The sequence below is a fragment of the Mytilus galloprovincialis genome, chromosome 12 (genome assembly GCF_965363235.1).
Source record: "Mytilus galloprovincialis chromosome 12, xbMytGall1.hap1.1, whole genome shotgun sequence".
Taxonomy (NCBI): domain Eukaryota; kingdom Metazoa; phylum Mollusca; class Bivalvia; order Mytilida; family Mytilidae; genus Mytilus; species Mytilus galloprovincialis.
The window spans coordinates 13618469-13748428 of NC_134849.1; the positions used below are offsets into that span (position 1 = coordinate 13618469).

The window sequence follows — 129960 nt, forward strand, 5'->3', positions numbered from 1 at the left end:
GGTAGAGGAACCGACCTTTCCAAGCTACTGATAGACAGTGGTGTTCTCCTTGGTATACTGTGTTTCTTCATAGCAGATTAGAATAGTCACTGCCTTTGCCAAACACTATAGCACTAGTCTACGTCTGTTGGGCTGTAAATTGCTCAGGAGGGAGTCAATAACAATGTTTGGGTTCAATAAGTAAGTAATATGATGAGTGAGTGAGAAGTTGGATGGACTGTGAGGGTGAGAGAAAAGGGGATTGACTGAGAGATAACGAGGGGATAAGTGAAAGAGTAGGCGGTGGAGTGAGTGAGCGTTAGCGACTTGCTAAATGTATAAGAGAAATAGTGATACGGTGGATGAGTGAGAGACAGTGGATAGATGAATTAGTGAGATTTGATGGATGGGATGAATGAGAGTGAAAAGATATATGATGGATGAGTGAAGGGTGGATAATAGACTGGGTGGATAAATGAGTGAGGGATAGATGAGTGACAGATGAATGAAAGTGTGGGTTAAGGAATAAATGATATAACCAGTGGATGGACGAATATCTAATAATGATTGAATGGACACATGAGTGAAAGCGTGGACAGGTAATTTAGTTTTAAACCAGTCACCGAATGTTTACATTTGCTTAAAGTTTTAGAAAAAAAACATATTTCAAAATTTAGAAATAGAAAAATAGTTTGTTTTATAACAAATAATTAAAACTTCTTTAATTATTTGTAAATTGAAGTAACGATTTTTTTATTACCATATTGAAACATAAAACCAAAACAGTATTATGTCTCCCAGGAGACTTTTATCAATAACAAGAAAATGTATCTTATTACGGAGTATTTTATAAAACGCATTTATCGTTTCATTGGGGTTAAAGCAAAGTAGGACATGATTTTTTATGCCCCATTAATTGGCAATATGTTTTCTAGTCCGTACGTCAGTTCGTCCGTTCGTTCAAGCGTCTATTCGTTCGTCCGTCAGTCCCATCTCAGGTTAAAGTTTTTGGTGGGGGTAGTTTTTGATGAAGTTGAAGTCCAACCAACTTTAAACTTAGTACACATGTTCCCTATGATATGATCTTTCTAATTTTAATGCCAAATTAGAGATTTTCTCCCATTTTCACGGTCGACTGAACATAGAAAATAATAGTGCGGATGGGGCATCCGTGTACTGGGGACACATTCTTGTTTCGTTCTGATATACATTATTTGTACTTGTAATATAACCCGCTGTACAATAAAAAAAATCAATTTGTCCTCTCCATCCATCAATTTTATCTCAAAGAGTTTGAACCACACAAAAAAAGATGAAGAGTGAATGTCCAAATGCGTAAAAAACTAAAACAGTTTTAGTTGTATTGTCCCCAGATTATATGGAGCCAGTTTGGAATTAGTTTTCTTTATATATTGTTATATGAAAGCGTATCTATTTAGGTTTGAAAAAAGGTGAAAATCACATTCATGTTTTACAAAGTGCTGACATGCGCTACGTTTGCATACAATAAGATAGGTAGACGCATCTAGTTGATATATGGAGGTCACAAGGACCATATGCATAGATTTAAAAAAAATTGCACACTCTTCGTGTGACAATTGCACAAAGAGAAATAACGTGGTAGAATAAAAAGGGGATAGGGACGTCATTACAACTTACAAATGCCATGTTTTTACTGCGCTCTACCGTCCAACCAACATACGAGTAATAAAAAGACCACCAAACATAACAACATTTTCCGATTATTATAGTATTTGTTCTTATCTGGTTTTGCTTGAAAATTATATGCCACTGGTCGTTACACAAATGTATGTAAACAACAATAAAGCAATCGTACCATCCATTTTAACAGGGAATATAGAATTGTTGCACACTAGAAAGAGTCAATTTAAAGATTTTGATTGTATTTAATTGGCCATTGTAAGCCTGAATCTAAGCATTAAAAACCCGAGAATTCAAATGCAGATCATATGTGCACGCTTTGTTTCATATAGACGGAGTGTCTCAATTGCAAACATTGCTGTCTTTTATGCAATAATATTTTACTTTCATTTAAAGGGGCATTAGATGTATGTTAATCGATTTGAATCAAATTCTCATATATGATTTACAACATACTAAAACGTATATCTAATAAAAAAAAAGCATAAAACAAAATATTTACGATACAATGACTCGTAAATATGTATCATTATTTCGTTTAGTTTTAGTGTAGCCTTCATCTAATTAACCATTGACTTGACCAATGAAGACTGCCGATGTTCATTATATCGTATACAAACATAAATAAAGATACAAATAGATAGATAACAAAAACATACAGTTAGATTTTTGTAGATCTGTTTGATTTCACACTATATAATAGATTATTCATGTTAACTATCGTATTTTCCTGTAGAAGAATTAGTTTTTATGTTGATCGAAGGATCAGTCCACCGAATGGTTTAACCTTGTTTTATTTTCAATGTTGACATTTGTAGTTAATGCATACCTCATCTCTAGCTAAGGGGTTACATTGAAAGTAACAGGAATACGGATTGGATAAGGTCGCAATATCCACTTGCAAGTGAAAAGTTCATAGGCGAAAATTGTTAGCTTATTTTTTTGCTAAATTGATTCTAAGTGGCTGCTGAAAGCGAATTTACATTTCTTTATTTCACTTTTATTAAATTGCCTTTTATATCTCTCGTAGATAATGCCCTTCAAATCGAATGGTAAACAGAACCTTCTATTGTCAAATATATGTTTTGCACGATCAAAATTTTTAAATAACAAAAACAAATAAATTGAAAAATTTGTAATTTTATGTAATCTATCATTAACTAGGGAATGAATATGCTTTTGTCTAATGATTCTATGCAATGTTATTTTAAGTGGTACTAAAATAAACTAAAACGTTTCTAAGGGTTTTTTTCTAATTGTTTTTGATGTACAAAAAATGATTATTCTGATTATTCTTTATTGTCATATGCAATAGAAAAGTGCAGTGAATGGTTTCAGCGGATGAAAGTCCATTAAAAGAGTTTCACGCGAGTATGCTAAATCGATTTTTAACCTTAAAGTGGAAACCAAGTGCAGTGGGAACTCGAATATATATTTCACTCGTAGAAACATTGGCCAAATCAGTACTGACATAAAGAGAACATTGGATTTATTGGATTAACTCGAGGTATGTCCATTAAATTTTTGTTTGATATCAAAAGTATAAGAAGCGCAGAGGTCTAATTAATAAATTCTGAATAACTCATTCAAGAATTCAATTATAAACAAGATGTTCCATATTTGTATTATATTAACAGATTTTTTTCTAATAAATTAAATTTTGATAAAGCACGACGTCACCCGAATAAATGTGATATTCACCACGCTAAACATCCTGTGCGTTTCAATGATTTTTTCAAGAAATAATATCTTCAGGTCAATCTCATTGCTCATTTTAGCATGTCTAGGCATTATATTTGCCGATATTTTACGGTGAGCGTTGTATGTTGAGGCGGATAAAAAAAAACTTACATATGTTAGGCTGTTCGCGTTTCCTTCCCATGAAGTACGTAAAATACAATTTCACTAATAAGTTCAAAATCGCATTGCATGGTTTATATATGTTAATTGAATATATATATCATGTTAATAGCTAAAATGTATATGCGTAATAGGCTAAAAGAAAACAACATGAATGTTAACAGTAAATTTGTGCGAATATATCAAAAATATGTTTTCTAATTGGAACATGACTTTGTATAAGGACGTCATATTATGATAATGTATAATATTATTCTCCAAAAACTAAATACAAGTTGATAGAGAATGTAAAATTATAGTATGAATACAAATGTTGAGGGTAAACGGATGCAGTACGAAAATTAGGAATGAAGTTAAACTTTATGATGATATACATGTGAAATAAACGATTACACTAAATATAAAGAAATCATTCTAGTGCTTTACGTTTACATGGAAAGAATAAACTTTTCATCAAAACACTAAATGAATGAACGATACTCGATTGCGCATGTGGTCGGATGTAATGTTCAGTCTCATATACGCACGAAAATTTAATACTTTATAACGATAGCGAATACAGTCCAAGATTGACTTAAACAACACTCACATAGACGAAACGAATTAAAATGTCAGTTTAATAGCTGTAGTTCGCATCAGAAAATCAATGAAATAATAGTTATATTCTCGTTAGGATAGTTCTTTTATAGTTAGCACACTCTAGGAAAGAAACGATTCATCTATTCAGTCACAAATATTTGATTACTGTTAAAAAGTACGAAAAGTATCTGTACTTTTCTTTATATATTTTTTTTCGTGGGTATCAATCTTTGTGGATTTGAAAATAGAATTGTATTTTTGAGGATATTTAAGTAAAAAAAATCTAAACAGATGATTGTCATCATAAAAGCTAAGTTAGTCTGAAACTTACATCGAGAAGCTATGCAGTCAGCAAATATTTCAATCTGTTAGAATAGAGATCCCCGTCATAGTGTTGCTTACAAGGATATGAATACTTAACTAATTTGATTTGAGCGTCACTGATGAGTCTTATGTAGAGGAAACGCGCGTCTGGCGTATTAAATCAGAATCCTGGTACATATGATAACTATTTACAAGGATATGAATAAGGCCCGTTCTACTTTCTATTTAGAAAAACCTTTCGTTATCTTTGTAAGCAAAGCTCGGATATAGTGTCATTTTAATCAGATTGCAATTATTAGTTTTCTACAGTTAACAAATAAACTAGATATTTGAAGAATATCGTGTTTCCTTTTACTCTATTGAATCCAATTAGGACTATATTTTACTTTCAAAATTATGTCAAAGTATCATATTTCTTATATTGTTCTAAAAAAATAATAATTGGTAAAAGTCAGATTTATGTAATGTTCATTCATGTGTATATATATGTATATATTGGAGAAGACGTTATTAAGTTGAAAAACTTGTGTCTAATCCATTTGTCATTTTTGAATAATAAAATATGTTTAAACTAAACTAAAAAAAAACATGAATCAAAGTTGAAGGTGCAAGGAAATGTCCGTATTAACATAAATATTTAAATATTTCATGTCGTTTCATTGATAAAACATTTTCTGTATTGTCAAATATTGAACTCGAATGAGTAGTATTTAGCTTCAGAGCTATAGCAAAATAAGGTAAAAATGGCCCCTATCACTAGTAATGCTAGTCCCTTGCAATCTTTATGATATATTCTTTTTATGCCCCACCTACGATAGTAGAGGGGCATTATGTTTCTGATCTGTGCGTTCGTTCGTCGTCTGTTTGTCATTCTATTTACTTTTGGAATGTAATTGACTCAACATATTTTATTGAAGAATAATTGAGAAAACTACAAACAGCCATATTCACGATTGGTAACTGCGATTGGTTTGTTTTTACAGCAAATTAATTAAGATACCCAATGTCGGGAAAAATAAAGAATATATTTTATTTTATAGACTCCTTTATTTTTCTACCCAGGTCCTTGTCACTTTACCGAAAATAAGCATATATATGCATGTTGTTATCTGTTGTTACAAGACAGAGGGATTATTAGTGGGTTTTTATTTCTCTTCAGCAAAATCTTTACAAGCCTCACTATGGTTTAGAGGTTATTGGGTCTTCTGAGACATTTTTTTTCTTCTTAGAGAGATTTCTGTTAAATTCTATTTCGCATTGTCGTTGCTTACATTTCTATGTTCTGCCCAAAACTGTGAAATTGGTAAAAATTCATATTTCAGGGGGAAAACCCCTTCGTTTTGATCAAATTTACGCTGGTAACCTAGACTTACATTTGAAGGGGCAATAATTTTTGAAATGATCTTTAAATTTGTCTTATTTTTTTAAGGACCGTACATTTTGTACAACGTGCCATGTCCATCATCTTTGCATCTATTAAAACGGGGTTGACAGTCAGGGTTGCGAATTTCATGGAAAGAGTTTTTTTATATTTTCCTGTTGACTCGTGTTTATCATATGCTTTCGTGAGGAATCAATTCTCTGTGTTTTAAAAATATGATAGACAAATACATTATCATTTTTACAACGAAAATTGCTTGGATTAAACCTGCAGATATCAAATAACTGGTTATTTCAATGCTAAATATTTCTAAACATGTCAGTGTTGTGTAGAAATGCTTAATAAAATCTTAAACCACACAAGTCCTTGTACTAGTAACATAAAACAAATTGAAGGGGAAAATGTTCGGTTACCATGGGATCACCCAAATACCCTATACCTGCCAATTTTATTTTTTGACAGTAAATGGGCTTTTGAAAAAACTGTATTGCAGAAAAAATGCAATTACTCACAAAAAATTGAAAAATGACCTCGTACTATAGCATGGGTTGTTAATAAAAAATAAAGATATAAAACTATTTTAACATTTTTCATATCTCTTGTCTTCTCCTGTCCGGCAGTGAATCTCTTACACTGTTACGGCTGTGCAGGGCGTAGAAAAACGTATCCGTGTTCGGTCGGAATAATGATATAAAACTGATAGTAGGGTACCCAATCAACGAATTTGATCGATTTGCCTTAACGGAATAACACACGACTATATTTTATATCTTTGGAAAGAGGAGAACAAGCCTCGTCGAAATACCGTTATCGTCGTTGTCTGTCGTGGTCATGTTTTTTTTTTAATCAGGGTCAAAGGTCAAAGCAAAAATTCCAGAAAAATGCACAGTCACACTTAGATGGCTTGTTTCTGCTACATATATGCGTTTGGAGCAAAACAAAAACAACTAATTTATAGAAAATATCTTTTGTATCTGCATTTAGAACTTAATTTATATTTTTATCTCCAAAAATTACTTTAGATTCACTTTTTAAATATAGGGTGCGAATTTGAAATTTTCAAACAGCTGTTAAATAACAGCGACCTTGACCTATTTCTATTTCTAAATTTGAAATTTTTGTATTTAATTCAGTACAAGTAAGATCTAAAGATGTTTTTTAGATCTTAAGTTTAATAATTTGTCGAAAACAAAATGTGTTTTTTACGTCTTTTGGTAGTAAGGTGTTTGTCAATTTCTAGGTAAATATCAAATTTGTGTTATTGGGTTTGAAAGAGTATAAATAAATGATTTGTTTCGAAATTTGTGTAACATTAACGTCGGAGTTGTTTGAATATAAAGCTCTGTGTAAAGCTTTGCTTTACAGAAGTAAAAAAAATACTGCAAACGGAGAAAAAGGGGGATTAAAGTAATGAAAACAAAACTTCTATTAGAAACAGGTAAAACACCCCATCCTACATATACAGATGATTAAATGAGCAACAGTTGGCTATAATGTTTACAAGTATTCCAAAAATATAATAAGGGAGAGGGTTATCTACACCACCGATGAATTTTACAATCAATTGAAAACAAAAAAGACGCGAGAAACCAAAGGGACATTAAACACTTAAAAATTGAAGACATGCTGACAACAGCATGGCAAAAAAAACACGAAAAAACAAAAACAAATGCAAATAGAAAATTATGATCAGAGCTAGTATTACCTTCTAAGTTCTATGGTCTGTAGTTAAAGCCCACCAACCACGATCAAGGTCAGAGACCATATGGCATTTTTTGGGGTGTTTTTTTTTTACATATCTTTTCCCTTTAGATAGATTATTACTATATTTCCCACGATTTCAAAATTGAGTAGATGTTTTAATTATTGTTAAGAAAATATTATGGACTGCCCAATTTTCTTTCGATTGCTAACAATGATTAATAAGGTACAAACAGAAATATAAAATCTTATACATCGTCATATTCGTCGTCATCATGGTTTATAACTGCAATCAGACGAGTATTTACACTTTGACATATGTCATTTGCCTGACATGGGCATATATCTGTTCATGATAGATTTTGTTCGAAGAAAATGCAACCCTTTTAAAACACGGATTTCCACTTATATTACAAGTCAAAACTTAATCTAGCAGAAATTCATATGGCATCTTACCTTCGAGATAGACAGAAACAAGTCATTCTTCTTTTCCCATCCTAACTGAAGAGGAGAATGTTAGGGTAGTTTTGCTATATGGGAAGACATCAAATTTATGTATGGAGTGAAGCTCTTATTACATATTGTTTAAAAGTAGATTCACAAGGAGGAAGTTTGACAAGGGAGGAATTTTGAATTGTAGCCAATTTTATGCTCAATTTGTTTAGGTCATTATGATCTATTTTAATTTATGATTTGAGATCATTCACCCTAACATCAAGATCACGAGCTGCATCTATAGATTCATCGATGTCACAATTAAAAGGATTTGACAAATCGGTGAAATCATCTGGGTTGTCCTTCAAGACTTAAACAAAAACCAGTGCACTTACCGATCCAAAACAGGGATGACGTATCGCATCATGTTACAGCATGTGCGGCTGGTAGAATGTTACAGGTGGAAAACACGAGACTTTTACATATTTTGTGGACAGGTATATAGCTGCATAAATCTTTTGTGAAGTCATAGTGCCTGTTTGAAACCACAGATCATGCATATGCTTCATGGAGGGGGAAGTAATTAACGCATAAAATCAGAGCATCTATTTATTGTGACTTTATTATTATCCTACCCTTGATTCCTTGCACACCGAACTATTTGTCTTTATGAATAGCATGTAAACTCATGCGAGTATGCACTTCATCGGGCGTACAAAATAATTCTTAAAATCTGAATACTCCTTCTGAGCAGATTTATGGTCATTGGAAGTGTTAGCTAGATAAATTACTTCCTCATGTATCATAGTAACTGTTGATTTACCATGATGCTAAACAATCGATTCGCGAAGAAATCTGAGGAAGACCTGCTGGTTCTCATTGACTCAAAGAAACCTTTTTCCAGTCAGGAATTTTACGACCTCCTATATATGACCTGAAACACTTTTACAGACGAACAAGAAGTTGATTCAGCTTTAAAATAACTGCATTTGTGTCTGCTAGTGTAAGATTCATAGCAAAAATGGTAGTACAATACATTGTAATCATCAGTACGAAGATGGTCTAGGTCTGAAGCATCCTGCAATATACTAAAATATACATGATCTTTCCGTGCTACCGATGAAGCTTTTCCCCTGGAATAATAATAATCAATTCAGTAGAAGAACCCTGACATATAACTCACTTATCCCATTGTATTTCATTCCTACTCCGTTTAGGGCTTGATGGGCATAGTTTAACAGGACTGTGAATGTGTGCCATATTCCGGGTCTGAAACGTGACCGAAGGATTTGATTTGTATATTACAATTATAACAAAACTATGAATTCAAAAAAACAGTTGAAGTTATAAAAAACAACCAAAAAAATATTTCCTAAAAAAAAACCAACGATCTTCAAACTAACTGGACTATTTAAAATATACAAATCGACCATACCACATGCAAAAAAGAGAAATGAAGTTAGTGGCAATTGTCCTAGTTAATGACCTGATAAGCTACAAAACGATTAACGGCACGAGATAAGGCAGAATTATCACTAAATTTGAGTTTTAAATTGCTATTTTCTTCGCACCGATAAACATTACACAAAAGATATTTTGCACACATATGAACCATGTCTAATTGATGTAATCAGAGTAAAAATCCCGTGAAAGTAACACGCAATAAATTTTCTTTCGTTCAAAATGTGGTAAATTTCAGCTAAAAAAATAGTCGTACTAAAATCATGAAATACTTATACTTAAATCATATAAAAAGAAAAATCACAAAAATACTGAACTCAGAGGAAAATCAATTCGGAAAGTCCATAATCACATGGCAAAATCAAATAACAAAACGCATCAAAAACAAATGGACAAGAACTGTCATATTCCTGACTTGGTACAGACATTTTCAAATGTAGAAAATGGTGGATTTAACCTGGTTTTATAGCTAGCTAAACCTCTCACTTGTATGACAGTCGCACCAAATTCCATTATATTGTCACCGTAATATAAATCTTTTCAGCTTTCGTTATATGATAAATTTAATTGTTAAACTAAATAATAAGTATCATTTGAACAAATAACACAGAAAGCAATAATTTCATTATTCGTGTTGGAGATGGCCTGTATGATGAGGTATCTTTGGGTACCCTAAGAAACCACAAATTTTGAAAAACGTGACCACGGGAGCTTACGACGACATTCATGATTTGAAAATATAATGATTTTCCAATAGTATGCATATAAATATAGACGTGCGTTATCCGTTAACTTAAACTCGTTAACTAGACGCCTTTTTTATACTGGGCACCCTACTATAAAGTGCGTGAATAATTCCCCACCAAATTTTTGGATTAAACATATGCCTTACACGTATATAATGTTTAGCCATTTATTTATCTAAAACCCTAGACTCTTGATATCTATTTAATAATTGCTACTTTAAGGTGGTACTCAACACTAAAATTAATTTGGCTCGTTTAATTTTCATAAAATTTTGTCAAAGTACTTACTTTGACCCTTTAACAAAAATATAAACATTTCAAAAATTTTGAACCAACCGTTTTGTCAGAAAAATTACACAGGCTATATAGCAGTTGACAAACACCAATTTTTATCATTGAGAAGCTTAATATTCCTTTTACAACACAACGTAATTAAAACGTTTAGCTGACTTTACAGAATTATCTCCCTGTAGTGTTAGGTACCACCTTAATGACTACTCTTTGTATTTGTGTTTCAAAGGTCAGGAACTGAAACTATGTAAAAATAAAAATAGGTGGCATGATTGCAATTGAGACAAGTTTCCACCAATATTAGAAACTATAGGTCAACGTGTGGACTTCGCAAACTATAAAAGTCACAGAAATATTAAATGTAGAATAATTTCAATTAGTAAAACTAACAGACTGATTTATTTACAAAACAATAATCGAAAAACAGATATAATATATGCAACAAACGACACTAAATTGGATGGGACCGACATGGGACCGGCACATACAGAATGTTTGTTTAATAATGAATAATGAATAATGAATATTTTTTTAAATTATTTGTGCATTGACTATTTTAATCAATCAATGCACTAAGATCTGAAAATAGGGCTTAGTTTAGAAGTAGTGGCAAAATAACAAAATTGGGTATATTAATAGTTTAGCGCTAGCGGTAAATTCTATCATTAAAAGATATATTACATTACTATAAGGTTTCAACATAACTGTGTATGTAACAAAAATAAACACCATAGCATTTAAATATTTATTATGACAAACAATGCAAGGGTGCAAACCATTTTAAATTCTGATTTGTTTTTAATTGACAAAACTGTTAATAAATTATCACAAGCATGTCTATAAGATGCATTAAGGTGAATCAATCGAAGTATTCTTTCAGATATAACAATATTTTGGATATCATACATGTCAAAACTACTATTACGGTAAGAAATCTTCAAATTTGATACTACTACAATGTGGAACAGTCTCCCGAGTTCGTGATGACTGCCAGTGATTTTTCTCAGTTCAAGAGTTTAATGCAGTCCTGAAATATTGTTGTTCTGCTTATAGATAAGCTTTCATTTTATTTCACTAATTTGATCTTCCATGACTTTGGTCTTTTACACTTATACTATCTTTGCCATGACTGTACTGTTTGATTCTCTTTCGTTTTAGTTTATATGCATGATAGTGCTTTGTATTTTGCTGTATATTTGTGTATGTATTTTGTTGTATATGTGTATGCATTTTGTTGAAAGCTCCAAAGATATAAAAAGAAGGATATGTGGTATGATTGACATCAGAGACAACTATCCACTAAAGTTCAAATATGGTGGATATAATCAGTTATAGGTAACCATTTGGCCTTCAACAATGCGAAAAAAGAGTCTTACTTTTGTTTAAACTTTATTTACTGATTCATGGAAATGTTATTGATAGGAATAATTAAGACAAATTACTAGTTGGCATTGCCATGACATATTATTTGCTCACCCATCGACTGTTTTACATTTGGTTGATGATTTTAGAAAAAGTAAAACTAGTTTGTTTAATAACAAATAATTCAGACTTCTTTAATTATTTGTTAACTTTTTGTAATGATTTTTTTTTATTAACTTATATATTGAAACAGAGATCCTTCACAGTATTATGTCTCTGGGGAAAGTTTTGATCAATAACTAGAAAATGTATATAATTTCGAACTATAATGCTAAATCACGCAGTAAACATTTAATTTGAATCCAAGCAAAGTGGAAACTCGGACAAATTCGAAGGTAAGGACAGCCGTCCTCTGATTTATATACATGAATATTATACTTTTAAAATGATATCTCTTATAGTTAAAATAAAACTTGGTACAGCCTGATAAGCTGATGTATAATAACGTGCGGTGAAATAAAATTCTTATGTTGCGTTGATTGGAGACTTTCCTTTTTAAATTTTCCTTGGAGTTCAGTATTTTTGTGATTTTACTTTTTATATTTAAATCTTTGGTGTTTTTCTTTTGAAATATAACGGAAGTAATGATAGATTGTTCCGCAATTCATATCAAATAAACACAGATTCAAGTCTAATTGTTATCTGTAATAAGAGTTTTATTTTGTTCAATAATTACTTCGTACTTTAATTTGTCTTTTTAACTTGTTTGGATTCAAGCGTCACTGATGAGTCTTATGTAGACGAAACGCACGCCTGGGGTAAATACACAATTTAATCCTGGTATCTATGATGAGTTTATTTACAATGCATTAGAAAAAGAACAACCCTTTACTATATTTGCATACTTGAAATAAAATTCAGAATTGAAATGGGGAATGTCAAATGGAACACAACCTAACCAAAGAGTAGAAAACAACTAAAGAATTTAAACTGTTTAAAAAGTTCGACCTTTTAATAAACAAATCTGAACAAAATTTGTCGATGTAACTGTACATTTGAATTTGAAAAATTCGTACAAAACGAACCAACAGACAGAAAAAGAAGTCCATGGTTTTGAATATTATCATCAATTACAGATACCATGATTTCCCCTGTGACTAAAATAAATGATAATAATGTAGAATTCAAATGTATTTTCGATACGAGTTAAATAAAACTGACTTACACATCTGAGATGTTACAGCTTGCTTAAGCATCGCCGTCATTGGTGTTTTTATAATTTCTTGAAAGCTACTCTGGTGTTATCTGGAGTTTCAAAAGATCAAGAATTGAAAACATTTTTAAATAAGAATATGTAGTATGATTATTAATGGTACAGCTTTCAACCAGAGACCAACTGACGTAAATTTTAGCAACTATAGGTCATTTTGCGGCCTTAACAAATGAACGATGCCAATACAGCATAGCAAGTTATAAAAGGACCCAAAATATCAATATTGAATGTAAAATAATTCCAGACAAGAAACTTACGAACTGATTTATGCACAAAACAATAATCGAAAAATAGATATGATATACTGTAACAAACGCCACTTAAGGTAGATCATAAGTATAGACTTTTTGAGACAGAATTTTCTTATAATTTGTCAAAATGAAGATTTTACTATGCTTTTCTTTTAAATATAATAAAAAGTATGGGTCACAGTGCTATTTTTCATGCAATAAGTTGTTGAAAAATGCCTAAATTTGATTAGATTGTTCATGAAAAAACACATTTGTGTGCATAAAAGAATTTCTTTGAGATAAAAGTTGGAAATAAATAGTGAGAAGAAAGGTTTTATTATATGTTTTAAGAAAATAAAAAGAAAAAATAGTGTCACCGAACTTGTTTTCATGCTTCATTCTTTATAAGAACAGTATAATTTTTACTAAAAGACTTATCTCCCCTTAAAAGACTCATTTGAAAAAATAATTCTAAAAACAAAAGAAATGATATTTGTTTAAATATGTCGGATAATACAATATTTTACCAAGTTTTCTTTATATAAATAAACAGTCTTACCATTAAATTGCAAATATGTTTGCACATTTGCAGATTCGGGCAAATAACTAGACCGATTTTGTACTGTGATTGTACAATCCAAGATGGCAGTATACCATTAATCTACCTTACTAAAAGACTTATCTCCCCTTAAAAGACTCATTTGAAAAAATAATTCTAAAAACAAAAGAAATGATATTTGTTTAAATATGTCGGATAATACAATATTTTACCAAGTTTTCTTTATATAAATAAACAGTCTTACCATTAAATTGCAAATATGTTTGCACATTTGCAGATTCGGGCAAATAACTAGACCGATTTTGTACTGTGATTGTACAATCCAAGATGGCAGTATACCATTAATCTACCTTAAGGATGGTCGCTGCTCAGTTTCAAAATAAATAACTTTTCATAGAACTAGTATGTATTGATAGGGAATAACTTGTTGAATCAAAAAAGTAAAAAGAATATCGGGGTCAATGTGCTTGTTTTCAAGATATTAGCCATTGGAATTTTGGCGGGAAAATGTTCTCTCTTGATTGTTTATAGCTTTATCATTGAACAGTTTAAGTTCTCAAATACTATTAAAAAATTAATAAAATTTTATAAGACTTTTAAATTGACTTATAATCATGCATGTATAAGATTTATAAAAATGTTTTTTAGGGTTCATGTGGGAAATCTTTTAGGAATTTCAAATGGATAAAACTAGAAGATTCCGAAAATCTGACAAAAATTCCAAAACATGTCAAGCAGATATCCTTAACTGCACTAAATTACGTGTTACCGACATGGGATCGGCAAATACAGAATGTTTGTTTAATAATGAATAATTTAGAATTTTGTAATTATTTGTGCATTGGTGTGGTGAATATTTTTATCAATCAATGCACTGAGATCTCAAAATAGGGCTTTGTTTAAATTTACACAAGTGGCAAACTATCAGACTAGATTATAATAGTTTTGCGCTAGCGCGAAATTCTATCATTAAAAGATAATTTCGAAATTACATACTTATTAGGTTTCAAAATAAATGTGCATGTAACAAAAATAAACAGCCTAGCATTTAAATATTTATTATGACAAACAATGCAAGGGTGCAAAACATTAAATTCTGACTTATTTTTCATTGACAAAACTGTTAATAAATTATCACCAGTATGTCTACCAGATGCATTAAGGTGAATCAATCGAAGTATTCTTTCAGATATAACAATATTTTGGATATCATACATGTCAAAACTACTATTTACGGTAAGAAAACTTCAAATTTGCTACTGCTATAAGGAAAAAATTCCCGGTTTCGTGAAGACTGACAGGAATTTTCTAAGTTCGTGAGTTTAATACCTAGCATTGCCATAAAAGCGGGGGGTTTGGCTAGTCACAAAACCAGGTTCAACCCATCATTTTTTCTTAAAATTTCCTGTGCCATGTCAGGAAAATGGTTATTGTTATCTTAAAGTTTGTTTCTGTGTGTGTTGCATTGTTGTTTTTTTGGGGTTTTTTTTTGTTGCACTTAATTGTTTCTGTTGTTTTGATGTTCTCTTATATTTGATGTGTTTCCCTCAGTTTACGTGTGTAACCCAATTTGTTTTGTTTTTTTCTAAATCGATATATGAATTTCAAATAGCGGTATACTATTGTTGCCTTTATTTATACAGTTTGGAAATATTGATGTTAAAATTGAGAATGGAAATGTGGAATGTGCCAAAGAGACAACAACCAACAAATGTTCTGCATATAGATAAGCTTTAATTTTATTTCACAGTGTTTATTTTATATTAATTAGCTCTTTTATAGTTATGCTAACTCTTATAATATCTTTTTACTGTATTAATCTCTATTTTTTGTTACATGATTGTTGTTTTTATTTTATTGTATTTGTTTGTATGAATTTCGTTGAAAGCTCCAAAGATATGGAAAAAAGGGATATGTGGTATGATTGACATCTAAAAAACTATCGACCAATGTTAAGATGAAATAAGCAATTATAGGTAACCATACAGTATGAACGAAAAAAAAGTCAAACCGCATAGTCGTCTATAAAATTTGTTGACATGAAATATAAAACAATTCAATTTAGAGTACTAACTGCCTCATGTATAAAAAAAAATGTTTGAAGGCGACAACACTTCACCTAAATTGGGATATTGGCGAAACAGTATAACATAAAAACAAATTATAAAATTCAGTGCTTAACTCATCAGATCGATACACAGCGGAAAACGTTGAAAAAGGAGCCTTTGGGTCATTTGATGGTTGCTGTCCCTCATATTGTTCCACAGTTTGTCATGTTAGGGCCTTTTTTAGCTGGCTATTCATGTACCATTTGTGTTTAGCTCGTCGTTGAAGGCTTTATGAAAAAGGAAGGGGATTGCATTTACTTTTTGCCCAGAGACAGGGACGGGCCGCTGGAATATTTCACTATTTTAAGCTTCATGATATGTGCTAAGGTCGAGAAATTGAGATGATGTATTTAATCGTCAGTTTATGAAACTGAGAAGATGAAAAATTCATGTTCTTGCCATAACAGATATTTAGAATATCTATTTATTCCGCCTTGAAAAAGTGTAATCATGGTAGCTATATCTACGATAGGGTATATATGTAATTTGCTATTTAAAATATATAAAAGTTCCGGCTATCAAAAAACATACATGATGTCTCAGAGAAATTCAACCACAAAATAATTGCTTTGGCCCAAGGTTTACGATTACTTATAGTGACTTAACCCAAAACAATTGGACAATGTTAGAAAGTTGTCTCATTGGCAACAGCATCCTTTATATTGTATAAATATGTAAGATAATATGACTTTTTTTTAAATAGAGTCTACAAACCTACCATTGACTCAAATGATTATTGGATTGGGCTTATTTTCATGTATGGTCCCCGGCAGCAATTATTTGGCGTTTTTATCTTGTTCATCGGAATATCAGACCAAATATTTCATGATTATTTGCTTATTTGATGATCTTTAACAGTATTTTTAATTATTTGATTATCTTGTTTAAAAAAATTAATCATGTGATTAAATGGGAAAACAAATGTGTTTAGGTGATTACTTTGACACCCAAAATGAGGAGCCTTATTTAAATTTAGTTTTGTTTCAGTAGTAAAGTTTTCCAATCGACTTTTATTTAAAGAAATGATAACCAATAAAAAAACGACAAAAATGTTTTAACTAATTTTCCAACATATTGTATGTTTAATTTTTATCATGAAAAAATCAATTTATTGGTATGTCTGGTCTTGTCAATTCAAAGTGGACTAACAAGAACCTTTTCCCTTTCAGTGTCCACTCAGGCTGTGGACAAGTCGAGATGATTAATTTGAATAGTAGTGAACACAATGAAATATAGCCGCTGTGTGCAAAATAAATTTTCCAGGTTATGTGGTACAAATTTAGCTTCCAGATTCCGTTTAGCAATTTTTAATTTTCCACCCCACTTTATTGTCATACTGATTGTATGCAATTGAAAATATGGACTTTCAGACTGTATTGTGACGTAATCAATTTTGACAAAAACAATAAAGAGTTGATACTATCTATAGCACAGCATAATTTTACTTTTGTTTAAACTTTATTCAACGAATCGTGGAAATGTTAATTAATAGAAATAAATAAGACAAATTGTAAGTAAGCATTGCCATGACATAGTATTTGCTCACCCAGCGAATGTTAACATTTGTTTAATGATTTTAGAAAACAGTTATTTCAAAATTTAGAAAAAGTAAACTAGTTTGATTAATAACAAATAATTCAGACTTCTTTAATTATTTGTTAATTGAAGTAATGATTTTTTTTTTATTAACTTATATATTGAAACAGAGATCCTTCACAGTATTATGTCTCTGAGGAAAGTGTTGATCAATAACTAGAAAATGTATTTAATTACGGACTATTATGCTATATAACGCAAACAACATTTAATTGGAATCGACGCAAAGTGGGAACTCGGACAAATTCGAAGGTAAGGGCAACCGTCCTCTGATATATATGCATCAATATAATATTTTTAATATGGTCAAAATCAAATTTTGTACAGCCTGATAAAGCCGAGGTATAAAAACGTACGTTGATATAAAATTTTATGTTGCGTTTACATTTTTTTTTTTTTTTTTTGGTTTTTTTTTGGGTTTTTTTTGGTTTTAAATATCGTTAGAATGGGGGAAACGATGAATTGTTCCGCAATTCATATCAAAAAAACACAGATTTAAGTCAATTTGTTATCTGTAATAATAGTTTTATTTTGTTTAATAAGTGAAATCGTACTTTATTTGGCCTTTTCAACTTTTTTAAATTCGAGCGTCACTGATGAGTCTTATGTAGACGAAAATACAAAATTTAATCCTGGTATTTATGATGAGTTTATTTACAGTGCATTAGAATAGGAACAACCATTTACTATATTTGCATATCTAAAATAAAATTCAGAATTGAAATGGGGAATGTCAAAGGGAACTTAACCAAAAGAGCAGAAAACAGCTAAAGAATTTAAACTGTTAAAAAAGTTCGAACCTTTGAATAAAAAAATCTGAACAAAATAAGTTGTTGTAACTGTACATTTGAATTTAAATGATAAGTTCGAAACGAACCAACAGCCAGAAAAAGACCATTGTTTTGATATCATTATTAATCATACATACCATGATTTCCCCTATGACTAAATAAATCATAATAATGTAGATTTCAAATGTATTTTTTTTATTAATTTAATAAAACTGACAAAATGTCAATATTCAGTGTACATTTGAGATGTAACGGCTTGTTTAGGCATCGCCGTCATTAGTCTTTTATAATCTTCTTAAAAGCTACTTTTGTGTTGTTTTGTGTTAATTTCAAATAATTACGGGAAATTGTAGTGTTTATGTCAAAATTAGTTGACATGAACAAATATTCGTAACAAGTACATCGTTAGAGAAATGTAAATATCACTTATTATAGATGAATTATAGTTGGAGTATTGTTATGGAACATGGACATATTTTTCAGGGCAATTATTAGTTGATCAAAACGTTTTCCTGTTCAAAGTATATATAACTCGTTTTTGATTTTTTTTGTTATAATGCCGTTTTTTCTGTTTATTCTTGTATTGTTGTGGGGTTTTTTTTTTGTGCATTAATTTTCTCTGTGTATCACCTTGAGCATTGTCTTTTATATTATAATGTGTCCTTCTCTGTACCTTTAGTAGTAAGTCAATTGGATTTAGAGAATAAAAGTATCTATTATCTTTTATGTCAACATTTTGTCATACTCAACACAAGATAAATTGTTCATCAAAAGCAAAAGAACGTTGCATAATTTGCACAAATATATTGAGCAGATCTTTTAAACACTTGCTATGAATGGATAAAAAAAATCGATATAAACCTGATATTGATATCATTTTCATAATGAGGACATTTTTCTAATTTAGTTGAAGCATATAACGATATCCATTCCTGTTTCGTAGTTGTTGTTTCTTTAAGTTGACGGAACTTTTCATGTCCTTCTGAAAAATAGAGTTGAATGGTTTTACGATGTCATTTTGAGGCAGACACAGTTTAGAAATTTTCCATCGATTATTTTAGTTTTTTGTATTATTATAGACTTATTGATAAAGATCATAATTATGAAGTTACGTTCAATTATTGCATCTTGTACTTTTTTGGATTAAAGGTGTAATGTTGATTATCTTATGTTACTTTTGAAGAAGACTAAAATTATCTTCTGTATTGGGAACTGTAAACGATCGCGTTTTTCATATCTCCTTGCGTTCAAACAGAACTGAGCTAATACAAATGTACATGTGATTAAGTTTTAACGATTCAAAAATTCTAAGAAATATTCATTTACTTATTCTAGTAATAATGTAACTTTATAAAAACTGGGTTTGAGCCATTACTTTACTTTTAGAGAATTGATTATCATGTAACTTTATAAAAACTGGGTTGTTCAGAACCATTACTTTACTTTTAGAGAAATGAATATCAATACTACAATGCTTAGTTGGAAATTATCAATAATAGTAAAAGTATCTGCTAATTAAGACACTTTTCTCTTCATAACAAGACTAAAACAAATGAATAATTAACTATTTCTTGAGAGCACAAATCTTCTAATGATATTTAAATCCAATTAACATCACAAACAGGACAACATTTATTATATTACGTTTAGCTAATATAAACAACTGTTTGATATTTGGCTATAATAATTAAGAAAGTTACGTTGGCATATTATCAGCGCGTATAGCTATATAATAGTTATCAAATGTACGGTCTACCAGGATTATAACTTGATACGCCTGACGCGCGTCTTGTCTACATTAGACTCATCAGAGACAGCACATTAAATTACATCATAACATGATATTCAAATATTATGAAAAAACGGGAAATTGTTTTAAAATGTGGCCTAAATTTAGTGTGTCTTGTATAATAGGAGATATGGTATGAGTGTCGATGATACAATTCTTCATTTAAAGCACAATTTGTAAAAGTAAACCACTATAGTTCACAGAACATCATTCAACACGGGTCCTTGAATTGGCTCACATCGAAGAGTAAGCTATAAAAGGCCATACAAATATCTATGTAAAACAATTCAAACAGGAAAACCAACGGTCTGATCTATACTTAAAAAAATGTAAATATAGTTAAGTATCAAACTACAAAACCAACCGTTCTGCATCTAAAGTCTAAAATATATACTTTGAATGTCAAAGTACATATAGCTATACAGTGAAAACATATATAGAGCTTTTGATTTTTTATGTTTGCAATAACTATAGAAAATAATTTTCATAAAAGAAAGAATTGCTAAATTAGAAATGTATTTTAAATATGTTTAACTGAAAAAGTGAGTATCAATTGGAAATATTATTAAAACGAACAGCCGTTTATTCAAGACTAGAATACCACTGTAGGACTACATAACTGATAAAAAAACGAGGGAGTGTCTATTCTGTTGTCTAGCCCAAAAGAGTCAGTGGCAAAATGAAATTGCAGGAATAACAATTCTGATCTTTTTCGTTATAATTGCATATATATTTTTTGTTGGGGTTTTTGTTGCTTAGTCTTGAGTTTCTATGTAGTGTCTTGTGTACTATCATTTGTCTGTTTTTCCTTTTCTTTTCTTAGCCATTGTGATGTCACTTTAGTTCAAATCTATGAGTTTGTATGTCCCTCTGGTATCTTTCACCCCTCTTATATCTTTCGCCCTCTGGTATCTTTCGCCCCTCTTTTTTAATAGTAGTTATTGTTTATTTATTCCAGGTGTGTGAAGCAAGAGAAAAAAGTGTGAAAAAGTAGCCGGACTGAAAAAAGGGACAAGCTAGGGTCTGGACAAAAATGTGGTGCACGACAAGATTATCATCATTTGCGATTTGGATTTTTGTCTTCGGGACTGTAAAGTCTGCAACAGACACAGATGTTAGAAATTTACTGACGGAACTATTCACAACGAGGTCATACGACAAACTCGTTCGACCAATTATTAACCAATCAGAACCCGTTGTTGCTTGGGTCGAGTATTTTCTGTATGGTCTAAATGATGTAAACGAAGTCGAGCAAAAAATGACCACAACTGGGTACATTGAAGTCTATTGGAAGGATGAATTCTTATCCTGGGATTCAAATGTATATGATGGTTTATGGAATATATACGTACCCCAGGGAAAAGTATGGAAACCAGACATTTCCCTTGAAAACGGTTTCAAAGACCTTAAAGAACTGGGTTCAGATTTTATTCAAGTATATATTACGTCTGATGGATATGTACTTTGGAAGCCATTTCAAATTTTTCAATCGAAATGTAACCTTGACCCCACTTATTTTCCATTCGATAAACAGACTTGTAATTTAGAATTTGTCGTCTGGAGTTTGGATATTGATGACGTCATGTTGCTTGTTGGTTCCGATGGAATTAACATGATGGAAGCTATGGAAAGTAATGGCCAATGGGATGTGGTATCATCTAGTTCGTCTGATGAAACGGAGTCATTCGAAACGAAGGTCATTTTTTCCATTAGAATGAAACGCAAACCGTTATTTATCGTCATGAACATAATAATACCCATAATTATGTTATCTATACTTAATATATTCACATTCCAAATTCCAGCTGATTGCGGAGAAAGAATGGGGTATACAATTACTGTCTGGCTATCGTTTGCTGTCTTTCTTACAATAGTGAGCGCTTCTTTGCCAAAAAGTTCTGATACCACTCCAATTATTTCTATTTTTATCATGGTGCAACTTGGCATAGGAACAGCTACTGTCCTTGTATCGGCAGTACAATCTAGATTCGTCTCAAGATCGGACGATAAACCTGTGACGTCTTGGTTACAACGACTAACACTAATTGGACGATCAAAAGTCAAACCAAATGCCGTTAAAAAGATGAACATTGTTGAAGAAAAGGTGAATTGGAAAAGTGGTATGGCTGCATTAGATGTACTATTCTTTTGGTTATTTTTCATCCTTCTTGCTATTACCACTTTTGTTATTTTGATGATATCAGCTTTTAGCAATAATTGATATGTTTACTTTATTATACCAATCATCGGTCCAATATGGGCATGTTACATATAATGATTACCAAAAACAGGCAAATAAAGTAGATAACAATGAACGATAAATGTTGACCAACTCCTCGAAAATGACGTGTTTGATGCGAACAGTGCCAAAGCCCTCAGACAGTTGTTGTAATAGTTCTTGTGAGACAATGGTCGTGCAATCTACATGCACGAGAGATGGGATTTAATGTTCCCAAGATCAAAACGGACGACCCACTTAATCAATGGTTTTACCAAGGAAGACCTGTTCCTATAAGCCGGTCAATCTTTTTGGGTCACAAATAAGACAGTATAATATCAAAAGCATGGATTTTTTTTATCCCTTATGGAATCGTTGTCTTTTTGAACAGTGTCACATTTGTACTAATACATTGTATTTTCTGTGATCAGCGGATGACCGTGCGGGCATTCCGGTGTATTGCTATTGCCTAGATTCCCATTACGTTATATTCGTTTTGGGTTTTGCAGATATTAACGAGTGCAAAATAGCATTCCTTATCGTTTGTTATAAATTATACATCTCTTCAATGAATACTAATCAAAATATTTTTGTTTTGTTTAGAAAATAAATTAAAAGTATGAAAATGTTTTGTTGTTAGATATATATAAGTAAAAAATCATTGATAATATCTATGCACAATACCTAAAAAGTGTGTCAAAGCATGCGGAAGAATATCTCAAAGAATTTTTTGCGACACTCCCGGAAAGGTCCGGTAACTCTGCATGGAAGATTTTTTTTGCGGGAAAATATGTATGCCTACTCATATTCAATCTTTTAGAAAAATCGAATTTTAACAGAAGAAGAGTGTCCACCATTCACTTGCACTGCACTATTATTACAAAAGTAGAATAGAATGATAATCAAATGGATGAACATTATATCTACGTGTAATTGTACATGTTATATGAATATAATATATATAACAACAAACCAGTGTATACTGATTTGTATCACTACAATATAATAGTGTAACAAGAGGGTCGGGCGGCTTTACGTCACCAAACCCTGCTGACTACTAAAATGTCTGATATTGCTACAAACTGCAGACTGACAGACATACAACGAACGGCGGATGCGGCAAGTGATGCACTTTTGTGTTGCAATCAGACTGGTTCTTCCTTGTTGTACTGAGACGTATGATATTGGCAATGAGACTCTAATTTCAATCAGTTTTACATACTTTATTATCACTATGTGAAATATAACAAGTGTAAAAACAAGTGTAACAGTTTAACAAAATATATCTGTATAAATATTTAACAGTATTCTCAAAATGTAAATTTAGTAGTAAACATAAGTAGTACTGACAAGGACTACAGTATTCACGACCCTATAACCGCGAGAACACACTGTGGTAGTTAGCGAAAGTTAAATATTAAGCTACATTTTAAACGGTTCCCTAATGTTTTAAAGTGAAATTAATAAACTTAGAATTGTTTCCTAATGTTTTAAAGTGAAATTAATAAACTTAGAATTGCTTGAAACTTGTTCAAAAGAGTGAAAAGTCTACATTTTAGAGATTTATATAACTAGAGACTTCATTTATTGATCGGTTTAATGATAAATCCAAGTAGTAAAAATTCGTAAGGGTTCCACGGAACCCAGTGTCTCGCCTACTTTTGCTGTTAATCGTAGACTCATCAAAAATGAGGATAAAGATCAATAAAAATATCCCTCTCGATACTGTCTTTTGATTGAAAGAAGCTTCCAAGTTTGGTAAAAAAATCCAGGATAGTTTATGAATCTAAAAAATGTTTTATAAACTTTAACTGCAGACTGTATGTAATGTTAACTGGAAGAAAAACTAAGTCCATTTATAAGTAAAATACGGAAAAAGTGAATTTTATTTTTACAAAATTTACTTCTGAATAATATCTTATGATCAGAAACAAGCTTTTGTCAAAGTTTATTAGAAATCCAGGATAGTTTAAGAACATTATAAAAAATTTTAAAACTTAAACCACAGAGTGAATGTTTTGTTTCTGGCAAAACAACTAAGTCCATTTATAAGTAAAATACGGAAAAGTGGAAATTTATTTTTACAAAATTTTCTTCTTGATAATATCTTATGATCATAAACAAGCTTCTGTCCAAGTTTGGTACAAATCAAGGATAGTTTATGAAAGTTATTAAAATTTTAAAAACTTTAACCACAGAGTGAATGTAATGTTTCCTCGCAGAAAAACTAAGTCCATTTATAAGTAAAATACGGAAAAGTGGAAAAAAAATTTATTTTTACAAAATTTTCTTCTTGATACTATCTTATGATCATAAACAAGCTTCTGTCCCTTGTTTGGTACAAATCAAGGATAGTTTATGAAAGTTATTAAAATTTTAAAAACTTTAACCACAGAGTGAATGTAATTTTTCCTCGCAGAAAAACTAAGTCCATTTAAAAGTGAAAGGAAAATGTCAACAAAGAAGCATGGGAATTTTATATCAAAAAGATCTATTACTAGTGAAAACAGGTAAAATTAAGCACCAAAATGTATGAAATTAAAAATCAAAATGTGTGCAATAACCACATCTGCCACATTCCTTCCCCTCAGAACAAATTAGATTTTTTATTATAATTTATTCTAAATGCATTAATTGAGAAATGTAAAAGCACTAGTAACACGTGTCAAAAATATAGTAATGCATGTAGACAAATAGTATCAAAGTATAACAACGTAACTATATGTAAATTAAACAGTATCAAAATATTGCAATGTATGTAAAACAACTTATCAAATAAATATATATATAACAAAATAGAATAAACTTGCATAAATGCACCACCCCTTTTCACTGTCCTGAAAAGTTTATTAACGATCAAACTAAATTCACCACCTTTTAACAACTTTAGCTTCTGTTAAGTTGTTGTTAAAATCCACATAATGGCCTCTACACACTTGCAGATTTCCGGACGGTTGGTCACGAACCGGTAAATTTTGTTCTCTGATATAATCTTGTCTAGCCTTTCTAGCTGCGTCCCTAGCTTCGGTGTTTACTTTAGACACTTTACGGTACAACACATTTCCCGGACATACATAGTGCATGTTTTCTTCTTTAGAAACAGGAATTTCAATGGCAGAAACCATATCTGTATTATATTTGTGTATTAATTTCAGATGTCTGTTCATCTTCCATTTCTCAGCATATTTCTGCTTGCACTTATGTTGACATGAGAAGACATTTATTTGTGTCACATGTTTCAGCTTCCAGTGAGCTGTGTTTTTGGCATGTGTTTTGAGGATATAGGCCCTGTGCAACCCACTACCTCACAACACATGCCCTCTGACGGCCAAATATCCCTCAAATCATCTTCAAAAGATGACTCCTTATCTTTAGACATTCTGTGATATAAAATTAACTTTTAATTAAATGTTCAATATAAAAATATATATATACATAATTTTACAAATTTTTAAATTAGGTAAAACACTTCCAGGATTTATGTATTTTGTGTTCAATTTTGTTTCTCTGATAGCCTCAGGCAATGCCTTTTTAGCTATTTTATCATTTAACATGTTTAACTTATGTGATTTTTTTTAAGTGTTTCAATAATTTGCAGTTGTTATTGAACTCTTTGGTACAATTAGTACATTGTAAAATTTGAATTTCTGCTCTATGATATTTCTTCCAATGTTTGATGTAACTATTGTAGGAGGAGTATATATAGTCGGAACAATCTTTAACGTCACATGACATGCCATTGCTAGGCCATGGTAATCTTAAATCCTTGTCTAAACTCATCATTTCATGATCGTCTACGTCAATTATAATACTATCAATTTCGGTCATAATGAAGCGAATCTACAGAGAGAAAAAAAAAAATTTTTTTTTAGTCATATTTTCTATCTTCAAAAGCTGGTACTTATATTCCCAAGCATTTATTTCGATAAATATATGTATATATATATTTCTTCCACACCATTTAAATACACAAAATTAAATTGCTAAACCAAATACCCCTACTAATCTCGGAAATTTTGCTTGAATGATATTTCTAGCAATTCTTAAAAAATTAAAATATGATTCCCTTCTACTTTCGGAAAAACAATTCTTATTTTAATTCAACTTCTACCGTAACACTAACTATACTGCGCAATATAGCTTTATCTCGATCTCCATGTAAATAGTGTTAAAGAAAAATACATCTCTACTTGGAAAAATAAATTCTTTCCTAGTGTGATCCCTAATTCGGAAATATAATATTTAAAATTTCATCCCTACTAACAGATCAATATTTAATGTCTCTCTTTATAAAAATCAGCACATAAGTCTGATATACATTCATTAAAATTCACCTTTAGAACTAATTGAGCTACTTGGATCATTTCATTTACATCGTAATGTTTACAAGACTATTTACTCTCTTTTCCTTACAATTTTGATATTTGCCTATTTTTTTTATTCTATCTATAAATCAAAGTCAACACCAAGCCTTAAGGTGGTACCTAACACTACAGGGAGATAACTCTGTAAAATCAGCTGAACGTTTTAATTACGTTGCTTTGTGAAGGAAATATAAAGCTTCACAATGATCAAAATTAGTGTTTGTCAAACTGCTATATAACCAGTGTAATTTTTCTGATAAAATGGTTGGTTCAAATTTTTTGAAATTTTTATATTTTTGTCAAAGGGTCAAAGTAAGTACTTTGTCAAAATTTTATGAAAATTAAACGAGCCAAATTAATTTTAGTTCAGGTGTTAGGTACCACCTTAACATGTTAATGCGATATTTTAAAAACTAAAGTATATGTAACTGCTAAAGTGAAAGGAAAATGTCAACACAGAAGCATGGGAATTTTATGTCAAAAAAATCTAAAGAATTACTAGCGAAAACAGGTAAAATCAAGCACCGAAATGTATGAAATTAAAAATCAAAATGTGTGCAATAACCACATCTGCCACAATAGTTATAAAGGTGAGGTTGAATTTCCTGTCATTTATTCATCATCCACGCACGAACTTGTATCAGAAAAAATATCTCTGTACATTAACCTCAGATTCAGGTATAGAGGTGTGATTGTTTTCTGTGGCAAGTGTTTTTGGCCATCCACAAGAACTTTATGTCATCCGATGTTTAGTACTTCAGTACTTTGATTTATATATAAAAGTGGTTTCTCATACTTTGCGTATTTAATACCGAAACGTTATACTGTAACTTTTTTTAATTGGCAATAACAAGAAATTTAATACTTGGCTGTCCTTTGTGTATATTTCCTATTCATTAGTTGTGTTCGTGTGCTTTGTGTCGATTTTACTCTCCACAAGGGACCAAATGACGCTCTCCACAAGGGACCAAATGACGCTCTCCACAAGTGACCAAATGACCTCTCCACAAGTGACCAAATGACCTCTCCACAAGTGACCAAATGACGCTCTCCACAAGGGACCAAATGACGCTCTCCACAAGTGACCAAATGACGCTCTCCACAAGGGACCAAATGACGCTGTCCACAAGGGACCAAATGACGCTCTCCACAAGGGACCAAATGACGCTCTCCACAAGGGACCAAATGACGCTGTCCACAGACCAAATGACGCTCTCCACAAGGGACCAAATGACGCTGTCCACAAGGGACCAAATGACGCTCTCCACAAGGGACCAAATGACGCTCTCCACAAGGGACCAAATGACGCTGTCCACAAGGGACCAAATGACGCTGTCCACAAGGGACCAAATGACGCTCTCCACAAGGGACCAAATGACGCTCTCCACAAGGGACCAAATGACGCAAACATTTACAACTATACAAGTGTAAAAGAATTCACACGAGAAACTAAGAGCCTGATGTATGTACAAAACAATGAACGTAAAACAAATATGATATAAAGCAACAAATGACGACCACTAAATTACGTGCTCCTGACAGACACATAAAGAATCTGAAAATTTGCCATTGTTGCTTCTCCGTTTGGCAAACGGTCGATTCGTAGTCAGAATTGTGTATCCGGCTATGGCGACATGTCTTCCTTTATGTGGGCTGTTACTTTCTGGACTAACAGGTTAAAAAAGACCCAGCTTGTCGGTCTAGTTCAAATCGGGGTTTATTAGATATAAGATGTGGTATGAGTGACAATGAGACAAATCTTCATCCATGTCACAATTTGTAAAAGTAAATCATTATAGGTCAAAACACGGAGCCTTGGCTCACACCGAACAGCAAGCTATAAAGGGCCCCAAAAAATGACTTGTGTACAACCATTCAAATGTGAAAACCAACGGTCTATTCTATATAAAAAAAAACGAGAAACGAGAAACACTTATTAACAACATTAACAAACGACAACCACTGAACATCAGGTTTATGACTTAGGATAGGTGCAAACAAATGCAGCGGGTTTAAATGTTTTAATAGATACCATCCTTCACCCTTACCTGAAACAATAGTGTAACATCACAACATAGAAAGACATACTATGAAATATCAATTGAAATGGCTTAACTCAATCACAAAATATATTAACACAAACAAATGTATATACACTGAACGAATAAATTTGATCTATCACACAATGTAAATACAAAAGCAATCAAATAAAATAAGGGCCGAGATGATAGACAATTTCAGAAAAACAACCATAACCTGGAACAAAATGCCGCCAATATTATTAGCATGTTCTCGTTTTTCACGATACCTGACGATTTCGCAGAAAAATTTCCCTAACTTTGAGCAACATAAAAAAAATATTTCCGGCCCTTCATACTATACATTTAAGGACAAATTTGTGCTTGCATGAAACTTCATTCATAATACTTTCCAGAAGAAAAATATATAAAAGATATAACAACCAATCACAGAGAGCCATCTATTTTTATCTCTATGGCATGTTCCCTTCATAAAATGGCTGCGCCCATGTAATTTTATTTGGTACATTGTAACCAGTAGAAACTACTTCAGCAGTTCAGACACTTGAGTTCAGACATTAAACAATCTGAAACTTTTCAGGTACTTTCTCTATGCTCATGTGCAATTTCTTGTTAGCATAGTTTTGTACTTGGACAGATAATCAGAATGATCAACAATCAAGTATATTAGACAACAGTCAGGTCTATTGCAACCTGGTATTACGGGGCGCCGTATGGGACTCTTGTGGTTTTGTACTCAAAATTCAATTTTGTACGGACAAAAGTGACTTTTGCTCAACAAAAATAAGTTCAGTTTATCAAAATTTGTATCATACTACAAATTTAAAATTTTGTCATACAAAATTATCTATCAGCGGACAAAAGTCACTTTTGTCATGACAAAATTCATTTTTGTTACACAGACTTGAATTTTGTTACCTAATTTGAAAATTGGTCGACAAAAGTCAATTTTGTATTCAAATTAGTTTAGTTTGGTTTCTGTGAACTAATTTGCATACAAAATCGACTTTTGTTACACAAAATTGACAAAAATGAATTTTGTCTCAACAAAATTGACAAAATTGACAAAATTGAATTTTGTCTCAACAAAATTGACAAAATTGACTTTTGTCTCAACAAAATTGACAAAATTGACTTTTGTCTCAACAAAATTGACTTTTGTCTCAACAAAATTGACTTTTGTCTCAACAAAATTGACTTTTGTCTCAACAAAATTGACAAAATTGAATTTTGTCTCAACAAAATTGATTTTTGTCTCACGAAAGTCAATTTTGTCTCATAAAAGTCAATTTTGTTGTTACAAAAATGAATTTTGTCGTCACAAAATTGAATTTTGTCTCAACAAAATTGATTTTTGTCTCACGAAAGTCAATTTTGTCTCACGAAAGTCAATTTTGTCTCATAAAAGTCAATTTTGTCGTCACAAAAATGAATTTTGTCGTCACAAAATTGACTTTTGTCTCAACAAAATTGACAAAATTGACTTTTGTCTCAACAAAATTGACTTTTGTCTCAACAAAATTAACAAAATTGACTTTTGTTTCAACAAAATTAACAAAATTGACTTTTGTCTCAACAAAATTGATTTTTGTCTCAACAAAATTGACAGAATTGACTTTTGTCTCAACAAAATTAACAAAATTGACTTTTGTCTCAACAAAATTGACAAAATTGAATTTTGTCTCACAAAATTGAATTTTGTCTCACAAAATTGAATTTTGTATCACAAAATTGAATTTTGTCTCACAAAAATCAATTTTGTCTCACAAAAGTCAATTTTGTCTCACAAAAGTTAATTTTGTCTCACAAAAGTTAATTTTGTCTCACAAAAGTTAATTTTGTCTCACAAAAGTTAATTTTGTCTCACAAAAGTTAATTTTGTCTCACAAAAGTCATTTTTGTCTCACAAAATTGAATCTTACCTCACACAATTGACTTTTGTGATTTAATTTCCATATCAGGTAACAAAAGTCAATTTTGTATGCAAATATGTTTATATTTGCATACCTTTTAGACAAAATTGACTTTTGTCATGACAAATATGAATTTTGTCTACAAAAATGAATTTTGTCATCACAAAATTGAAGTTCTCACAAAACTAGTCTGTAGCACATAGTTTTGTAAGACAAAAATGATTTCGTTATGACAGAATTGAATTTTGTACAAAACCACAAGAGTCCCATTCGGCGCCCCGTAGGTATGAGGTAATTTTAATTCAGCCTTGTACAATATATAAATAGACTACAGTCATTTTTGCTCAAGCATTGCAAATAAGGTTAAATGCTAGATGTTTTATATTGTTTTAACTGCATTCATGGCAATTATTTAACCATCCATCATTAGCATGATTAGTTGGTTGTTTGAAAGACACCAAGCAGGGGCGGATCCAGCCATTTTAAAAAGAGAAAGGGGGGGGGGTCCAACTATATGTCCCAATTCAAATGCATTGATCGGCCAAAAAAAAAAGGAGGGGGGGTTCCATCCCCCGGACCCCCTGGATCTGCCACTGCCAAGCACTCTTTTGTATTTATAATTCAACTTAATTGTAATTATACAACCTTTAGAAAAAAATATAGAAAGATTTTTTTCAATTTCTTTTTTTTTTCAATTAGGTCAAATAAAATAATATCTGTGTTCATGCTATTCAGCTATTACATCTTTGAAAAAATAGGATAGGTAGGGATTTTTTGTTATTTTGCATTTTACATATTTTTCATTGACTCTTTGGGCTGATGGGAGAGAAATTCTGACATTAACAGTGCTTATTGATAATCGGTACGCTATTTCTAGGCTTAAAATATAGGTTAGTTGCGAATGGATGTTCATAATGAACAAAAGTTAATTATTTTAATAATAAAAAATTATATTAGTACATGTATGTCATGTATGTACTCATATTATGCAAATATTTAAAGTTATAGCCTTGAAGCAGAGATTCACTATACATATGTATGTCTGGCATGCAGAATGTTGAAAGCAAGTTAAGAATTTTACTTTATACATGTATAAGCAGTCGTGCGTATATCATGCATGGTACTTTTACATCTTTGAATATGATACAGCCGTAATACGGATGTTGTAGAAACGTCCGTAATACGTATGTTTAAGATACGTCCGTGAAACGGACAATCCGTTTTACGTCAGTTTTTACACGTACGTTTTACGGATGTATTTTTACAGACGTTTTACGGACGTAACCGTTTGTATTACGGATGTTTTACGGACGTTTATTACCACGGCCGTGAAACGTCCGTAGCTATTTTACCTGTGTATACATGTATTTAATTTGCAACTGGACGTTATACAGTGGTCCAACGGATGAACCCTCAATGATCCAATGTTTAAAGAATACATAATTATAATAACAGATTTTCACCGTTTGAAGAATCGAAGAAACCATTTGTCCTAAGTGCAACTTTAAATGTTACTAGTATTCGAGCTCTGTCTTAATTACGACAGTTGATTTCAGATGGAATAATCGTGATTTGGCGGGGAAAAAATCTAAAATTGAGAATGGAAATGGGGAATGTGTCAAAGAGACAACAACCCGGCAATAGAGCAGACAACAGCAGAAGGTCACCGATGGGTCTTCAATGCAGCGAGAAACTCCCGTACCTGGATGAGTCCTTCAGCAGGCCCGTGAACAGATATGTATACTAAAGTTCAGTGATAATGGACATCATACTAAACTCCGAATTATACACAAGAAACTAAAAGAAATATCATACAAGACTAACAAAGGCCAGAGGCTCCTGACTTGGGACAGGCGAAAAAATGCGGAGGGGTTAAATATGTTTTTTTCAGATCTCAACCCTACCCTTTACCTCTAGTCATTAATGTAGAAAAAACAAACATACAACAATTCGCACAGTAAAACTCAATTTAGGAGAAGTCCAATGTCAGAATAGGTAACAAAAGAAACTGAACAAAATGACAATAATACATAAATTAACAAAGGACTACTAGCAGTTACTAACATACCAACTCCAGACCTCAATTAAACTGATTGAAAGGTTATGTCTTCATCATATGAATATCGCATATATATATATATATATATATACATATTGAATTTCTTGTATTCAATATCAAAATTAATGTTCATTTCATGTAATCTTTGAAAATATTTATTTTTGTTCGATATTGTACATTATGCTTCAGTTAAAACGTCATTTGATTGTTCGGGTTTGTTTTTTTCAGATGACAATATTGACTACCAATCCAGTATTTATCAGTTTTGTAAAGCTGATGTCATCAGCATCGCGAGGGTTGAAATAATAAGAACTATAATAAATATCCAAAAGCATGTAAAATCTAAGGCAGCAACCCCTTCTTTCCAATCAATATTGGACTCGTCTGATTTTTCTCTCTTTGTTGAATCCGTTTCATTCTTGGCGTTGAAGTGTTCATCACCATTTTGATCAATTTTGCAATGTTTCACTATATTATCAACTTTCCCATTGGAACATGCACATTGCAAACGTCTCTTCATCAATGCAACCTTCTTCAGCAGTAAATACACAGGAATATCATCTGCGCGACCTACTATGCGAGACAGCCATGCGGACAACAGTACGCTGAATGTACCAATACTCAGTTGTATTATAATATAGATAGATAACACGGGAATGGTATCTGAACTTTGCGGAAGTGACGCGCTTATGATTGTCAAAAACACTGCAAACGACAACCAAACAGTTACGGTGTACCCCATTCGCTCTCCAATATCAGCTGGTATTTGGAAGGTGAATATATTCAAAATTGAGAGCAATACTATCGGAAGTATGATATTGATTATGAAGAAAAGTGGTTTCCGTTTTATAACTAGCGTTGCTCGAATTTGAGACACACCTTCATCTGAAAAAGAGACGATCGAGGATGAAACAAGTTCCCATTGGCCATTACTGTCTGTAGCATCTTCTGTGTTGACTCCATCCGTTCCTACCGCCAAGTAGACTTCGCTTTCATCGAATGCCCAAGCAACAAAGTCAATGTCACATGATTGTTTCTCAAAAGGAAAGTACGTTGAATCAAGCTTACATCTAGAGTTAAATACATGAAACGGTTTCCACAAAACGAGTCCGTCATGTTCAACCTCCGCATGGATAAATTTCGAACCGAGGCTTTCTAAATCTTTAAAACCATTTTCTAGCGCAATATCCGGTCTCCATATATCCTCTTGTGGTAGAAAAATGTCTGACAAGTTTCCATATGATGACGGCGTCCATGCTAGAAGTTCATCATACCAGTAGATTTCGAGATAAGCTGTAGTTGTTAGCTTTTGTTGAATTTCGTCGAATCCATTTATTCCATAGAGAAAGAATTCAATCCAAATTGCTGTTGGCTCTGATTGGTTTCTTGTTGGTCTGACCAATTTGTTGTAACTTTGTGTTGTAAAAAGATTCGTCAGCAAATTTTTAGCATCTGTATCCGTTTGGCAGTAAGCGTATCCTATAAAAATAGCAAAAATAAATAAATAGTTCTTCATCTCAGTGTGTAAAAAAACGTGTCAAATCCTTCCCCGTATACAAAGACGATCAGACTCAACAAAGTAAATGTACAACTGATTTGTTTAGTTTTCTTGTTACTTCTTCAATTTATATTAATATATTAAAACAATATTTTATTTCGTATTGTTCGAGACAAGAGTAGTCTATCCCAAGTTAAGGTGCTTATCTGTGATTAAGAATCGTGTTATAACAATTCGATCTATGGCCTTAAGTAAAGTTTACATAAAACATGAGGCAACAATTAAATATATTATAAAAGCTCTGATATTTGATAAATCATGATATATATATAGAGAGAGATTTCTTTAATTGCAACTGAATCGTGCTTTCGATAACATTCACCAGGCATGCTGAAGCCCTACCCCCCCCCTCTACCCACCCAAAAAAATACACCTGAATCATATTTATTAGTTCCTGGTATATTTCCTGCTACCATCGTTTCATGATGGCCCGGGTTAAGTGATTTCAAAATACCACATGATAACACCAATGTATTCTACTGTTTCTTTTTCTTTTCTTAGAATATGTTATTGGATTATATATGTGAATGGATAAAATCTCTTTTAAAAATCTGATTTGCATTATTAGCTTACCTAGCTGGCCGACAGTCCAATTGATTATTCCGTCGTCGTCTGTGAAATTTTACAAAATTACAAAAATCTTCTCCATTGAAACTACTTAATATCAAAGTTTAACCAATTTTGGAAACAATCATATTTCAATATCTGATTTAAAACAAAATGTGTCTGATGACCCCGCCTGCCAACCAAGATAGCCGACATGGCTAAAAATAGAACAAAGGGGTAAAATGCAAGTTTTGTCTATTATTTTGAAAGCAGCGTATTAGAGTTATTGCCCTTATTTACATGACGATTTTTTCACCAAATTTGTTTGTTATTGAAAAAATCTGAACTATGATAGATAGATAAAATCTTTAAAAAAAACAAAACATATAGGATCAGCACAAAAGTATCAACAAATAAGTCAACATGGCCGAAATTTTGATAAACTTTTTTTTTTTTAGATTCAAGATCTAAAAACAAATTATAATGGCCGAAATATTCTGTCGACTAACTATATATATATACTAACATGTAAACAATTCTGAAATTGTCAAATATCTCTTAATACATTTATTCCGCTGATATTTTTTCTCTGTTCAGTATATTCTGTACTAAGCATAAAGCTTCAAGTTTTCAGTATAAACAAAACTGACGACAAAAACATAGGCCGAAATGTAAATAAATCTAATTTATATTTCAAATAGAGGGAATTTGGATAAAATCACTTGTTAAGATATAATGGCATCAATGTAAATAAATTTCAATGACAACATTTTAAATATTTAAATGGAAAGTAGTCTCTCACTTAATTCTAAAAGAAAATAAAAAATAACAGATGTAAATGGTTATGAAAATTAAATATACCAGTTATTTATGTCAATGTGTGTTGTTTAATTAAGCAAAAGTTTATGAATACGTGGTTAACAGTATTTATAATATAATGCGGCTTGTCCCCGTTCTGTATCGGACAAAACAATATTTGTGTGTTTTCAAAAGTTTATTGAAGATTAACGGAAGGGATCAATTGAAAAACTATAGTGAAAGTCAATTTTTTAGAGGACAGAGGTCAAATTGATCAATATTTTGCTAGATATTTGGAAATTTTTTGTCAACGGTCAAATAATTTAACAACTTGATGTGTCAAAGCGACACGAATGGCCCCGTCTCAAAAAGTGAAAATAATCTGCTATTTCAATAACACAATGGACACAAACATGATGGTAATCTCACATATAAAAATTCAGCTCAAAATCTGGAGGCGTATAAGTCCATATAACTGTGATTTTAAACAATTTTCAAAGTTGTAAACACTTAATTTTGGCAAAAACTAGCGGATCGGAACGAAACTTAAACTTGATCTGTAACTCATCATGTACCAAAATTCAGCCAAATATCTGAAAGCATTTAGAAAAAAACTCCGTAAAATGGTTTGTTGCGGATGATGGAATGACGGAATGACGGAATGACGGAATTACGGAATGACGGAATTACGGAATTAAGGACAAGGGTAAAACTATATTGCACCGACAACTTCGTTGCAGGGCCATACAAAATATTTTTCAAAAATTCTTGGTCTGATTGCAGCAAAAATTAGCCAAGCAGAACGAAACTTAAACTTGATCTGTTATTTATCATGAGTAACTCACATACCAAAATTCAGCCCAATATCTGAAAGCGTTTAGAAAAAAAGTCCGTATAACTGTGATTTTCAATACAGCCCGTAATTTCGGTAAAAATTAGCCGAGCGAAACAAAACATAAATTTGATCTGTAACTCATCCTGGTTAACTCACATGCCAAAAATCATCCCAATATGTGAAAGTGTTCAGAAAAAAGTCCGTATAGTTGAGTCCAAAGCCCGTAATTTCGGTAGAAACTAGCGGAGCGGAACGAAACTTACTTCATCTGTAACTCACCATGGTTAACCCGCTTACCAAAAATCATCCCAATATCTGAAGGCGTTTAGAAAAAAACTCCGTATAATGGTTTGTTGCGGAATGACGGAATGACGGAATTATGGAATTACGGACAAAGGTAAAACTATATATGGCACCGACAACTTCGTTGCGGGGCCATAAAAATATTTTACAAAAATCCTTGATCTGATTGCAAACTTTATTGATGATGTCACTTTACACATAAAGTAACTTGTGATATTATGGTGAAACATGCAGTTTATGTTGAAATTATGAATTATAGAAAATTAGAATTAAATAAAAATATGAAACTCTTATTTACAGCACACATTATTGTTTAGGGGCCAGCTGAAGCCAGCCTTCTGGTGCTGGATTTTCTAGCTGTGTTGAAGACCATTTGTGGCCTTCGTTTGTTTTATCTCTTTTGGTTCTGGTTGTTGTCTCTTTGACACATTCCCCATTTTCATTCTCAATTGTATATACAGCTACAACTTTGACACATTCCCCATTTCAATTCTCAATTGTATATACAGCTACAACTTTGACACATTCCCCATTTTCATTCTCAATTGTATATACAGCTACAACTTTGACACATTCCCCATTTCCATTCTCAATTGTATATACAGCTACAATTTTGACACATTCCCCATTTTCATTCTCAATTGTATATACAGCTACAACTTTGACACATTCCCCATTTCAATTCTCAATTGTATATACAGCTACAACTTTGACACATTCCCCATTTTCATTCTCAATTGTATATACAGCTACAACTTTGACACATTCCCCATTTCCATTCTCAATTGTATATACAGCTACAATTTTGACACATTCCCCATTTTCATTCTCAATTGTATATACAGCTACAACTTTGACACATTCCCCATTTCCATTCTCAATTTTATATACAGCTACAACTTTGACACATTCCCCATTTCCATTCTCAATTGTATATACAGCTACAACTTTGACACATTCCCCATTTTCATTCTCAATTGTATATACAGCTACAACTTTGACACATTCCCCATTTCCATTCTCAATTGTATATACAGCTACAATTTTGACACATTCCCCATTTTCATTCTCAATTGTATATACAGCTACAACTTTGACACATTCCCCATTTCCATTCTCAATTGTAAATACAGCTACAACTTTGACACATTCCCCATTTCCATTCTCAATTGTATATACAGCTACAACTTTGACACATTCCCCATTTCCATTCTCAATTGTATATACAGCTACAACTTTGACACATTCCCCATTTCCATTCTCAATTGTATATACAGCTACAACTTTGACACATTCCCCATTTCCATTCTCAATTGTATATACAGCTACAACTTTGACACATTCCCCATTTCCATTTTCTATTGTATATACAGCTACAACTTTGACACATTCCCCATTTCCATTTTCAATTGTATATACAGCTACAAATATTTCTGAGTCTAATGATGTACAGTTCGAAAAAAATGGTTGAGAAACTTATTTTAAAGATATAACGAATCACAGGCAATTGTCTCAGAAAAAAAGAAAATCTCTATGACGAATGTCTCTATTTAAATAGGCCATATACGAGTTTCGACTCTACAAGACTGATAAGTGGGGTTCGAATGAAACTTTTGGAGGTCAAAACCTATCAGCAGTTAAAGAGCACTTGCAGCCGTTCATTGAAACATGTTTTTTTAGGAGTTAAGCCTTTTTCAACTGCTTTTTATAATTCGTTCTTATGTTGTACTTTTATACCACTGTCCCGGGTTAGGGGGAGGGTTGGGATCCCGCTAACATGTTTAACCTCACCACATTTACTATGTATGTTCCTTTCTCAAGCCAGGAGCCTATAATTCAGTGGTTGTCGTTTGTTATGTGTTACTTTTTTTGTACATAAATTAGGCCGTTAGTTTCTCGTTTGAATTGTTTTACATTGTTCTTTCGGGGCCTTTTATAGCTGATTATGCGGTATGGGCTTTGCTCATTGTTGAAGGCCGTACGGGGACCTATAGTTGTTAATTTCTGTGTCCTGTTGGTATCTTGTGGAGTGTTGTCTCATTGGCAATCATACCACATCTTCTTTTTTTTTTTATATTTACACTTTATTTAAGTAAATGAACAAACAGCAATTTTATTGTTATTTTAATACGTAGTCAAAATCCTATATTTTTATACCACACATACAGGAAATTACTAATAAATACATGTAAACGACCTTGTCATGATAAAAATCACTTAATATAAATTAATCTCATACAATTTACACTTAGCAAAACATACATTGATCCGACAAATGGATTTCTTTTTGGATATATTGTGCTCTGTTATGCTCAATACAGGTTATATTGTTGCAGAATGTCGTGATGTGACCATCTACGACTGGACTCTTGCTAAATGGAAAATGCGAATTTTTATCAGTCGTTTATTATTGGGATTTCTAGCAAATGTTGGAGTTTTATTAATCGTCTGTTCCACGTACAGAGAAACGTTCATAGAGGGAGCTGCTTCAATGGGTTTATTCGCCTCCGTCATCGTTTTCATGGTAGTGTTGTATGGCATATCCGGTTACACCTCGTGCGCAATGGCCACAGACGACGAACCCATTGACGATTCGTCCTACATCCTAATTATGCTTACGTACAGAATTCAGGAGACCATTTTAGACATTCTCATTATATTTTATAACCTTGTTTTATCAGAATGGATGATGACCGATTTCACAATAGTTGTCACCGCCTTGTTATGTGCTGACCTCGTTCTGAACATAGTAATGTACGTGAAGAACATGTATGATGCAGTCACGATGTCGGCAGATGAAGAGAAATACATTCTTTGTTTGTGTTTCCTTTTCTTTTCTTGTTGTACCTTTTGTATGATATGCAAACTTCGATGAAGAAAGTTAAAGTCTACCTTGTTCGTGGAAAACATTTATCGGCAAGTTAACGCGAACATGATCATGAGTCACTGTATTGTTCAATTATTTTCCTTAAAATTATTATAGGAATTATAGGAACAAACATAGGACAATGGGTTTGAATAAAGGATATGAATACATTTTTATCCCTTCATAATACTTACACTGCTATTAGTTTGAGCTTGTTTATGAAATGTCGAAACTGACTTCAATATTTTTGACCAGGAAAGCCCAAATGGTACATGTACACGGATGTCCGGAGAGAACTATATCGCCTTGTCAATTAATTACTTGTAAAAATATGTTTCAGTAACTGTTGTTAAATTTATTTATTTGCTGCGAAGAAAAGTAGGTTCGCCGCCCTTATCAGGTTAAAGTATCGGTGTGGGGATATAATTCGAGATTTTTTAGTGGATGACAAAACAAGTGCTTGTAACCTTAAAAGAGGGACGAAAGATACCAAAGGGACAGTCAAACTCATAAATCTAAAACAAACTGACAACGCCATGGCTAAAATGAAAAAGACAAACAAACAACAGCACACATGACACAACATAGAAAACTAAAGAATAAACAACAAGAAAAATTCACTTGTGTTGCTTTTACTGCAACAGTTATATATATATATATATATATATATATATATATATATATATATATATATATATATATATATATATATATATATATATATATATATGCATGTTTGAATTGAAGAGATTTCTAATGATAAATATAGATAGGGAAATGCAGATCGACTCAAACATAAAACGCCGCTTGCAACATATATCTGTTAAATCAAATTTAGATTGAAATTATATCAAAACAATGGCAAAACAAGAATAAATAACAGCACCTTGCTATATATTGGATGTGGTTTCAATAAAACTGCTTTAAATTAGTGGGTTACTTTTATAAATTGTTATTTGGATGGAGAGTTGTCTCATTGGCACTCATACCACATCTTCCTATCTATATTTAGAAATAGGTTATGAACCTTATGTTATGTAGGGATGAAAGACAAATTCCATCTGGAAATAATGGGTGCATGAGAACTATAGGGAACTATATTTCAGTGTGAATACATTTAGTAAAAGTAGCTAACCTGTCGTGTTGTTGGGGAGGCCAGTGCCTAAGGAAAGATTTAGAACAAGTTCCAATCTTTCCAAAAAATGTTGTTTAATGATGAAATACTAGTGACAAGAAAAACAAATAGTGATGAGTGAATGTGTATTGATGAAAATGTATGGAAATCTTTACATTTTATATGTATATAAAGTTGCAGCTCTGGTAATAATGTAGACAGACTATAGGAACCACCTCACTTTTCAGCCAGGCAAGTCTAAATAAAAGGTATTTGGGGTCACCGGTCTTTTCAATAGAAATCATTTGAACTCGTTTTACCTAGAGTGAAAGTCTAAAAAAAATAATAGCGTAACGTTGTGTTGTCGTCACATCACACTGCAAAACCATGGCGTAGTTTTTCTATATTTTTATTTAACCATGATATAAACTGAAAATGATTTAGACGACAAAAACTAGCCGGTGACCGCATATAATTTGTACATCATTGAAACGGAAACATTAACAGCCATTACATGTCATATTTAAACAAAATGTATGTTTACAAGACTTCTTATTCAAAGTCAAAAACTGAAATTTGCATATTTGTATCGATTTCTACATGCATTCTATGCATTTACAGATCTATTTCATACATCATTGTTTGAATAAATATCGGGAAATTTAAAAGTTTCCTATAAAAAAGAAAATGTGGTATGATTATCCAGTGAGTAAACTATACATCAAGGTTCTTATATAGAGGATGTTAGCAAATATAGGCAACCAGACGGCCTTCAACAGCGAGAAAACCCTGTCCGCTTAGTCAGTTATAAAAGGCCCGACAAACCTAATTATTAAACAAATCAAAGTGCTGGATAGCACCTCTGGAAAGTTTGCAACTGTATATGTGTATTATTTCAAATAGGCCATGTAGGTTATTACGTGTATTATTTCAAATATGTATTTAATCACAGTTTTGATTTTTCAAACTAAACCTCAAAATCTTTCTGTTTGAACCCGTTGACCTGGAACTTATCAATTATTGGTAATATTAATTACTGCTGACAAATTGGACCTCGTTATTTTAGTATTATAGATGTTTCCTATGATTAATCTTTCTAATTCAAATGCCAAATTACAGTTTTTACTCATTTTCACGGTCCACTGAACATAGAAAATGATAGTGCAGATGGGGCATGCGTGTACTACAATGTATGGACACATTCTTGTTTATACTTCTAAATCTACAGACTGTTTTTATGTTCACCTGATAAATGTATAACCGAAGAAAGCTACAAGTCAAACTTATATATAAGGATATATATACTTGATAGGGTATACTGAAAATTTCACCCCTTTACATCTAGAATGGTAAAAGTGACGCCAACAAAATTCAAGCTTGACTTGTGTTTTGTGGTTATAAGCATTGCGTATAAGTTCATAAAATTTGGTTCAGGCAAACTAAAGTAAGAGAACAGAAATCAATTTTGGGATGTATGGATGTACGTACAAGTAAGGGACGTACATACTTACAGTAAAACAAGGATAAAACTCAATATGGTGGGGGCATAACAATAGAAGTATGACCTCAGGAATAAAAAGTTTATATACAATAGATTCATACAATGTTGATCTGAGGTGCTTATAACCCTACAACACATTTTAGTTGCTGCTGTGTAATTACCATCAGTGGCGTAGCTGGGTCATTTTTACGTGTACGCCCGAATTTTGGGGAGGGATATGAGGGGCGCCAACCGCTCAATGTTAAAGCACCTGCTGGTAGTGGGTTCGAAAGGGACGAAGCCCCCAAAAGCTATCGAAAATGAGATACCATAATGATTCCTGTCAGTAAAAAAACATTGATAGCAACATTCTTTTGAATCTAAATGGTTTATTTGTTTTGGTTAAATTTTGTAATATGTTAACTTATTCATCGTGTTAAACTGGAAGCTAGCCTAATGGTCAGTGGTTTTAGAGAAAACGTCCAAACCAATATTACTTTTAAATAAGTTTAAAGAGTGCCGTGAGTGAGCATACAATCGACAAGAGCACCTTTTAATTAACACAAAAAAAAATATCTCTAAGAGGTGCAATATAAAAAAGTTCTGGAACGCCTAGGATTTCTTCCCACAAAAAGTGAATCAATGTATCATTCCTTTAAAGGGATTTAAAAAAAATTCTAAAATTTTCATTTGATATTTTTTTCTTGATCTGGAATATTTCACAACAATCTATGAAGGTTTGCAAATTGAGCATGTAAAAAAATAATTGCTTAAAGAAGAGTCCGGCTATCTGTCTATCAGAAAAGAACAGAAAAATGAATGAAAAACAAATGCTTTCAAAATTTTAGCTTTAGACATTAGTCATAGAAAAAGCTTCTTCGGCATTTTCATAAAATTCGATGAAGGTTCGACAATTAAGTAGTTAATGTAATTGAGAAATAAAAAAATGTATGCCCAAACTGCGAGCACTTATTAATTGCAGAAAGAAGTACATTTTGTACTTAAAATGCGGGAAAATTAAAGATATATTGTATTATTATAATTACTCTGAATACTCTTTTGATCATAAACAGTTTCTGTCCAACTAATGTAAAATTTCACGGAGATTCATTCACAAGACTTTATCCACATTCGAAACCTTAATATTGACGCCGCTTTGTCTCGCTTTTGGGACATAAATCACAGGCGCGACAAAAATACAAACAGCATATCGAATCTGAGCAGATAGTGAATTGATTTAGATATAAGAAAAGTACGTAGAATTCATAGTAGATTCAGACTTTTACAAAAGATTCGAACAAATATATTAAATGATCTATTTGAGTAAATTAAGTCCCTTTTTATTCAAAATTACAATCCATTGAAAAAAGAAGCACAAGAATGATGTTCTTTTGACCAGTTTTTCTTATTCTATATCGATTATTTGTTTTATTTTCAAAATTCAAGTGTACGCCCGGGCGTTTTGACGTAAACGTAGCTACGCGCATGACATTGCATCAGTCTTAGGGCGACATATTGTTAATTATACATGTACAGTAGGTCAATCTTAAAGAATCATACTGCTCCAGGAATAAAGTGTGAGGATAAAAAGTTCTGGATCCGCCACTGCATTGTTAAGCACTAAGAAATTAAGACATTTTGCTAGTACATGGACAAATGTTATTAAATCATTTTTTACAGCACTTGTCTTTAGCTTGATCTCGGTCTTGATACACTGCACTATAATATTCTAAGAAGACTGAACTATAATATTCTAAGAAGTAGATGATGACTCGGTTGCTTTTAAATTATACGGATGCTATGATACTTAAATGTTGTCATTAAACGTTTTTCTGTTGTCTGTTGTCAGCTTGATACACTTGAGCATGCTGAACAAGTGAAGGTCCTCATATTCACATTGGAATGTGAAAGTTAGTATTTAAATAACAGAAGTTTTCAAATGATGTTTGCTGGGAACAGTATATCTAACATTATAATATACATGTTCCTGATGTTTGGCATCAAAACTTTCAGATCGATGTCAGTTTTGACAAAAACAATGCACTTTTCTATTGAAGCCGGTATTTACCTTTACATGTTCTTGTCGTGAGACATAAGCCATATAATAATCGATTATTTTATATTCTATCACCTGTGTATTGTTATATAAATCAAACCATTATCACTTGTCAATTATCCGACAACTTGGTCAAATATCAACTTGTTCTGACATACCGGACTCTTTCGATATCCTCGGGCTTTTACATATTCAATAATAAACAGTTGTAAATATCGTACATAGTAAAAAATAGTGCGGGAAAATTTTCATTCATGAAATATTCATGAATGAAACGCTGTTTCGCGTAGATTTCTTTTGATTTTCTCTTCAGCCAATGCATGACCGATCCGCAAAGTAGTATTTGTGATACTTATTTGCAAAAGGAAGTTAGGGAGTTACCATTTGATTTTTATGGGGGGGCTAGGATGAAAAATTTTGTCCTGCATTTTTTTTTAGCTGTAATCTCTGTCCTGCCTTTTTATTTTTCACTCTAATTGGTCCTGCCTTTTTTTTTGGAGTTTATCCTGACTTTTTTTTTACCTAAATTGTCGTCCTGACTTTTTTTTTTTTGCAAGTGTCACATCCTGCCTTTTTTTTTTACTCAAAACTCCCGTCCTGCCTATTTTTTTCAAATTTCATCCTAGCCCCCCCATAAAAATCAAATGGTAGCTCCCTTAAATTCATCTGAATTGTCGTTGAACATCCATTCCTTTTTTATTCAAGCTGTAATCTTTTCAAAAGAGAAGCAACTCAAAATATCCAAGAATCAAAATTCGAACACTAGTACTACATTATCTTGGAGCAGAACATTGCGATAGTCTGTCTCACTGGAAGTTGATGCCGACACCTATGGAAAGTAGCTATAGCAAACTTTTCAAAAACGAATGCAAACATGGCAGACATGAACTAACGACAACCACTGAACTTCATGTTCCTGACTTGGGACAGACACATGAAGAATGTTCCGTTCGTTTGTTCGTCCGTTCGTCCGTCTGTCCCACTTCAGATTAAAGTTTTTGGTAGAGGTAGTTTTTGATGAAGTTCAAGTTCAATCAACTTGAAACTTAGTACACATGTTCCCTCTAATATAATCTTTCTAATTTTAATGCAAAATAAGAGATCCCCCCCCCCCCCCCCATTTCACTGTCCACTAAACATAGAAAATGATGGTGCGGATGGGGCATCCACATTCTTGTTCAATATTCATTTCATTAATAGTTTCTGTGGTCTATAAGTATCTTTGACCTTTTAAAATAAACGATCTTATGGTGTAAAATATGTCCAATCTGCAACAACTAAAAGACAAAAGAAAATCAAGACATATCCCTACTTTTAATAGCTCGTCATTCAATGTGTTAACAGTCTTAAAAGATATTCTGTGTTAGAAGGCAATTCTGTTTCTTTTTTCTTTTGCCATAGCATTGGTCCATAAAAAGAAATATTGAATATAATTTCTTGATAACATCACTATAGTTAACCAGTGAATGATTAGGTGAAATATAACCTAACTCATCTGGTTTTTACCATGTGTTAATAATACATGTACTTGTTTAATGACCTTGACTTTGCACAATGAATAATACTGCTGAAATAAACCAACCGTGTGAGGGCTGTACAGTCAGTCCAGGTAGTTAAACACTTCGTTCCAGTATGCTGAAATATATTTTAATTACTCTTTTTCATTTCATATCATTTTCTGCTCATATATTTTTCTCTCAGAAATATGAATTTAAAGTTTCATCCCAATATTTTTTTTATTCTGTTTTATTCAAGATCTTGGATATTAAAAGAATATAAATTGTGTTCTAGACAGGTAATAGTATGAGGGCATTGGTAAGTATCAGCAAGCAGAAGAGTTAAATGCCAGGCTTTTCATAAACAGAGGCAGATTAAGGGGGAGGGCAAGGGGGCCCTTTTTTTGGGACGATTTTGTTGATAATATAAGGAATCACTGGAGTGTGCCCCATTTATGAAAATTTCTGGAACCGCCACTGATAAGGTATATATTCAGTGTTCTCCCCTTGGCATTAAAGCACCATGATACCTTGGTGCTTTCTTTGATAATTTTATAATAGAATGTATAGGGGCCATGGTGCTATATTGTTTTGGAAAACAAGTGCTATGTTTGTTTTCATGGAGCTATTTTGAAAATCCTGGGGAAAACACTGAATTATTAGTTTGCTACTCCAAAAAAAATATTGTAACAATATACATATATTTATTTATTCTAAACATTTTTTGTAGCACCAATTACAACATAACATATTATAACAATCAACAAACAATATATTTAGAGTAACAATAAATCTCATAATAAATGGAAATTTAGAAAATAACAACATAAAATTCCACTTTGTATTATGTTGGTTCTAAGGCTATATTCTTTTTCTACATGTCTCATACCCATTTTTCTGTATCTTTATTGTTTTGCACAAAACAAAATTCTATGGATTCATTTTTTTTTTGTGGCTACCAATTTCTGTGGATTGTGGAAACCTTGCATTTTCGTGGATATGCAACTTCAGGGTTCTTCCAAAGTCTTGATCAACTTTTATAGAAATTTGTATTTCCTTGACATAAAATTTGTGTTTCACCTGTACCCACGATAATTGGTATCCAGCAAATCAAATGAATCCACAGTAATTTGCTGAATACAATTTAATGTTCTCTTTCCATCGACATAATGAGAACATTAAAATTGACCCACATTAATGTGTATTTATACACTTTACCCTTGATTGATTGTGGTGTTCAATGCCTTTTTCAGCACATGTGCAATTTTTAGGTGGGCATTTTTTATTAGGGTAGGAAGCCAAATTGTAAGGTAAAAACTGTTGACCTTGACAATCCTTGTCAATTATTTAAAGAATTAAGCTGATTTCACCTGCCACATAAGACATTAGAACTGATAACCTCATTGTGACAAGCTAGTGATACAGTAGTTACACTACGTTGACCACTCACTAAAAGAAGCTGATTTCACCTGCCACATGTGACATTGGAACTGACAACCTCAGTGTGACAAGCTAGTGATACAGTAGTTACACTACGTTGACCACTCACTAAAAGAAGCTGATCTCACCTGCCACATGTGACATTGGAACTGACAACCTCAGTGTGACAAGCTAGTGATACAGTAGTTACACTACGTTGACCACTCACTAAAAGAAGCTGATTTCACCTGCCACATGTGACATTACAACTGACCACCTCAGTATGACAAGCTAGTGGTACATTAGTTAGACTACTTTGTCCACTCACTAAAAGAAGTTGATCTCAGCTGCCACATGTGACATTAGAACTGACCACCTCAGTGTGACAAGCTAGTGATACATTAGTTAGACTACGTTGACCACTCACTAAAAGCCCCTCACTAAACATGTGACATTAGAACTGACCACCTCAGTATGACAAGCTAGTGATACAGAAGTTAGACTACTTTGTCCACTCACTAAAAGAAGCTGATTTCACCTGCCACATGTGACATTAGAACTGACCACCTCAGTATGACAAGCTAGTGATACAGAAGTTAGACTACTTTGTCCACTCACTAAAAGAAGCTGATTTCACCTGCCACATGTGACATTACAACTGACCACCTCAGTATGACAAGCTAGTGATACAGAAGTTAGACTACTTTGTCCACTCACTAAAAGAAGCTGATTTCACCTGCCACATGTGACATTACAACTGACCACCTCAGTATGACAAGCTAGTGATACAGTAGTTACAATACGTTGACCACTCACTAAAAGAAGCTGATCTCACCTGCCACATGTGACATTGGAACTGACAACCTCAGTGTGACAAGCTAGTGATACAGTAGTTACACTACGTTGACCACTCACTAAAAGAAGCTGATTTAACCTGCCACATGTGACATTACAACTGACCACCTCAGTATGACAAGCTAGTGGTACATTAGTTAGACTACTTTGTCCACTCACTAAAAGAAGTTGATCTCAGCTGCCACATGTGACATTAGAACTGACCACCTCAGTGTGACAAGCTAGTGATACATTAGTTAGACTACGTTGACCACTCACTAAAAGCCCCTCACTAAACATGTGACATTAGAACTGACCACCTCAGTATGACAAGCTAGTGATACAGAAGTTAGACTACTTTGTCCACTCACTAAAAGAAGCTGATTTCACCTGCCACATGTGACATTAGAACTGACCACCTCAGTATGACAAGCTAGTGATACAGAAGTTAGACTACTTTGTCCACTCCCTAAAAGAAGCTGATTTCACCTGCCACATGTGACATTAGAACTGACAACCTCAGTGTGACAAGCTAGTGATACATTAGTTAGACTACTTTGACCACTCACTAAAAGCTCCTCACTAAACATGTGAGCTGTGTCATATATAGAAGTTGATATTATACATGTACATATACGTGTACATGTATAAGATTTTGATTGGTTTAGGAACATTCAAATACCATACAAAAGATGAAATTTGGTCAGAATGGAGCAGGGGCGGATCAAGCCATTTTAAAAAGGGGGTTCCCAACCCAGAGTAAAGGGGGGTTCCAGCTATATGCTCCCATTCAAATGCATTGATCGGCCAAAAAAAGGGGGGGGTTTCAATCCCTGGAACCCACCCCCTTGGATCCGACAATGATAATATATCAATTAAATTTCTAAATAGTGACAGACTTGGCATAAAGATTTGTTCAACCTGAAATAAGGTTAATGGATGCATTGATAATAGCAGATAATTATTGACAAAGGGTCATTTTTATCCAACACAGCTCATATATGTCAATACTCGATAGCATAAACTTTTCACATAAATTTATCATTTGATATATATGTTTTCATTATTATAAGACATATTTACAAATTAAATAACAAAATCTCAACAACATTACAATACATAGTTAAAAATGGTAGTACATATATATTATACAGTATGAATTATCTTTTATGCTTAACATACATTCCCGCCTAAAAAAAAAACCAGGTTGGTTTTATGAAAACCAAATATAACATATAACATACTAATTCCATCAGGAATAATTGGAATTTCTAATCAATTATTTAAGAGAAACAGGGCTATTGCACTCAAAGGGAAATAACTCATATTTATATTAAGATTAAAGTACTCAATGATATTTTTTTTAGAAAATCTGAAAAAGGATCACAAGCAAATCAAGATTGCAAATATCATGTTTTCAAGACATTCAACAGGACGAGTTTCACATTTAAGAAATTAAACAATCTTAGTGGAGAATATATTGAGAATAAAAAAAAACATCACAGCCAAAAATGTTCAACATCATATAACACGAGAAAAATACAATAAGTAACAATTATCATACAATAATATAGATGCATCATAATATAAATAAACAGCTGTGCCATGAGCGCATGATACGCCCAACGTCTTGTGTGGAAGTTTTATGCAATAATCATTAATAGTTTCTGAGAAAGTTTTAAGCAATAACCATTTATTGTTTTTGAGACATGGCGGGACTTGTGAAACCCCCCCCCCCCCCACCCTGTTTAAAAAAAAAAAAAAATATCACTAAAATAAAATTTTGAGTCATCACCAAAAAGTATACAGATCTTTAGATTAATATGTCAAAGAAGTGAGTAAAGTTTTAAGCAATAATCATAAATCGTTTTTGAGATACGGCACGATATGTATAAAAAAAAAAACTCCACCTTTTATACAAAATACTCAAAAACTCAAAAATGAAATTTTGAATCAACACCAAAAAAGTATACAGATCTTTAGATTAATATAACAAAGAAGTGTGTAAAGTTTTAAGCAATAATCATAAATCCTTTTTGAGATACAGCGCGACATATAAAAAACCCCTCCCCCTTTTTTACAAAATACTCAATAACTAAAAAATGAAATTTTGAATCATCACCAAAAAGTATACAGATATTAAGATTAATACAACTAAAAAGTGTGTAAAGTTTTAAGCAATAATCAAGAATCCTTTTTGAGATACGGTGCGACATGTAAAAAAAACACACCCCTGTTTTAGTTACAAAGTGCCGTAACTCAAAAAGTTTAAATCTTATTTTCACCAAAAACTATACAGATCATTTGACCATTATAAAAAACAACTATATTAAGTTTCATGAAATTTGGATAAGTCGTTCTCAAGTTACAGTGCGACATGTTTATGCCGGACAGACAGACGGACACCGGACACTTGTATACCATAGTATGTCCCGTCAAAATTTTGACGGGCGTATAAAAAGTTGTTAAAAAATGATTTTTTTTCTTACAGTAGAAAAATTTTCACTCATAAATATACACCTTATCGCTAATCCCGGCTGACCTGCCTGCTTGAACTTTTGACACATATAACAATCACTTTTCAATTGTGGCGTCAGATATTTTGTTTTATGACGTCAAAATTTTACAGGAACCTGTGTGAATGTGATATCCAGTAATTGCGGACAAATAGCGATAAGGTGTATTGAGATAGTACCATTGAGATTAGTTTTTAATTTTCAAACTACATCAGTGTACTAAATAAGCCATAATTATTATTGTTTATTGCACTACTGTAAATTTAGAAATATTTGTTTGCATTAATAATTGTCATTTTCTAAAAATGCACAGAAAAATTTTAAGTTTTATTATCTAGATTTCAGGAAAATCTTAATGGAGATATATACTGTGCATCAGATTACAGCATGTTAGTACATGTACTAATATTATTGTGACAATCATCAATTCACATTAACAAAATCCTCCCAACTAGTTCTGAATTTACAGTATCTATAAAAATACAATTTAAGGTCTTGTAAGACACAATCAGTACACATCATTACAATTCCAACTACGGCATTGGGTTTTGTGAAAATTAAAATGAACACATTTCTTTTACATATTGTAACTTGAATAGAGAGTTGTGTTGTTGGCACTCATACCAAATCTTCTTGTATCTAAATATGTTTGAAATTTTACAAACATTACAAAATCACAATCAATTATATTGATTGCAGTAGATTTTCAAAGTTTTCTTCACTCAATTGAAAACTGAATTTCCTCTCTTGTGAGTGACTACACTTGCTATTCAAGTTTTGACTGTGTCGTGTCCATTATGGAAACCATTTGTTTTCTCTTCTGTTTCAGAGTTATGTCTACCAATGAAACTGTCCATAAAATTTGCTGCACCAAATAATTTTATTATCTCATGAAATGCTTCTACAGGTAATATTCTGAAATTATAAAGAACATAAAATTGAGAAAGGAAATAGGGAATGTGTCAAAGCAAAAACAACCCAACCATAGAGGTTACAATACACAATTAGATTGTATGGGCACAACCATTTTATGGGCATAACATGGTATTCAGAATTAAGAGTATGGCTAATTCTGATTGGTTGATATGTGCACCCGTAATTTTTTATTATTAGAGACTTCATGCTTCTGCATTATATCATAGACCAGAAAATACTGTCCGCATAATTTTTCTGTACCGGTAATTCTAGCAAGGTTTCGTTTAAAAACTTTCTAAAGTCTGTATCTCAAAAAAGCTATCATTGTCGCCTATGGGGAAACAAATTGTTAATTTTAATCTAGAGCATAGTTGAAAATATAGAGTTATCTCCCATATGTCTACAAACTTATTGAAAAGATGAAGTTATCTCCCATATATCTGCAAACTTAAATTGAAACATTAGCATTCTGAGAGTATATATTGCATGGCAATACATAATTCGCTACCTGTTTTAAATTAATTGTACTGGAAAGAATGCTAGCTTGATCTTTAACTTGTCATGGTGTTATTATATATAAACTATATAACAAATATCAAATCTCTTCAAGCATGAAGAAAAAAAAGTGTGGAAATCTGAATATAATATTTTAGTGAATTTTCAAAGTCCAAGGACCATAACTCTGCACAAAAAAATCAGACCAGAACAACATTGGAACTTGATCAGTTACTTGTCATAATAAAACTATATACTAATAATAAAATCCATATCTCCAAGCATGAAAAAAATAAAAATATGCAGAAAACTGAATATTTGAGTGAATTTTCAAATTTCGAGGACCATAACTTGCAAAAAATTAATCAGACCTGAACAAAATTTCAACTTGATCTATAACTTATCATGATATACCAAACATCAAATCAATATTTACAAGCACAGAGAAAAAAATTGAGGAAAACTGATTTGACGGACGGACAGACAGAAATACAGAGTGCAAATCTTTTAAGTCCCCTTCGACTTCGTTGGTACATAGGGGACTAAACATGGAGTTGTATAATGTATATATCCCATATAAATAACTAACTTATTGAAAATATGAAGTTATTTAAAATATAAATACAATCTAATTGGAAATATGGAGTTATCTCCCATATTACTACAAACTCATTGAAAATACAGAGTTATCTTCCATATAACTAAGAGTGAGTCTGTTATTGAAAATATGGAGTTTTCTCATATATAACTACAAACTAGTTGGAAATATGGAGTTATCTCCCATACAACTACAAACTCATTGAAAATACAGAGTTATCTTCCATATAACTAAGAGTGAGTCTGTTATTGAAAATATTGAGTTATCTCCCATATAACTACAAACTCAATGAAAATACGGAGTTATCTTCCATATAACTAAGAGTGAGTCTGTTATTGAAAATATGAAGTTATCTCGTATATAAGTACAAACTAATTGGAAATATGGAGCTATCTCCCATTTAACTACAAACTCATTGAAAATACAGAGTTATCTAAAATATAACTACAAACTAATTGAAAATAAAGGGTTATATATTATCTCCCATATAACTACAAACTTATTGAAAATATGGAGTTGTCTCCCACATAACTAAAGTTAATGAAAATATGGGGTTATCTCCCATATAGCTACAAACTTATTGAAAATATGGAGTTGTCTCCCATATACCTACAAACTCATTGAAAATATGGAGTTGTCTCCCATATAAATACAAACTTATTGAAAATATGGATTTATTTCAGATAGAACTACAAACCTATTGAAAATATGGAGTTGTCTCCCATATAACTACAAACTTATTGAAAATATGGAGTTGTCTCCCATATAAATACAAACTTATTGAAAATATGGATTTATTTCAGATATAACTACTAACCTATTGAAAATATGGAGTTGTCTCCTATATATATACAAACCTATTGAAAATATGGGGTTACAGTATCTTACTACAAACTTACTGAAAATATGGAGTTGTCTCCCCTATAACTAAAAGTTTTTGAAAATATTGAGTTATCTTCCATATACCTAAAAGTTATTGAAAATATGGAGTTATCTCCGATTTAGCTAAAAGATATTGAAAATATGGGTTATCTCCGATATAACTAAAAGTTATTGAAAATATGGAGTTATCTCCGATATAACTATGAGTTATTGAAAATATGGAGTTATCTCCCATATAAATACAAACTTATTGAAAATATGGATTTATTTCAGATATAACTACAAACCTATTGAAAATATGGAGTTGTCTCTTATATAAATACAAACCTATTGAAAATATGGGGTTACGGTATCTTACTACAAACTTACTGAAAATATGGAGTTGTCTCCCCTATAACTAAAAGTTTTTGAAAATATTGAGTTATCTTCCATATACCTAAAAGTTATTGAAAATATGGAGTTATCTCCGATTTAACTAAAAGATATTGAAAATATGGGTTATCTCCGATATAACTAAAAGTTATTGAAAATATGGAGTTATCTCCAATATAACTACAAACTCATTGAAAATAAGAAATTATCTTCAATATAACTAAGAGCGAGTCTGTTATTGACAATATGGAGTTATCTCATATATAACTACAGACTAATTGGAAATATGGAGTTATCTCCCATTTAACTACAAACTCATTGAAAATACAGAGTTATCTTAAATATAACTACAAACTAATTGAAAATATAGGGTTATACATTATCTCCCATATAACTACAAACTTATTGAAAATATGGAGTTGTCTCCTATATAAATACAAACTTATTGAAAATATGGAGCTATTTCAGATATAACTACAAACCTATTGAAAATATGGAGTTGTCTCCCCTATAACTAAAAGTTTTTGAAAATATGGAGTTATCTCCGATATAACTAAAAGATATTGAAAATATGGGTTAATATCTCCGATATAACTAAAAGATATTGAAAATATGGAGTTATCTCCGAAATAACTAAAAGATATTGAAAATATGGGTTATCTCCGATATAACTAAAAGTTATTGAAAATATGGAGTTATCTCCAATATAACTAAAAGTTATTGAAAATATTGGGTTATCTTTGATATAACTACAAACTACAATGTAATTGGTAATACAGAGTTATCTCCCATATAATTACAAACTTATTGAAAATATGGGGTTATCTTCCATATAACTGAAAATTATTGAAAATATGGGTTATCTCCCATATTACTACAAACTTATTGAAAGTTGAAAATATGGAGTTATCTAAAAGTTATTGAAATTATGGAGTTATCATGTACAAACTGCAATGTTATTGGTAATACAGAGTTATTAAGTTATCTCCCATATAATTACAAACTTATCTAAAATATTGAGTTATCTCCCATAGTTATCATGTCTCCTTCACTGATTTGAATCAGTAAGACCAAGCACAACAGAATCCAACATGGCAACTTAACAGCACTGAACAGAACTAACTTATTGCATAAAAGTTGATTGACAATGTAAATAAGTATTCCAAAATTCCATTCTCAATTTTAAGATTTTATCATTATCTCATTATTTTTACTGACTAGCTCATTTTGAATAAATGTAAAATAATTTTTTAATGAATTTGTGGCAATTTCCTGCTGTGTGTCAAAAACATATAAAAATGATATCTTACACCTAATAAACAAAATCATATCAATGCACACTGCCTGATTGTAGAACTATAAAATTAATTGAAAATATTGAGTTATCTCCCATACTTGAAAATATGTTTCAAAATAACTTAGATTAGGTTAAGTTTCTAGATAACCAAATGAATAACAACAACAAAAAAAGACATATGATTCCTTTTACATCAAATTGGCCGCTGATTTATGTTACAAACATGGCCCTTCAACTTTTTATTGTCTCATTTTAATAATTAAATGTCAGGAGGCCCTAGTCCAGTCTTTCCATTCTACTTTGATATGACAATGATCCATGGTAAAATAATTTAAAATATGGAGTTATCTCCCATACAACTTTCTGTTTTTTTACTTTAATTGTTTATTTTTACTATGTAATTTTGTAATTTAATTCACTGTTTACTTTTAGAAAAATCTTAAATGCAGCCATTAGATCAGAAAAAACAAAATAGTGTAGCTAATTATGATTGGAGCAAACAAAAGGGGAAGGTGTTTAGTCCAGTTTATTTTTTTTAAATCTAACTTGTTTCAACACCAAATTGAATATCTAGCACATTACTGAGGCTTTTAGCAATGTGACATATACATGAATAAGACACAAAACACTGCTAAAGATATTCTGAATACGGCAACTAGTTGCTTAAAATCTAAGTCACTTGGACACTAGTGGATAGTTGTCTCATTGGCAATCATACCATATCTCTTTATCTTTATACCATTCAAATGTTTTTTGTCTTATTTTGAACTGCCTAGCCAAATACAGTATAAAAGCGCTTATTATTGGGGAAAATGTAAAATCACACCACATCTCCTTATCTGTATACAGTTCATTATGGGTACATAAAAGAAGTATATATGTATATGAAAATGAAAAAGACAGCTTTGAACTAAGAACATAATTTACCTCCTTTTCATTTATGGGGGGTCTAGAAGAGTTTAAGAATAAAAAATAGAGTCATATTAACAGAAAAATGGATAAAAAATAAAGAATAGAGAATAATGGTTTGCTAACATATGAAGAACAGAAAATAATGGGCAAAAAATATAAAGAGAATAATGATCTGAAAATTAAAGAATACAAAAATGAAGGATCCCTTAGGGACGACATCAAAAGATCGATGTAGAATAAAAAACTTAAATCGAAAAATTTGGGGGTGGGAGTTGGGGGTTTGGGTCAACATTGCTGCAAGTTTTGTTAATCTAAAATTGATTTTAAATATATCCATATAGGTAAATCAATTTTTCCCAAATTAAGTTAAGAAGGGGGGGGGGGGGGGGGGGGGGGGCAGCGAAAAAACTATGTGAATTAAGTTTTTTATCCTACATTGAACTTTTGATGTCGTCCCTTATCCAGAGCATCATACATAACCAAACAATACATGCGATATTGAAAAGCTTCTGAACTTTTCACATCTTATTGTTAAATCAATATCATTCCTTAGATCTTATACAAATCATGGTAATTTACACAGTGTCATCAGACTTACTCTCTGAGAAATGTGAAGTAGAAATAGATCTTAGTAAAAATAAACTGAATTTAGACCCTATTACCAAGAAATTTGTTTTGCATGCACATGTATAAAAATTGCAGTTTTTTTTTCAAACGAAATCAAAAGTTTAAACTTTGTTTTCAATTTAGACTTGTATATAAATATAAATGCACCTACGCTACAGGCCTGTAGCCAGGAATTTCCAAAGGGCGGGGTTATTTGGACCTATGAACATGACTTTAACAGTCACAATTTGAACAGAATGTTGACTTTAACAGTGCTTATTTGTTTTCGAGGGTTTTTTTCGTCCGAATCCCCCTGGCTATGGGTATGCGCTATTAAAAAATTAAAATTCTTGCTATACTTATGATTAAGTACTAATAGACTTACGTTTTGAGAAATGTGAAGAAGTATATAGACCTTGGTATACATATCATTTGTTGGTTTGTCAGGATTGCCTGCATGATTTTTTCAACTGTATAGCTAACTTTCAATGGGGGCAGTATCCATGGAAACCTGAAATATTAAAATAATAAACATATTAAATTTCAATCAATTGTTAGAATCTTGTGTGTTCATCAACTTGATCACTATTAATATTATTCACAACTTATTTAAATTTCAAATTTTGGTAAACTTTATAAAATCATGTTGTTAAAGAAATTATAACTAAAAGTGTCTACAAAATTTTAATTTTTGGTATGCTTTAATATGTGGTATGGTTTTTGCTCATTGTTGAAAACCATATAGTGACCTATAGTTAACATCTACATCAATTGATACTGGTGGACAGTCTCAAAGTAACCTGGTGGACAGTCTCAAAGTAACAGATCATTTTGATATCCAGTTTTAAAGGTTGTACCCAAAAAATGTTGATATTTAAAAAAGTTAAATGTCATTATGAAACAAAACTTCCATTTATCGTTTTAGAATCTAAAGGACTCTCAATGTGTATAGCCCAAAAAGAAAATTTTATCACATCATTTATTTCATTTCTATTGATTAAGAAGTTTTCAACCAATCACACTTTTGAAAATGTTGCCCTGAATGCAATTTCTCTAGGATTCTGAAACAATGAATTGAAGTATAAAAAAAAATTTAAAATCCTTTGTCCCTGCTTCCTAACAGAGAAAAACTTTGCAAGCTAAAATTGTTGTATATTATTTTATAAAACTTGCTGATAAAATTTCCAACACTCATCATTTAATGTACATATATAAATTTTCATTGAACCTAAAGTGACCTATTTAATCAAGAAATAAATCCCTTTTTGTAAAATATAAGATGCCTGAAACACCAAATTTGAGCTGATGTCAGGTGCTCATATCTTCATTTCTTGTAACCAGAGAAAATTAAAGGCTACCACAAATAGGTCAAGCAATTATTTGAAACTGAAAATGTAATTGACTCCTATCAATGACGTTACGTTCACTACTCTTCTGAGATAGAAATAAAAAAAGTCCTTTTAATTTCAACTCTAATTTTTACCTATTGGTTTTGAATAACTGCCCTTTCTGTTTTACTTTTTAGTCAAATTTCTTCAAAAAGTGGACCATAAATTTAAAAGTAGATCAATGGACCAATTAACTTACTTTTAGGGTGTCCTTTGAAATAAGATACATGAGATATATATTTTCAATAGCCTTTTCTACAAGGGAATTGAAATTAAATATTTCAAACTTTTGTAATGAAATATCATAGTTACTGGCTCTGCCTGGTCAAACTCTTAACTTAAATGTCCTGAATTATCTGAGTGTATTCAATGTGAACGAATGATAACATAGTATTGTTACATGTATTGCTACGGTGTTCAAACAAATTCTCTAATTTTGGTGCTATTTTTACATTTCCTGACCATTTCTCCTCACTAGTGAAAAATCTGTTCTTGGCAAATGATTGGTTAATATTTAATTGTGACGTTGAACTTTCTTGTTTTCTTCTGAATTTTCTTATTGTGACGTCATGAAAAAAGGCGACCATGACTAATGACGTCACATCAAAAGTACACAACTTTCCTCAAATCTTTGAAAAGGAAGGATAAAAATCATCAGAGAAACAGATTCCACCACTTTAACTCGTATACTATGATATTTCTCCACTCTCAACAGTTAAATGTTAATTATTTAAAAAGCTTGGCAAGCCTCACGCTTTAAATATTAAAATTTAACTGTCTAGACTGGAGAAATATCGTAATACACTTGTTGCAGTTGTGGAATCTATATGTATACAATTGCTGCATGCGTTGTCTCTTTGGCACATTCCCCATTTCCATTCTCAATTTTATAATTACAAAAATTTGGAAGTATGTAGGTAAATAAATATATGAGCCCAAATAGTATATATGATCAGATAGATTCTATTTGTTATGTTGGCAAGGTGCAGATTCAGATGGGGTGCAACTAAACCACACACCCTCCCCCTAAAAAGAAAAAAAATCTGTAAAAAATTACAGTCAATTTTGCTTCCAAGATGAGGTCTTTTAATTTCAAGGGGGGAAAAGGGGGTGCCTTCAATTTTGTTTGATAAGGACAGTGCCCATTTTTTTTATAACATAAAATGAAATTCTGTACCTATAATCATAAAGAAAGTACTTATACAAATCAGGACATTAATTTTTAGGGTTAATTTGAACTTATTTGAAAGATGAATTTTCAAATGAATTGATTTAATTAATATCATAATCAGGCATGGGGTAATCGTAATCAGTAATCGTAATCAGCTGTAATCGAGTACATTTTGCAGTGTAATCCTATGTAATCAGTAATCATGCCATTTCTGATTACAAGTAATCGTAATGTAATCGATTACATTGCTAAAAAAAGGTGTAATCGTGATTACTTTTAGATTACTTTAAGATTACATTCATACGATTACTTGCTGATTACAAATATTTTATATATATATATATATATATATATATATGGAAATAGTTTTTGATAGACAAGATGAAAACAAGAAAGTGTAAAGCTTGAATGAAAAATCATGAAACTAGTATTCACAATGATGGGACCTTGTTTATTGTGATAAATTGTATCATCTATATAACAAATTTGTATTTACCAAGTGTTTTATTTTGTTAACAGTTTACTAATGAAAATTGCCTCTCCAATATTTCATTGTGAGATTGAGCTCATGATGATTCATAATTGACCATTAATAATTTAAGATTCTGAATAGCATCTGTATATGATATACAATACATGGAGACAATACATACCCCAAATCAATATACTGTAATAATCAATGGTAAATATATTTTAAAATATAGGATGTTATTAAAAGAATGGTAATTTTTATATAAAACCACATAAAATTTCAAACCATTTTATTGCACATCCACATACACACAATAATTGGAAGTGACCCCCATCTCCTGTGGGCTCAGTCAGGTGTTTGAATGCAAGTTTTGTTTTAGTACTTTGATAACAATCATACCTCATTTTACATCCCTCAAACATTCCCGTCTCTACATAAGATGGACAGACTAGAGTTGTATGAACCCCATCATGACCTCCAAATATTAGTTCGTAACTTAGTACCTCTGTAAATCCAACCACGCCAAACTTAGAAGCACAGTACTCTGTCAGTTTGTTGATACCGACCAATCCAGTAGAACTGGCTATGTTTACTATGTGGCCGTGATTTTTTCTTATCATTGTAGGCATGAAAAATTTTACAGTCTGCAAATAAAATGAAATATTGTAAATTATACAGTGGATTTCGTGGATTAAACCTCAAATCTAAATCTTCAACTAAATAAACATTTTACAAACTCTAGTACACAGACTTTGGCTAATCAACAAATCTGATTATCCAGGGAGCTTTTCCTCCTTTCACATAATTAGCAATCTACAAAAAATAAATGAATACCAGGCATGTATCATTTAACATGTTTTGTGTTTTTTTTTCTAAAATATAAATCAAAGAATTGATCATGACCAGAGAGGTGTGTGAAAAATAAAATTGTTTCTTATAAGTTATGTCCCCTTTTTTTCTAATTCATTCTCTATATAACAAAAATACATTGTTCCTTAGTTTAAACATCCATTTATAGTGGATTGGTATACAAGTTATTGCAACTTATATTCATCCCCTTCCACTTTGTGGGGTCAAGTGCTTACTTTTAGCGGCAGTAGCCTGCTCTTTTTTCGAAATCTACAAGGTTGTCTTTCACTTGCAAGAGATATAGTGGCTCTCCCTTAACATGGGTCAGTGTTAATTGTCCCTTTCCAAGTGACTATCATCGTTTCTCAAGACCTGATACTGGCAAATGATGTCTGGGGAGAGCCTATGGTTACCTCCCTAAACAAAATTATAATTCTTCTTACATATTTATTTGCCAAACCATACAATTTTGGGGCTTTTAAAAGTTTACTATGCAGTTTGGACTTATTGTTGAAGGCTGTACAGTGACCTATAGCTGATTTTTTTTCTTGATGCAATAATTCAATTTTTTTATGTTTTTATTTTGTATGAATCACAATAATTTTTTTTTTAAACTCAAAATTTAATTTATTGCAATTATTCTCATAAAAAAACTTCCACTCCTCTTCCCTGATCAAAAATGTTTTTTTCTTTAAAGTTTTTTAACAAAAAAACTATACCACTTAAACTATAAAATTTCAACCTTTATGGTTTATTTTTCAAGACAATAAAAATGCATTTTTCACCTGTTCACAACCTGCATATTTTCCCATGTTTACAAGCTACAGCTGTTGTCTACACCTATAAAGGTGTATAAATGACAGGTCAAATTGACCATAGACTGACCAGTAAGTCTAGGAATGTGGCCAGGTGTCAGACAAGTTAAATTATTGTTATGTTTGTGACATCCACCATGAAAAAATAACAAGAGAGAAATATTTTTATAAATTAATCTGGATACTTCTGTTTATCACCTGCCAAAGGAGAAATTGTTATATGCATTTTATTATCCTTCAAATTTTCCTTTTGTGTTAAAAATGTCAACGACCATTTATGAATATGTTTTGAAAAGCTTTTATTATGTTTAACATTTCATTTGAGTTTTTGGATTGGGTTTAGAGAATAGAGAATTAAATAGGCCAAAAAAATAAGAGTAGAGAATATTGACGTGCTTCAAAATATGAAGATTAGATGATAAAAGGACTAAGCATTTAAAGACTAGAGAAAACTGAAAAAAATAGAGATTTGGTGATTAATTATGATTTTACCCAAAAACATTTCAAATTAAAAAAAAATCACCATTAAGAAAACATATTAGCAAAATCATTGTATGAAATAGCTAAGGCCATATTTTGGAAAAATATTATAATTATGTTTAAATTTCTCATGCAGAAAATTAAATTGGTTTCTGTGCTACAAAATAACATTACAGTACATGTACTTAAGAAAAGTAAAGGTTATGATTTGTAAATAAAAAATCATACATTTAAATGTTATCAATTCATCATCATTATTTAATAGGTGACAAAATAACTAGGTCTTCTTATTTTAAGTTCATATATATGCTATTAAAAAAATTGGCCAACACGAAATTGTGTCCATAGTACAGGGATGCTCCACTCACACTATCATGTTCTATGATCAGTGGACTGTGAAATTAGGGTAAAAACTCAAAATTGGTATTACAATAAGAAATATCATATCATAGTGAACATGCGTACTAAGTTTCAAGTTGATTGATCAAAAACTTCATCAAAAACTAACTTGATCAAAAACTTAAACCTGAAGTGGGACCGATGGACAGATGAAAGGACAAACTGACTGATGAAATGAACGTGTAGACCAGAAGAGGGCACTATCATTTTCTATGTTTAGTGAACCGTGAAATTGGGGTAAAAACTCAAAATTGGTATAATAAGCAAGATCAAATCATAGGGTCCATGTGTACTAAGTTTCAAGTTGATTGGACTTCAACTTCTTCAAAAACTACCTTGTCCAAAAACTTAAACCTGAAGCGGACGGACGAACGGAGGCACAGATGGACGGACGGACGGAGAGACGGACGGACGGACAAAGGGAGGCACAGACCAGAAAACATAATGCCCCTCTACTATCGTAGGTGGGGCATAAAAATAATATTAAATGCAATTTGAATGATTGATTAATTATTTACATTTAACTTCACTTTAGGCACTAATGGCTTTAAATTGTGGCAGCCATTTGTTATTGGTAGTGGAAGCCAGAGTATTTGTGGCAGCCATTTGTTATTGGTAGTGGAAGCCAGAGTATTTGTGGCAGCCATTTGTTATTGGTAGTGGAAGCCAGAGTACTTGTGGCAGCCATTTGTTATTGGTAGTGGAAGCCAGAGTATTTGTGGCAGCCATTTGTTATTGGTAGTGGAAGCCAGAGTATTTGTGGCAGCATTTGTTATTGGTAGTGGAAGCCAGAGTACTTGTGGCAGCTATTTGTTATTGGTAGTGGAAGCCAGAGTACTTGTGGCAGCCATTTGTTATTGGTAGTGGAAGCCAGAGTACTTGTGGCAGCCATTTGTTATTGGTAGTGGAAGCCAGAGTACTTGTGGTAGCCATTTGTTATTGGTAGTGGAAGCCAGAGTACTTGTGGCAGCCATTTGTTATTGGTAGTGGAAGCCAGAGTACTTGTGGCAGCCATTTGTTATTGGTAGTGGAAGCCAGAGTACTTGTGGCAGCCATTTGTTATTGGTAGTGGAAGCCAGAGTACTTGTGGCAGCCATTTGTTATTGGTAGTGGAAGACAGAGTACTTGTGGCAGCCATTTGTTATTGATAGTGGAAGCCAGAGTACAAAAAATAAGAGAGCAATCGACCTTTGAAAGGAAAAGTGGCAATATGCTAGTCAATAAAAATCATGTATTTAATTCTCACTCAGTAATGGGTGAATAGGTTGAAATGGAAGACCTTTTCTATTTAAGGAATGACAGTAATATTTTTTCTGTCTATGAAGAAATAACGTAAAAAAATTTGGTGCACACTGAATAACGCTTGTAGTGCGTTATTTAACAGTGTGCACCACATTTTTTATGTTATTTCGAATAGACAGAAAAATTATTACAGTCATTTCTTATAATTTAATTCTAAATTCCATTTTAAACCGTAGAAAACCATGAAAAAACGTTGATGACGTCACGGTCACATGACTAAATTATGTCTATGGGCTCATAACAAAATAACGTCAGCCAATCAGAAGACGTGTTACATCCAAAATTAAATAATTATATAATATGGGGTATTTATTATTTGGTCCCTGATACAATGCGATATATAATACAAACTATGTACTCACCCAGTAATGGGCCAATAAATTGACACGAAAGACTTTTTCTATCATATCATCTGGGGTATTTATAAGTTTGGTCCCTGATACAATGCCAGCATTGTTTATCAAAATAGCCACATCTCCAACTTCTTCTTTCACTCTCCTTCCAACTTTCTTCACTTCATCCTTTATTCTGCAATAGAAAAATATAAACTTATAAACCTAATCTCTTTCCATCTTACACTTGAACTTAATTTTATATCACTGGGGGATCCAGAACTTTTTAAACTGATTCAGACCTAAAAGGGGGAGGTGCTTCAGTTATGCTTCAGGGATTCCCTATATAATCATCCAAATTTTACCCACAAAATGCCCCCAGGGATCCACCTATGAAATTATCTTAATACAACATTCACTTTTGCCCTTTTAATTAGCCCTCTAGTGACATAATTCATTCCTGGGCTTATTTAGACCAGTAATATTTCCCCTACTTAGTATGAGACTCGAATGAAAATATTTGACTAGGTTTTTTTTTTAAAGATTAACCTATTCATTTCATTTTAAATCCAAGATCTGATAGATTATTATAAACATTCTTAACTCAATGGGAGTTGGGCCTGATTCCTTTATGATGACCCATCAGATCTAGAGCAGCCAAAGTGTTTCAAATTTTACTTTCAAATGGCGGTGGAGAGTTACAACATACAGAACAGGATTATATTCTGATGTATCACTTATTTCTGTAGGTTGAGGAAAAATTTCGTTTTTTATGGATATTTGATTTCTGTGATTGGTTTTGCAAAAGTCTGCACTATTTATGGCTCAAGAAATTAAAATTGAACTCTGTTGCTTATTTAAATTCCTAATGTTCACCACTTTACCGTCAAATCAAGGAAAATGAAGGAATAATAAATAAAATTAAATCAGCAGTATAATATTATGATACTTTATCACTGGTATTGATCAGGGAATGTTGATATGAAGGCTGACCATTCATTGAAAATCATTGACAGACTACACATGTCATAAATACAAAGTGTAATATAATGAAAGACTTCCATCTTATCCACTTTCCTTTGATTATTTAGAAACTAAGCTTTACAAATCATTTCGGATTTCAGGTCTTGTGCATATAAAATTTAAATCTTGGTATCTGTAAGGAGTTTATTAAATTCGTGCATAATTAAAGTAAATGGATATATATTGACTTTTCTGTACATGTTATTCCTATAATTCTTGTTCTGATAGTTCCTATATGAACATTCCATGGACAGTTTACACAAAAATCAAACATAAATACATGTAATCCTTACACTGATTTGGTCAAATTTGTATGGTGTTCAAGATTATACAGAATATTTTTGTAAATTGTCACCAAATCTAATAATGTCTATTTTGTAGGACTTCTGAAACTGTAAATGTGTTTTTGTCATCATTTCAGATTGCTTATCAAATAATTGTTTATCTTTTTTTCACCAACACTTCCCTTATTTGTTGTTACATATATACCTTATATAGATGAAATATCTTTGCAATTCATTTTTTTGGACACCTTTATTAAAATTAGAGGCTCGCAAGGCAGAGAAACGTTTTGTTCATCAGGGCTGGACTAATAAATTGTGCTTCTTCAGCAATGAACACTCATTAAATTAAAATTAAAAATTTGAATATATAATTCATTTCCAAATCAATTTTTATTGATCTTTTTCATATGTACCACATTTCTGCATCTTAATTCTTTATTAACTCTCAAAATTTGAAAAATTTATTCAAGGTCAATAACTCCTCCATTGTATATATATAGGAAATACACTGGCAATTTCAACAAAACCATTATCTTCTAGGACTTGTTTGCTGATCATATTCAAGTCTTACTGATCATGTTGCTTTTAATTGTTTTTTTCCTTATTTTCTAGTTTTTTGCACAATTAAACATTGTCATTATATAAGGACCTGAATAAGGAGTAGTTGAACTTCGAATGACAATCACATTGAAAATGTTTGCTAAGTAGTAACTTCTATGCATTTTCTCTATCATTACAGCAATTTCAAATTTTTACCAAAATTTTATTTTTTTCATAAAATTGCTAGAAAAAATGTTTCTGCTCTATACCTAAAAAAACTTCTTTTCAAAAGAATTCATCTATTTCTTATAATTATCAACAGTGATTAGGGCACATCTTAGAATCAGTCTCTTGGTAATTTCCTGATTAAATTCAAGATTCCGATTAATTACTCTAGCTTTCTTTACAATGTATCTGCATGTTATCCATTAACATCATCTTTGCAATAAATTGATCAAAAGATCATAAAACCATCCTGCTATCTCATTGTCTTCTTCAAATCAATAAGCATAAAATTGATAATGTAATTAACACCGAGTACAAATGGTATAAGTAATTTGACAAGATTCTTCATTGAAAAAAAGAGGTGAAAGTTTATAACTATAAAGACTGCATTCAAACTCAAAAGTCAAGTTGGAAATAAACTGAAAATTAGCCATGGTAAAAAAGACATAAGGCATACAACATAAAATTGAGAATACTTAAGGCTCAATTCAAGAGATAAATACCATATTAAGCTGATTAAAAAATGCCCACTGATCTGTGCCATATATGAAATCACCAGTAAAGCATAGTGTAAGCTTGATATTAGTTTGGGTAAGCTGTGAATTCAGGAGCCATCATTCTCATATATGCCAAGCTAGAAAGTCAACAGGGCTAAGTAAGGTAGTGATAATTAGTGAAATAATTATATATCTATATCAAGATGACAATTATCGATCAATTTTTACCATAAAATAAGAAAAAATTGCTGAATGAAAGCTTCCCCTCCAAAAAAATATTGAAATCTATTCTTTATCCATTATATTTATAATTTCTTGGTGTAAATTATATACACCTACATTGTTACACTCCCATTAGTTTTACAGTATCTATGAGGCTACGTACATCTCAACAACATTTGACGTTGAAAAGATCAATTCAATGGATATTTACCATGTTAAGCAGCTTAAAAATTAATACTATATTCTGACTGACTGCCATATAAAATTACCAGTATCAGGTGATTGTAAGCCTGATATTAAGGTTGTTGATAGAGGCAATTCTACATCCAAAGCTAATAGAAAGTTAACATAACTAAGTATGGTAGTAATTATTAACATCACACCAAGATGACATTTAATACACATTTTTGTAATTTGATATCCTGCATTTATAAGGCTTTAATTTCCATAAAATAAGTTCAAATTGCTGCAGCTCAGCCTCTCCTTAAAATTATTGAAATCTCTCCTTTTGCATAACCGAAAAAAGGTCTATTGCTTGGTGTAATTAAATTATATAAGATGCACCAAATACAGCTAACACCAGACGCATCTAAGTGTATCCAAGTAAAATTTGACGACAATCTACATTGAAAAGCTTCATACAAAGACTATTTACCATGTTTAAAGCTGATTAAAAATGTCTGATATTCTGTACGGTATGAAATTATCAGTATTGTAAGCCCATTTTAAGCCTAACATAATGTCCGGGTTTAAAGACAATTCTTCACCCAAAGCTAGAAAGTCAGCAGCACTAAGTTAAAGTAATGCAAAACAATTATATTTAAAAGACAGACAGACGGGCACATCTGTTAAACCATGATAATATTTGTCAACTTTTTCCACTTTAAATTCCATTTGTTATGCTTGGCTGATATATACAGGATTTAAAATGATTCTGCAGGAGTGTTTGGTGAGTTAACTGAAAAGATGTAATAACACTGTCTGTTTTAATAGATCTTTTAATGCATCTGAAATTCGGTCAAACCTCAATCTGATTAAAATAATAAGAGCATGTGTCCATGCATGCTTAACTCCTACAAGTGACAGGTGAGTTAAGAATGCAGACATTTTCCTGGATCTGAATTTAATCAGATTGGTTAAAACCAAGTTGTGTGAAACTTGTGTTAAGAGTAAACAAGAATGTGTCTAAAGTACATGGACGCCCCACTGACACTATCATTTTCCATGTTCAATGGACCATGAAATTGGGTAGAAAATCTAATTTGGCATTAAAATTAGAAAGATCATACCATAGGGAACATGTGTACTATTTAGTTTCAAGTTCATTGAACTACAACTTCATCAAAAACTACCTTGATCAAAAACTTTAACTTGAAACTCGCTCTTTCATTTTCTATGTTCAGTGGACCGTGAAATTAGGGTCAAAAGTGTATTTTGGCTATAAAATTAGAAAGATCATATCATAAGGAACATGTGTTCTAAGTTTCAAGTTGATTGGTCTTCAGCTTCATCATAAACCTGACCACCAAAAACTTTAACCTGAAGCGGGACAGACGGACGGATGAACGAACAGACAGGCGACAGACGCACAGACCAGAAAACATAATGCCCCTCTCTACTATCATAGGTGGGGCATATAAATATGTATTTTGTTAGTAAATTAATTTCAATAAATTTTTGTTCATGTCAAACTTGTTCGATTGGAAGAAAATACAAACCCTTCATTTTTTTTACATAAATAAGGCCGTTAGTTTTCTTGTTTGAATTGTTTTACATTGTCTTATCAGGGCCTTTTATAGCTCACTATGCAGTATTGGCTTTGCTCATTGTTGAAGGCCGTACACTCAGTCACGGTACAGTGACCTATAGTTGTTAATGTCTGTGTCATTTTGGTCTTTTGTGGATAGTTGTCTCATTGGCAATCATACCACATCTACGAAGATCTTTTTTATACCTTTAGTATTTATCAATTTTTAATTTCCATAGATGGAAACCAAACTTCAAATTTGACCTTGGCATGTCAAAGTAAAAAGTTATTCACTAAAAAAAAAATTCAGTTATTTCAACATGATAGAAGAATTTAAACACTGAGAGGTAAAAAAGAAGAATTTAAACACTGAAAAGTAAAAAAAAATATTATTTGTATTATAAATTGTAAACAATTTCCTTTTCATTTTGACAATAAACGTTAAAATTATTTGTCATGCTTTGTAGCATGTTCTCTTTATAAATCATGATAATTTTCACAATTTATTTTTTACTAAATTTTAGTTCAAATTTTAAGTATTTATACAAGGTTGGGTTTAGTAGCTTTGATCTTTACTCAATCTAACATGTGCAATATACATGTATATATATATATATACATATATATTTTTAATTATATATATTTCTCGTTATGTTGAAGACCCTTAGAGTTCAACCGTTTGGTTGTAATGATGTCTCTTTGTCATATTCTGCATTTGCATTCTCAATTTTGTTATAATTAATACGTCATGACGTGAACATTTATTTATAAGTTTTACAAATTTTATGTACTTGAATCTAAGTACCCTCTGAAGACAAGCGCCAGTCATCATTTCATATATTACTAAATTACATTTCTATGAATTGATTCCATAAAATAAAATTGAAATCATGAATGTGCTATAAACATCAATTTAAAGATCGAATGATATATAACTTAGAAAATGTGAAATTTTATAATCTGAACACCTTAAGAGAATTCATAAATAAGAATATAAGAATTGTTTTTACGACTTTTTTTTGTTGAAACCAATTACAGAGACCTACGCATATATACTTGTGATCTTCAAATTGTCTAACACATTTTAGGGACATGTGACTTAATGATTCTCCTGAGGAGAACAGAAATCATTAACGCTGTTTAATCAATATATATATTAATGTATATATTCGCAATGTAAAAATATGGAGCTTTGGCCATGTTGGTATAATTGCCAATAAGGAAACTTTCTAAAAAACTTTGCTGAACTAAGTCACAGGCACTCGTCTCAGAACTTTTTACCTTTATATGTACATGTTATATAAAGGTATATATACAATGTAGTAAATTTTTTTCTGAGACAAGTGCCTGAGAGTGTGAACAGTGTGTCTATTATACATGTGTAGAAGCTCTCCTTTTTATAGTGATTTTAAAAGATTAAAACACAATATTAAATGTTGTAACCCAATTTTTTATATTTTTACCTATTAATAGTTATATGCCTGTTTGTTTTGTTCAAACATTGTTGTCAATATAGCAGATTTTTGTTTTTGTTAGGTACTGTCATACAAGTGAGAGCTTTAGTTTGAAGCTGTCTTTTGTTTCCGTGTGTATGGTAAATCGAGAAATCTAAAGATAACTTCTTGGTAGAATGGTACAAAAATGTAGCAAATTACTTCTTTAATTCTAGTGCATTTAACCAAATTATATCTTGAGTTGCCAAAAAGGGAAAAGGAAAAAAATGTAACATCCAAGTAACTGTTATACATAAAGTTAGAACAGATATTATTATAAATGTAAACTTTTGTAGGTCATAATAATTTCCACCACTGCATGATTCTTGTGTGAATTAAGTGGCACTTAAAATCTTTTATATATACCCCAGGCCTTGAAGACATAAAACTTTGCTCAGTGCTCGGAGCACAAAAATCATGCTCGAAACATGAAATCCAGCAATTTGATTGGTTGATTTTCGAGTCCGAGTACAAAAATCATGCTCGAAAGTTTTATGACCGTGAGGCCAGACCGGAGTCCACAACTAGAATCTTACATTTAGAATTTCCATTAAAGAATTAAATAATAATAAGACACAAGACGTAAAGCTTTAAAGAGTCGGTATATATATATATATATATATATGCATTACAAGTACAAACATTATAAGCTCTGAAGTGCTTTTAAATATATACACATGGAAAAAAGTATTGCAACACCTAATTGAAATTGAAATTAAAAAAACACTCTTTATTTTTTTGTGATATAATTTGGTAAAATAGAAGTAATTAAACATTATTTAAGTATCACCTGAGTTTAATCAATAATTCTAACATGACGTCCTTCAAACGCTTTGAGTACACACCCGTGGTAAAATATGAATATATTGCCAGTGCTGTTCCGATTGTACTCCCACGTCATATGCTTTTTTATGAACGAGATACCCGACGTCATAGAACAATGACGTTAGAATGTAAGCATTTTACGGGAAAATACACGCTTGTGAATCCGAAAATCATCACAAGGAAACATACACAAATGATGCTAAAATGTGGCAAAAGCCCTTTATTGTACATCATATAAGACATATAAATAAATTATCATTCAAATTCATCCAAAACTGTCTAAATACATTATTTTAAATAGTTTAAGAATGTCACTAATGCAGTTTGCTCCGTTCTTTTACGCTAGTTTATTAGTGCGTTTATTTATGGGAACGGCAAATATTTGCCTACACCTAGAGCGCTTCGATCCAAAAGAATTGCCGTATGTGTCCTATCAGAATCGAAATAATTCATGGGGGCTTGAATATATTTAGATTTTACCACGGGTTGTCCCTTTATGCCAATATTTTACCCCTCGCTATCGCTCCGGGGTAAAATATTTGTCATAAAGGGCCAACCCGTGGTAAAATCACGATATATTCAAGCCCCCATGAATTATTTCTTAAATATCGACTCGATAAGTTTTTATCTGCACATGCAGCTACTGTACCCGTGAACAGCAAAACAGCTGTTTTTATCCTCATTGTTTTCAACACTCTAAATAAACAAGTTTTTTAAGTTATGTGATTGACACCTTGTAATGGGTCCTTGACAACTTTTAACTGAAGCAAGATGGCATATTATCAGCATAACAGAAGCAGGGATGTTGTTGTAACAACTGAACGTATTGTTGGTCATCACCATTCCACTATAAGTCGTTTTGAGAATAAAAATCAGGCAATAAACGCTGTTAAAGACCTTCCGAGATAATGAAGACCCCCTATACCATTTGCTAGGGAAAATCAAGCATAATGAAGGTTGGTCAGAAGGAAACCCATTGCATACAAGACAATCCTAAAAAGAGAGTGGTGGCCATCCAGGAAGCTTTTAACAAGAACTGTTCGAGATCGACTCATCGCTACTGGTTATCGTGCGATAAGACCATTTCGGAGACCTTTGCTAACGAACAGACACACAGTTTTCCGTATCCAATGTAGTGCAGAGCTCGCCAAAGTTGGAAATTAGCATCGTGGAGGAAGATCCAATGTTCAAATGGAATTCGGTTCATCTTCCTTGGCCCGATCGTAGCCCGGATTTGAACCATATCGAGCATATTTGGGACACTATTTGGCGGAAAGTGCGCGAAAGGACACCCCAGTTCAAATACATCATGAAATAAACAATGCCCTTCATCAGAAATGGTTGTTGCTACCTTAGCAACAAATTAGTCGATTTATGGAAGCAATCAGAAGACGTTTAGATGCGGTTATCCGTTTGAATGGAGGCTGCGCACAAAGTACTAATTCTTTGGCGTATAACGATCAACCATGATGTGAACAGTCATCTGAAGATTAATTTTGAAATGTCTGTTTTTTTGTACAAATAACACTTCATTTTGTTATTAAAATTGTGGTTATATAAATCATTTTTTGTTCGTTTCAATGCCAATGTTATCATAAACTAAGCTTCAATAATATTATACACATATTTTATTATATTTCATCCAAAAAAAGAGGCTGATTTTTCAAGTTTTAAAAAATCAAGGTGTTGCAATACTTTTTTCCATGTGTATAGATGCTTAATCAAAGTGTTATTAACACATGCTTATAAATCTAGTTAATTTTGGATTTACATAACAATTTGACTTCATCACACTTATTCTACATTCTTTATTTAACATTAAAACATTGAATGTGACAGTCATTTGAGACATATAATATTATTGTGTTTCCTATCTCCAATGTCATATAGATCACTAAACCTGCTTATAATTTAAGCATCATGATAAATATCATTTTAAATTGCTGCTGCGTGACTGTCTCTTTTTGCAACATTAAGTACAAATTCTGGGAACTGATTACACCATTTGATGTAAAGTGTTAATTTGATAAGTACTACACGATTTCTCTTTATTTATAATTATGTCCTATCAATTTGCTATTCATCTCAACAGGGATCAGTCTAGGTCCTTTAATTTCTTGCTAATATTTTTTTAAATTACAAAATGTAGAACTTTCCAATTGAGACTCATCAATATAGGAATATTTATCATATTTATTATAATTTTTAGTGTTCTCCCTTCAAATTGTGGATATATATATAGCATCACATTATTCTTTGTCTCTTTTTCTCTATTCTTTATATTCTTTGTCTCTTTCTCTATTCTTTATATTCTTTGCCTCTTTTTCTCTATTCTTATATTCTTTGCCTCTTTTTCACTATTCTTTATATTCTTAATTGCCTCTTTTTCTCTATTCTTTATATTCTTTGCCTCTTTTTCACTATTCTTTATATTATTTGCCTCTTTTTCACTATTCTTTATATTCTTTGCCTCTTTTTCTCTATTCTTTATATTCTTTGCCTCTTTTTCACTATTCTTTATATTCTTTGCCTCTTTTTCACTATTCTTTATATTCTTTGCCTCTTTTTCACTATTCTTTATATTCTTTGCCTCTTTTCTCTATTCTTTATATTCTTTGCCTCTTTTTCGCTATTCTTTATATTCTTTGCCTCTTTTTCTCTATTCTTATATTCTTTGCCTCTTTTTCTCTATTCTTTATATTCTTTGCCTCTTTTTCGCTATTCTTTATATTCTTTGCCTCTCTTTCTCTATTCTTTATATTCTTTGCCTCTTTTCTCTATTCTTTATATTCTTTGCCTCTTTTTCTCTATTCTTTATATTCTTTGCCTCTTTTTCTCTATTCTTTATATTCTTTGCCTCTTTTTCTCTATTCTTTATATTCTTTGCCTCTTTTTCTCTATTCTTTATATTCTTTGCCTCTTTTTCACTATTCTTTATATTCTTAATTGCCTCTTTTTCTCTATTCTTTATATTCTTTGCCTCTTTTTCACTATTCTTTATATTCTTTGCCTCTTTTTCACTATTCTTTATATTCTTTGTCTCTTTTTCACTATTCTTTATATTCTTTGTCTCTTTTTCACTATTCTTTATATTCTTAATTGCCTCTTTTTCTCTATTCTTTATATTCTTTGCCTCTTTTTCACTATTCTTTATATTCTTTGCCTCTTTTTCTCTATTCTTATATTCTTTGCCTCTTTTTCACTATTCTTTATATTCTTAATTGCCTCTTTTTCTCTATTCTTTATATTCTTTGCCTCTTTTTCACTATTCTTTATATTCTTAATTGCCTCTTTTTCTCTATTCTTTATATTCTTTGCCTCTTTTTCACTATTCTTTATATTCTTTGCCTCTTTTTCACTATTCTTTATATTCTTTGTCTCTTTTTCACTATTCTTTATATTCTTTGTCTCTTTTTCACTATTCTTTATATTCTTAATTGCCTCTTTTTCTCTATTCTTTATATTCTTTGCCTCTTGTTCACTATTCTTTATATTCTTTGCCTCTTTTTCACTATTCTTTATATTCTTTGCCTCTTTTTCTCTATTCTTTATATTCTTTGCCTCTTTTTCACTATTCTTTATATTCTTTGCCTCTTTTTCACTATTCTTTATATTCTTTGCCTCTTTTTCTCTATTCTTTATATTCTTTGCCTCTTTTCTCTATTCTTTATATTCTTTGCCTCTTTTTCGCTATTCTTTATATTCTTTGCCTCTTTTTCTCTATTCATTATATTCTTTGCCTCTTTTTCTCTATTCTTTATATTCTTTGCCTCTTTTTCTCTATTCTTTATATTCTTTGCCTCTTTTTCACTATTCTTTATATTCTTTGTCTCTTTTTCACTATTCTTTATATTCTTAATTGCCTTTTTTTCTCTATTCTTTATATTCTTTGCCTCTTTTTCACTATTCTTTATATTATTTGCCTCTTTTTCACTATTCTATATATTCTTAATTGCCTTTTTTTCTCTATTTTTTATATTCTTAATTGCCTTTTTTTCTCTATTCTTTATATTCTTTGCCTCTTTTTCACTATTCTTTATATTTTTTGCCTCTTTTTCACTATTCTTTATATTCTCTGACCCTTTTTCACTATTCTTTATATTCTTTGCCTCTTTTCTCTATTCTTTATATTCATTGCCTCTTTTTCACTATTCTTTATATTCTTAATTGCCTCTTTTTCTCTATTCTTTATATATATATATATATTCTTTGCCTCTTTTTCACTATTCTTTATATTATTTGCCTCTTTTTCACTATTCTTTATATTCTTTGCCTCTTTTTCTCTATTCTTATATTCTTTGCCTCTTTTTCACTATTCTTTATATTCTTAATTGCCTCTTTTTCTCTATTCTTTATATTCTTTGCCTCTTTTTCACTATTCTTTATATTCTTTGCCTCTTTTTCTCTATTCTTTATATTCTTTGCCTCTTTTCTCTATTCTTTATATTCTTTGCCTCTTTTTCGCTATTCTTTATATTCTTTGCCTCTTTTTCTCTATTCTTTATATTCTTTGCCTCTTTTTCTCTATTCTTATATTCTTTGCCTCTTTTTCACTATTCTTTATATTCTTAATTGCCTCTTTTTCTCTATTCTTTATATTCTTTGCCTCTTTTTCACTATTCTTTATATTCTTTGTCTCTTTTTCACTATTCTTTATATTCTTAATTGCCTTTTTTTCTCTATTCTTTATATTCTTTGCCTCTTTTTCACTATTCTTTATATTATTTGCCTCTTTTTCACTATTCTATATATTCTTAATTGCCTTTTTTTCTCTATTTTTTATATTCTTAATTGCCTTTTTTTCTCTATTCTTTATATTCTTTGCCTCTTTTTCACTATTCTTTATATTTTTTGCCTCTTTTTCACTATTCTTTATATTCTCTGACCATTTTTCACCATTCTTTATATTCTTTGCCTCTTTTCTCTATTCTTTATATTCATTGCCTCTTTTTCACTATTCTTTATATTCTTAATTGCCTCTTTTTCTCTATTCTTTATATATATATATATATTCTTTGCCTCTTTTTCACTATTCTTTATATTATTTGCCTCTTTTTCACTATTCTTTATATTCTTTGCCTCTTTTTCTCTATTCATTATATTGTTTGCCTCTTTTTCTCTATTCTTTATATTCTTTGCCTCTTTTTCTCTATTCTTTATATTTTTTGCCTCTTTTTCACCATTCTTTATATTCTTTGTCTCTTTTTCACTATTCTTTATATTCTTTGCCTCTTTTCTCTATTCTTTATATTCATTGCCTCTTTTTCACTATTCTTTATATTCTTAATTGCCTCTTTTTCTCTATTCTTTATATATATATATATATTCTTTGCCTCTTTTTCACTATTCTTTATATTATTTGCCTCTTTTTCACTATTCTTTATATTCTTTGCCTCTTTTTCTCTATTCATTATATTGTTTGCCTCTTTTTCTCTATTCTTTATATTCTTTGCCTCTTTTTCACTATTCTTTATATTCTTTGTCTCTTTTTCACTATTCTTTATATTCTTAATTGCCTCTTTTTCTCTATTCATTATATTCTTTGTCTCTTTTTCTCTATTCTTTATATTCTTTGCCTCTTTTTCTCTATTCTTTATATTCTTTGCCTCTTTTTCACTATTCTTTATATTATTTGCCTCTTTTTCACTATTCTATATATTCTTAATTGCCTTTTTTTCTCTATTTTTTATATTCTTAATTGCCTTTTTTTCTCTATTCTTTATATTCTTTGCCTCTTTTTCACTATTCTTTATATTCTTTGTCTCTTTTTCACTATTCTTTATATTCTTTGCCTCTTTTTCACTATTCTTTATATTCTTTGCCTCTTTTTCTCTATTCTTTATATTTTTTGCCTCTTTTTCACTATTCTTTATATTCTTTGACCCTTTTTCACTATTCTTTATATTCTTTGCCTCTTTTCTCTATTCTTTATATTCTTTGCCTCTTTTTCACTATTCTTTATATTCTTAATTGCCTCTTTTTCTCTATTCTTTATATATATATATATATTCTTTGCCTCTTTTTCACTATTCTTTATATTATTTGCCTCTTTTTCACTATTCTTTATATTCTTTGCCTCTTTTTCTCTATTCATTATATTGTTTGCCTCTTTTTCTCTATTCTTTATATTCTTTGCCTCTTTTTCTCTATTCATTATATTCTTTGCCTCTTTTTCTCTATTCTTTATATTTTTTGCCTCTTTTTCACTATTCTTTATATTCTTTGTCTCTTTTTCACTATTCTTTATATTCTTAATTGCCTCTTTTTCTCTATTCATTATATTCTTTGCCTCTTTTTCTCTATTCATTATATTGTTTGCCTCTTTTTCTCTATTCTTTATATTCTTTGCCTCTTTTTCTCTATTCTTTATATTTTTTGCCTCTTTTTCACTATTCTTTATATTCTTTGTCTCTTTTTCTCTATTCTTTATATTCTTTGTCTCTTTTTCACTATTCTTTATATTCTTAATTGCCTCTTTTTCTCTATTCATTATATTCTTTGTCTCTTTTTCTCTATTCATTATATTGTTTGTCTCTTTTTCTCTATTCTTTATATTCTTTGCCTCTTTTTCTCTATTCTTTATATTTTTTGCCTCTTTTTCACTATTCTTTATATTCTTTGTCTCTTTTTCTCTATTCTTTATATTCTTTGTCTCTTTTTCACTATTCTTTATATTCTTAATTGCCTCTTTTTCTCTATTCATTATATTCTTTGTCTCTTTTTCTCTATTCATTATATTGTTTGTCTCTTTTTCTCTATTCTTTATATTCTTTGCCTCTTTTTCTCTATTCTTTATATTCTTTGCCTCTTTTTCTCTATTCTTTATATTCTTTGCCTCTTTTTCACTATTCTTTATATTCTTTGTCTCTTTTTCTCTATTCTTTATATTCTTAATTGCCTCTTTTTCTCTATTCTTTATATTCTTTGCCTCTTTTTCACTATTCTTTATATTATTTGCCTCTTTTTCACTATTCTTTATATTCTTTGCCTCTTTTTCTCTATTCATTATATTGTTTGCCTCTTTTTCTCTATTCTTTATATTCTTTGCCTCTTTTTCTCTATTCTTTATATTTTTTGCCTCTTTTTCACTATTCTTTATATTCTTAATTGCCTCTTTTTCTCTATTCATTATATTCTTTGTCTCTTTTTCTCTATTCATTATATTCTTTGTCTCTTTTTCTCTATTCTTTATATTCTTTGCCTCTTTTTCTCTATTCATTATATTCTTTGCCTCTTTTTCTCTATTCTTTATATTCTTAATTGCCTCTTTTTCTCTATTCATTATATTCTTTGCCTCTTTTTCACTATTCATTATATTCTTTGTCTCTTTTTCTCTATTCTTTATATTCTTTGCCTCTTTTTCACTATTCATTATATTCTTTGCCTCTTTTTCACTATTCTTTATATTCTTTGTCTCTTTTTCTCTATTCATTATATTCTTTGTCTCTTTTTCTCTATTCTTTATATTCTTTGCCTCTTTTTCTCTATTCATTATATTCTTTGTCTCTTTTTCTCTATTCTTTATATTCTTTGCCTCTTTTTCTCTATTCTTTATATTCTTTGCCTCTTTTTCTCTATTCTTTATATTATTTGCCTCTTTTTCACTATTCTTTATATTCTTTGCCTCTTTTTCTCTATTCATTATATTGTTTGCCTTTTTTTCTCTATTCTTTATATTCTTTGCCTCTTTTTCTCTATTCTTTATATTTTTTGCCTCTTTTTCACTATTCTTTATATTCTTTGTCTCTTTTTCTCTATTCTTTATATTCTTTGTCTCTTTTTCACTATTCTTTATATTCTTAATTGCCTCTTTTTCTCTATTCATTATATTCTTTGTCTCTTTTTCTCTATTCATTATATTCTTTGCCTCTTTTTCTCTATTCTTTATATTCTTTGCCTCTTTTTCACTATTCATTATATTCTTTGCCTCTTTTTCACTATTCTTTATATTCTTTGTCTCTTTTTCTCTATTCATTATATTCTTTGTCTCTTTTTCTCTATTCTTTATATTCTTTGCCTCTTTTTCTCTATTCATTATATTCTTTGTCTCTTTTTCTCTATTCTTTATATTCTTTGCCTCTTTTTCTCTATTCTTTATATTCTTTGCCTCTTTTTCACTATTCTTTATATTCTTAATTGCCTCTTTTTCTCTATTCTTTATATATATATATATATATTCTTTGCCTCTTTTTCACTATTCTTTATATTATTTGCCTCTTTTTCACTATTCTTTATATTCTTTGCCTCTTTTTCTCTATTCATTATATTGTTTGCCTCTTTTTCTCTATTCTTTATATTCTTTGCCTCTTTTTCTCTATTCTTTATATTTTTTGCCTCTTTTTCACTATTCTTTATATTCTTAGTCTCTTTTTCTCTATTCTTTATATTCTTTGTCTCTTTTTCACTATTCTTTATATTCTTAATTGCCTCTTTTTCTCTATTCTTTATATTCTTTGCCTCTTTTTCACTATTCTTTATATTATTTGCCTCTTTTTCACTATTCTTTATATTCTTTGCCTCTTTTTCTCTATTCATTATATTGTTTGCCTCTTTTTCTCTATTCTTTATATTCTTTGCCTCTTTTTCACTATTCTTTATATTCTTAATTGCCTCTTTTTCTCTATTCTTTATATTCTTTGCCTCTTTTTCACTATTCTTTATATTATTTGCCTCTTTTTCACTATTCTTTATATTCTTTGCCTCTTTTTCTCTATTCATTATATTGTTTGCCTCTTTTTCTCTATTCTTTATATTCTTTGCCTCTTTTTCTCTATTCTTTATATTTTTTGCCTCTTTTTCACTATTCTTTATATTCTTAGTCTCTTTTTCTCTATTCTTTATATTCTTTGTCTCTTTTTCACTATTCTTTATATTCTTAATTGCCTCTTTTTCTCTATTCATTATATTCTTTGTCTCTTTTTCTCTATTCATTATATTCTTTGTCTCTTTTTCTCTATTCTTTATATTCTTTGCCTCTTTTTCTCTATTCATTATATTCTTTGCCTCTTTTTCTCTATTCTTTATATTCTTAATTGCCTCTTTTTCTCTATTCATTATATTCTTTGTCTCTTTTTCTCTATTCATTATATTCTTTGTCTCTTTTTCTCTATTCTTTATATTCTTTGCCTCTTTTTCTCTATTCATTATATTCTTTGTCTCTTTTTCTCTATTCTTTATATTCTTTGCCTCTTTTTCTCTATTCTTTATATTCTTAATTGCCTCTTTTTCTCTATTCTTTATATATATATATATATATTCTTTGCCTCTTTTTCACTATTCTTTATATTATTTGCCTCTTTTTCTTTGTCTCTTTTTCTCTATTCTTTATATTCTTTGCCTCTTTTTCTCTATTCTTTATATTCTTTGCCTCTTTTTCACTATTCTTTATATTCTTAATTGCCTCTTTTTCTCTATTCTTTATATATATATATATATATTCTTTGCCTCTTTTTCACTATTCTTTATATTATTAACCTCTTTTTTCACTATTCTTTATATTCTTTGCCTCTTTTTCTCTATTCATTATATTGTTTGCCTCTTTTTCTCTATTCTTTATATTCTTTGCCTCTTTTTCTCTATTCTTTATATTTTTTGCCTCTTTTTCACTATTCTTTATATTCTTTGTCTCTTTTTCACTATTCTTTATATTCTTAATTGCCTCTTTTTCTCTATTCATTATATTCTTTGTCTCTTTTTCTCTATTCATTATATTCTTTGTCTCTTTTTCTCTATTCTTTATATTCTTTGCCTCTTTTTCTCTATTCATTATATTCTTTGCCTCTTTTTCTCTATTCTTTATATTCTTTGCCTCTTTTTCTCTATTCTTTATATTTTTTGCCTCTTTTTCACTATTCTTTATATTCTTTGTCTCTTTTTCACTATTCTTTATATTCTTAATTGCCTCTTTTTCTCTATTCATTATATTCTTTGTCTCTTTTTCTCTATTCTTTATATTCTTTGCCTCTTTTTTTCTATTCTTTATATTCTTTGCCTCTTTTTCTCTATTCTTTATATTCTTTGCCTCTTTTTCTCTATTCTTTATATTCTTAATTGCCTTTTTTCTCTATTCTTTATATTCTTTGCCTCTTTTTCACTATTCATTATATTCTTTGCCTCTTTTTCACTATTCTTTATATTCTTTGTCTCTTTTTCTCTATTCATTATATTCTTTGTCTCTTTTTCTCTATTCTTTATATTCTTTGCCTCTTTTTCTCTATTCATTATATTCTTTGTCTCTTTTTCTCTATTCTTTATATTCTTTGCCTCTTTTTCTCTATTCTTTATATTCTTTGCCTCTTTTTCACTATTCTTTATATTCTTAATTGCCTCTTTTTCTCTATTCTTTATATATATATATATATATTCTTTGCCTCTTTTTCACTATTCTTTATATTATTTGCCTCTTTTTCACTATTCTTTATATTCTTTGCCTCTTTTTCTCTATTCATTATATTGTTTGCCTCTTTTTCTCTATTCTTTATATTCTTTGCCTCTTTTTCTCTATTCTTTATATTTTTTGCCTCTTTTTCACTATTCTTTATATTCTTAGTCTCTTTTTCTCTATTCTTTATATTCTTTGTCTCTTTTTCACTATTCTTTATATTCTTAATTGCCTCTTTTTCTCTATTCTTTATATTCTTTGCCTCTTTTTCACTATTCTTTATATTATTTGCCTCTTTTTCACTATTCTTTATATTCTTTGCCTCTTTTTCTCTATTCATTATATTGTTTGCCTCTTTTTCTCTATTCTTTATATTCTTTGCCTCTTTTTCACTATTCTTTATATTCTTAATTGCCTCTTTTTCTCTATTCTTTATATTCTTTGCCTCTTTTTCACTATTCTTTATATTATTTGCCTCTTTTTCACTATTCTTTATATTCTTTGCCTCTTTTTCTCTATTCATTATATTGTTTGCCTCTTTTTCTCTATTCTTTATATTCTTTGCCTCTTTTTCTCTATTCTTTATATTTTTTGCCTCTTTTTCACTATTCTTTATATTCTTAGTCTCTTTTTCTCTATTCTTTATATTCTTTGTCTCTTTTTCACTATTCTTTATATTCTTAATTGCCTCTTTTTCTCTATTCATTATATTCTTTGTCTCTTTTTCTCTATTCATTATATTCTTTGTCTCTTTTTCTCTATTCTTTATATTCTTTGCCTCTTTTTCTCTATTCATTATATTCTTTGCCTCTTTTTCTCTATTCTTTATATTCTTAATTGCCTCTTTTTCTCTATTCATTATATTCTTTGTCTCTTTTTCTCTATTCATTATATTCTTTGTCTCTTTTTCTCTATTCTTTATATTCTTTGCCTCTTTTTCTCTATTCATTATATTCTTTGTCTCTTTTTCTCTATTCTTTATATTCTTTGCCTCTTTTTCTCTATTCTTTATATTCTTAATTGCCTCTTTTTCTCTATTCTTTATATATATATATATATATATTCTTTGCCTCTTTTTCACTATTCTTTATATTATTTGCCTCTTTTTCTTTGTCTCTTTTTCTCTATTCTTTATATTCTTTGCCTCTTTTTCTCTATTCTTTATATTCTTTGCCTCTTTTTCACTATTCTTTATATTCTTAATTGCCTCTTTTTCTCTATTCTTTATATATATATATATATATTCTTTGCCTCTTTTTCACTATTCTTTATATTATTTGCCTCTTTTTTCACTATTCTTTATATTCTTTGCCTCTTTTTCTCTATTCATTATATTGTTTGCCTCTTTTTCTCTATTCTTTATATTCTTTGCCTCTTTTTCTCTATTCTTTATATTTTTTGCCTCTTTTTCACTATTCTTTATATTTTTTGTCTCTTTTTCACTATTCTTTATATTCTTAATTGCCTCTTTTTCTCTATTCATTATATTCTTTGTCTCTTTTTCTCTATTCATTATATTCTTTGTCTCTTTTTCTCTATTCTTTATATTCTTTGCCTCTTTTTCTCTATTCATATTCTTTGCCTCTTTTTCTCTATTCTTTATATTATTTGCCTCTTTTTCTCTATTCTTTATATTTTTTGCCTCTTTTTCACTATTCTTTATATTCTTTGTCTCTTTTTCACTATTCTTTATATTCTTAATTGCCTCTTTTTCTCTATTCATTATATTCTTTGTCTCTTTTTCTCTATTCTTTATATTCTTTGCCTCTTTTTTTCTATTCTTTATATTCTTTGCCTCTTTTTCTCTATTCTTTATATTCTTTGCCTCTTTTTCTCTATTCTTTATATTCTTAATTTCCTTTTTTCTCTATTCTTTATATTCTTTGCCTCTTTTTCACTATTCTTTATATTATTTGCCTCTTTTTCTCTATTCTTTATATTCTTTGTCTCTTTTTCACTATTCTTTATATTCTTTGTCTCTTTTTCTCTATTCTTTATATTCTTTGTCTCTTTTTCACTATTCTTTATATTCTTAATTGCCTCTTTTTCTCTATTCATTATATTGTTTGTCTCTTTTTCTCTATTCATTATATTGTTTGTCTCTTTTTCTCTATTCTTTATATTCTTTGCCTCTTTTTCTCTATTCTTTATATTCTTTGCCTCTTTTTCTCTATTCTTTATATTCTTTGCCTCTTTTTCACTATTCTTTATATTCTTTGCCTCTTTTTCACCATTCTTTATATTCTTTACCTCTTTTTCTCTATTCTTTATATTCTTTGCCTCTTTTTCTCTATTCTTTATATTCTTTGTCTCTTTTTCTCTATTCTTATATTCTTTGTCTCTTTCTCTATTCTTTATATTCTTTGCCTCTTTTTCTCTATTCTTTATATTCTTTGCCTCTTTTTCTCTATACTAATTATATTCTTTGTCTCTTTTTCTCTATTCTTATATTCTTTGTCTCTTTCTCTATTCTTTATATTCTTTGCCTCTTTTTCTCTATTCTTTATATTCTTTGCCTCTTTTTCACCATTCTTTATATTCTTTGCCTCTTTTTCTCTATTCTTTATATTCTTTGCCTCTTTTTCTCTAATTTCTTTATATTCTTTGCCTCTTTTTCTCTATTCTTTATATTCTTTGCCTCTTTTTCACCATTCTTTATATTCTTTGCCTCTTTTTCTCTATTCTTTATATTCTTTGCCTCTTTTTCTCTATTCTTTATATTCTTTGTCTCTTTTTCTCTATTCTTTATATTCTTTGCCTCTTTTTCTCTATTCTTTATATTCTTTGCCTCTTTTCTCTATTCTTTATATTCTTTGTCTCTTTTTCTCTATTCTTATATTCTTTGTCTCTTTCTCTATTCTTTATATTCTTTGCCTCTTTTTTTCTATTCTTTATATTCTTTGCCTCTTTTTCTCTATTCTTTAGATTCTTTGCCTTTTTTTCTCTATTCTTTATATTCTTAATTGCCTTTTTTCTCTATTCTTTATATTCTTTGCCTCTTTTTCTCTATTCATTATATTGTTTGCCTCTTTTTCTCTATTCTTTATATTCTTTGCCTCTTTTTCACTATTCTTTATATTCTTTGTCTCTTTTTCTCTATTCTTTATATTCTTTGTCTCTTTTTCACTATTCTTTATATTCTTAATTGCCTCTTTTTCTCTATTCATTATATTCTTTGTCTCTTTTTCTCTATTCATTATATTGTTTGTCTCTTTTTCTCTATTCTTTATATTCTTTGCCTCTTTTTCTCTATTCTTTATATTCTTTGCCTCTTTTTCTCTATTCTTTATATTCTTTGCCTCTTTTTCACTATTCTTTATATTCTTTGTCTCTTTTTCTCTATTCTTTATATTCTTAATTGCCTCTTTTTCTCTATTCTTTATATTCTTTGCCTCTTTTTCACTATTCTTTATATTATTTGCCTCTTTTTCACTATTCTTTATATTCTTTGCCTCTTTTTCTCTATTCATTATATTGTTTGCCTCTTTTTCTCTATTCTTTATATTCTTTGCCTCTTTTTCTCTATTCTTTATATTTTTTGCCTCTTTTTCACTATTCTTTATATTCTTAATTGCCTCTTTTTCACTATTCTTTATATTCTTTGTCTCTTTTTCACTATTCATTATATTCTTAATTGCCTCTTTTTCTCTATTCATTATATTCTTTGTCTCTTTTTCTCTATTCATTATATTCTTTGTCTCTTTTTCTCTATTCTTTATATTCTTTGCCTCTTTTTCTCTATTCATTATATTCTTTGCCTCTTTTTCTCTATTCTTTATATTCTTAATTGCCTCTTTTTCTCTATTCATTATATTCTTTGCCTCTTTTTCACTATTCTTTATATTCTTTGTCTCTTTTTCTCTATTCATTATATTCTTTGTCTCTTTTTCTCTATTCTTTATATTCTTTGCCTCTTTTTCACTATTCATTATATTCTTTGCCTCTTTTTCACTATTCTTTATATTCTTTGTCTCTTTTTCTCTATTCATTATATTCTTTGTCTCTTTTTCTCTATTCTTTATATTCTTTGCCTCTTTTTCTCTATTCATTATATTCTTTGCCTCTTTTTCACTATTCTTTATATTCTTTGTCTCTTTTTCTCTATTCATTATATTCTTTGTCTCTTTTTCTCTATTCTTTATATTCTTTGCCTCTTTTTCACTATTCTTTATATTCTTTGTCTCTTTTTCTCTATTCTTTATATTCTTTGTCTCTTTTTCACTATTCTTTATATTCTTAATTGCCTCTTTTTCTCTATTCATTATATTCTTTGTCTCTTTTTCTCTATTCATTATATTGTTTGTCTCTTTTTCTCTATTCTTTATATTCTTTGCCTCTTTTTCTCTATTCTTTATATTCTTTGCCTCTTTTTCTCTATTCTTTATATTCTTTGCCTCTTTTTCACTATTCTTTATATTCTTTGTCTCTTTTTCTCTATTCTTTATATTCTTAATTGCCTCTTTTTCTCTATTCTTTATATTCTTTGCCTCTTTTTCACTATTCTTTATATTATTTGCCTCTTTTTCACTATTCTTTATATTCTTTGCCTCTTTTTCTCTATTCATTATATTGTTTGCCTCTTTTTCTCTATTCTTTATATTCTTTGCCTCTTTTTCTCTATTCTTTATATTTTTTGCCTCTTTTTCACTATTCTTTATATTCTTAATTGCCTCTTTTTCTCTATTCATTATATTCTTTGTCTCTTTTTCTCTATTCATTATATTCTTTGTCTCTTTTTCTCTATTCTTTATATTCTTTGCCTCTTTTTCTCTATTCATTATATTCTTTGCCTCTTTTTCTCTATTCTTTATATTCTTAATTGCCTCTTTTTCTCTATTCATTATATTCTTTGCCTCTTTTTCACTATTCATTATATTCTTTGTCTCTTTTTCTCTATTCTTTATATTCTTTGCCTCTTTTTCACTATTCATTATATTCTTTGCCTCTTTTTCACTATTCTTTATATTCTTTGTCTCTTTTTCTCTATTCATTATATTCTTTGTCTCTTTTTCTCTATTCTTTATATTCTTTGCCTCTTTTTCTCTATTCATTATATTCTTTGTCTCTTTTTCTCTATTCTTTATATTCTTTGCCTCTTTTTCTCTATTCTTTATATTCTTTGCCTCTTTTTCTCTATTCTTTATATTATTTGCCTCTTTTTCACTATTCTTTATATTCTTTGCCTCTTTTTCTCTATTCATTATATTGTTTGCCTTTTTTTCTCTATTCTTTATATTCTTTGCCTCTTTTTCTCTATTCTTTATATTTTTTGCCTCTTTTTCACTATTCTTTATATTCTTTGTCTCTTTTTCTCTATTCTTTATATTCTTTGTCTCTTTTTCACTATTCTTTATATTCTTAATTGCCTCTTTTTCTCTATTCATTATATTCTTTGTCTCTTTTTCTCTATTCATTATATTCTTTGCCTCTTTTTCTCTATTCTTTATATTCTTTGCCTCTTTTTCACTATTCATTATATTCTTTGCCTCTTTTTCACTATTCTTTATATTCTTTGTCTCTTTTTCTCTATTCATTATATTCTTTGTCTCTTTTTCTCTATTCTTTATATTCTTTGCCTCTTTTTCTCTATTCATTATATTCTTTGTCTCTTTTTCTCTATTCTTTATATTCTTTGCCTCTTTTTCTCTATTCTTTATATTCTTTGCCTCTTTTTCACTATTCTTTATATTCTTAATTGCCTCTTTTTCTCTATTCTTTATATATATATATATATATTCTTTGCCTCTTTTTCACTATTCTTTATATTATTTGCCTCTTTTTCACTATTCTTTATATTCTTTGCCTCTTTTTCTCTATTCATTATATTGTTTGCCTCTTTTTCTCTATTCTTTATATTCTTTGCCTCTTTTTCTCTATTCTTTATATTTTTTGCCTCTTTTTCACTATTCTTTATATTCTTAGTCTCTTTTTCTCTATTCTTTATATTCTTTGTCTCTTTTTCACTATTCTTTATATTCTTAATTGCCTCTTTTTCTCTATTCTTTATATTCTTTGCCTCTTTTTCACTATTCTTTATATTATTTGCCTCTTTTTCACTATTCTTTATATTCTTTGCCTCTTTTTCTCTATTCATTATATTGTTTGCCTCTTTTTCTCTATTCTTTATATTCTTTGCCTCTTTTTCACTATTCTTTATATTCTTAATTGCCTCTTTTTCTCTATTCTTTATATTCTTTGCCTCTTTTTCACTATTCTTTATATTATTTGCCTCTTTTTCACTATTCTTTATATTCTTTGCCTCTTTTTCTCTATTCATTATATTGTTTGCCTCTTTTTCTCTATTCTTTATATTCTTTGCCTCTTTTTCTCTATTCTTTATATTTTTTGCCTCTTTTTCACTATTCTTTATATTCTTAGTCTCTTTTTCTCTATTCTTTATATTCTTTGTCTCTTTTTCACTATTCTTTATATTCTTAATTGCCTCTTTTTCTCTATTCATTATATTCTTTGTCTCTTTTTCTCTATTCATTATATTCTTTGTCTCTTTTTCTCTATTCTTTATATTCTTTGCCTCTTTTTCACTATTCTTTATATTCTTTGCCTCTTTTTCACCATTCTTTATATTCTTTACCTCTTTTTCTCTATTCTTTATATTCTTTGCCTCTTTTTCTCTATTCTTTATATTCTTTGTCTCTTTTTCTCTATTCTTATATTCTTTGTCTCTTTCTCTATTCTTTATATTCTTTGCCTCTTTTTCTCTATTCTTTATATTCTTTGCCTCTTTTTCTCTATACTAATTATATTCTTTGTCTCTTTTTCTCTATTCTTATATTCTTTGTCTCTTTCTCTATTCTTTATATTCTTTGCCTCTTTTTCTCTATTCTTTATATTCTTTGCCTCTTTTTCACCATTCTTTATATTCTTTGCCTCTTTTTCTCTATTCTTTATATTCTTTGCCTCTTTTTCTCTAATTTCTTTATATTCTTTGCCTCTTTTTCTCTATTCTTTATATTCTTTGCCTCTTTTTCACCATTCTTTATATTCTTTGCCTCTTTTTCTCTATTCTTTATATTCTTTGCCTCTTTTTCTCTATTCTTTATATTCTTTGTCTCTTTTTCTCTATTCTTTATATTCTTTGCCTCTTTTTCTCTATTCTTTATATTCTTTGCCTCTTTTCTCTATTCTTTATATTCTTTGTCTCTTTTTCTCTATTCTTATATTCTTTGTCTCTTTCTCTATTCTTTATATTCTTTGCCTCTTTTTTTCTATTCTTTATATTCTTTGCCTCTTTTTCTCTATTCTTTAGATTCTTTGCCTTTTTTTCTCTATTCTTTATATTCTTAATTGCCTTTTTTCTCTATTCTTTATATTCTTTGCCTCTTTTTCTCTATTCATTATATTGTTTGCCTCTTTTTCTCTATTCTTTATATTCTTTGCCTCTTTTTCACTATTCTTTATATTCTTTGTCTCTTTTTCTCTATTCTTTATATTCTTTGTCTCTTTTTCACTATTCTTTATATTCTTAATTGCCTCTTTTTCTCTATTCATTATATTCTTTGTCTCTTTTTCTCTATTCATTATATTGTTTGTCTCTTTTTCTCTATTCTTTATATTCTTTGCCTCTTTTTCTCTATTCTTTATATTCTTTGCCTCTTTTTCTCTATTCTTTATATTCTTTGCCTCTTTTTCACTATTCTTTATATTCTTTGTCTCTTTTTCTCTATTCTTTATATTCTTAATTGCCTCTTTTTCTCTATTCTTTATATTCTTTGCCTCTTTTTCACTATTCTTTATATTATTTGCCTCTTTTTCACTATTCTTTATATTCTTTGCCTCTTTTTCTCTATTCATTATATTGTTTGCCTCTTTTTCTCTATTCTTTATATTCTTTGCCTCTTTTTCTCTATTCTTTATATTTTTTGCCTCTTTTTCACTATTCTTTATATTCTTAATTGCCTCTTTTTCACTATTCTTTATATTCTTTGTCTCTTTTTCACTATTCATTATATTCTTAATTGCCTCTTTTTCTCTATTCATTATATTCTTTGTCTCTTTTTCTCTATTCATTATATTCTTTGTCTCTTTTTCTCTATTCTTTATATTCTTTGCCTCTTTTTCTCTATTCATTATATTCTTTGCCTCTTTTTCTCTATTCTTTATATTCTTAATTGCCTCTTTTTCTCTATTCATTATATTCTTTGCCTCTTTTTCACTATTCTTTATATTCTTTGTCTCTTTTTCTCTATTCATTATATTCTTTGTCTCTTTTTCTCTATTCTTTATATTCTTTGCCTCTTTTTCACTATTCATTATATTCTTTGCCTCTTTTTCACTATTCTTTATATTCTTTGTCTCTTTTTCTCTATTCATTATATTCTTTGTCTCTTTTTCTCTATTCTTTATATTCTTTGCCTCTTTTTCTCTATTCATTATATTCTTTGCCTCTTTTTCACTATTCTTTATATTCTTTGTCTCTTTTTCTCTATTCATTATATTCTTTGTCTCTTTTTCTCTATTCTTTATATTCTTTGCCTCTTTTTCACTATTCTTTATATTCTTTGTCTCTTTTTCTCTATTCTTTATATTCTTTGTCTCTTTTTCACTATTCTTTATATTCTTAATTGCCTCTTTTTCTCTATTCATTATATTCTTTGTCTCTTTTTCTCTATTCATTATATTGTTTGTCTCTTTTTCTCTATTCTTTATATTCTTTGCCTCTTTTTCTCTATTCTTTATATTCTTTGCCTCTTTTTCTCTATTCTTTATATTCTTTGCCTCTTTTTCACTATTCTTTATATTCTTTGTCTCTTTTTCTCTATTCTTTATATTCTTAATTGCCTCTTTTTCTCTATTCTTTATATTCTTTGCCTCTTTTTCACTATTCTTTATATTATTTGCCTCTTTTTCACTATTCTTTATATTCTTTGCCTCTTTTTCTCTATTCATTATATTGTTTGCCTCTTTTTCTCTATTCTTTATATTCTTTGCCTCTTTTTCTCTATTCTTTATATTTTTTGCCTCTTTTTCACTATTCTTTATATTCTTAATTGCCTCTTTTTCTCTATTCATTATATTCTTTGTCTCTTTTTCTCTATTCATTATATTCTTTGTCTCTTTTTCTCTATTCTTTATATTCTTTGCCTCTTTTTCTCTATTCATTATATTCTTTGCCTCTTTTTCTCTATTCTTTATATTCTTAATTGCCTCTTTTTCTCTATTCATTATATTCTTTGCCTCTTTTTCACTATTCATTATATTCTTTGTCTCTTTTTCTCTATTCTTTATATTCTTTGCCTCTTTTTCACTATTCATTATATTCTTTGCCTCTTTTTCACTATTCTTTATATTCTTTGTCTCTTTTTCTCTATTCATTATATTCTTTGTCTCTTTTTCTCTATTCTTTATATTCTTTGCCTCTTTTTCTCTATTCATTATATTCTTTGTCTCTTTTTCTCTATTCTTTATATTCTTTGCCTCTTTTTCTCTATTCTTTATATTCTTTGCCTCTTTTTCTCTATTCTTTATATTATTTGCCTCTTTTTCACTATTCTTTATATTCTTTGCCTCTTTTTCTCTATTCATTATATTGTTTGCCTTTTTTTCTCTATTCTTTATATTCTTTGCCTCTTTTTCTCTATTCTTTATATTTTTTGCCTCTTTTTCACTATTCTTTATATTCTTTGTCTCTTTTTCTCTATTCTTTATATTCTTTGTCTCTTTTTCACTATTCTTTATATTCTTAATTGCCTCTTTTTCTCTATTCATTATATTCTTTGTCTCTTTTTCTCTATTCATTATATTCTTTGCCTCTTTTTCTCTATTCTTTATATTCTTTGCCTCTTTTTCACTATTCATTATATTCTTTGCCTCTTTTTCACTATTCTTTATATTCTTTGTCTCTTTTTCTCTATTCATTATATTCTTTGTCTCTTTTTCTCTATTCTTTATATTCTTTGCCTCTTTTTCTCTATTCATTATATTCTTTGTCTCTTTTTCTCTATTCTTTATATTCTTTGCCTCTTTTTCTCTATTCTTTATATTCTTTGCCTCTTTTTCACTATTCTTTATATTCTTAATTGCCTCTTTTTCTCTATTCTTTATATATATATATATATATTCTTTGCCTCTTTTTCACTATTCTTTATATTATTTGCCTCTTTTTCACTATTCTTTATATTCTTTGCCTCTTTTTCTCTATTCATTATATTGTTTGCCTCTTTTTCTCTATTCTTTATATTCTTTGCCTCTTTTTCTCTATTCTTTATATTTTTTGCCTCTTTTTCACTATTCTTTATATTCTTAGTCTCTTTTTCTCTATTCTTTATATTCTTTGTCTCTTTTTCACTATTCTTTATATTCTTAATTGCCTCTTTTTCTCTATTCTTTATATTCTTTGCCTCTTTTTCACTATTCTTTATATTATTTGCCTCTTTTTCACTATTCTTTATATTCTTTGCCTCTTTTTCTCTATTCATTATATTGTTTGCCTCTTTTTCTCTATTCTTTATATTCTTTGCCTCTTTTTCACTATTCTTTATATTCTTAATTGCCTCTTTTTCTCTATTCTTTATATTCTTTGCCTCTTTTTCACTATTCTTTATATTATTTGCCTCTTTTTCACTATTCTTTATATTCTTTGCCTCTTTTTCTCTATTCATTATATTGTTTGCCTCTTTTTCTCTATTCTTTATATTCTTTGCCTCTTTTTCTCTATTCTTTATATTTTTTGCCTCTTTTTCACTATTCTTTATATTCTTAGTCTCTTTTTCTCTATTCTTTATATTCTTTGTCTCTTTTTCACTATTCTTTATATTCTTAATTGCCTCTTTTTCTCTATTCATTATATTCTTTGTCTCTTTTTCTCTATTCATTATATTCTTTGTCTCTTTTTCTCTATTCTTTATATTCTTTGCCTCTTTTTCTCTATTCATTATATTCTTTGCCTCTTTTTCTCTATTCTTTATATTCTTAATTGCCTCTTTTTCTCTATTCATTATATTCTTTGTCTCTTTTTCTCTATTCATTATATTCTTTGTCTCTTTTTCTCTATTCTTTATATTCTTTGCCTCTTTTTCTCTATTCATTATATTCTTTGTCTCTTTTTCTCTATTCTTTATATTCTTTGCCTCTTTTTCTCTATTCTTTATATTCTTAATTGCCTCTTTTTCTCTATTCTTTATATATATATATATATATTCTTTGCCTCTTTTTCACTATTCTTTATATTATTTGCCTCTTTTTCTTTGTCTCTTTTTCTCTATTCTTTATATTCTTTGCCTCTTTTTCTCTATTCTTTATATTCTTTGCCTCTTTTTCACTATTCTTTATATTCTTAATTGCCTCTTTTTCTCTATTCTTTATATATATATATATATATTCTTTGCCTCTTTTTCACTATTCTTTATATTATTAACCTCTTTTTTCACTATTCTTTATATTCTTTGCCTCTTTTTCTCTATTCATTATATTGTTTGCCTCTTTTTCTCTATTCTTTATATTCTTTGCCTCTTTTTCTCTATTCTTTATATTTTTTGCCTCTTTTTCACTATTCTTTATATTCTTTGTCTCTTTTTCACTATTCTTTATATTCTTAATTGCCTCTTTTTCTCTATTCATTATATTCTTTGTCTCTTTTTCTCTATTCATTATATTCTTTGTCTCTTTTTCTCTATTCTTTATATTCTTTGCCTCTTTTTCTCTATTCATTATATTCTTTGCCTCTTTTTCTCTATTCTTTATATTCTTTGCCTCTTTTTCTCTATTCTTTATATTTTTTGCCTCTTTTTCACTATTCTTTATATTCTTTGTCTCTTTTTCACTATTCTTTATATTCTTAATTGCCTCTTTTTCTCTATTCATTATATTCTTTGTCTCTTTTTCTCTATTCTTTATATTCTTTGCCTCTTTTTTTCTATTCTTTATATTCTTTGCCTCTTTTTCTCTATTCTTTATATTCTTTGCCTCTTTTTCTCTATTCTTTATATTCTTAATTGCCTTTTTTCTCTATTCTTTATATTCTTTGCCTCTTTTTCACTATTCATTATATTCTTTGCCTCTTTTTCACTATTCTTTATATTCTTTGTCTCTTTTTCTCTATTCATTATATTCTTTGTCTCTTTTTCTCTATTCTTTATATTCTTTGCCTCTTTTTCTCTATTCATTATATTCTTTGTCTCTTTTTCTCTATTCTTTATATTCTTTGCCTCTTTTTCTCTATTCTTTATATTCTTTGCCTCTTTTTCACTATTCTTTATATTCTTAATTGCCTCTTTTTCTCTATTCTTTATATATATATATATATATTCTTTGCCTCTTTTTCACTATTCTTTATATTATTTGCCTCTTTTTCACTATTCTTTATATTCTTTGCCTCTTTTTCTCTATTCATTATATTGTTTGCCTCTTTTTCTCTATTCTTTATATTCTTTGCCTCTTTTTCTCTATTCTTTATATTTTTTGCCTCTTTTTCACTATTCTTTATATTCTTAGTCTCTTTTTCTCTATTCTTTATATTCTTTGTCTCTTTTTCACTATTCTTTATATTCTTAATTGCCTCTTTTTCTCTATTCTTTATATTCTTTGCCTCTTTTTCACTATTCTTTATATTATTTGCCTCTTTTTCACTATTCTTTATATTCTTTGCCTCTTTTTCTCTATTCATTATATTGTTTGCCTCTTTTTCTCTATTCTTTATATTCTTTGCCTCTTTTTCACTATTCTTTATATTCTTAATTGCCTCTTTTTCTCTATTCTTTATATTCTTTGCCTCTTTTTCACTATTCTTTATATTATTTGCCTCTTTTTCACTATTCTTTATATTCTTTGCCTCTTTTTCTCTATTCATTATATTGTTTGCCTCTTTTTCTCTATTCTTTATATTCTTTGCCTCTTTTTCTCTATTCTTTATATTTTTTGCCTCTTTTTCACTATTCTTTATATTCTTAGTCTCTTTTTCTCTATTCTTTATATTCTTTGTCTCTTTTTCACTATTCTTTATATTCTTAATTGCCTCTTTTTCTCTATTCATTATATTCTTTGTCTCTTTTTCTCTATTCATTATATTCTTTGTCTCTTTTTCTCTATTCTTTATATTCTTTGCCTCTTTTTCTCTATTCATTATATTCTTTGCCTCTTTTTCTCTATTCTTTATATTCTTAATTGCCTCTTTTTCTCTATTCATTATATTCTTTGTCTCTTTTTCTCTATTCATTATATTCTTTGTCTCTTTTTCTCTATTCTTTATATTCTTTGCCTCTTTTTCTCTATTCATTATATTCTTTGTCTCTTTTTCTCTATTCTTTATATTCTTTGCCTCTTTTTCTCTATTCTTTATATTCTTAATTGCCTCTTTTTCTCTATTCTTTATATATATATATATATATTCTTTGCCTCTTTTTCACTATTCTTTATATTATTTGCCTCTTTTTCTTTGTCTCTTTTTCTCTATTCTTTATATTCTTTGCCTCTTTTTCTCTATTCTTTATATTCTTTGCCTCTTTTTCACTATTCTTTATATTCTTAATTGCCTCTTTTTCTCTATTCTTTATATATATATATATATATTCTTTGCCTCTTTTTCACTATTCTTTATATTATTTGCCTCTTTTTTCACTATTCTTTATATTCTTTGCCTCTTTTTCTCTATTCATTATATTGTTTGCCTCTTTTTCTCTATTCTTTATATTCTTTGCCTCTTTTTCTCTATTCTTTATATTTTTTGCCTCTTTTTCACTATTCTTTATATTCTTTGTCTCTTTTTCACTATTCTTTATATTCTTAATTGCCTCTTTTTCTCTATTCATTATATTCTTTGTCTCTTTTTCTCTATTCATTATATTCTTTGTCTCTTTTTCTCTATTCTTTATATTCTTTGCCTCTTTTTCTCTATTCATATTCTTTGCCTCTTTTTCTCTATTCTTTATATTATTTGCCTCTTTTTCTCTATTCTTTATATTTTTTGCCTCTTTTTCACTATTCTTTATATTCTTTGTCTCTTTTTCACTATTCTTTATATTCTTAATTGCCTCTTTTTCTCTATTCATTATATTCTTTGTCTCTTTTTCTCTATTCTTTATATTCTTTGCCTCTTTTTTTCTATTCTTTATATTCTTTGCCTCTTTTTCTCTATTCTTTATATTCTTTGCCTCTTTTTCTCTATTCTTTATATTCTTAATTTCCTTTTTTCTCTATTCTTTATATTCTTTGCCTCTTTTTCACTATTCTTTATATTATTTGCCTCTTTTTCTCTATTCTTTATATTCTTTGTCTCTTTTTCACTATTCTTTATATTCTTTGTCTCTTTTTCTCTATTCTTTATATTCTTTGTCTCTTTTTCACTATTCTTTATATTCTTAATTGCCTCTTTTTCTCTATTCATTATATTGTTTGTCTCTTTTTCTCTATTCATTATATTGTTTGTCTCTTTTTCTCTATTCTTTATATTCTTTGCCTCTTTTTCTCTATTCTTTATATTCTTTGCCTCTTTTTCTCTATTCTTTATATTCTTTGCCTCTTTTTCACTATTCTTTATATTCTTTGCCTCTTTTTCACCATTCTTTATATTCTTTACCTCTTTTTCTCTATTCTTTATATTCTTTGCCTCTTTTTCTCTATTCTTTATATTCTTTGTCTCTTTTTCTCTATTCTTATATTCTTTGTCTCTTTCTCTATTCTTTATATTCTTTGCCTCTTTTTCTCTATTCTTTATATTCTTTGCCTCTTTTTCTCTATACTAATTATATTCTTTGTCTCTTTTTCTCTATTCTTATATTCTTTGTCTCTTTCTCTATTCTTTATATTCTTTGCCTCTTTTTCTCTATTCTTTATATTCTTTGCCTCTTTTTCACCATTCTTTATATTCTTTGCCTCTTTTTCTCTATTCTTTATATTCTTTGCCTCTTTTTCTCTAATTTCTTTATATTCTTTGCCTCTTTTTCTCTATTCTTTATATTCTTTGCCTCTTTTTCACCATTCTTTATATTCTTTGCCTCTTTTTCTCTATTCTTTATATTCTTTGCCTCTTTTTCTCTATTCTTTATATTCTTTGTCTCTTTTTCTCTATTCTTTATATTCTTTGCCTCTTTTTCTCTATTCTTTATATTCTTTGCCTCTTTTCTCTATTCTTTATATTCTTTGTCTCTTTTTCTCTATTCTTATATTCTTTGTCTCTTTCTCTATTCTTTATATTCTTTGCCTCTTTTTTTCTATTCTTTATATTCTTTGCCTCTTTTTCTCTATTCTTTAGATTCTTTGCCTCTTTTTCTCTATTCTTTATATTCTTAATTGCCTTTTTTCTCTATTCTTTATATTCTTTGCCTCTTTTTCTCTATTCATTATATTGTTTGCCTCTTTTTCTCTATTCTTTATATTCTTTGCCTCTTTTTCACTATTCTTTATATTCTTTGTCTCTTTTTCTCTATTCTTTATATTCTTTGTCTCTTTTTCACTATTCTTTATATTCTTAATTGCCTCTTTTTCTCTATTCATTATATTCTTTGTCTCTTTTTCTCTATTCATTATATTGTTTGTCTCTTTTTCTCTATTCTTTATATTCTTTGCCTCTTTTTCTCTATTCTTTATATTCTTTGCCTCTTTTTCTCTATTCTTTATATTCTTTGCCTCTTTTTCACTATTCTTTATATTCTTTGTCTCTTTTTCTCTATTCTTTATATTCTTAATTGCCTCTTTTTCTCTATTCTTTATATTCTTTGCCTCTTTTTCACTATTCTTTATATTATTTGCCTCTTTTTCACTATTCTTTATATTCTTTGCCTCTTTTTCTCTATTCATTATATTGTTTGCCTCTTTTTCTCTATTCTTTATATTCTTTGCCTCTTTTTCTCTATTCTTTATATTTTTTGCCTCTTTTTCACTATTCTTTATATTCTTAATTGCCTCTTTTTCACTATTCTTTATATTCTTTGTCTCTTTTTCACTATTCATTATATTCTTAATTGCCTCTTTTTCTCTATTCATTATATTCTTTGTCTCTTTTTCTCTATTCATTATATTCTTTGTCTCTTTTTCTCTATTCTTTATATTCTTTGCCTCTTTTTCTCTATTCATTATATTCTTTGCCTCTTTTTCTCTATTCTTTATATTCTTAATTGCCTCTTTTTCTCTATTCATTATATTCTTTGCCTCTTTTTCACTATTCTTTATATTCTTTGTCTCTTTTTCTCTATTCATTATATTCTTTGTCTCTTTTTCTCTATTCTTTATATTCTTTGCCTCTTTTTCACTATTCATTATATTCTTTGCCTCTTTTTCACTATTCTTTATATTCTTTGTCTCTTTTTCTCTATTCATTATATTCTTTGTCTCTTTTTCTCTATTCTTTATATTCTTTGCCTCTTTTTCTCTATTCATTATATTCTTTGCCTCTTTTTCACTATTCTTTATATTCTTTGTCTCTTTTTCTCTATTCATTATATTCTTTGTCTCTTTTTCTCTATTCTTTATATTCTTTGCCTCTTTTTCTCTATTCTTTATATTCTTTGCCTCTTTTTCTCTATTCTTTATATTCTTTGCCTCTTTTTCTCTATTCTTTATATTATTTGCCTCTTTTTCACTATTCTTTATATTCTTTGCCTCTTTTTCTCTATTCATTATATTGTTTGCCTCTTTTTCTCTATTCTTTATATTCTTTGCCTCTTTTTCTCTATTCTTTATATTTTTTGCCTCTTTTTCACTATTCTTTATATTCTTTGTCTCTTTTTCTCTATTCTTTATATTCTTTGTCTCTTTTTCACTATTCTTTATATTCTTAATTGCCTCTTTTTCTCTATTCATTATATTCTTTGTCTCTTTTTCTCTATTCATTATATTCTTTGCCTCTTTTTCTCTATTCTTTATATTCTTTGCCTCTTTTTCACTATTCATTATATTCTTTGCCTCTTTTTCACTATTCTTTATATTCTTTGTCTCTTTTTCTCTATTCATTATATTCTTTGTCTCTTTTTCTCTATTCTTTATATTCTTTGCCTCTTTTTCTCTATTCATTATATTCTTTGTCTCTTTTTCTCTATTCTTTATATTCTTTGCCTCTTTTTCTCTATTCTTTATATTCTTTGCCTCTTTTTCACTATTCTTTATATTCTTAATTGCCTCTTTTTCTCTATTCTTTATATATATATATATATATATTCTTTGCCTCTTTTTCACTATTCTTTATATTATTTGCCTCTTTTTCACTATTCTTTATATTCTTTGCCTCTTTTTCTCTATTCATTATATTGTTTGCCTCTTTTTCTCTATTCTTTATATTCTTTGCCTCTTTTTCTCTATTCTTTATATTTTTTGCCTCTTTTTCACTATTCTTTATATTCTTAGTCTCTTTTTCTCTATTCTTTATATTCTTTGTCTCTTTTTCACTATTCTTTATATTCTTAATTGCCTCTTTTTCTCTATTCTTTATATTCTTTGCCTCTTTTTCACTATTCTTTATATTATTTGCCTCTTTTTCACTATTCTTTATATTCTTTGCCTCTTTTTCTCTATTCATTATATTGTTTGCCTCTTTTTCTCTATTCTTTATATTCTTTGCCTCTTTTTCTCTATTCTTTATATTTTTTGCCTCTTTTTCACTATTCTTTATATTCTTAATTGCCTCTTTTTCACTATTCTTTATATTCTTTGTCTCTTTTTCACTATTCTTTATATTCTTAATTGCCTCTTTTTCTCTATTCATTATATTCTTTGTCTCTTTTTCTCTATTCATTATATTCTTTGTCTCTTTTTCTCTATTCTTTATATTCTTTGCCTCTTTTTCTCTATTCATTATATTCTTTGCCTCTTTTTCTCTATTCTTTATATTCTTAATTGCCTCTTTTTCTCTATTCATTATATTCTTTGTCTCTTTTTCTCTATTCATTATATTCTTTGTCTCTTTTTCTCTATTCTTTATATTCTTTGCCTCTTTTTCTCTATTCATTATATTCTTTGTCTCTTTTTCTCTATTCTTTATATTCTTTGCCTCTTTTTCTCTATTCTTTATATTCTTAATTGCCTCTTTTTCTCTATTCTTTATATATATATATATATATATTCTTTGCCTCTTTTTCACTATTCTTTATATTATTTGCCTCTTTTTCTTTGTCTCTTTTTCTCTATTCTTTATATTCTTTGCCTCTTTTTCTCTATTCTTTATATTCTTTGCCTCTTTTTCACTATTCTTTATATTCTTAATTGCCTCTTTTTCTCTATTCTTTATATATATATATATATATATATATTCTTTGCCTCTTTTTCACTATTCTTTATATTATTTGCCTCTTTTTTCACTATTCTTTATATTCTTTGCCTCTTTTTCTCTATTCATTATATTGTTTGCCTCTTTTTCTCTATTCTTTATATTCTTTGCCTCTTTTTCTCTATTCTTTATATTTTTTGCCTCTTTTTCACTATTCTTTATATTCTTTGTCTCTTTTTCACTATTCTTTATATTCTTAATTGCCTCTTTTTCTCTATTCATTAAATTCTTTGTCTCTTTTTCTCTATTCATTATATTCTTTGTCTCTTTTTCTCTATTCTTTATATTCTTTGCCTCTTTTTCTCTATTCATTATATTCTTTGCCTCTTTTTCTCTATTCTTTATATTCTTTGCCTCTTTTTCTCTATTCTTTATATTTTTTGCCTCTTTTTCACTATTCTTTATATTCTTAATTGCCTCTTTTTCTCTATTCATTATATTCTTTGTCTCTTTTTCTCTATTCTTTATATTCTTTGCCTCTTTTTTTCTATTCTTTATATTCTTTGCCTCTTTTTCTCTATTCTTTATATTCTTTGCCTCTTTTTCTCTATTCTTTATATTCTTAATTGCCTTTTTTCTCTATTCTTTATATTCTTTGCCTCTTTTTCACTATTCTTTATATTATTTGCCTCTTTTTCACTATTCTATATATTCTTAATTGCCTTTTTTTCTCTATTCTTTATATTCTTTGCCTCTTTTTCACTATTCTTTATATTCTTTGCCTCTTTTTCTCTATTCTATATATTCTTTGCCTCTTTTTCACTATTCTTTATATTCTTTGACCCTTTTTCACTATTCTTTATATTCTTTGCCTCTTTTCTCTATTCTTTATATTCTTAATTGCCTTTTTTCTCTATTCTTTATATTCTTTGCCTCTTTTTCACTATTCTTTATATTATTTGCCTCTTTTTCACTATTCTATATATTCTTAATTGCCTTTTTTTCTCTATTCTTTATATTCTTTGCCTCTTTTTCACTATTCTTTATATTCTTTGCCTCTTTTTCTCTATTCTATATATTCTTTGCCTCTTTTTCACTATTCTTTATATTCTTTGACCCTTTTTCACTATTCTTTATATTCTTTGCCTCTTTTCTCTATTCTTTATATTCTTAATTGCCTTTTTTCTCTATTCTTTATATTCTTTGCCTCTTTTTCACTATTCTTTATATTATTTGCCTCTTTTTCACTATTCTATATATTCTTAATTGCCTTTTTTTCTCTATTCTTTATATTCTTTGCCTCTTTTTCACTATTCTTTATATTCTTTGCCTCTTTTTCTCTATTCTATATATTCTTTGCCTCTTTTTCACTATTCTTTATATTCTTTGACCCTTTTTCACTATTCTTTATATTCTTTGCCTCTTTTCTCTATTCTTTATATTCATTGCCTCTTTTTCACTATTCTTTATATTCTTAATTGCCTCTTTTTCTCTATTCTTTATATATATATATATTCTTTGCCTCTTTTTCACTATTCTTTATATTCTTTGCCTCTTTTCTCTATTCTTTATATTCATTGCCTCTTTTTCACTATTCTTTATATTCTTAATTGCCTCTTTTTCTCTATTCTTTATATATATATATATATTCTTTGCCTCTTTTTCACTATTCTTTATATTCTTTGCCTCTTTTTCACTATTCTTTATATTCTTTGCCTCTTTTTCTCTATTCTTTATATTCTTTGCCTCTTTTTCTCTATTCTTTATATTCTTTGTCTCTTTTTCTCTATTCTTTATATTCTTTGCCTCTTTTTCTCTATTCTTTATATTCTTTGTCTCTTTTTCTCTATTCTTATATTCTTTGTCTCTTTCTCTATTCTTTATATTCTTTGCCTCTTTTTCTCTATTCTTTATATTCTTTGCCTCTTTTTCTCTATACTAATTATATTCTTTGTCTCTTTTTCTCTATTCTTATATTCTTTGTCTCTTTCTCTATTCTTTATATTCTTTGCCTCTTTTTCTCTATTCTTTATATTCTTTGCCTCTTTTTCTCTATTCTTTATATTCTTTGCCTCTTTTTCTCTAATTTCTTTATATTCTTTGCCTCTTTTTCTCTATTCTTTATATTCTTTGCCTCTTTTTCACCATTCTTTATATTCTTTGCCTCTTTTTCTCTATTCTTTATATTCTTTGCCTCTTTTTCTCTATTCTTTATATTCTTTGTCTCTTTTTCTCTATTCTTATATTCTTTGTCTCTTTCTCTATTCTTTATATTCTTTGCCTCTTTTTCTCTATTCTTTATATTCTTTGCCTCTTTTTCTCTATTCTTTATATTCTTTGCCTCTTTTTCTCTATTCTTTATATTCTTTGCCTCTTTTTCACTATTCTTTATATTCTTTGCCTCTTTTTCTCTATTCTTTATATTCTTTGCCTCTTTTTCCCTATTCTTTATATTCTTTGCCTCTTTTTCACTATTCTTTATATTCTTTGTCTCTTTTTCTCTATTCTTTATATTCTTTGCCTCTTTTTCCCTATTCTTTATATTCTTTGCCTCTTTTTCACTATTCTTTATATTCTTAATTGCCTCTTTTTCTCTATTCTTTATATTCTTTGCCTCTTTTTCACTATTCTTTATATTCTTTGTCTCTTTTTCACTATTCTTTATATTCTTAATTGCCTCTTTTTCTCTATTCATTATATTCTTTGTCTCTTTTTCTCTATTCTTTATATTCTTTGCCTCTTTTTCTCTATTCTTTATATTCTTTGCCTCTTTTTCACTATTCTTTATATTCTTAATTGCCTCTTTTTCTCTATTCATTATATTCTTTGCCTCTTTTTCTCTATTCATTATATTCTTTGTCTCTTTTTCTCTATTCTTTATATTCTTTGCCTCTTTTTCCTTATTCTTTATATTCTTTGCCTCTTTTTCACTATTCTTTATATTCTTAATTGCCTCTTTTTCTCTATTCTTTATATTCTTAATTGCCTCTTTTTCTCTATTCATTATATTCTTTGCCTCTTTTTCTCTATTCATTATATTCTTTGTCTCTTTTTCTCTATTCTTTATATTCTTTGCCTCTTTTTCCCTATTCTTTATATTCTTTGCCTCTTTTTCACTATTCTTTATATTCTTAATTGCCTCTTTTTCTCTATTCATTATATTCTTTGCCTCTTTTTCACTATTCTTTATATTCTTTGCCTCTTTTTCTCTATTCTTTATATTCTTTGCCTCTTTTTCTCTATTCTTTATATTCTTTGCCTCTTTTTCTCTATACTAATTATATTCTTTGTCTCTTTTTCTCTATTCTTATATTCTTTGTCTCTTTCTCTATTCTTTATATTCTTTGCCTCTTTTTCTCTATTCTTTATATTCTTTGCCTCTTTTTCACCATTCTTTATATTCTTTGCCTCTTTTTCTCTATTCTTTATATTCTTTGCCTCTTTTTCTCTAATTTCTTTATATTCTTTGCCTCTTTTTCTCTATTCTTTATATTCTTTGCCTCTTTTTCACCATTCTTTATATTCTTTGCCTCTTTTTCTCTATTCTTTATATTCTTTGCCTCTTTTTCTCTATTCTTTATATTCTTTGTCTCTTTTTCTCTATTCTTATATTCTTTGTCTCTTTCTCTATTCTTTATATTCTTTGCCTCTTTTTCTCTATTCTTTATATTCTTTGCCTCTTTTTCTCTATACTAATTATATTCTTTGTCTCTTTTTCTCTATTCTTATATTCTTTGTCTCTTTCTCTATTCTTTATATTCTTTGCCTCTTTTTCTCTATTCTTTATATTCTTTGCCTCTTTTTCACCATTCTTTATATTCTTTGCCTCTTTTTCTCTATTCTTTATATTCTTTGCCTCTTTTTCTCTAATTTCTTTATATTCTTTGCCTCTTTTTCTCTATTCTTTATATTCTTTGCCTCTTTTTCACCATTCTTTATATTCTTTGCCTCTTTTTCTCTATTCTTTATATTCTTTGCCTCTTTTTCTCTATTCTTTATATTCTTTGTCTCTTTTTCTCTATTCTTTATATTCTTTGTCTCTTTTTCTCTATTCTTTATATTCTTTGCCTCTTTTCTCTATTCTTTATATTCTTTGTCTCTTTTTCTCTATTCTTATATTCTTTGTCTCTTTCTCTATTCTTTATATTCTTTGCCTCTTTTTCTCTATTCTTTATATTCTTTGTCTCTTTTTCACTATTCTTTATATTCTTTGTCTCTTTTTCTCTATTCTTATATTCTTTGTCTCTTTCTCTATTCTTTATATTCTTTGCCTCTTTTTCTCTATTCTTTATATTCTTTGCCTCTTTTTCTCTATTCTTTATATTCTTTGTCTCTTTTTCTCTATTCTTTATATTCTTTGTCTCTTTTTCTCTATTCTTTATATTTTTTGCCTCTTTTTCTCTATTCTTTATATTCTTTGCCTCTTTTTCTCTATTCTTTATATTCTTTGCCTCTTTTTCCCTATTCTTTATATTCTTAATTGCCTCTTTTTCTCTATACTAATTATATTCTTTGCCTCTTTTTCTCTATTCTTTATATTCTTTGCCTCTTTTTCCCTATTCTTTATATTCTTTGCCTCTTTTTCACTATTCTTTATATTCTTAATTGCCTCTTTTTCTCTATTCTTTATATTCTTTGCCTCTTTTTCACTATTCTTTATATTCTTTGTCTCTTTTTCACTATTCTTTATATTCTTAATTGCCTCTTTTTCTCTATTCATTATATTCTTTGTCTCTTTTTCTCTATTCTTTATATTCTTTGCCTCTTTTTCTCTATTCTTTATATTCTTTGCCTCTTTTTCACTATTCTTTATATTCTTAATTGCCTCTTTTTCTCTATTCATTATATTCTTTGCCTCTTTTTCTCTATTCATTATATTCTTTGTCTCTTTTTCTCTATTCTTTATATTCTTTGCCTCTTTTTCCTTATTCTTTATATTCTTTGCCTCTTTTTCACTATTCTTTATATTCTTAATTGCCTCTTTTTCTCTATTCATTATATTCTTTGCCTCTTTTTCTCTATTCATTATATTCTTTGTCTCTTTTTCTCTATTCTTTATATTCTTTGCCTCTTTTTCCCTATTCTTTATATTCTTTGCCTCTTTTTCACTATTCTTTATATTCTTAATTGCCTCTTTTTCTCTATTCATTATATTCTTTGCCTCTTTTTCATTATTCTTTATATTCTTTGCCTCTTTTTCTCTATTCTTTATATTCTTTGCCTCTTTTTCTCTATTCTTTATATTCTTTGCCTCTTTTTCTCTATACTAATTATATTCTTTGTCTCTTTTTCTCTATTCTTATATTCTTTGTCTCTTTCTCTATTCTTTATATTCTTTGCCTCTTTTTCTCTATTCTTTATATTCTTTGCCTCTTTTTCACCATTCTTTATATTCTTTGCCTCTTTTTCTCTATTCTTTATATTCTTTGCCTCTTTTTCTCTAATTTCTTTATATTCTTTGCCTCTTTTTCTCTATTCTTTATATTCTTTGCCTCTTTTTCACCATTCTTTATATTCTTTGCCTCTTTTTCTCTATTCTTTATATTCTTTGCCTCTTTTTCTCTATTCTTTATATTCTTTGCCTCTTTTTCTCTATTCTTTATATTCTTTGTCTCTTTTTCTCTATTCTTATATTCTTTGTCTCTTTCTCTATTCTTTATATTCTTTGCCTCTTTTTCTCTATTCTTTATATTCTTTGCCTCTTTTTCTCTATACTAATTATATTCTTTGTCTCTTTTTCTCTATTCTTATATTCTTTGTCTCTTTCTCTATTCTTTATATTCTTTGCCTCTTTTTCTCTATTCTTTATATTCTTTGCCTCTTTTTCACCATTCTTTATATTCTTTGCCTCTTTTTCTCTATTCTTTATATTCTTTGCCTCTTTTTCTCTAATTTCTTTATATTCTTTGCCTCTTTTTCTCTATTCTTTATATTCTTTGCCTCTTTTTCACCATTCTTTATATTCTTTGCCTCTTTTTCTCTATTCTTTATATTCTTTGCCTCTTTTTCTCTATTCTTTATATTCTTTGTCTCTTTTTCTCTATTCTTTATATTCTTTGTCTCTTTTTCTCTATTCTTTATATTCTTTGCCTCTTTTCTCTATTCTTTATATTCTTTGTCTCTTTTTCTCTATTCTTATATTCTTTGTCTCTTTCTCTATTCTTTATATTCTTTGCCTCTTTTTCTCTATTCTTTATATTCTTTGTCTCTTTTTCACTATTCTTTATATTCTTTGTCTCTTTTTCTCTATTCTTATATTCTTTGTCTCTTTCTCTATTCTTTATATTCTTTGCCTCTTTTTCTCTATTCTTTATATTCTTTGCCTCTTTTTCTCTATTCTTTATATTCTTTGTCTCTTTTTCTCTATTCTTTATATTCTTTGTCTCTTTTTCTCTATTCTTTATATTTTTTGCCTCTTTTTCTCTATTCTTTATATTCTTTGCCTCTTTTTCTCTATTCTTTATATTCTTTGCCTCTTTTTCCCTATTCTTTATATTCTTAATTGCCTCTTTTTCTCTATACTAATTATATTCTTTGCCTCTTTTTCTCTATTCTTTATATTCTTTGCCTCTTTTTCACTATTCTTTATATTCTTTGTCTCTTTTTCTCTATTCTTTATATTCTTTGCCTCTTTTTCCCTATTCTTTATATTCTTTGCCTCTTTTTCACTATTCTTTATATTCTTAATTGCCTCTTTTTCTCTATTCATTATATTCTTTGCCTCTTTTTCACTATTCTTTATATTCTTTGCCTCTTTTTCACTATTCTTTATATTCTTTGTCTCTTTTTCACTATTCTTTATATTATTTGCCTCTTTTTCACTATTCTTTATATTCTTTGCCTCTTTTTCACTATTCTTTATATTCTTTGCCTCTTTTTCTCTATTCTTTATATTCTTTGCCTCTTTTTCCCTATTCTTTATATTCTTAATTGCCTCTTTTTCTCTATACTAATTATATTCTTTGCCTCTTTTTCTCTATTCTTTATATTCTTTGCCTCTTTTTCACTATTCTTTATATTCTTTGTCTCTTTTTCTCTATTCTTATATTCTTTGCCTCTTTTTCTCTATTCTTTATATTCTTTGCCTCTTTTTCACTATTCTTTATATTCTTAATTGCCTCTTTTTCTCTATTCTTTATATTCTTTGCCTCTTTTTCTCTATTCTTTATATTCTTTGTCTCTTTTTCACTATTCTTTATATTCTTTGCCTCTTTTTCACTATTCTTTATATTCTTTGTCTCTTTTTCACTATTCTTTATATTATTTGCCTCTTTTTCACTATTCTTTATATTCTTTGCCTCTTTTTCACTATTCTTTATATTCTTTGCCTCTTTTTCTCTAATTTCTTTATATTCTTTGCCTCTTTTTCTCTATTCTTTATATTCTTTGCCTCTTTTTCACCATTCTTTATATTCTTTGCCTCTTTTTCACTATTCTTTATATTCTTTGTCTCTTTTTCACTATTCTTTATATTATTTGCCTCTTTTTCACTATTCTTTATATTCTTTGCCTCTTTTTCACTATTCTTTATATTCTTAATTGCCTCTTTTTCTCTATTCTTTATATTCTTTGCCTCTTTTTCTCTATTCTTTATATTCTTTGTCTCTTTTTCACTATTCTTTATATTCTTTGCCTCTTTTTCACTATTCTTTATATTCTTTGTCTCTTTTTCACTATTCTTTATATTATTTGCCTCTTTTTCACTATTCTTTATATTCTTTGCCTCTTTTTCACTATTCTTTATATTCTTTGCCTCTTTTTCTCTAATTTCTTTATATTCTTTGCCTCTTTTTCTCTATTCTTTATATTCTTTGCCTCTTTTTCACCATTCTTTATATTCTTTGCCTCTTTTTCTCTATTCTTTATATTCTTTGCCTCTTTTTCACTATTCTTTATATTCTTTGCCTCTTTTTCTCTAATTTCTTTATATTCTTTGCCTCTTTTTCTCTATTCTTTATATTCTTTGCCTCTTTTTCACCATTCTTTATATTCTTTGCCTCTTTTTCTCTATTCTTTATATTCTTTGCCTCTTTTTCTCTATTCTTTATATTCTTTGTCTCTTTTTCTCTATTCTTATATTCTTTGTCTCTTTCTCTATTCTTTATATTCTTTGCCTCTTTTTCTCTATTCTTTATAATTCTTTGCCTCTTTTTCTCTATTCTTTATATTCTTTGCCTCTTTTTCACTATTCTTTATATTCTTTGCCTCTTTTCTCTATTCTTTATATTCTTTGCCTCTTTTTCTCTATTCTTTATATTCTTTGCCTCTTTTTCTCTAATTTCTTTATATTCTTTGCCTCTTTTTCTCTATTCTTTATATTCTTTGTCTCTTTTTCGCTATTCTTTATATTCTTTGCCTCTTTTTCTCTATTCTTTATATTCTTTGCCTCTTTTTCTCTATTCTTTATATTCTTTGTCTCTTTTTCTCTATTCTTATATTCTTTGTCTCTTTCTCTATTCTTTATATTCTTTGCCTCTTTTTCTCTATTCTTTATATTCTTTGCCTCTTTTTCTCTATTCTTTATATTCTTTGCCTCTTTTTCACTATTCTTTATATTCTTTGCCTCTTTTCTCTATTCTTTATATTCTTTGCCTCTTTTTCTCTATTCTTTATATTCTTTGCCTCTTTTTCTCTAATTTCTTTATATTCTTTGCCTCTTTTTCGCTATTTTTTATTTGTTTGGCCAATTGTAAGTATTGGTACACTTTCTATTCTGTTACCATGGTTACCCCTATCAAAACCCTCATTAAATCCATGCAGTAATTTCTAAAATCACAATTTTGATCTCAAAATTTTGTCTACTGTTCAATTTACAACATAATTTTTAACATAATATTTTTTTTGAATTTACAGACTTTTATTTATATTGGTTATCATTTTAATCAGAAGTACGTTACTAGATATAAATGGGGATGTCCCCAAAATATCATTTTAACTAAATGTTTACAACAGGTTTAATGAGGGTCTAATAATAAATTGATGGTGTAAACAGAAAAGAAAAATATTCTTAAAATTGTAAAAACATTACAGAACAGAATAAAGAAATTACTTAATTATAGAAAAATTTAATGGTAAAATCCTTTTCTCATGAGTCAATTTCATACTATTTAGTAATTGTTTAATATTTTTAAAGATAATTAAAATGTCTTAAAAATATAGAATTTAAGGACTCCCATCAAGACCCACTTTCATAACAAGAAACTGTAACCATTGTGGTAACAATGATTTACTTGAAATGTATGTTTTCCATATATAATGATATAAGAATAAAGATAAAAAAAATCATCTATGATTATCATAATACATCAACAAAATTTAAACAAAAATTTACTTGCGGTGAAAGTCATGAAATTAAAAGTCAATAGTGTTTATTTGTATTATTACCATGATTATTTGTTAATTACATGTCGAAAATAATGAAAATTAGCTACAGTTGAGCTTGTGGTTTAGAGTCACGAATTTATACAATGTAATTGTGTTTAATTTGAAACCATGGAAATTCAGAATTTATCAAACATGCAAATGATTTATTATAATGCTTTAGAATAATCATTACTTAGAATCTAATGACAAAATATATACTTCATCATATTTATACACAATTAAGATAAATGCTTGTGTTCTACATTGTACTTCAATGTTTTCACCTTCCTCAAACAATTATTAACTATAAAATAGATCTAGATCAACAAAAATCTCAGGTCAGACAAAAACTATGTACATATACCAATTTTTAATATAGGGTGACAACTTATAAATCAAGAAGTTACATGTATCAAAACATTTTTGTGATACTAATTTTGATGCGCAAGATGTCCTGCGTTGATTTGTGACTTGTCAGTTGTGCTTTAATTGAAGATCTACAATGTTCAAAACTAATTACAATACTGGATTTGACCTAAAATTGTTTACTTACAAAATTACAAATTGTGACTTGGATGGAGAATTGTCTCATTCAGGCACTCATATCCAGGGGTTTCATTATCTTTTATGTTGATTGGTACTTTCCACGCTTCTAAGTGGTACTTTTCAATTTATTCCATTAATATCTTATATAAAAATTCCTACATTTAGGCGGTACTTGTCAATAGCATAGGAGGACAAAAGTACCAGGTACACCGCCTCCTAATGAATGACCTGCATATCACTACTTGGATATGTATTCAGATAAAAATATATATTAAAAGAGGGACAAATGATACCAGAGGGACAGTCAAACTCATAAATTGAAAATAAACTGACAATATGCCATGGCTAAAAAAAGACAAACAATAGTACACATGACACAACATATAAACTAAAGAAAAAACAACATGAACTCCACCAAAAACTGGGGGTGATCTCAGGTGCTCAAGAAGGGAACAGTAAGTAGATCCTGCTCCACATGTGGCACCTGTCGTGTTGCTCATGTTATAACAAATCTGGTAAATGTAGTCTAACTTTTGGTAGGTCACATTCATGAAGGGAAGGGGATTGTAGTTATGATGTAAGGAACATACATTGTATCTGATATCATATGTGAAACGGTTATTCCATAACGGTAAACCAACTCATGATGGCGTCCGTAAAATTTACGAAGGGATGATTTTAACTTCATCATTTGGAACTCTTGGTTTAATAGCTTCCTTAGCTTGTGAGCAGCAACCCTCTATCAAGAAAATCATGATAAGAAATAAATGTACATGCAATAATATGCTTTTAAAACATTTATTTTCTTGTCCAATCATACATTTGTATGTCCATTTCAATTGCTGATCCTCCACCCCCATCCCCCCTTTTCCCCCCTGGATGCTACCACTAATATTCAATATTCGTTTTTAAAAAATGTCCATGTATTGAAAAAAGTTAATTATCAAATTTCTTGTTTCAGGAAATACAACTCATGTCCTCCACCCTTTTTAAGTCAGTGCAAATGCAGGTGTGTTCAGTGGCGGATCCAGAAATTTTCATAAGTGGGGGCCCATTGACTGACATACGTGGGGGCCCATTGACTGACCTAAGAGGGGGCCCGCTCCAGTCACGCTTCAGTGATTCCCTATATAAGCAACCAAATTTTTTCCCCAAAAAGGGGGGGGGGGCCTTCTGGACCCCCCCCCTAACTCCGCCTCTGGTGTTAATAGTCCAAATAATCAAGGCTTCCTGAAAGAATGTTTATTTTTTTTGCTTTGCCACCTTATTTGCAATAAAGCTTCAAAGCAAAAGATGAAATAGCCTTTCAAGACATCATAATTATTTGGACTAGTATGTTAAATAATTTTTTTTTAAATTTTTATTCCCTGTAGGTTAACATGTACATGTATATAGTCAGATATATATATACAATTTGTATACTAATAAATGCAGAACTTTATATTTACTCTAAAAGATATATTTCTAAAACATTTGACTTTAAGATAAATAAAACTTAAAATTGTATTTTGTTTAAAAAAAAGTACAATAGTAGTTTATTTTTAGTTACTGTTACTGTCATGACTGTCACTAAAAAAAATAATGATATAACTTATAAGGATTAGAAAACTTAAATTATACCTTACCCAACATCACATTTGTAAAGATGAAATTTGGCATCAAACTTTTTCATCAGATTTCCTGTTTCCTCGTTTGCTTTATCGTCAATATCCCATAGCACAAGGACAGCACCTAACTTTCCAAATTCCAATGCCAACTGTCTCCCAATACCTGAACCGCTCCCCGTAATTAATACTATCTCGCCCGTCACCGATTTGTTCGGAGGAGACACAAAAAATCTCCAAATCGATGTCATGTAAGCAACTAAAAATGCCTTTAAAGCTTCAATGCAGTCAATAAAAATTGACATCTTCGTCTCTTTTTTCAACACACCTTCCTTTGACAACGCTCCGTTGTCTTCTGCATCAGGTAACACCATCCTTCGTTTTCATATAGGCCTGCTGTCAATCATAACATTGTTGAACTGTGACCTTTTGACATATGAACTTAATATTGTTCCTTATATCAACGAAGGAAAAACATTTTTTACATATTTGTACAATTACAAACAGGAATTAATTTATTTGAGAATATTTGTAGTTTTTTGTTGATAAAACTAATTTTAACACTAAAAATGTCAAAATTTCGTCCCATTTGAATTGAACGATTATTTTCTTTTCAATCTCATAATTGTTTTAAGCGGCCTTTTCCAATTTGGCAGTCATGGCAGACAAGTACGTAAAATTTTAGCGCAACCCAATCCATATCAATCTGGCGTTAAAGTGTTAATAATTTTGTCAATAAATGTATGCAATTGAAAATAGAAACCATAATTATGCATTCCCGATTTTTATTTTTAATAATTAAACATAGAAATGTGAAATTGCACTTCTTTAATGCTGGTGGTTCACGTGTACACCTCTTGCACAACTACATAATTTTGCAGTTGTTTAAGTCATTGGAAAACCAACATTATAATTATATTGACATGTACTATGATGCTACTACACAGACCTGTACTGATTAATGTTGAAGTCCACAAAATAGTCTGAGTACATGTTATTATTAAAGCTTGTGATAAAGGTACACGTTATTTAAGTTCGTGTTGTTTATTCTTTAGTTTTCTATGTTGTGTCGTGTGTGCTGTTGTTTGTTTGTCTTTTTCGTTTTTAGCCATGGCGTTGTCAGTTTGTTTTAGATTTACGAGTTTGACTGTCCCTTTGGTATCTTTCGTCCCTCTTATGATTATGACGTCTGACAAGGCTATTTTAATATTTTTCATCATCACGTCATAATTATTTGGACTACGTTATTTAGCTCAATAAAAAGTTTGTTGGTTGCTTAACGTCCAGTGGCAAATATCTCGTGCCTGTTCAGGACGAGAAAAAGTTGACAATAAATACATTGGGTAGGTCTCGCCTTCGGGGGGGGGTGTATTTTGACTGCCACTGCCAAGGGGGTCTCATTGGGGGTTCCGATCCCGGATCCCGCTTACTGTTGTGTGGGAATTTCCTGTGTCCGGATAGACCTCATTTTCCGTTTTCACTACACAACGCTCCACTGCAGTCTACAGCAAGTGTTTAACTGCTGGTCGGGAGAAGTATAAGTGAGCATATTTCTGTTCCCCAGTCACCCTTTTGGGAAGAGGGGGGGGGGAGCAAAAAGATTGTTCAAACACTAGTACGACCTGTAGTCATTTGTTCTAAACATTTACACTGGGTTCTCGCTAAGGATTTTTGAAGGAGAGTCCAGGGACTCGTCATTTTTGGCCATGGTGAGTCTAACAGCAAGAAGAATATATTTCATGGCAATATAATGTAATATTTTATCCTCCATGGCCTAACAGAGCAATAAAATATATTTGTGTTTAACTGTGTTCAGTTTATACAAAATTTTACAATCTTGATGCATCTGTTGACTCACCAGTTATCCCCTAAATGAAATTAGAAACCATCCCTCATTTGAGAACTAATTTGGTAGTGCTGAAAAACAATATAACAGTCTTTTTTCTTGAGAATTAAAATGGCACATGGAAATGTATATGCATATTCATGAAAACTGCAGTAAATTTTCCATAAGAGGAGTATCCCTATCTTGATTAACTGAGAAGATACAAGCATACATGTACACGTATGAAAACTTATAATTTGACTTATAAGGCTACAAACTTTTTTAAAAACACAATAAATTTTTTTTGGAAGAAGTGTTTTAAAATTTGGCTTATTGTCATTCTGCTGATATGCACATGTGATGCTCCATGGCCAAAAGATATAATTAATGATGTTTTTAAAGTTACTTGATAAGATTAATGTGAGGTTCTGCTCATTACCTTTGATGCATGTACAATGATGCTAACACACAGACCTGTACTGATTAATGTTGAAGTCAATAAAATAGTCTGAGTACATGTTATCAAGCTTATGATAAGATCCAAGAAAATCTTTAGTTGGCCCAACTAGGTCTTCAGAGTCTTTCTGAACTGGACAGTATTGCTGTAGATTCATCTGTTTATTTGTGGATAAAGGAAAATTTGCAAATTCTAGGATATGTAATTAAATGTTTTTGCCAAACCCTGTACCCTTGAATATTGGTATGGAACAAAAATTAGATTCTAAAAACCAAACTATAGATACATTTAACAAAGGCATTTTCCAGTCTGCTGCACACTAATAATCTGTCTCAGTTAGGTCAAACTTAGCTGCGGAACCGTGGTCCGCAAATAGTAAAAAAATAGCATAAGGACCTAAGAGCTACGGTTCCACAGCTACAATGTAGGTCAAACTCTTTCAGTTATCCTTGAATATTGGTATGGAACAAAAATTAATGATTCTAAAAACCAAACTATAAATACATTTAACAAAGGCATTTTCGAGTCTGCTGCCCACTGATAATCTGTCTCGGTTAGGTCAAACTCTTTCAGTTGTTTTAAGTTCCAACATTTATTGGCAATAAGTTCATTTTGTTATATAGTCCATCTATTAAAAGTATACTTGTATGTGTACAACTGTACTAACAATTGTTTTAAAGATCTCTTTATTTTTCAGAAAGACTCCCAAAGTGCCTGAAACTCTTCTTAAAAGAAGAAAAAGAAATGAAGAAGTCCGAGCTAAGAAGGCAAAATCTGCCGTAATGGCAAAAAAGGTAAAAAGGATGCTCAGCTCTTGTTGGACTTCATGTAAAGAAACAAGAGCTGCAATCCTAACTTAAAAATGGTGAAAGGAATTAAGGATGCTCAGCTCTTCTTGCATACATTAATGTGAGAAGTTGAAAAGCTGCAATCCTATTAGAAAATTGAAAGGTAGTTGGTACTACAATCATACAGGAATGGACCAACCCATTGAGAGGATGCCCAGGTCAAAATATGCATCAAAGGGCTCCAAGTAAGACAGCTAAAGCTGCAATCCTAACCAATGCTCATTTTTGCATTAAGGATGCTCAGCTATGCTTGCAGGATTTGATAGGCTTATGTTGTATCTCATGATATAAAAGATCCCTATAGCTAGGATGCTCAGCTGTTTTCTTATTAGAATTTAAGCTGCAATCCTAAGGGAAGCGAATTTTATATACTGGTCTTCAAATGACTGGAAAAGGAGTTCAAGTAAGATTTATTGTGTAGATTAGTCTTGTTAGTGTGAAAAAGGGGGGTGAATGGGTGAAGTATGAATTTTATCATTTTCTTCCCCAATAGTACATTTTGGTATTTTAGGTACTTTGTTTATTACGATTTAATTTAATAAGGAATTGAAGAAAAAGACAATAGTTTAATTTAAAAAAAAAGGGCAAATTAAGGTGTTCAGGATACAATATGGCCAAAACCATTTTAAGAGGTTTGGAACTTATTAAATGTATATAAAAGTGCTTACTTTTAATAGCCTTAATTTGTTTGTATAGAAACAAGCCGAAAAGAAAAAGGTCATCTTTACAAGGGCAGAAAAATATGTCAAGGAATACAGAGGAAAGGAACGTGACCAGATCCGTCTCCAGAGACAGGCCAAGAAAGGAAACAACTTCTATGTGCCTCCAGAATCAAGACTGGCTTTTGTTACCAGAATCAGAGGGTAAGTTTCTGTTACAGATTACACCAAAATAATATAAACAAGGCCAACAAGAGATTAGAAATAGTCAGCTATGCGGGGATAAACAGTCTGCGCCAAAATCTTTTTCATCTACTAGTCCGGAAACTAAATATATAAACTTGTCCCTATATGACTAAAATTTTCACTAGTTCAAATCAATATTAACTAGTCTTGGTCATCGGGACTAGTGGCAAACAGTGCAGACTGGATTAAAGTTAAAATTTTGGCATAGTAGCCTGCATCTTATATTTATTCACAATATATATAGTTCTATACAAGAAAAGCACAAATTTTGGATGCCATTGGTGAGAGGGACCCTGGTATAATGTATCTGTTACTGGTCATTAAAAACTAGATTTTCATTCTGTCACACTTGTTAAAAATTTAAATCATGTCAAACTTTGTTCCTCTTTCATTCAAAAAAGTATTTTTTGAACATCAGTACTTAATTAATAATAGCAACATGTGTATTTGAAATAGGCATAAAATATAATTCTGCTTTAGTCGATGCAGTATTTGTTTGAATTCCCCATAGCTTTGTTAAATAAACAAAATATATGGACTGCAAATGACAACCAATTTAAAACTAGGCCTTAATCATTGTTATTCTAGTTGTGCAAATATAGGCCAAACAAAGTTCAGAAATAACTTCTGGAGTACATAGCGAATCTATTAGCCAGTTTGACCAATCAACAAGTACTTGACTTCAAATTTTCGTTGTTTAAATTCATTTGTGTCTGTCCTACAAAATTTTAGAGAGGATCTGTTGGCAATGTAGTCTTGTGTTTCGATGCCTAAAGACCATGCGTGTACAAAGTTTTATTCAAAGGGATCTAAGTACATGTATCATAATATATAGTAAGTGATAATAACAATATATAGAATATAACTTTTAAACATTTGAATTCCTTGTTTTTCAGTATCAATGGTGTTCATCCCAAACCAAGGAAGGTTATGCAGCTTTTCCGACTACGACAGATCAACAACGGTACATTCATGAAACTTAATAAAGCTACCATCAACATGCTGAGAATTGCTGAGCCATACATTACATGGGGGTAAGACTAAATATACATGAACAACTGAAATTTATCTGAATACAAAGTAGTAAAAGAATGCATGGCAAACAATGTATATAACAGACGTTTACACTTTAAAAAAATCCGTATAAAATGGGATCTTCATGTATTAAAAAAAAAAGAATTATTATGAAAATACCTAGTAAATTCAAAACTAAATCCTGTATAATTAAAGTTTTAAATTGTGAACAAGTCTTGATTTTGGCTTCTAGTAATGAAGTCATTCAGAATTGACATTTGTCTGAAATTCATGGAATTAGACAATATACGTATAGTGTCTTGAAATATGAAATTTATTTGTATGAGGCTTAGAAACGGGGGGGGGGGGGGAATGCGAGGTTGTACCGAGCATTTTCCCGTTTCGTGCCGAATACAAATAAATTTTATATTTCAAGACACTATATATGTATATTGTCTTTATACTGAAATCGATAAAAAATAAAAAAATATGTAACAAATTGTTGTTAAAAAAAGTGTTTGGAATTTCCCTCATGGGGTACCATTTTGGGGTATTTCCCTATGAGCGTAGTCCCGGCGGTAAGACATTGACATTTTAAGGAATTAGAAAGGGAAAATAAACTAAGTTAATAACATTTAATAAACATGGTATATAAATTACCAATTTGAAGACATAAGTTTAAATTCATAAAAGTTTGACCATTGTTACTACACGTTGTCATGGTTGTGACGTTGTTGATGAAATACAGTAGTTCTGGTAAGTAGGCGGGGCTTATAGGTTAGTTGAGGTCATTGACGTATAAAGCTAACGTTTATAAGTAAATAGCTTTATATGTATAGTAAAATAGCTGATTGCAGTATAAAGGGAGGTAAGCAAAACATGCAATATTATAAAAGATGTGGTTTGATTGCCATTGTCGGCTATGAAAGGCCCAAAAATGTATTTTTTCAAGTCTTACAGAACTTTCATTATTGAGAATGCAATTTTTATACAGCATGTCTTTCTAAACGGTGCACACTTCATATAAAGTGGTTTATATTGTGTTTTTGTATTTCAGCTATCCCAACTTGAAGAGTGTACGAGAATTGATCTACAAAAGAGGGTATGCTAAAGTTAGAGGACAGAGAATACCACTGACAGACAACTCTATCATTGAGAAAACTTTAGGTAAATCATTGAACTTTTTATGTATATGTTCAGTAAGAAAAACACTTTGTTTACTCAAAATTCACCAAAAAAGGGTAGGACATTGTTGGATTTTTTTGCGTTATATATAATAGGTTTAAACTTACTCTTCTGATAAAGAAATTTGAGTATCACAAATTGTGAGTCTTTTTTTGGCAGCATTTGAAAAAATGTTTGTAGGTATAAAATTATTACTTTTGTAATCTAGAGATCATCCTTTCATTGGGGAAACATTACGTTTTGTTTTGGTTTGTTTTAAAATGGGGTCTTTAATAAAAAGTGATTGAAAGCCATATTTTAGTGGCTCGAGTCCTAATATTATAGCTCTTCAGTTTAAAATCAAAGAGATCCCATTGTTTTAAGCATCACAACTCTCAATTGTCCCTGGCAGACAATAATAATTGTTATATTTAAATAGACCAACCAACATTTATTTTGTATAAAGATTATACAAATTCTTTTCATCTCTTCAGGTAAATATGGAATCATCTGTATGGAAGATTTGATCCACGAAATTGTCACTGTAGGACCAAGCTTCAAACAGGCTTCCAACTTCTTGTGGCCCTTCAAACTAAACACACCAAATGGTGGTTGGAGGAGGAAGTACAACCATTTCAACGATGGTGGAGACTTTGGATGCCGAGAGGACCAGATCAATCCTTTATTGAGGAAAATGGTCTAAATACAAAGACTTGAGCAAATTAAAAAAAGAAAAACATGAAATATTTTGTTTTATTTCATCTACATCTAAGATCATTTAAAATTGATCAGTAGAGTTTCTAAGTAAGGTCAAATGAAAAATAAGATTAGGGTTCATGTGTTGTCAAGATTCTTAATGCAGTGCAAGGTGGAAATATTATTTTAATATCTTTACATAAACATACAATGAGATGCATGAATTAGCATGTAATATGCATTGACTGTCTTGGCTTGAAAACCACATTTTATGGGTAAATTTACAAATTAGTACACTCTTCTGATTGTCCTATCTACATAGATTCTATTACCACCAATTTTGAGTTGATAAGCTTTTTCTAGATTTTATCTTGCTCAGTAATGGTCATAGCCAAATTTTGAAAGCTGTATAGATAAATGTCGTAGGAGGATATTTATTCAACCAAAAGGAATCTGTCTTCACGTCCTATTGATTTAACTTGGTCTCATCTTGTTTCATGGATTAGTGGCCAAGGTTACACTTGCAAGGTCAAGTCCATATCTCTAATACTCCCATGTCGTAGCAATAGGTCATTTATGTTGATTTTGGGTTCTCAGATTCTACACAAGATCACAGTAAAAAAAAATATATTTGGTGTATGGAATGAATTAAAGTTACTTGTCCAGCTGGCATGGTTCGTATCCCATTGCTATAATAATGAGACCACTGTCCACATAAGACAGTAGTTTATTTAGTGTGTGTATGCTATATATACAATTACTAACAAGCTCTAAAGAGCTTGTAAAACCAATAGATCAACAAAACATGCACACAATTAAACATAAAAAAGCAATATATAAATGTACAACACAAAAGTTCTTTAAAGCATCATAAAAGAGTAACACACTGACGCATGCAATTGTGAGGTAAAAACAACATGAAAGTGAAATGGTTTACACTAAAAAGATTAGAACTAGAAAATACCTGAACTTGAGCAGTTCTAGATTTCTGTATGATAGACCCTGACATGAAAAGTAGGAAACAATACAATTAAGAAAACTAGTGACCAACAACATGTTGTGTCGGAGGTTGATCTTGCTGCCTTTGATGTCTAACAATAGGCTGTTCGACATATTTTGACTTTACCATGTTTACGGACTACTTTTAATACGACACAAACAAAATTTTGGGATCGTATAATGGTATGATGTCGTCCGAGGACACATTGGTTTAAGTGAATAGATCTTTATGAAATTTTTTCAGAAGGTTGGGGGCATGATGGTCCCAACCGTTTAGGAAAAAAGGGGCCCAAAACACGCATTTTTCTAGTTTCAGGATAATAACTTGTGTAAAACCACAAGTAGACGGTTTGGATTATGGGGCCAAAACAAGCATTTTTCTAGTTTCCAGACAACAAACTATGGATCTCTCTGAAATTGTACCACAATGTACCATATAACAAAGGGGAGGCGGGGGTTAATTGCCCAAAATGTGTAGGAATTAGGAGGCCAAAAAGAAGCATGTTTTTAGTTTCCAAACAATCATGACAATAACTTGTGTTTAAGTGTATGGATCTCTCTGAAATTGTATTACAAACTTCAATACTACTAAGGTTGAGTTTAAGATTAAAAAGTTGGGTGGGGAATTTTCTGTTTACCATTTTTTTAGGGATCTTTTTTTTCAAAAAGTTCCAAGAAGAAATCTTAATTGTGCAATAGATTTGTTAGATCTTTGACCACATTAATTTTGTGACATAAACCTATATTATGTCAAAAATTTGATCACAATCCAAGTTCAGATAGTATCAAGCTTGAATATTGTGACCAAATTTGCCCTAACTGTTCAGGGTTCGACCACTAGAGTCGTATAAAGCTGTGCCCTGCGGAGCACCTGATTTTAGGGATGAAATGTAATTAATAGATTTCAATGAGACTGGGAAATGTACTTTTTAAGATAAATAATAATTTTACCAGTGGTAGTCGTGCGTAAATTGTATTTCGACATTTATCTCCCAATAATGACTTCTTTAATGGAATTAAATTTCTTATTTGTAAGTTTTCTCTTTTTTTTTTCTCTGCAATAGGCTGTTAAAAATAGTTTTGTCTGCTGTGTTCGGAAAACATAAGTGGCAATTCATACCTTTAGTTTCTGACTTTGATAAAACAGACTCGTCCAGTGACCAGTTTGAATGTTAAAAAAGAAGATGTGGTATGACTGCCATGAGACAATTCTCCACAAGAGACCAAAATGACACAAATGAACAACTTCAGGTACCGTACATCCTACAATGAGCAAAGCCCATGCCACAGAGTATGCTATAAAAGTCCCCGAAATGACGATGTAAATAAAATTAAACTAGAAAATTAATGGCCTTATGTACAAAAAATGAAGGTCATGTAATTACACAATTCGCCCATTTAACAAAAATAGTTTCACAAATAATACGTGAATACATAGTAAAATCATTTCTTAAAAAAAACTGCAAAAATGTTCATTCTGATTGGAAAAGTGGTATTGTCACATAGTGCGTTGAAATAATCAGTGGCATAGCAAAGATCAAGTTCCCTCACAAAGTGCTGAAACACACTGGCGGCATAATGATATCTTAGTTTAAACATATTTATCAAGTTATAGTGGATTGGGAAACAAGTTTTGCAACTTATATTAATCTCTTTCCACTTTGCGGGTGCGAGTGCTGCCTTGTAGCGGCATTAGCCTGCTCTTTTTCGAAATCTACAAGGGTGTCTTTAACGTGCAAGAGATATGGCTGTCTCTTAACACGGGTCAGCTATTTATCGTCCCCTTCCGACGGACTATCATCGTTTCCTCAAGACCATAGTCGCAAATGGTGTCAAGGGAGAGCCGAAAATCCAGTCCCTGAAATTTTCATCCCAGACGGGAATCGAACCAGGAACCTGTGTGTTAGTAGTCCGATGCACTAACCACTACACCACGGCTCTCTTATAACAACATATATGGTAGACTGGAATCAGCGACAACCACTGAAAATACAAGCTTCTGACTGGGGACAGGCACGTAATGTGTCGGGACTATATATATATTAATGAGACCTCTATCAAAGTTTGAACATTGATCAATAGGACATGTATGTCTGGATCGAGGATAGGACTTATGGTTGACTAGAATCTACGACAACCACTGAACTACAGGCTTCTGACTGGGGACAGGCACGTAATTTGGCGGGACTATAAAATGCAACCTCTTTTTCACAGTTTGAATATTGATCAATAGGACATTTATGTCTGGATCGAGGATAGGACTTATGGTACTGTCTTACCAATGATTTGTAGTTGTTCGTTGCCTTTACCAATATAAACTGACTCCCTTGAAATAACAGAAATGCTGAAAGTGGTGTTACAGCTAATTTCCTAATGCATGTAGAGCAAGACTGGTTAGCTTGTTTGCTTAGTTTGTATATTGTACAATCATATTGGAATAACGTCTAATTCAATTAAGTATAATATTTTCAGGTTTAACTATGCCTATGTATACTGTTTGAAGATGTCAATCTTAATTACAAAGCTTGAATAAACATTTATACAAACAATGCAAGCAATCCAACCAAAATTTTACTCTACAAGCATTAGGAAATTAGTTGTAATCTTCAATCGTGGTCTATCTGTGCATGATACTATCAGATATGAGGTCAACCTATAGTTAGTGAAGTTGAAATTTTTATGGATGTTCGCGTCGATCTAGCGGTGTTCATATTACCTAGACTTCATTACCTGGTTCATTGGTGAATGTTTATATTATGTTATTTTTGATATATAAAGCGAAAATACCAATATTTGTTGTGTGGTACGATTATAAGATGTACAAGTCCGCCTAGCAAATAGTTTATCAGACCTCATTTTCAAATAACATTGATAATGTAAATCATGTAGACAAACCTTCGAATAACTTATTTAACATAAATTCAATCAAGTAAAGCAGCCGATCGCAGTCGTTCAGTGTGAACACTGTTTGTTTTTTTTTTAGTTTTTTTGGGGGTTTTTTTTCGGGGGGGGGGGGGAAGGGGGTACTTATTCTCGATCGATTATTGTTTTATATTATGATATAAAATATTGGTAGAAGTAAAAAGTTATGAGCACTATATATATATATATATATATATATATATATATATATATATATATTTAAGAAGTTATGGGAAGATCTACAAATTGGTCTAGATGACTCGTAATCGATCTTATTGGCCAGCCACATGGTGCATGACAATTTTTTCCATTTTTGTCTATGTAGTTGAAAACGTTCACAAATGGATAAAAAAATAGAGTATATATATATATAACAAAACTAACAAATAAAAACATTGTGAAACAAGTCCTTAATCGTTAGTCAACTTTTCATAGGAGTCAGTGTCATAAAATTAGTATTTTTACCACTTTATGTAGATCTAAAATTGGTCAACGCAAAGACAAAATCTACAAATAAACGAAATAGTTTGAATACTCCTTATTTGACTTATATAGGTAAAAATTAGCGAATCTAGAAACTAAAAACAGTAAAACTGATAAGGCATGGATCACGGATCAACAAACATATAATTTTCAATTTATACTGCTCATCCCGAATGTATTTTGTGTTACAGATTTAGATCTAGAATAACTAGAGCGGATGCATAGTCACTAACAGTATTTTACAAGATCTACACAGTCACTAAGATTTGTCGTGATCTATATATAAAAATTATGAACATGGGCGGATCCATCCATTTCAAAAGGAGGGTCCAACTATATGTCTCCATTCAAATGCATTGATCGTCCAACCTTCGGATTACCCCCCCCCCCCCCCCCCCCCCTTTTCCCCCGGATCTTCGCCACGAATGGAATTTAAATAACTGAAATCGTAAAACAAATCGACGCTTTGTCTGACTTATAGGGAAGGAAGTTTTAATAAAGAATTTTAACAACGTTTTTGATATATATCATTTAAGTACATGTATATTGTTCTACTTTTTTCGGGACTTTCAAATATGAAGTTTAAGCAAGTATATATCTCGCGATTTTGTTTCACTATTTCTTTTTAACCCATTACAAAGTTAACTGTATCAAGGTTGTATGCAAAACATTTCCAAGTTCTAGATCTGTGACATGGCCAATTTACATTGCCTTCACCTTTAAAATCGCAGTAGCATGACAAAAGAAGACTCGAGATTATCATAATGTGTTTCACAATATTGTCATAATAAGTTTTACAGCTTGATAAAAACTTATCTGATGCAAAACACATATAAGTCATAACCATGAAGTTCAGATTTATGCAATTTTTATATTTTATATACATTACAGTACATTTGTGTTATAGTAAATAATGCATGGTCCCAATATATCACAAAGAACTTTATAAATGCTCGAATATATTTTAAAAAGTAGTTATAAAAGATAAGAAAGGTTATGGGGTATCTATCCATGAGACAAAATCATTATACATGTGCATAGCGAAAACCACAAACTGAGAAAAGGAACAGCGCTTGTATTGCTGTTTCACATGAAAGTCACAGTGAACCCTCAGTCAACACGGAGTAAAAGAACTTCAACCCCAAAAACATCTCACATTTAAGATAGCCACTACTGTCATAATTTAACACGACAATCAATTCATACGATGTAGTTTAACAAAATCCGAGTTCTATATTGTAATTAGATTGGACGGATAATGACTCTTTAGCAAAAAAACACTACCATGTTTATTTCAGCCATTTATCATAAATATATTTTATTAAGTTCTAATTAACGCGTATTATTTTAATTATTAGTTATAGGAATACTTTAAAGGCAAATGATAAGGCTGACTAAATTATTGATTAAATTAGTAATCCCCTTGATAAAATTAAGAATTGAAATGAGGAACGTCTCAAAGAGACAACAACCCGACCAAAGAGTAAACTACAGCCGAAGGCCACCACAGTCAGAAACTCACGCACCCGGAGGTGTGCTTCTGCTGACTTCTAAACAAAAATCTAAAAGTCAATCAAGTCTTTCTACTCAACGAAGCACTTTTTTCACAAAGCCGCAATTAAAGTAATTAAAGAATACTTAAACCTTCTGGCCAGAAGATACTTAAAGCTAGCTGAAGGACGCCTCCGGCTGCGTGAATTTCTCGCTACATTGAAGACCTGTTGGTGACCTGCTGATGTGTGTTCTATGGTCGGGTTGTTATCTCTTTGACACATTCCCCATTTCCATTCTTAATTTTATTTATTAAACCTTTTGATATTAAATTGTGCGTTTATTTTTATATCCTAATTATTCATGTTATTGTTTCTATCTCATACCAAAAACAAATTATTAAGATATCACTGTGTATTATAAAAAAAAAGACCCATTCCTGTGGCACGTCTATGTATTCTTTATAAAGAAGGAACCCTATACCACGATATGAGGCTGTCAGAATAAAGGTCTAGTGTTGAAGATTTACAGTTAAGCACTGATTATGTAAATATAGCGCAGGGGATGCAAATTGTCCCGTGCTAACGATTTTTAAAAGCAAGTTCTGTAGATAAAGTGTAGTGTTGATGTTATAAACACCAGCACTGCAAATGTAAAATATAGCGATGTAGATATCGAAAAGCTACCTATTGAGATGTCCAAGATAAGCGATGTAGGAATAAATTCTAGCTTTTGGAGATGTCAATTACACCATTATTGACTTTATAGCTTCTGTGCAAAACTGCATCTCAAACGCTAGATTATTAATCTCCAGCCGTAGAACTTTAATACTTTAAAAAAACACACAGTTGTTTACTATTTAGACTCTATTACAACCAAAGGTCTCTTTAGAAGCTGCTGTCATGACTACAGACAAGATTTAAATGACAGTTGGAATGTTTTGACGGTTGTATATGTAATTGATACTAAGCTATAGTTGAAAGTTTCATTCACCAGAAGATCTCAACATTGTTCCAGAATATCTCAACCGATACAAGAAAATCTCAACATGACATACTTTATAGCATATTTCGCTTAATGCAATTATATAAGTAAAGAAAAAGAACAAACTGTAATTTTATGTTTATAAGGTTTTAGAAAAATACTAATTCACTGATATATACGTTAGTTTATCAATGATATCGCTGTCATTTTGTCAATAGCTGACTGCACTGGTCACATTTACCTGCTGGAGAAAAGTCATTCCGATGTTATTTTAAATCATATTGGTCCATGTTATACACGAGAGAAACCCTAATTCAATTATCTATGGCATGACATTCTCCTATTTTACAAAAAGCGCATTGTTTTTCAGTAAATTCACGAAAAGTCGACCTACCCTATGTTTATTTTGGATAATTTAAACCAGAAAATCTCAACAGGAAGTGCCAGAATACTTTTTTCCGTCTCAACCATTTGGTTGAGATTAGATGGTTTATATTACCAGGCGTGTTAGCATGTGGTTATTATATCCTCCGTCTTTTTATCACGATTTGTACTAGCTGACTTACGTCGTCTTTGACCTTTTTTTTCAAAAATATTTTATATAATTTTCAACATCACCATGAAAGACGTTTTGCAAAGACTTATTTAAAATTCAAATAAAATCTAATTCATCTTTCACGTACAACTGAACAAACTTGTTTCGTGTATTAATCCCTGAATCTAATTAATAGTATAAACCCAAAGGTATCATGACGATGATTCCAAAATTAAAATTTAATTTAAAATTAATTAAAAACATAATGACAGCTATAGTAGGTATACATACGGTTGTGTGTTTGATTTATCTCATTGGCTAGAGGTATAAGGGGAGTGTTTGGAGTGTCAATTCAAATGATCATGTTTAACCCCGCCGCACTTTTGCGCCTATCCAAAGTCAGGAGCCTCTTGCCTTTGTTGGTGTTGTATAGTAATTTTGATTTTAGTTTCTTTAATATGTTTCAGAGTTTAGTATGACTTCTCGCTGTATTGAAGACCTATTGGTTGCCTTTGGCTGTTTTCCGCTCTTTGGTCGGGTTGTTGTCTCTGCGACACATTCCCCGTTTCCATTCTCAATTTATTCATATACATAATATTTCCTTTTGTTACTATACATTGATGGGGAGATTACAAAAATGATTCTACTAGCACAAAAAGTGATTAAGCGAAAGTCGAAAAAAATTATTATCACATGAATCACATAAGGACGTAATCTGTTACAATTTAACATTCTTCTCTTAAATTTGTCTGTATCCATACATTCACATAATTAAACTACTGAATTCAAAATGAAATATTGGGCAAGACTTTTTATCTTCGGAATTCAGTACAGGGATATTTCTATTTTGTACGGCTGCTCAATTGCGATTAGAATCTATACTAACCAGGGGGGTGTTTGGATATACGCCTGAGGCGGCCTATGATTACCCGTAGGTACCTATGGTTTGATATTTCATACACAAAATATTAAACCATAGGTACCTATGGGTAACCATAGACCGCCTCAGGTGTATATGCAAACACACCCAATATCATGGCAAATTAAGGCGATATTAGTATACTGCTGTTTAATAGTCATAAATCGATTTAACTTAAACAAATCGACTTGGTCACAAACCAAATCTAAGGGAAACAAATAAAAAATAAGTCGAAAAATACCACAAACAATATAAAAACACTAAACTGCTACAGAAACAAATTCAAACATACATACACACGGAATATTTGATGTCAACTGCTATATTCCTGACTTGGTAAATGATATTTTAACAAAAAAAAAATTAAACCCGGTAGTATTGCTAGCAAAGTCGAATATTGACTCCCTCATGCAACCATGATCATAACAGAAAGTAGATCTTTACATGTCTATGATTTTGATTTATCAATTTCCAGATTAGTAAGACATTATAATTATATATTCTTTCGGTCACGATTTGTACTTATAATAAAGGACCTTTATTGAATTTTCATTTCAGTACATGTTTAATTTCAGATATTACTTTTTTTATTTTATTAAAGTGTCACCATCCATTACAATATCTATATATATATATACACATAAAGTCATAAGAACCTAACATTTAAGTAAAAGGATGCCAGCCGAAAACGACTTATGAGACACTATCAAATTTGTTTTGAAATGAATTAACCAAAAGCAGAATCGTATACATTTCACAAACAAACAACACATCTTCTTTGAATAGGTTTTGATAAAGTCGTGTTATGTGTTTATCAAATAACTTTTAAACCTGTAACATGTGTTGGGACATATCAAGGATGATTCCAAAAGTAGAATTTAATCAAGATTTAATTAAAATATGATTAAAGTTCTATGCTTTGAGAATAAGTATGTGCGTTCTTTTGTGACAATTAATGTATTGTAAGATAACGCAATTGACTATTTTTGCATGACTGGTTATTAAGTGAAAGTGTCACAGATACGTATCTTCATTTCTTTAATTACTGTTTTTAAGGACATGTAACCGTATATTAACATAACCACAACATAATTGTTGATTCTAATATTGTATAGAAATACTGCGGCAGATTTTTTTAAAACTTTTGAATGATTTGGATATTTGTATAAAAGTTCTCTATCATGTCTATGGCACATGCGAGAAACTTTGTCTTCATTTTGTAACTATATACTAAGTTGAAATATTAAACATCTCGGTTCAAAGACTAGAAAACAGACCAAATGGGATTTCATTCCTACAGAGGAGAGTAATGAAAGTAAAGTTGTGTTAACTATCCTTATATAATTACTTTCGCCAAATTATGTCATAAGACAATAAAAATTCATAAAAATAACAGACTTATAATTTGGTACGCAAGAATCGTGTTTGTTCTTCATAAACTCATAAGTGGAGCTCGAATCGAATAATGCAAATTTTACACAGAAGTTAAAAGAACATTAAAATTAAAATAGTCGATAAATCCTACCAAAATATCCGAAGAATTTGATACACGTACATTTTTAAAACTTTGTCAAGAGATAACAAATGCTGAATATCTATAATGGAAACAAAAACTAACTCTTCTTTTTCTTTCCAATTGAAAAATAGGTTATAGGAAGAGACTCTTGGTTATTTAAACATATTTATTCATGGTGGATTGAGAAAAAAGTTTTGCAATTTATATTAATCCCTTTCCACGTTTTTTTTTTTTTTAATAAGGGGTAGACGGATCGCAGCAGTCCATTCCATTATTCAAAAATAAGACAGTTCTTACTATTCACGCGTTTTTCGACATTTAAGTCCTTCGTTACTCCTGTAATATCCATTGCGGAACATTGACTATAAACATTTTGTTCCTCTCTTAGTAAGCTTTCGAATGAGGTGTAAGGTATATAGATAATTTTGGGCTAAAGGCTCCGAGCAGTCTATTCCATTATTCAAAATATCCATTTCATTATTCAAAATTGGGTATCATTTAATTTTCACGCGTTTTTTCGCATTTAGGTTCTCCGTAGCCCCTCTAATGGTCATTGCGGCACATATCATTTATACTCAGTTTATTCCTATATCAATAAGCTTTAATTTGGTGTAAAATGTTCCTTAATTAGGAGCTGACGGGTTGCAGCAGGCCATTCCATTATTCAAAATGAGCTATTTCTCAATGTTCACGCGTATTTCGATATCAAAGGCCTTCGTTACTCCCCTTATATGCGTTCGGAAAATATTGACTGTATACCTTTTGTTCCTCTCTTGCTAAGCTTTCGAATGACAGCCAAGTTTTTTTTATTTTTATTTCACTATTCCCCGCTTCAAGTTGAATAATGAAACATAAACTATTTCATTTTTCATTATTCATTTTTTAACATTGAATAGTGAATAGTGAACTATTTCCTTATTCATTATTGAATTTTGAATAATGAACTATGAATAATGGACGTACATCAGCGCGGTCTTTTGCGGTTGCTCTTTTACGAAATCTACAAAGGTGTCTTTAACGTGCAAAAGATATGGCTCTCTCTTAATGAGTCAGCCATTTATCGCCTCCTTCCGACGTACTATCATCGTTTCCTCAAGACCATATTCGCAAATGATGTCAAGGGAGAGCCAAAAATTCAGTCACTGAAATTTTCATTCTGGAACGGGAATCGAACCAGGAACCTTTATGATAGTAGTCCGATGCATTAACCACTTCACTTCTTTTCTCTATATCATATAATCAAAGTTATGTCATGAAAATAATAATTTATAGAATTTTGTTAATATGATAAAAAAGAACTCATTAAACACATTAAACATACTAGGCTTAAAGGTAAGTTTGACCAACATAAGACTCAGGAGCAGTATAAATTATTCGAGATAAACTGCTTTTTTTGCCAACTTGAGGAGCATTGAAAATTGAACACCACGATTAATCTGAACTATTAAACTCGTCATAAATATTTCAGGCTTGCAATTTTATACTCCAGACGCGAGTGTCGTCTAGAAAATACTCATCAAAGATGCTCGAATAAAAACAAAATAAAATGGCCAAATGAATTTCTAATCCAAAAGCATTGAATTAGGCTTATTAGGGATAAGCCGAGAGGAAAACATCTTTTTGCGAAGATTTTGAAAAAAAAAATCCAAAAGATGATTCCCATATTAAAATCATAATTTTCAAATTTGATTTTTTTTTATTATGTTGCCATGAACTTATTCATTTCAAAATTTTACTTTCGTCATAATTAAATTGACCAGTAAAACATTTATAATGAAGATAGACAATATAAGTCAAAAATTTTGTATATTCCTATTAAAATGAAATTAAAAATAAATTGTTATCTCGCACCTACTATTAATATCCTTAAAGGTTGCATTTCTGTAAATATTGACAATGCAATTTCCCGTAGGAACTCCTTTTACGGCTAAAACTGTACCACTTTTACTATGAAGTTTTGAAAAAAATCTTATCCTAGAATTGAACGTTCATATGCACCACATTTTTTTTCAAAGGTCAAAATATAGGGCGGCATATTTTCAACGTTTATATGCCCTGAACTTCTCAGAGTTTAAACTTACACTTATTTTCTTAACTACCCCTACCTCGAATGAAAGGTTACCACAGATTTCAATGTAAACAATATGCACGTGTTTATTTACTGGTAACATTCCCAAGTTCTGTCTCTGCGATATGGAACACAGAGAGCATAACTGGGAACCAGTATGTAAACAAAATCAATTTTCTATGAATATTCAATTACTCCCCAAAAGAGGCGTGTTTTGAGAAACAGCTGTATTTACAAAGTGCAACCTAAACATGTTAAATCCATGTGAAATTAAAATCTAAATTGGTCTGAACATAAAATACATTTGATATGTCTCAAAATAGCCTCAATGAACATTGTTTACTACTTTTTTACAAGCTCAGATGTCTCTTTGCAATTGAAAATAATTATGAAATTAATATACACAT

General features: G+C 30.2%; 3 protein-coding genes and 1 long non-coding RNA gene across 5 annotated transcripts; 2 read left to right on the plus strand and 2 right to left on the minus strand.

Annotated features, from left to right (window-relative positions):
* The first annotated feature begins 21089 nt into the window (after positions 1–21089).
* On the plus strand, positions 21090–22357 carry LOC143054559 (neuronal acetylcholine receptor subunit alpha-6-like). Its single transcript, XM_076227580.1, has one exon. It carries the CDS (start codon positions 21161–21163, stop codon positions 22346–22348), a length of 1188 nt encoding a protein of 395 aa, XP_076083695.1. The 5' UTR covers positions 21090–21160; the 3' UTR covers positions 22349–22357.
* A 24105-nt stretch (positions 22358–46462) lies between these two features.
* Positions 46463–47725, minus strand: LOC143053575 (uncharacterized). The gene is made up of 2 exons (XR_012971414.1): positions 47568–47725; positions 46463–47369 (listed from the first exon to the last, which is right to left on the minus strand). It is a non-coding gene; the product is annotated as an uncharacterized LOC143053575 (long non-coding RNA).
* A 2947-nt stretch (positions 47726–50672) lies between these two features.
* LOC143053915 (epidermal retinol dehydrogenase 2-like) lies at positions 50673–111152 on the minus strand. Its single transcript, XM_076226714.1, has 5 exons — positions 110749–111152; positions 63857–64022; positions 60049–60293; positions 57004–57129; positions 50673–51456 (listed from the first exon to the last, which is right to left on the minus strand). The coding sequence occupies exons 1-5, from the start codon at positions 111099–111101 to the stop codon at positions 51312–51314; spliced, it is 1035 nt and encodes a 344-aa protein (XP_076082829.1). The 5' UTR covers positions 111102–111152; the 3' UTR covers positions 50673–51311.
* A 130-nt stretch (positions 111153–111282) lies between these two features.
* LOC143053916 (large ribosomal subunit protein uL30-like) lies at positions 111283–117684 on the plus strand. 2 transcript variants are annotated; one of them, XM_076226715.1, is made up of 6 exons: positions 111283–111396; positions 113707–113803; positions 114554–114720; positions 115659–115796; positions 116834–116943; positions 117435–117684. In XM_076226715.1, exons 1-6 carry the CDS (start codon positions 111386–111388, stop codon positions 117641–117643), a joined length of 732 nt encoding a protein of 243 aa, XP_076082830.1. In that variant the 5' UTR covers positions 111283–111385; the 3' UTR covers positions 117644–117684. The 2 variants fall into 2 exon arrangements, with proteins under 2 accessions (XP_076082830.1, XP_076082832.1); XM_076226717.1 differs by lacking the exons at positions 111283–111396; positions 113707–113803 and adding an exon at positions 113908–114260.
* Positions 117685–129960: the final 12276 nt, after the last annotated feature.

What these genes read in the sequence shown, in the direction of transcription:
- LOC143053916 (XM_076226715.1), top strand. An exon ending in GAGCCATACATTACATGGGG is followed by an intron (nt 115,797 to 116,833) that starts GTAAGACTAAAT and finishes TTTGTATTTCAG; the next exon opens with CTATCCCAACTTGAAGAGTG. An exon ending in TATCATTGAGAAAACTTTAG is followed by an intron (nt 116,944 to 117,434) that starts GTAAATCATTGA and finishes TCATCTCTTCAG; the next exon opens with GTAAATATGGAATCATCTGT.
- LOC143054559 (XM_076227580.1), top strand. Translation starts at nt 21,161, where the DNA reads ATGTGGTGCACGACAAGATTATCATCATTTGCGATTTGGATTTTTGTC.
- LOC143053915 (XM_076226714.1), bottom strand. Translation starts at nt 111,101, where the DNA reads ATGGTGTTACCTGATGCAGAAGACAACGGAGCGTTGTCAAAGGAAGGT. An exon ending in TTTGAGGGATGTAAAATGAG is followed by an intron (nt 57,130 to 60,048) that starts GTATGATTGTTA and finishes TTAATATTTCAG; the next exon opens with GTTTCCATGGATACTGCCCC. An exon ending in TTCTTCACATTTCTCAAAAC is followed by an intron (nt 51,457 to 57,003) that starts GTAAGTCTATTA and finishes TTATAATTTCAG; the next exon opens with AATATTACCTGTAGAAGCAT.